Below are 144,179 nucleotides of genomic sequence, written 5' to 3'. Positions count from 1 at the left end.
TCTGTGTTGAAAATAATGCTTGTTTGCTTTCTCTGTTATTTTCTTACTTTACTTCAGACATGGATACATGTCCATGATCATGGCACAAATCATATTCTGGCTTCTTCTGCTCACACAAGACCTAATTTTACATGCTATAGATAAAAACTTCTTAGAAGAACCACTGTAACTCTATGACAATTCCAGAGGAACAGATCATACAAGAGTTATCCAGATAAGAGATTTAAATACTTTAATATAACAGAATTGTCCCCTGATTTTGAAAATGAAAAAGCTACTAGATACTCTCTGGAATAAATAAAAAACATTCTGAGAACTTTGTATTCAAAAGGAGAAGTCAGTGGAAGGAGAAAAAAGGAAGAACGAATCCCACATTCCTGATACTGATTTAAAAAAAAAAAAAAAAAACAACAAAAAAAAGGCAAGGAAATATTTATACATATTTCACTTAGGCCTGTGTATTCCTTTCCTTTCTCAACTACGGTTTGCTCGTCCCTGTGCTCCTCACTCTTCAGGTGTCACTACTTTCCCTGCTCCTCTCAGAGGAGATACTGCACTTTAATCCCTCCAGAATGAAGAAGTCAGAGACACCAACAATTAGTGGCTCATGACTCCACAGTGTGACCAAGTGACTACCCAGCAGAAGGAGATTTTGGGGAACTGTGGTACCAGCAATGACCTGAACAGCATCTCCACAGAGTTCTCACTAGATCAAAAATCTTCCCTTATCTACTCCCTCAAAAGTAGAACTAAAAGCTTCAGCAGAAATAAGACTTTGTGTGTTTGTATTTAAGGGAAGTAATCTGTAGGAAGGCTAAATTGGACAAATGAGCTTAGCAGATCATTTTGATTGTAGTGAGGTGAGTCCTTATTCTAGCTGAATTCATTCTTTCAGTTTCTGCTTTTAAGTGAAGCTCACAGCTGGTTAGAAACCTACATTAGACTTTAATTCTTTTACAACTGTATCTCACTTTGTCAAAATACGTTTTTAAGCTTACCCTGCCCTGATCTACCACCAATGCAGCTGACCAATAGTTTGGCAGTTGTGGAGCAAGGTTATCCGTCAACAGTCTTCCAAAAATTTTTTGTCTGTGGCTCAAAATATGTTATGGAACTTACCTACCTTTAACAAACAAGTTGGGAAGTTTTATGCTGACATTCAAACTGTCAGTTTCTATCCAGCTAAAGACCGCATTTTCAAAAAATTGAAATCTGTGTGGTGTTGTCTTCTGTTTCTTCTCACTTCAGTGGGATTACGTTTCATTTTCTGCTGGAAGTGCAAACTTTGGAGAAGAAGGCGAAACCCTTACCTCATTAATTAAATATCCTTAAGTCAGCTGGTGCATACTCAGGATGACCCTGAGTGATTTACTGACTACCAGTGAACACAATGCTACTAAAATAAAATAATTATAGGGGAGTTGAACAAAAGAAATTATAATGGAATGGCCCATGATATTTTCCAACTGAATACAACTTGTAAATTAGAGACAAAATCTGCTTTTGATATTTTATTTTAAAAATTACAGCACCTTGTCTATGCTGCTATTTTTTGAGGTTCAGTATAAAAAGGTAGAAGTGCTTTCTTCCAAAATGGCAGTTAGACACTAGGCTTGCCAGCCATTGTTGCTTCTATTGCTTTTGTCTCAGAATTTCCTAGAAGACATTTCAAACAGAAAAAAAAAGAAGGTAGTACTAAATACCTCATGTCTAAAAGTCAAATAAAGGGATTGGAATTTTGGAAAAAAATACTTCATAACTGTGAGAACAACATCATAAACTATTCCAGAGGCTTTGCTTCTTCTTCTGCTTCTCATCTTTGCCAACTGAGATCCTCCTGTTTTGGCTCTGTTTCATTGAAGTTCTGGTTTTGTCTGTTATTTTAGCACTCTGCTCTTGATGATTTATCTTAAAGATATTCTTATAGCTCAGTCTATAACACATTTTTCTGAAAATCCTATTTTTCTACATAGAGGTAAAAATGGGAGAAACGTAGAGTGCTGGGATTTAACCAATATCAGCTTATAACTGGTCCCATTCTAGGATACTTTAAAGGCCAATCATACAGGATAAATTAAAAATTGGTGTTCCTTATTACCTAACATGAAAGTTACCTGAACAGCAGGCATGGGATCAATGTTTATTAATGAGATGCTTAAATGCTGCTTACAAGCCAATGTTTTACTAGGGGAAATTTTAGCCTGGAGAATAGGAGGCTGAAGGGTGACCTTATTACTCTGTACAACTCCCTGAAAGGAGGTTGTGGAGAGGAGGGAGCTGGCCTCTTCTCCCAAGTGACAGGGGACAGGACAAGAGGGAATGGCCTGAAGATCCGCCAGGGGAGGTTCAGGTTGGATATCAGAAAAAAATTCTTCATAGAAAGAGTCATCGGGCACTGGAACAGGCTGCCCAGAGAGGGGGTTGAGTCACCTTCCCTGGAGGTGTTTAAGGAACGGGTTGATGAAGTGCTGAGGGACATGGTTTAAGGGAGTGATAGGAAGGGTTGGACTCGATGATCCAGTGGGTCCTTTCCAACCTGGTGATTCTATGATTCTATGAAATTGCAGGGATTAAGCAGTGCAAGAGAAATATTTGTAGTAGGTTTGTTCTGCTGGTGCAGCTGCTGGTGCTGGCACTTAGTCTTTTGCGGTTCAGCTGTTTTCTAGCTGCCCACCAACATGTTTAACAACAAAGAATTATTTCAAAGGGCTGCAATGCAGACAAGGATTGAAGATAAATCACCCAAGCTAAAGGAGGGGAATTTAGTGGGATACTGCATTTCAGTCTCAGAATGAAAATGTGTTGTGGAACTAAGATGAATCTGAAAAGGAGTTTTTAGAGTGTGAGAATTTAAAAAACAACAGAGACAGACTGAGTCTGGTATCTGGCCATAAAGGAATGCCAGGTAAATTTGATTATATTCAAGCCTATTTTATTTGTAATATTTGGCCCTGTTTCTTTTCTTCCTCAACAGACTTCTTTCACACAGAAGCACCAATCAGTTTTTAATATCCTTTAAGATATGATATTCTGTAAAAATGATAAATCTACTTTTCTGAATAGAAGAATAAGGTATTTGTGACAGTAAATAACAATTACAGCTTTGCATACATTAGAAACAATTAAAAATGAAAAGTAGTTGGAAGGTCAGCCACAGCTAGAACACAAACTGACATCTAGATAGATGAGATTTGGTAAACCCCAGCATGTCCCTACTACTCTACTTTTAGAAAATAATAGAAAATTACAAAGAGAAATAAATTTCCTGGAGTCTTTTACTCTTGCAGTGTAATTTCATAGTAGCTCTAAAGCCAGCATCTGCTACGCTTATTAAGAGTTGATGTCAGGTGGTAGAATAAAGGGATTTGTTTAAAATTATTTCTAAGCAGAAGTCTGCTGAAACTGTCAGCTGTTCATCTCCATTTTCTTCCTTCAGAGGAATTTACATCATGTTTTCCTCCTTAGGAAAGCTGTTTTCAACCCTGGTTTGAAGCATGACAAATCTTGGTTTATTGCATGAACACACATGCAGGCCAAGGGATTTCCTGGATGTGGAAGTGTGTAGCATCGCACAATTTATCTCCTTAGGACTGAAATGCTTTCTTCCTTTCAAAAGGTGGCCACATTCATACTGGGGGCAGTCCCAGGTCCATCTTAGTCACAGAGTCATCATGGGCATTGGCTAGGAGAACACTAGCTCCCAGGTCAGGACGTTAATTTGAGTGGCCCACAGCCAGGCAGGTCCACAGCTGTGCCAAGGCAGCAAAGAAGCACCATCATGGCATAGGACAGATCCAGGGCAAGGACTTATGGCCTCAGGCAGGGCCAACACAGAACGCCTGGGGCAGGGTGGGTGGAGGTCCCGGCATGGGATGGTGAGGGACATCAACTGACGCATGCCCTGTGGGCCCCAACAGGCTCCTCTGGCACTTCAGCATGTCTTTAGCAAGAAACTTGCTCCATGGGACACAGAGGTTAAAAGTCCACAGAAGTTTATAGCAATTTTATGAATGGTCAGCTACAGCCAATTCTATGGATTCTTAAATCAAAGCCGGGATCTGGTGTTGAATACTGCTTGTCCCTGAACAGTAAGAAGTGCAGATACAATATAAGGTTCTTAAAAGTTCCCTGCCACAACTTGAGGCTGCTTCTTCTCATCTGGTCACTTGTGACTTTGGAGAAGAGACCAACACTCACCTCACTACAATCCCCTTTCAGGTAGTTGTAGAGAACAACAAGGTCTCCGCTCAGCCTCCTCTTCTCCAGACTAAACAGCCTCAGTTCCCTCAGGCACACCTTATAAAACTTATGCTGCAGACCCTTCCCTAGCTGAATAGTTTGCATTTTTTCCTCTAAGTAAGTCCTCCATTTTTATTTTTAATTTCTAAGATTGTAGTAATCAACATTGAGCAGAAGGTTCCAGACATTATCAAGAAGACTCAAAAAAGAAAAGGGGGCAGGAACAAAGCCTTGTTTTTCAAAACTACATCTTTTTACCACATACCTCATTAACCCTACATGTTCTGAATACCAGCTGTCCAACACAGCTCAATAATTAGACAAACTAATGAACAAAAAGTTCAATAAAACTTTGGAGTCAGATGATATGCAAGTAATCCCATCAGTCCTACTAGACACCCTCTGGAAATCTGTAAATGACAAACTGCCATTTGTTGTCAGACCACAGCAGTGACAAAACATATCTCTCTGTGTTTTGTTTTGTACTTACAGCCTTTCCTAAGTACTTGATAGGACAGATGAACCACTGCTCTGACTGGGTACAACCACTCATATGGTCTTTTACAGTAAGTTATCTGTTGGTTTTATTCTGTGCATACAATGGCCACAGAATCATATTGAATGTTCTTACTGACGCAGCTATTTTGCTAAGCCTTAAGGCAAGCCTGTAGCTTGCATCTATGTCACATCATTAAAAATTAGTTGGACCTCTTTATTCCGCTGTAAATTCTACCTGTATTAAAGTAACGCTGAACCATGTATTTTGGAAGCCTTACTCTTCAATGTTTGTGAGATGCCACATGATTGTGCTTGTAAGTATTAGGAAATATGACTGGAAATAAATGATTTTATCTCTGAAAACTTATATGTCATTTCACATCTATTAGTTGAAGTCATGTTTCACAGCTTCACTTCCTCCTAGGTTGCTCACTTTCTCATGTTTCAGATTCCTAAAACGTAGCATTTTTTATTTTTATTGGTTGAAATCATCAGCATTTCTTTTTGAGGTTTGTGGTATTCCGCTTTTGAAAAAGCTCACAACTCCTCCTGACTTAAAAAAACCTGTACTTTTCCTCGATGTGGTCCTTGTTCCCCTTTCTGGAAGAATAATGAAGTCAGTGAGTGGGATCATACCTTTTGACAATGACTGGTCTCTCACAGCTTGCCTGCAGAAGAAGTTACTGTACTGTAAATAAAGGTCTGAATTAACTTCATAATAACCAATCCTTCCCTAGATGTGTGCTCTTAATGCACAACAAGGACAGATTATGCTGGCTTGGGTGTTATTTTGAACAGCATCCTCCCCTAGCTACACCATAGCTTACAGCTAACCACAATGTCTGTAGATTGTTTTTTACAAGACATTTTCAGAAGGAACAATAGAGAACTGTAGGATTGCTTCAACATCGTAGGTTCAATGCGTACAGCTTCCACCATGCATAAGACATAATGGAGAGAAGATGGGGTTAGTATCTCAGAAGAAGTGGAGTTATGCTCCTTTTTATGAAGTTCTCTAGTGTTTGTGGGTCAGGTTGAACTGTGGAGGGACCCAACATTAAAGTTAGGATATTACAAGCCTAATTTTTCAGGAAAAAATAAATCTAAGTATGAAACAGTTCATTCTACTTTCAAATTTATATAGGTCTCTGTTAAAGTAACAAAATCAAGTAGTCAGATAAGTAAACCATCCTAAGATGGGGCGACAGGAGTATAGAATAGAGAAAAATGGGCAGAAGATAACCCTATATGGAAGACTGATCTGGGGCATTTGTAAGACTTCCAGGATTTGAGAGATTGATTGGATTTCCTTTCCACCAGCCAATGTCAAGATTTAGCTTATGTTGGTTGTTTGTAACCTAACAGCTAATGCAGAAAATAGCATGAGAAGACACAAGGAGTGGGAATATCAGAAGAAAGGAAAAAGCACTCCCAAGGCAAAGGATGAAGTTTATCTTCTAAGGTTGAATTGTGTAAAACCATTCTCCTACTGCTAAGGGAAGTCTCAACAACCAATTTCACGGTTTTCTGTTATGATGAAGTCAAAACACCAGAACAGGAGTCATATAGGGAAAGAAAGCAGACAGGACTGTGGCTAAAACGTATGCATGAGTTCCTCTTGCTGACTATTCATGGGAAATGGTTAGCTGAAAAAATCAAGATTGATTGTCATCTGTATTGAGAGCAGATTGTACGCTTGAATTTGTGGGTGATTTTTTTTCCTTTTCCACTCTCCACAGCATTACATCATAGTGAGTCACACAGTGTGTTTTTGTCATGCTAACACCAAGACATGCTACAGCAAATCAGACCTGGTATGACAAATACAATGAGTCAAAACGGTGTTTGTCACTTTTTCAGCCATCAAATCTCTAGCACAATTTTTAAGCCATGGGATGGCCTGGTGTGTCAGAGGAATTCACTGCTGAGTAAAACACAGCCCAGGATTTTAGGCAAGTTGCCCAGGGAAGTTGTGGATACCCCATCCCTCAAGGTGTTCAAGGCCAGACTGGATGGGGCTATAAGCAGCCTGATCCAGTGGAAGGTGTTCCTGCCCGTGGCAGGAGGGTTGGAACTAGAGGATCTAGTTGGTCCCTTCCAACTCAAATTATTGTATGATTCTATGGTTTAATGAACAGAGCTAGATAACAGTTAACCCTGAGCTCAGCACCTTGGAATCCCTGTAAAGTCAAAGCAGGAGGATACGCAGGTCAGATAATGGAGATCTGCTAGTCTAGGATCTCTGGGTGTTTGGTTCTATCAGATGAATCCAGAAGTAGAAGCCACTGGACTTCTATAATGCTCTGCTGATGCAATGATCCACCTGAAGATTGTGATAAGGGACCTCCTCAGCTCTCTTTAGCCTACAACAGATATTTCTGAAGACTCTCCCCGGTTCTGGCTCTTCAGCAACCTATGGAAAGTACTATCGACAAGTTAAGCTAGCATGAGTCTAAGTAAGTCACAGTTGCAGCTTTATTAGTGTTGACTCATTTCTTTGTGGTAACTATTATTTTCTGTCAAAAAAATGTCCTGTCAGGAAATTTCTAATCAGCTCCCTAATCACCATCAACCTCTTCAGTATCAGTAACACCCCCCCCCCCCCCGGTTAAACTAATGTGACAAACGTGAACTTTCAGCAAGTGTGTGTTGTTATCATAGTGAATTGGTTTCATCCAGGAGCAAGATGGGCTAAGAGCAGGATCTGTTCACCTTTGAGGACAGGCTTACCTGACCTGTGGGACAAAAAGAGCCCCTGAATTCATGGTTTAGAAGTAGGCTTCTCACTCTCCTTCAACTTTTTCAACCTCTTTGGTTAGATAGTTGTCCACAAAAACAGGTTGTCAACCCATCATGTGCCCAGGTCAGTGGAAATGATCAAAGACAAGTGCCTTAAAGGAATGGTAGGCTCTAAATAAAAGTAACAAGGATACACCAGAGCAGAGCCCTCATGGACGTCAGCGAAAATGTGATATCTCTGGGAGAAGAACTATTTTTGTGGAGTCAAAGAAACATGCTTCCAGAGCCAATACGTTTCACAAGGATAGTCCCATTTGCCAAGCAGAGCTTTAGTTAAAGTCTCGCTGGAGGAAGAAGCTCTGAAGTGAGATAATCAGCTAAGAAAAGCTGTGGACACATACTTCATCTGAGCATACAAACAAGAATAATCACTGAGCCACAAAAATAACGACAAAATGGCAGCAGATATTTCTTGTACAAAATTCATTCTTTCACATATGGGCAGCATAGAGAAATCCATACAGGACAAGAGCTGGGAAAGTATCCCACCCAAGGTTGGACCAAGTCTGAAATCAAGTGGGTTCAGAGTGATACTGTTAGTGCCTAATAGAACAGACAGAAATGAGAGATCTCATTTTAAAACAGCAAGAAAAACAATATACTTTAAAAAATATAGTCTTAATCCCATCTATCTTCTGACAGTAAATTTTGACAGTCCTAGATGTGTTAGTTTACATAGGTTTTATTTGCTCACTTGCATATTCTCTCATGAGAAATTTTATGTATACACACGCAGACTTTATTCCAAGACTTAATAAATGCACAGAGACACTTCAAGGTGATGTCACCCTGTATTTATAATCCAGTTGAAGAGGTCCCTGCTCACTGCAGGGGATCTGAACTGGATAACCTTCATGGTCCCTTCCAACCCAAACCATTCTATGATTCTTTGACTCTATGATTCTACTATTCTATGATCTATCTTATCTTAAACTATTCTGACATAGAGCATGACAGCATCTGCCTTCTTTTTCTCCCTAAAATCCCACAACTAATACACAAAAAATGCCCCTTATCAAAACAGTTTTGGCACTAATGGATTTAAAAGCTTCACCTGTCTTTTGACTCTTATACCACATGTTTTTTTCAAAGCAAAAACTGTTTCCCAAAAACGGAAAACACATCTGACATTTATTTTCTTAAGAGTAATTGGTCTTCAGTAAGAGGAAACACATATTTCTGAGCAGCAGTTGAAACATTGAAGCATCTTCAGCTTATATGGGACAGCCAACTGTAACTTTAGATATGCTGAAAATGTATTTCAAAACTACTTTTCTAATTATGTTTTAAAACAGGTAATCTTAAAAAATATGTAAAGACATGTTTTGTCAACTACAGATTCATGAAATATTTACCCTTTTGATCTAGAAGAAGTACATTTCTGTAAAAAGCTATTTTATCATAAATTAACTAAATTTTGAGTCAAAAAGTAAAAGAACTCATTTTTTTTCTGTAAAGGACTTTTCATTTTAGCACAGGAAGCAAGTTTTCTGACAAACTAACATTGGTCTGTGCCTACATCAGTGTGGAGCATGGCCAGATTATGGAAGAGAAGTGTTAAAGTCGCTTTGCACAAACTTGATAGGGAGAGGGACCTGAACATAACATCCATTAGCATCAAAGCAGCAAAGATCTCCTGGAGTATATTTTGTTTAACTTAAACTGAAAGACATCTGCATTGTTCACTCCAAGACTGCTCTGCAGTAAGAACTAAAGTGAAGCAAATGGGGATCACTGGGAAACTGATTGATTCAATCTAGCACACCACCGTTTTTTACATCCTGCTTTCTAACCTCAAACAAAGTTGGTACCAGATTTGTACAGACAAGAGGATTACATTCCAAGAGAAATTATTCTTTTCTATTTTAAGAGTTGCCCCTTTGACCTTGTTCAGGTTCCCTGCCAAACTATTAAGCAGAAAACTCCCTCTACTCCATCCTCCTAAACAACATGCAATAATTCTTTCTTCCCAAAGAGCACATGCCATAACCACACCTTATCCAGATTTGCTAGATGATGTGTATGGGGAGTTAACATCCTCACCCTTGGCATTCAATCCCCAAACCTATTTCGCTGTCCTACTTTTACTGTATATCTTGTGGCCTTTTTTATTTCCTGGCAGACAGCTGAACTCGTAACGGAATTCTAGCAACATCTTTTTTTTCACAAAGGTTGTCAATCTTATGCATTCCAAAAATTGTATTCCTTTGCATCCAAAAAAGTGTATTTGATATGAGCAGGTTTGTATAGCAGGCCTTTAATTCATAGTGTTGTCTTCATCAGTTTTGCTGGAAATTACTGTAAGTAGCTTTAACTCAGACTTTGCCAGTGTCAGTTCTGACCTCCATCCATACAAATCTCTTCTTTTTTGGACAAATCTGTGAGGCAAATAAATAAACCATGCAAATTCAAGTTCTAATCCTACACTTAGAGCTGTTAATCCATTTCTTGGAGTCCAACAGTCCAAATCTGATGGGTAAAAGTGTGCTTACAACACTTACATGTGACTATCCTGCTCATTCACCTGATTTTACTGCTTTTGCAACAGCAACAATGGAGCAAAAGGCATTTCTGAACTAATTATCCTAGTCTACATTCTGATTTGTTTAAAAGAGCAAAATCTGGTGGGGGCATAAGTATCATTTTGTCCTTTCAGTTATGAAAGAGATAAAACTCAGCAGAGGAGTGGAGTAAAGAGATGGATGTGGTAACATCCAAAAATGCTTCTGCTAAATGTTTCTCGTTACATTGATAGGGCTCTGAACAGCCCGATCTAGTGGCAATTATCCCTGCCCATGGCAGAGGGGTTGGAACTGAATGAGCTTTAAGGTCACTTTCAACCAAAGCCAATCTATGATTCTATGATGAATGAGACAGTCCTGAGCAAAGGCTGAGGTCGGGTCTAGATCAGGGATTTAAAAGTAATTGTAGCCATAAATAAATAAAAAATGATAAGTACACTTATTTCATATCTTCACTAGACAGGGATATGTTAGTCTATACTACAGGCTGACATTCAAACTGGCAAAACTGCATTAATATCCAATAATCAGAATTAAAGTTGATATGTCAAGGAGTGTGTTGACTTCTCAATGGGTTGAGATTAGAGTTGTGTCTAGACAGGATGGATAGGGTAAGGCTAAGATAGCCAGTGCCCCTGGCGTTTTGCCAAATCTGGCAAAAAAAAGGCCAATGGCTTGAAAATGACAACTGTGGTTCAACTTAAAGGCAGCAAGTTTTGATAAGCCAGCACAACACTTAGGGCTGGCAAAAGTAACCAGGCAAATCTTAAGGCCATGGTTGGTTTTGGGGTCCCCAGCACGTATCAGTAAGCTAGGAACAGCTTTTGCTTCAGATGTTCTAGGGTATGTTTAGGATGGGTGCTGCCAGGGATCACACAGTACAGGTACTGGTACCCTCAAAACACACTTCAAACCATAAGCTTCAAAGCAGCTACCACAGGTTTTTTTTACTTATTTACCACTTCTCCAAAACTTTAGGCTTAAATAGAACAGATTCACATATTCCCTATTGCATGACTAATAGTAGCAGCATTAACAGCTAAGCAAGATGTAAGACAAGTCTCTGGAATTCACTGAATGGCTCTAAATATTTATAAAGATATTGAAGAAAGACATTATTTAAATTCCAGATCAGAATCCTTCCAGTTTGTCTGAACATATTTTGTATTTAGTCTGAAACCAAAGGTAAAAATGTGGTTTAGTAATAAAAGTTGGATATTCTGAGAGGGGCTGAGGATGTCAGGTCTTCAACATCAAGTCACAGCAGATTCCTGGAACACACCTGGTGTGCTACCTTGACCACTCACCTCACAGTCCAGGCAACAGTGCATTGTAAATTGTAAGTCCTAGACAGCGTGAACAGGATTTGCTAAGAAATTTGAACTATTTTACTATTAGAGCTGAACTGCAAACAGCTGCAAGTGGTTCTAATCCTTACTCAATTAACATTTGTTGACAACAATGGAAGTGCTGCTCAGTTTCAGCTGTGGAGGATCAAGGTCTTTGGTGCCTTGAAGTCAAACCCATCCACAATAGGTGTTTGGAGATTCTAGCTCACAGAAGAATTTTCCATTATCTAATACGGGCCTCGGCAGTGGTCTTTGTACAATTCATCTCCTTCCAGGATGAGATCTTCCAGAAACATGAAACCAACAGAATCAGACCATTAGAATAAACCTCAGCCTGTAGGAGAAAAATGCTGTAAGACTCTTCCCAACTGGTTGTCTCTTACCTGTTCTGTTGTTGTCAGTTGTAATACACTTATTTATTGTATTTTATTGGTATTATAGTTATCTTTAAACCATTAGAATGTTCATTCACTAGCTATTAAAAAACACGTCTCTTTCTGAGTAATTCCAGTTCAGAGACATCATTCACAGCAAGCGTAGGATTGTGAGTGGGGCTTCAAACAAAGAACTGTCTCATCATACAGGAAAGCAGTGCTTCCAACCAACACAAGTGAGACTCATTGATTTCAGTATTTTTCAGTCTCAGAGTTGCTCATTTGACTTGTGACTGGTATTGAATCATCCTGTGGTTTGAGGTTTGGGGGAATTTTGAACAAAGGAAATAAGCACTGTGACCAAAGATATTCAGCAAATTTGGTCCAAACTTATGAATATTTTTCATCAACCTGAATCAGCAGACTGTACTGCACACTGAAAGAGTCGTAGCGAGAAAGAAAACTTTACTAATACAGTTCTCTTGTCAAGCAACATCTCTTCTGAACTAAGAAGGCAAGTATCCCCATGCTGGTACATGATGGTATTATCTTTCCAGTGTACTAGTCTAAGAGTAACCAAGGTCTGAAAGTAGGTTACTGCCTCAAGTTAAATTAAATGCTCACTGATCAAAGCCTTTGGAGACCTTACACCAGGAAAGGCCATGACACAATACAATGCACACTTCCACAATGTAATAACACAGAACCTTTCACCTAGGAATGCACTTCAACAGGAAACACAGAGGATCTTTTTACTAGGTTTTGTATAGCAATATCACACCAGTAATGTGGAGCACATCAAATAATTGCCTATATTACTTCCTTTTTAATGGAAATTCTGTCAAAGCTTATACATAATTCGAATACTTGCAAGACTACTAATCTCTTGCCACTTTGAAGATATTTTTTTTCCACTAGAATAGGAGGTAAAATATTATCAGCAGCTGCTGAAGCAACCACAGCAAGTGTGTATAAAAATATTCTTAAAACCAAGTATAAAGCCTTCCGTGGGGGTGGTTCACCACTTCCTCTGGCTGCCATGCAGGAACTTATCTAGCAGAGAAGATAAAAACAAGAGCTGAGTGCAGAATAATTAGACACTAGAGATGACTCTGGATCTGGATTTCTTGCCATTGTGCACCGGAGAATGACATCACCAGTCATTTGTGTGGCATATGTAAGATGCTCCACATTTGTTATTGTTAATTGTGGATTATTTCTTTCTCTGCAGTACAATTTTGGTTTTATGATGTGTAATGACAATTTAGTTTCAATTTAATAACTTTCAGCAGAAAGATAACATTTTAGGAGGCCACCCTGAATAGAAGTAAATCCCATAAATCTTTATCTGCAAGAGACACATTTACAATGATTATTTAAGCAAAAAGCCCTTTGTAAGTATTTGAATCACACCTAAACAAAATATCAGAACTTAGAATACTTAGTATTAATGTCTTTAGTATCTTTTTTTGTTCTTTTCATGCTAGTGAATTTCCTCTTCAGGCAAGAAGTATAATTGAGGATCACAGATGGAAAAACATTCAAATGGCATTCTTTTTCAGGCAAAACCCAAAACATGACATCTATTTTGAAGGCAATCTATAGTTGTAGAATTTTCAGTCCAAACACTCAACTGAAATGAAAGCTGTCTGTACAGGTTCTCTTAAAAAGAGTATGTTCAAATCCTATCAAAGGTCATAAAAAAGGTGGATGGAATAAATACACTTTGGAGAAGAAATATTTATTCTGATCTTTAAGAAATCAATGTCCTGGTGTAAAGGTCTGAATCCCTTTGAAAGGATGAACCAAAGCCTGCATCTCAATGAACAGCTTATGCTCCATTGTTTAGCTACTCTGACTCCACTGAAGATAAGGTGGAACTAGAACGAGACAAAATGTACATGGAAAAAGAGTTGCTTGCAGTTGGAGAAAGTGAACCAAGAGGTGCTTCATATAGGTAGTTCTGCTGTTGTTAGGGGATAACAGAGTCTGAACTAATTATTAACCTGCTCCAATCCAGAGTGATCTGCATGCCCTACAAAGACTTGTGACAGTAGTAGACCGTCCATGTTAAATGTGTGTGACTGGAAAAGGTCTCAGGGTGAGTTAACAACTGCCCTTGACTGCATTTGACTTTGTCAAGCATCGGGTCAAACACAGAAATAGAACTGGCATTGCACCACTATACTTCAAAAATGGACCAGGCTACTGCATTGGTGAGACTGCACCGCGAATCCTGCACTCAGTTTTGGGCCTTTCACTACAAGAGAGACATTGGGGTCCTGGAGCGCATGCAGAGAAGGACAATGAAGGTGATGAAGGGGCTGGAGAACAAGTCTTACAAGGAACGACTGAGGGAACTGGGGTTGTTTAGCCTGGAGAAGAGAAGGCTGAGGGGAGACCTCATTTCTCTCTACAAATAAAAGGAGGTTGTGGAGAGGAGGGTGTTGGTGTCTTTGCCCAAGGGATAGGTGAAAGGACTATAGGGAATGGCCTCAAGTTGTGTCTGGGGAGGTTCAGATTGGACATTATGAAAAATTTCTTCACTGAAAGGGTTCTCAGGCAGTGGAACAGGCTGCCCAGTGAGGTGGTTGAGTCACTATCTCTGGAGATGTTTAAAAGATGGGTAGATGAGGTGCTTAGAGATATGATTTAGTAGTAGACAGGTACGGTTGGACTTGATGATCTCAAAGGTCTTTCCCATCCTAGTGATTCTATGATTCTATGACTAAATGCAATGATAGTTCTACAAGGAAGTCACAGGAAAGAAGTGGGAAGTTCTGTTGAAGCCAGTTTATCTGGAAGATGGACTGAAAGGTCACCTGTAATGGCAGAAAGCCCCAGGAAAGAAAGGGCAGCATATTACCATTATTTCTATAGGGAATATTTAAGCTAAATGGAATTTGGATGCAAACAGGTGTGAAGCTGAGAGACCTTTTTCTTCTGGGAGGTTTAGGGCAGAACATTATTTAGTGCTTCAAAGACATAACTTGAAAGGCTTGAAAATAATTTATCATTCAGTAATTTTAAGAGAGATTTCTTTTTTTCTGAAATAAGTTATAGAACCTGAAGCACAGATATAAAGCTTTGGTTGATAATGCATGTAAACCCTCAGCCCCATGCGATATTGGAGTAAAATAGCTGCTTACACGAACTTACAAATAATTTCTAATTTAAATACTATACTTTATCATTCTGTGATCTTTTGTTGCCTTCATCTATGTCCAAATGCAATTTGAATACCCATTCATTGGAGGGGAAAAAAGAAAAAACAATATTTCAGGCACGTTTCCTATGACCAGAGTCTGCAGATAAATGTTTAAGGGCACCCCAAGCTGCCACCACAATCATCCTAACAAATGCTATGTCCACATCAAAATGGTTAGCTATGAAACAAAACCAGACTAAATTCAACAAGTTTTGAAGATTAATGCAAGAGCAGTTGTGCTAAACCCTTACATAAGTCCAAGACCCTCGCCTCCTTATATAGAGGTCTGTGAGTTGTTATTGCCACCAGATATCTATACATTAGATGTCATTCTCTTTGAACAGTATTTGTACAGCAGTGCATTACAGTTGGTGGTGGAGTGCACTATACCATGCACATGCTTCTAAATCTGAACACTGTGAACATAGAAATTCCCAAAGCAACCTCCAACAATCTGCTCTGAAATACAAATGACTGAGCCATAACTACTGCAACATCCCATCAGATAGTATGTGATATTTAATACAATTGAACAGAGAACAACATCGACTTTTAACATGAGGACCACATAAGAGGCCACTCTGTAATCATTTCCACTTTTAAATAAGGTCACTGGAAAGGAGGAAGAGGGCTACAGGCTAGTTTAGCATTGTTCCACTCTATATGTTATGAAAGATCGCGGAATCACAGGACTGGTTGGGTTGGAAAGGACCTTAAAGGATCACCTAGTCCTGCTTTTCATCAGGAAGGGAACCTAGAAAAGATTTTCTAGCATATTGTCTTACCATGTCTTAAAAACCTCCAGACTGAAAGGGGCTATTCCATCTTTCTTCTTGCAATAGGTTCTCCAGCCCTGTGATACACCACAGCTGAGCACGTATGCACTAAGAAGCAGAGCAAACGCAAGTTTAGCACAAGTTACCAGAGTGGATGAAGGAAGGACAGTTCTACCAGCAACACAAATGTCATCACTGGATGCAAGCCGGGCATTAAGATGGCTGTCATCACTGATGTTCCATCAACCAAGATACCAACTTTTGAAAATTAAATGTAAGTAAACTGCCATCTTTCACTGCCTGAAAAATTACTGACACATGCCACATGTACCACTTAGAAGTTTTCACTTTTCCCCTCAAAATATGTTTCTGGAATTATTACTGCATGGTCTTAGGGATTTGGTTCACTGTGTGGATGTTCACAAGCTGAAAATCTTCACTGCAAATGTGTTGAGCAGTAAATTCTAACACTGTAGGCACACCTTACCTATCAACTGGTAGCGGTTTCAGAGCAGCACAAGGGAAAATGAAGGAATACTCCTCCAGCCTGTGTGCAGAAGATACAACATAGACATCCCATTTTTTAAAAACTAAGGAGATACTTTAATTTTTGCTCCTTTCCTTCACTTACTAAACTATTTGCATTCATGAATTTTCTCACTTTTGTTCTTCCTGTTCTCTCCCCCATCCAGTGCAGGTTGCACTGAGCAAGCGTCTGTGCAGTGCTTAGCTGTGGACCCACCACTCTAATTGAACACACAAGTGAGTTTAGAACTTGATATAAATTATTTTCATTAGAAGTAATGACAAATTTACTTTCTGATACAAGAACAGGCAGCAGGTCTTTAATACTGCATCAGATACTTGCATTTTTTCCTTCAATTCTGAGCAGGCGACATTGAAAAGCGTGGGTGGGATGAACTCTTCTAACTTAAAGTTTCAAATCACTACAAGTTATAACAGCAGGCTCCTCTAATGGGTGCCTCTGGGTACCTTCCAAGTAAGCAGCAGCAACATAAGAGCTACAGTGCAATAAAAGTCACTGACATTTTGCTTAGATAAAATGTGTTGGTTTTGATAATTCATTTCCTTTTCACTTTCACAACAAAACTCTATCTGTGGTTACTAAAACAGCTGCGTAAAGCAAAGGTCAATAGATTTGACATGGGAAAGAATGAATACTTTCTAAGATGGCTGCTTCTCTGAAAAGACTGATGACTGATCCCAATGATCAGTTAGTCCTACTGAATCCCTTGAAAAAAACATTTTGTTGAAGAGAAGACTCAGGGTTAGCATCCAATTGCATCTACCAATTCATTATTTCACTGACTTGTTTTTCTTAATATTTACATGACTAGTCTATAGGGAAGAAATATAAAAGGAAGAAAGCTAAAGAAAGACAGCGCTGTTACACTGAAAAGTGTTAAGGAGTGAGGAATAACGTCCATCCCTCAGCACCGTGGGCTTCCTGTTAAGAAGCATAACAATGTGTTAGCTGCAAGAATTCATTTTTAGCTCTTGTCTGTTTGATAGCCTCAGGACTGTTTCCAGTCCCTAGAGGACAAGTTTCACCTCAGAGAAACTACTACTGGAGCCAGATATTACCTGGGGTTAATAAACAAACAGTTCAAACCACAGCCTGAGAGAAAATGACAGCTCAAATATCAAGGAAAGCAAAGAGTGCCTAAAAAAAGAACACTTCATCTCAACAACTGCTAAGTAACACTTAATCTCAACTGTGAAGAAAAAGCCCAAAAGGTCAGCCACCATCTGATGAGCCTGTGGAATTTTTTTCCTGGCAGATTACAGCAGATGATTCCAGAGTTGCTTGTCTTTGAAAGAAAAAAACACCATATGATAAATCTATGACTTCTTTTGGCAGAGCTGCCCTCAAGCAGAGAATTTAAATGCCAAGATGTTACTTGTTGCCAGTCCTTGAAAACCAACGGCATTGTAAATCAGCGTCAGGGTCTTGCCTCTACTCTCTGTCTCTTCCTCTTATTTCTTCATTGAACAAAGTCAAAAAATTAAGGTTTGCTGCACAGCTGGCAGGAACTAAAGAATGTACAGCCACGTGGACATCTATTACATTCCAATTCAAGCTTTCATACAGTGTGTGGAAGAGAGATGACAAACAACAGAAATACAGCTGCAACTTCCAGGTAACTCCAGAAGCACTGTTGTAAAAAGCCCAATGGGTGATCTCTGCTACAGAAACAGCTGATAGACTGCCACAAAAACAAAGGCTGGAATCAAAACAAACCACCCCACAGTCCTTATCCAGATAAATCTCTTGCAAAATGCAGAGTTTAGTTGACAAGTAGATGGTAAATGATTGATAATCCAATTTTAAAAGAAGAATAGCCTCACAGAAGAGAAAGAAGTTTAGAGTTTTTTTCATTATCACTCTTCTAACAGAGTCTAGAAAATATTCCTGATACTTCTACGGAAAACAAAAATAACACAAGGCTTACAGAATTGGCAGATAATTATGAAACAGAAGGTTTATAAATAAGACATGTATTTGGCTACTGTCTGGTTAATCCAGGCTGAAGAAGCAAAAAGGTTAAAGGCATGAAGCATGAGTTAAAGGAAATGTGTATGTATGTTACAAATGTGCAAGGAACCAGTCAGACTCCCAGTAAGTATTAAATAAAAAGAAGTAAAAAGAGCATACCACAATTCTACATTGTAGAAAACACTTCATATGGGCGATGGAAGCTAACAATATCTCTAAAAGTTACCTAGGGCTGCAAGTCATTCTTAGAGCAAACAAAACCACTTAAATTTTAAAAGATGAAACAAATCTGAAGAAAAGAGACGGGGATGTTATCTCCTGCTTTTTGACTTCTGTTCACTTTAAAATATTAAGTACTTTTGATATGTTACAGAAACAAACTAGAGAAAGGCCACCTGCTTTATAGTTATTACTGATTTCTTTTCTAAATGCAAAGAGCTCACCGTACTGCATCCAGCCAGATCCTCAGCGACTAACACAGACAGGAGTTGATTCATCCTCACCCATAGGAATATTTCCACATTTGCTGGAATATGACATTCTTACACTGAAGCAAGTTCCCAATCTCCAAAATACAGTGCCTCAAAGACAAATGATCGTAAGAAAGGAAGCTTTCGGCAATCTTGTACAGAGTGCTAGTACTTGACACTAGCAATAAATCTCTCTAGGTGGTAAGCTCTCTTGCTAACAACTGAAGGCAAGATCCGAAGTCTGCTGAAGTCACACTGAACTGGGAAGCTCCCACTGGCTAGAAATGGGAAACATAACGCCCATCGTTAAAGAAGGAAACAAGGAATATCTGGGGAACTACAGGCCAGTCAGTCTCACCTCTGTGCCAGGCAAGATCATGAAATAGTTCCTCCTGGAAACTCTGCTGAGGCACATGGAAAATAAGGAGGTAATTGGTGACAAGCAACATGGATTCACTATGGGCAGTTCATGCTTGACATATTTGGTGGCATTCTACAGAGGGGCTACAGCACTGGTGGGTAAGGGAAGAGTAACTGACATCTACTACTTAGACTTGCCCACAGGAAAGCTGGAAAGGAGCTCTTTATCAGGCAGTGCAGGGATAGAATGAAGTGTAATGGTTTTAGGCTGCAAAAGGAGTGATTGGGATGAGGTCTTAGGAAGAAATATTTTCCTGTGAGTGTGGTGAGGCAGTGGCACAGGTTGCCCAGGTAAGTCATGGATGCTCCATCCCTGGAGGTGTTCAAGGCCAGGTTGGGTGGGTCTTAGAGCAGCCTGATCCAGTGGAACTGTATGGGCTTTGAGGTCCCTTCTAACCCAAATCATTCCATGATTCTATGATTCTATGATGTCAAATAACAGCTTTTCAGCAATTTCAACAAGATTTGCATCAGGTACAAGAAGGCTACAGCTGATGTATGGAGATGACCTACACCTCTTCAACACACATTGTTTACAAGTTGTGTCAAACACAGAAGATTTCAATTCAACTATCCAGCTTGGATTATTGCAGAAAATGTCTACCTTCAAAGAAAATCTGAAATCCAGATCCTTCGTGGGAAGATGAATGTAAAACTGATGCCACTTTCTAAGCAGACTAACCACTTTGTTGGCTAGGTTTCACTTACACTTATGTTGCTTAGTGCTCTGCAGCTATAAAATCTTAATTCATATTTTGTTTTAAAAAAAGCTGCTTTCTCGCTTTTCTTATCATCATAACATCATGCCAATAGGCAGTTTAGTGCCTCTGGAATAAGAGAAATAAAGTTCATATTAGATCAAATGACAGATTTTATTTTTAGCATCACTTCCATGTAGTCTTCAGGAAATGAAGTAAAACACATTTGTCAGTGCATCAGTGAAGGGGAAATGTGGCTCTATGAGCCGAAAACCTGATTTCTGCCAGCGCATTGAGGCTGAAGGAGTTACAAATAACCATGAACTCTCTTGTGAGATTTTGTAAAGTGGGTAAAAATGGCATGTCAATTCTAATGTCTCGTTGTTAGGCACAGACCAAAGACATTATCATTAAAATGTATTACAATCTGAGGAAAAACTAGGCATTTTTTAAAGTTACTTAGAAATATCTTACAGTGCATAAATAAAAACGTATTTTGTGTCACCCAACAGAAACCCTTTCTCAAGTTTCAGGTGCATTTCCCTCCATTTAACTGGATTTTTGTTCCTTTACCATAAATTCTGTCTCCTTGATAATATCCAGGAAGAGCGCGCAAGCGTGGCAATCACTGTGGCCATATTCAGGTTTCAGTCAGCTTCTTGCTTTTGATACAGAAGAAGCCCACCCCAGCCTTCAAATAAACACAGGTCAACACACAGGCGTGCTTCCCCTGACTTTCAGCAAAGGCCGAATACATCTTCCTATACTTGCCACAGACTGCTGGCTTGTCAGCACAGATCCGTATGGGTGGCAAATAAGGCTGCCTTCTGTCCCTGTCTTGACCCAACAGCCAGACTTTGCTGCTGTGGGCAGTGAAGCAGCAGCTGGTTTTGGAGCCACCATCACCAGCCTTCAGCAACGAGACTTGCTGGACATGATGCATAAATAATCCTAAAAGGATTTACCAGGATATTGGTATAAAATGAAAAATATGCAGTGATTCCAAGGTGTTTCAATAAGAAAATATAAACTAGGAAGATTATGGTAACTTGTTTGTTGTTTGTGGCAGTGATGTACTGTGTGGTGTGAAGAAAAACAAGAGACCTCAAAGAAAATCATGGGGCTAATTAAAGAACTACAATCCACTTGATTTACCCAAGTATGATTTTAACCATAATCTATGATACAAATCAAAATTCAGCAGGAGAGAGCTCGTCTCCCACTTATAAATTAACAAGAAGGATTTCTCAGTAAATGGGGTGGTATTAGATCAATGTAAGAAGATATTATCAAATTATTTGGGAAAGAAAATATCTGAAGACTGAAGGAATATCGGCATAATGTCTCTGCATTATGAGACTGAGGTAACTTTTCTAGACCATTAACAATTTCTTGTCTTCAAAACCAGGACCATCCTCTTTTTGATCCCAGCTGAATAAACTTTAGTGGAAAGGTGTTACATGCAGCAGTGCTATGTGACTTTTACCCCACTATTTAGCTCATGACTCTGTTATTACTCGTCTACTTGTGCTTGTTCAAAGAAATCCATTTCATTAATAATAGAAAAATCTGTGTTCTCAGTACACTTCATTTTCATGCAGCAAAGTTCTCATGGCTAATGTTACTGTAATCTCCTTAAAGCAGCTGTTGCTCTTCACTTATTTCAAGTCACTGAAGCCCAACTATACAGTGGATGCTAAAGGTTTTAAAAGTCTGTCATCAGTTTAAAATTTGTAAGAAAACATGCAGCATTGTTTGTTTCATGCAGGGCCATGAAGATGATCAGAGGACTGGAGGAACACCCATACGAGGACAGGCTGAGAGAGATGGGGTTGTTCAGGCTGGAGAAGAGAAGGCTCCAGGGAGAGCTTAGAGCAGCTTCCAGTACCTGAAGAGGCTACAGGAAAGCCAGAGAGGTACTTTTTACAAAGGCATGTAGCGATAGGACAAACGGGAATGGCTTTAAACTGGAAAGCGGAAGATTTAGATTAGATGTTAGGAAGAATTTCTTCACTGTGAGAGTGGTGAGGCACTGGAACACGTTGCCCAGCGAAATTGTGGCTGCCCCATTCCGTAAGTGTTCAAGGCCAGGTGAGATGGAGCCTTGAGCAGCCTGATCCCGTGCGAGGTGTCCCTGCCCATGTCAGGGGGGTTGGAACTGGATGGGCTTTAAGGTCCCTTCCAACCCATTCTATGATTCTACAATTATTTGCTTTGCAGTGGTCTGCGTAATATTCCCATACACTGGTTGTTGTCAGTGGACAGGCTTTGTTCATGCCATGCACCACGTCAGAACACCCACCTTTCATACATACTGTACCTCTATAATTTTTGTATGGATGTCTGCTCTCTGAAGCAAAGAACAAATTTTATCATCACATATACCTAGAAAATGTAAGACTGCAAATACTAATGGAGCTGCTGAGAGATAAGAGAAGACAGTTACAAAGTGGAAAAGGTTCAACAATGATAAACATGAGCCTGGCATATCCATGCCAAACAATGAAGGATGTTTGCAGAGCAAACAATTCTCTTCAAGGGTGAATCACCTTCAAATGATGGAGAAAGTGGCACTTCCAATTCTGCCTTGTGACAGAACCGAGGTTGATCTGCATTGTGTGAGACATTGCACAAGGAGAGCAAGAGGAGCAGACCCACACAAAGAAATTCAGCCCAAATTATCAAGAGATGAAAGAAGAAACAGAGTCTTGAGAAGTTCAAAGCATCCGAACAGATACAATGGCTGAATGAAGGCCACAAAGCAGATAAGCAAGAACGCAGTCAGGTCTCCATCCCATCTATGAAGTTAATGCCTTTTGGTCTAGCTCATGACTTCATTTGGCTCCAAGTCACAGTGCTGTACTGTACTCCTTTTACACTCATTTCTGCATAAAAGACAGCTTAGAGGAGAAGGGATCCATTGGAGAAATACTCCTTTAGGTGCAATGCATTGCAGCTGCTGTAAGAGCTGTGAAAACCAAGTAAAATACAGCGTGAAAGCTCTGATATTCCACACAAAACCCATCTTCTTGGTCCTTTTATTATGGGAACCTCTTGAAATAGAACAGCATGCCTAAAGACCCAACTGTCTCAAACTTATTCCCTTCCAGTCAATATTCTTGGTTATGAACATCCGTTTCTCTCAGATTTACCTCAATCCTTTATGCAGAAATTAAACACTGGGTATTATTCAGCCATACATCTAATGGTCTGAGACAAGGTTAATTTATTACCTTGACTGTTAGGCTTAGATAAGAAAGCAGCCTTTTTTCCATGAGTGCACTTACTTTTTCTCTTGTACTCATTTTGAGTAGTTTTTTTAAGACTTAAAAATGAAACAGACAAGGAATAAAAATAAGAACTGGGACCTATGTCCTTAGTGCATTTCTAAATAACAACCTGTGCTGCTAGCCTTTTTATGTATATCAGCCTGCAGTATCTGAATACACTACTGATGCAAAATACAATGCTTATAAAAAAGGAGACTAGTAAAAGAACCTGTTATCGTACTGTTTGCATGCAGCCTGGGGTCATAGCCACTTACTTTCGTACTTTAAACTATGGACTCAAACCACATGAACTACTGCTCAGGAGATGCTATGATTACCGATGTCATGCATTATAAAAGCTTGAAGGTCTGAGTTACTGCAATATTTTTGTTCCATATGTCAAATCTGAATTGAAGCTCCAAATGAGCTGAGAGTAACTAGTAAGGAGCTGAATGCATCTGTTGGAAACTCAGGTGGTTGCTCAGCTCACTGGGATGTGAAGAAAAGGAGAAAAATTTCCTTTTACAAAGAGAGAGATGCCATCACTGAAGAACCTGAGAAAAAAGGTGGGGTCATATTAAGTGACATGATGCTACTTATATCCCTGAATAACTAAATACAAAAAGAGCAGCGCTTCTATATTATTTAATACAAAGGAAAAGGGTAAACAATAGCTTCATTTCAGCACAAGTGACAGGAAGAACTTTATTTTCTTTGTTCTTACTTTTCTTTTCACAGTTTCAGAAATGCTAATTAAACTGAGATACAGTTTTCCAGGCTTTAAGCTCTAACTCATTAGATGCAATAAGAAATCTCAGATCAATGGATAATTAAAACAAACAAATAAATAAATACAACCAGGTGCATGTTACTGACCTGACAGTAACAAGAAGAGGAACAATTAAACAAACTTAAAGGAAAATGACTACACAAGATTTATTTTCCATTTTTGTGATATATTTGGTTTCATTAGTAAAGTAAATTGTGGGGAAGGCTAAATATATATTTCCTAATATATTTTATATTGATATAAAATCTCAGGCTTATTATTGCATAAATCACTAATTTTGTATTTTCTGAAATGTAAAAATAATGTTATTTTGGATCAAAAAGAAAGTACTCAATTAATTTCAGGGATTTACTGCAGAGATTTAATTTTACCCAATGTAATTAAATTCTATGGAAGCTATTTTTTTTTTCTCTGAATGGCATGCATACAGATTCAAATATGCTTTCATTGTGCAGCAGCTGTATCAGCTCTTTGTTTGTGATTTCACAGCCTCTTTTGGACTATTTCTACATTTCAGGGTTGTAAGTAAAAGCATAAATGAAGAAGTAAACAGAGCGTAATGTTCATAAATGAGTCTTACTCATAAAGAAAGGAGCTGGTCTGTTTAACTCTTCCAGATCCTGCCTGGAATCTGTTCTGTGTCACATATACCTTTGGAAACTGTTTCCATGGCTTCTCAGCAACAGGACCATGTCACTGTTAAGTGGTTTAATGATCCCTTCAGTGATCCAAGCAGCCTTCAGCTGCAACAAAATAGCAGTGAGATAAACAAGGGACTGAATAGCAGACCTCAAAGAGAAGCTGTTAGGAAATATCCAGTCCTTCCATTTCACAGTTCTGCAAATTCTGAAGCCTTCAAAAACACATGACTTTAAGCTTATCTTCTTGTGTTAAGAGATACAGTACTATGCGTGGAGAAAGTGAGAGGAGAAATGAATGGTCCTTCATTTATTGATGAGGCTTTCGCTTTAATGGAGATCTAATACCTTCTTTGTTTCATTAGGAAATGAAAATTTTGCTGTTTAATGCAGTGTACCACAGGATTCATTGCCTTCAGGAGTCTTTTAAAAGACTTCTACTCCAGATACCGAATTCTCCCCCCACTTTTTTTTCCTTCCTTCTTTGAATTCAGATATGAAGGAGAAGATGCAAGGTCAGGTAGAATACTGATGTCCAATTGCCAGAAAACACTTTCTTACATGTAAGGAAAAAAGTTGCAGGTTGACAGTACCTCCACTGCTAAGCAATAACTATGGACTTGAAAAAGAAAGCCATCTGGGAAATTAATTTCACATATAAAACTGTATCAGCCTACTTTCTAGACAGTGATACAAGTTTCTAGGCTTAGCTGCACAAATACCTGCCCCAAATGTGTAAGCTGAGCGCTTGCTCACAGGATATATATCTCAATGACAACTGAGTCTCTACTCATACTACTTACACCCGTAGGCTACCACATTTAAAATAACACTATAACTACCTGCCTTTTTATGCTTTCAAAAATATCCTCCTGTAATGTTATCTTGCACAGAAACTATGGCAATATCATTATATTTACACAAACTCTGAAATGACAAAGAGAAAGGAAGCAACTTTAACACTTCTTGACTGGCAGATGAACAAACCTCTAAATAAAAGACAAGATAAGGATCAGATGTTAAGCAGTTGAGGTAGGTAAGAAAGTTTGAAACACTTTCCTAGAAGAGGAAAATATATATCTAAATGGAAAGATGGGTGGGAAGTTATACAGAGAGAGTCAAAGACTGCATTACTTGTTTGTTTAATTCTAACAGGCCTTTGAAATGAAACAACATCTAAGACGCTGAAAACACTGTAAAAGAAGGGAGACAGAACACTGGAGGAAATGAAAAGAAATTTTGTACTAACGTCACTCCTGTGAGTTTCAGTTTCTTTTACCATTATTATTATTACTAAGAGTAACAGTATTTTAACAACTAAGTTTAACTAGTAGTGTTAGTTTTATCTATTTAACCAGAAATTGTTCTACTTGATTTCCTCAACAGGCCTCTTGGCTTATTTAAAATTACTTTTACTATAGGTAATAGCTTCCCCTTGTTAAACCATTGGACAGGAAGTGCCAATTCCGTCCAGTTCTGGAATCCTCAACATAAGAAGAATATGGAAGTATTAGAACGGGTCCAGATGAGGGCTACAAAGATGATCAGAGGGCTGGAGCACCTCCCACATAAGGACAGGCTGAGAGAGTTGGGCTTGTTCAGTCTGGAGAAGAGGAGTCTCGGAGATCTTATTGCAACCTTCCAGTACCTGAAGGGGGCTACAAGAAAGCTGGTAAAGGACTGTTCACAAAGGTGTGTAGTGATAGGATGAGGGAGAATGGGTATAAACTGGAGAGGGGTGGATTTAGACTAGACATTAGGAAGAATTTCTTCACCATGACAGTGGTGAGACACTGGCACAGGTTGCCCAGGGATACTGTGGCTGCCCATCCCTGGAGGTGTTCAAGGCCAGGTTGGATGGGACCTTCGGCAGCCTGATCTAGTGGGAGGTGTCACTGCCCATAGCAGAGGTGTGGGAGCTGGATGATCTTTAAGATCCCTTCCAACCCAAATGATTCTATGATTCTATGATTCTAATTCCATCACTGGCATAATTTCACTCAGTCAGATAACAATACTAGGGAAAAAAAACAGAGAACAAAAATCTGCAATAATTCATAAACCAACACATTTTGCTTCAGAATAGTATCCTTTTTTCCCCCATTGGAGACAGCAATGGTATGAATCTGAAACAGAAAAAAAAAAAGTCTGGTGTAGAAGACTCACATGGTAAGCAAACCACAAAAACAGCAACGTGATGGAAATCACTTTCTGAGACAGAACCTTAATGACTCAGATATTCTGAATTACTTTTCAAAAGGAAGTGGTTATTTCTGGGGGGGAAGGATATCAACTGTCACATGACTCTTCACTATATTTGCACTCAGGGCTCTACTGGGCTCTACTGAAGTCACTTATTATTGCCAAAAAAAAAAGATGCACAAGGTACTTTACAAATGTCCCAAAACTGCCATCACAGGGGTGGGAGAACAGACCCTACACGTGTGACATTTGAGCAGGATCCAGTTTTCCATATTTGCTTTCGTCAATGGGACTACGAGAGCATCGATGGATAGAAGACAGAGCTGCCCAAGAATGAGAATGGAAGTGAGGTGCACACTGCCAATAGACGTGGAGCATTGTATTTAACCAAAATCAAGACACCCTGGTAACCCATTTGATTGTTCAGAACTTGGTGCCTTTGTTCACCCTCAGCACTTGCATCAGCCAGGAGCTTGATGCATCTGAAGTTGTGTGGTTCTCATTCCTACTCAAGCCCTCCCAACCCGAAACTTAACCCTCATCTTAGTTCTCCAGCAACAAAAAGTTATATCTTTCCTTCTTTGTCTGGTATTAGTGAGAAAGTTCTGACTTTAAAGGGGAAGTGACAGGCTGTTATGATGAGAGATGATTCCTTCTTCTAAGTATACATATATTTAAATACACAGGATCATAGAATCATAGAATGCTTTGGGTTGGAAGGTACTTTTACAGGTCATTGAGTCCAATATCCTGCAGGAGGAAGGACGTCTTTAATGAGATCAGGTTTCTCTGAGCTCCATCCAACCTGACCTTGAATGTTTCACACAGGGATAAGGCCTCCTCTACTTCTCTGGCCAACCTGTGCCAGTGTTTGACCACCCTCAATGTAAAACATTTCTTCCTTATATCCAGTCTAAATCTATCCTCTCCTAGTGTAAAACCATTACCTTTGTCCTATCCCTACACTTCCTGATAAAGAACCCACCCCCAGCTTTCCTGTAGCCCCTTTAATTACTGGAAGGTTACTCTAAGGTCTCCCTGGAGACGCCTTCTCTCCAGGCTGGACAACCCCATCTCTCTCAGCCCTCTTTAGTGGAATTTCTAGCCTTGTGGCTTTCAAGCGTTAGAGTTCATAGCTTTGATACCAATGGAGGACTTGCTGAATTCTCTCTTGCACATAGATTTGGAGAAGGATAGTCATGCAGTAATGCCCCATCGTTTAGAGATGCACTGAACTGTGAAGGAAAACCATAGTAAGCTAAGAGTATTAAAGGATTTTTTAATGATACCAACATCTTACTTTAACCTCAAAGTTGAGATTGGTTTTTTATATGTGACTTTTTATAAGAACAGGTAGTAACTCATTAATTCAGTGCATGTCCACTCTCAAGACACATGAATGGAGTTAACATCTTTGCAAATGATCTGGATGGCAGTTCAGAGTGCACCCTCAGTTTGCTGGTGATATTAAACTGGGAGGAATGAGTGATATTGGCAGGAGTGGCTGATATGCCAGATGGTTGTGCTGCCATCTAGAAGCAACTTCAATAGGCTGGAGAAACAGTCTGACAGGAAAATCATATAGTTCAACAAGCACAAAGTCCTGCACCTGCAAAGAGTGACCCCAGACACCTGTATATTTTGGAAGCCACTCAGCTGTAAAGAAGCTCTGTAGTAAAGGATCTAGGTGTCCTGGTGGACTTGAACATCAGCCAGGAATGTGCCCTTGCAGCAAAGCAGGCCAACAGCATTCTGCATCAGGAGGAGTGCTGCCAGCAGGCTGAGGGAGGTGATTTTTCCCCTCTGCCTAGCATTGGTGAGGTCATACCTGGAGTCCCCTATTCACTTCTGGGCTCCTAAATACAAGAGAGACATGGATATATTGGAGGGAGTCCTATGAAAGGCCACTACAATGACCTTGGGGCTGGAGCATCTCTCCTGAGTAAAGCCTGAGAACTGGGATGGTTTAGCCTGGAGAAGAGGAGGTGGGGGAGCAGGAGACAGATACCAATGAATATAAATACCTATATAGAGGATGCGCAGAGGATGGAGCCAGGCTCTTCTCAGCAGTGCTCAGTGACCACAGGCCCAGAGGCCACAGGCACAAACTGAAGCACTTTTTCACTTTGAGGGTGACTGAGCTCTGGCACAGGTTGCCCAAGGAGTTTGTGGAGTCTCCACTCTCAGAAATATTCAAAAGTCATCTGTACATGACCCTGGGCAATTATGTCTGGCCCTGCTTGATCAGGAGGCTTGGACAAGATGAATTCCAGAGATCCCTTACTACATCAGGCATTTTGTGATTCCATGAATGCACATCATAAAGGACCCTAACACTCTGGATATGTTAATGAAGGATTACACATGAGATGTTTGAACAGTGATTAGATGAAAAAACCCACCAGAATGTAATGACCACTATTAATCTCTTCGCATCACATATGAAAAACAAAGAAAGTGGGTATTAAGGTTGTTAAAGTAAGCACTCAAGAGTTAGGAAATGGCAGAATTAAGAGTACCGCTCCAAACTGCTTGCTTTTTTCCCCCTGCATATATATTATGAGGCTGGTTATTAAATTACATCATAGTTTCTCCCCATGCTCCTTCTGGGGCTTCATATATGAAAATTATGTTGGAGTATTTTGCCCCAACTTGCAAAATCTGCTGGTAAAATTTGGAACAAGGGAATGTTGCCAATGAACAATTATAATAGCATAGCTCAGAATACAAGGAATTGCCCTTGTAAACAGAATAAACACATTAATCTCATTAAATGCTACAGCACTTGTTCATTTTTCACCTTTCCACTTCATCTCTCAAAATAGTCAGAGAAGTGGATTCTCTCTGTTTTTCTCAGAAAGCATTAGGTTTTCTCCTGTATTTGTTAAAAGATGGATGCAGTTCACTCTGAATGGTGAGATTTGCTCTTCTGTGAAGGAACTGATATTTCAACCTGATATTGTGAAATAAAATTCAAGGTTAAAACACATACTTGGGAAAATAAATGTTATCCACATCATGAAGAACTTAAACAGGGAAGGAAGGAAACTTTTTTCCCCTTCCTTTTTTTGGTTTTTCTTTAAAGAGCAACAAGATAGACCAAAACAGTTATTTTGAGAAAGATGTGTCTGAACAAACCTCTTCTTTGTCTATAGTACAAGATCCTATTGGACAAATGAAACAATAAATAATGGCAATAATCCAGTACTATAGTAAATGCAACGTATAAACAAATTAAAGTGTAAGAGCTACAGTGTTTTACCTTAAAACGTAAAACCTTCATGGTTACCTTTAAATATGTGTGAATAACACCGCATCTGAACATCAGTTGGAGAGAAAATCATGACCTGAACAAAGAGAACACTAATTCTCTCATCAGAAAGACACAGTGGCATTCATGGAGAGATAAGTATTGGTAAAAGTCCATGATATTTTAAGCATCTTAAAATATCTTAGGATCATCAGACATGAGACTCACACAAGATGGGTCCCAGTTAATTATTATCTTTTGGAATTTTTGTGTGACGGGAACATGTACTTCTAGTTAAAGTTTGTTCAGCTGTAAGGGAACGAGGCTTTGGGAAATAATAATGCAATTTATCAGCATGGGTTTTGAATGAGGAACTGGGAATTTTAATAAACTAAGAAGTTCCAAGTCAGTGATTTAGAAATACTGAGCTAAAATTTGGGAGGAGATTGGGAGCAGTTACCACCAGATGAACTTGGCAGGTAATTTTGGGGGTAACAACTAGCAGGCACCTCTGGAGAACCCCTTGGAGCACGTGCAGAAGGCGCAAGGAATGACTTGGCATTTGTTACACTTACAAGGAAACATATGATCACACGCTTGATGAATAGTGTATGGCTTTGTGTAACATTCAGACTTTCATGTCTGAATGAAAGCAACAAACTCCTTAAGGTGTGTTTGATTTCAGGACAGTCTCCAAGCACCCAGGATTTGCACAAACCTAAATAAAACAATGTCTCACTTGGTGATGTAGTTATTGATTTATTGCTTACTGAGTAACAGATCCAAGATTTCAGACAACATAATCATAACAAAAAATAAATTACTGAGGTTTTCAATGAAAAATAGCACTTTTGTTCAATGGCATAATAGCTGATGAATGAAGGCTATGTATAACAACACAGAGGCTTTGAATTTTAACTGAGAATTACAGAGCTGCTTTAAGAGCATTCCCAAATAAAGGAATGAACTAGTACAGTAGCTTCAGTGGTAGCTTTCTCTAATACTATAGATGCACAGTGTGGGATAAGGTTCTGTCAGACAAATGTCAGGTCAGCAGAAAAGCAAATAAAACTAATACCTTTCCACAGATCACTGCCATATTTTGGAAACAGTCAACCTACCTTCTAAACAAGAAAGACTCACATGCCTCACCCAATTTATTCCCAATTCTCTCTGTGTAGGGTTATGTATACTGGGACTGAGGTAGGATGGAGATGATTTGCATTTTTTGGATGGTACTGAGCTGCACCACACAAACAGAAGAAGTTTGCTCAGAGCTAACTCACGTTTCTCTATGTGGCATCTCTACTTTGCATGGGAGCTAGTTTCCTCAGCAGTTTCACTCCAGTAAAAATACAAATACTCTGCAAGAAAAGGAGCAGCTACATTGAAATCTATTCCTAGTCTAGTCAAGACCAAAAAGGAAACTTACACAGACTGTTCCTCTTCCTTTGCTGTGGTGCAATTTTCCCTGACTGAGCATGTCTGAAAATACATTTCAGGTCTCCATTATAACAAATATTATATACCTTCAGTAGCACTTATTCATTCAAAAAATTATCCCCACTTTTCATATGGATTAAATATAAAATATTGTTCCTTTTATAAAACCAGGATGAAGTTTCAACTGTCAAACTCAGAAAATTATTTGTGCATTAATCAGTCAACATATATAAAATGGGGGTGGGGTGGCATGTTTTGCTGGTAGTAGCACACAGACTTAAAACATTTTATCCAGTCTGCCCTTTCTCATCTTCAGTTATCTCCTTTTTATGTATTTTCTCATCCCACATACTCAAAATTTATTTATTGCTTATTCTTTCCAAATTTCTCTCAGCTAACATGAAGTCCCAAAATACTGAATATTTTGTATTTTGTAGACTACTCCTAGAAGTCCTGGCATCTTTATAAGAAATAACTGATAAATGGGTACTTCATTTTTTTTTCTTATGAACTGGATAGTAAGATTCAAAGGGATCTTAATGTTCCTCAGAATAGCGTCTCCAAAACTTCGGGGCACTTGGGTTTCTTTCTTTCTCTGATAAATCTAAACCCATTGTTATCCAAGTCTTCTCACAAAATGATTTTAGGGAATCTAACCTGCTCTTAGAAGCACACCTGGATAGACTTCAGTGTCGTGTGTCACAACATAGGATTTGAATGTTTTCATGTGCGTTATTTTGCTGGTTTTTTGTAGCTCAGATATACATCTATCCAACAAGCAACCACAGATGTACATGTGTTTGTACTCAAATTCAGGTTTATTTTGAAGCAAAGACTGTGATACAGTAGTTCAGACAGGCATTTGTGCACTTTTTCTTTCAAAGAGTATTTTGGGTTGTTTCAACCCCAGCTCTCACTCTCTCCTCTTCTGTTGTTTCAATGCAAATGTCAGCCAAACTGACACGGGTGAAGATGTATTCATGCCATATTACCAAGCAGTTTGTATTCTTTGAACAAGAGACACACTGGTCTTCATTTAAAAAAACAAAACCAACCATACATTCTGAATTATACATTCAGAGGACATGAGCAATTGTGTAACGCATTCTTTGTAACTGTGAGCCAAATTACGTGTGATTTTCACTACAGCAGACGGAAAAGCATGTAGAAGATCAGATCCCACATGAACACACAACTCTGAAACCAGCTTATGTAAGGGTGGGGCTATAATACCATTTTTATCTGTGTTGAATGGAAATCTGCAAAAGTTGGAAGTGTTTCCTAAAGTACGCAGAGGCTTTGACATTTTGCTTCACTCTAAGTCAGAGTGAAAACCTGGCTTTTTCAAAGTCTCTGAGATAGAAAATTCAAGGAGAACAAGCTTGGGACCGGCCAAAACCTTTTGTTCAGACAACATATTGTGTTTTCTGTGCGAATACAACATTTCTTTCACAAAAAAAGAGAATCTTCAGCAGTCAAGTCCAGGATGAGTCACTATCCATCCTTGGTTACAGAGCATAAAGACAGTAAAGTGTTCCCAGAAGCTTTTAAAATGGTTCAGTAGTGACCATTTTGCTTAAGTCTGATGTTCTACCAAATCGACTTTTTTAAATTGAATGGGTCTGTACTGGAACACTGTTAGCAGACTTTGTTCCTTATCTAAACAGGTGTTAAGGAATGACACATCCCACCTGTATCCCTCAGACAGTCAGCTTCCCCTTCTGTTTCTATGAGTGGAGTCAAACACAGTTCTAGAAAGCGATTTTTAAAAAGATTGCTTAGAATTGGTCAAAAAAATTACAACTTGAAAATGCTGAGACAGTCTAGAAACTTGTTTCAATGGAAGCACTTACAGTTTAATCACACATCAAGTATGTGATTGTGGTGAGCTGTTTCCTCATAGCTGATTTGGCATTACCCCACATGGGTTCCTTTTATACGTTACCATGAATTTTATCCCTTACCTTTGACACTGAATGGCACGTATACAAAATTTGTTGACATTTAAAACTGACAGAACTGGGTAAGGCTACATGGTATACTCTTTCCTGGTTTGTATAAGTGTAAATAAAGTATTAGTTGTATCAGTGAAACAATTACAGTGTTTGAAAAATAAGACCTTAAAAGTGCAAGCAGCTTTTAAAAAGTGATTGTGCTCCTACCATTTCGTATTAGTTCATGTTTAAAATTCATGTATTCCAGTTTCCTGCATATAAACAGCTGAGAAATACTATATATGATATCACAAGAAGAATCTTTTGATCATTAAGATTCTAAATTCTAAATCTGAGGAACCAAATTATCATAAGTAGTGCACTATAGTTCTTCGACAGTGATTGCTTCTCCTGTTGCAGTAGGGGTTATATAGAACTAACTGTGACCCAAGAAGATAACTGAAGGTTGTTTTCTGTACATGTTTTCTGTACTTCTGAGAAGCTGGAGAAACAGTGGAGGCTGGTGGTTTGTGCATTATTTGAATCAGTTTGTTTGCACAGTGAAAGAGGTTTATTGAATGCATTGTGTGTAAACCTGAAGCATTGCATTGTTTTCTAAGCAACCATGTGAATTCTGCCTACATATTCAGCATTTACCAGATAATCCAAGGTGAAGAAATTTTAATACTCTATCCAGTTTCATTACAGGATGAGGCAAATTGTTCTATTCATCTGGTTTTCAATCTGACAGTTGCAGAAAGATTACAGATACCTATCTAATGTCATTACCATCAATTACACTATTAACTGAATCAAAACTTTCATAGTATTTCTATTCAGTAAAAACTTCAATCTTTTTTTTCTTTAATTTTCTCTCTATTGCTTCTTCAACTGATGGTCTTACTATACTTGGAAGAGCATTTGACAATGTGAGTATTGATGTCAGTATCAATATCCTGGCTGCCCCAGTCCAAGCAAACAGATGCAAAGAGTCATTGCTTCCACATGCAGGGTTTTTCCACTGAAGAACGTGTAAATGACATGACTGGACATCTTACGATGACTGCTTCTACTAAATGTGTGGGGATATCTAGCACAATCTAGCCAGCAGTCTATTCATTCTGTAATTGCATCTCAAATTCTGAAAACATTAAAAAAGCACTCTTCCTGAAGACCTGCATACATTTTAGCCCATGTCAGATAAAAAAAGCCAGTGTGAGTCACTCATAGATTCAAAACTATCAGCATTCAGTCCCTGATCACTGCTGCTACCCTACAGGTACTAAGCTATTTAAAATGGACAGATCTACCTCTGTGACTTTTGTGGCAGAGTTGTGTGCAACCACTAGAGAGGCTGTGAAGCTTTTAAAAACCTTCTGCTTGTCAACAATAACAAATATACAGATCTCCACTCACACTCATGCAATTAAGAGAACCCACATTCTGTCGATAATCTATCCAAATCCTCATGTACACTGAAGTGTACTTACACAGAGTTCACATATACAAGAGTTCCTTAAGGAGTTTACACAGGAGCTCATCTACCCTAAGGTGCATCTCTTCAATGTGTTCTGAAGTCTGATTACTCTTAAAAGGGCTGTTAGCATTACTGCAGATTAGCCTAAAAAAACTGTAATGTGAAAGTTTCAGGCATTCTCATTGTAATGGAAAAAGACTGTCTTCTTAGAGAAAGTTATGCTTTGTAAGAGAATGGTATTGGCATCCCTCCACTATTCCAGGAGACTCTGCCTGTCCTCTAGCAGTGTGGCTGATGAAGCCTCTTATCAGATCAGAAGAGAATTAACTGTCACAAAAGGGGATGAAGAATGACAGAGGGGTATGCTCTTGGGAAACTGATGGGTAAACAAACATTGCGTGTAATCATGAGTCTGGAGGTAGTGAGCAGTATCTGTCCTGAATCACAAGCCTATGTTCAGTCCCGCACAACATCTGGAAAGCAAAGAAGAAAATTTTGCAGAGCTGAGAAGGTGGTTTATGTGGCAGTTCTTTCTCAGCCTGCCAGGGGCATGTCCGTGCACCTGCTTTTGAAAATGAGTGTGCTGTTTCATAGGTCTTCAGTCGCACTGTGCTGGGTATTTATGACATTTATCCTCTATGAAGTTTTTCTGTAGAGTTAGCATGCTTAACAGGGTGCTATGTCTGAAGCAGAGACTTTAGAGCAGCTTCCAGTACAGAAAGGAGCTACAGGAAAGCTGGGGAGCGGCTCTTTATCAGGGGTGCGGGGACAGGACTAAGGGGAACATTTTTAAGCTGAAAAAGGGGAGAGTTAGATGAGAAGTTAGGAAGAAATGTTTTCCTGTGAGGGTGGTGAGGCCTTGGCCCAGGTTGCCCAGAGAAGCTGTGGCTGCCCCATCCATGAAGGTGTTAAAGGCCAGCTTGGATGGGGCTTTGAGCAGCCTGATCCAACTGGGGGATGCCCCAGCTCATAGCAGGGGGATGGAATTAGATGGGCTTTAAGGTCCCTTCCAACCCAAACCATTCCATGATTCTATGATTCTAAGCAAGATTCCAGTAAGCAAAATGGTGGAAAGTGACCACACGGACCATAAGCACCAGTGACTGCATTCCCCTGCTGTGACCAGGTGATGTGGTTAGCATAACTAATATCATTTAATGAGGCAAGCAGCCATTGTCTCAGACTGAGCACGTCACACATTCACCACCACCCTCTCATTATCAGGCCCTGATGGTCCTGTGCACCAAGCAGACAACCAAACATATTTCTCCTTCCACATCCTCAAGGTCCCTGGGCACCAGGCTGCCTACTTCCCCCCTTGCTGACCTTGAAGGTCCCAAACACGCGGCCAGCCTCGTGGAGGTGATGGCCCCAGCACAGTGGAGGGAATCACAACACCACAGAGCATGGTCTATAAAATCAGTTTTATTATAAACCCTGTATTATCCTACCTATAAGTGGTGCCACATCGACTCTGCTTGTAGAAATTCCATGCCATTCTAATAATAAAATCTGTGCTATAAAAATCATATTCCATTAGCAAAATAAAGACTTAATTTTCACTATGATTTAGTGCTACCATCATTCTGTCAAGTATCCCCAAAAAAACCTCTCTGTCGTCCCAGCGTTGAGTGGCATCTGCTCAGTATGTTCATCAGCTGTTTGTGTCTGATTTTCTTGGCTATGAGGCTCTGTTTTGTCACTGTTAATGTCATTTATTAAGTGAAGGTGAAAAGACTCTCAAAAGCCCCCTCTCTCCCTCCCGCCAGTAGAAATGCCTCGAGTCTGCATGTGGTTTTCAATTAAATAATCCACAAATGGTTCAGAATCAGATGCATATTATGCTTTCTCCTCCTCAGGCAGTGTTTAGAGAAGAAAAGAATAGATGGTGATGATGCAGGAAGATGCAGGAGGCACAGACACACAGAAATGTACAGCAAAGACTCTTAAGAAATGGCTGCTTATAGGATTACTTGGTTGTTTTTAACTTTCTTGCTGGCACTCTACTTTTAGCACTGCCTAGAAATTTATCTGAGACCTTCCTTCTCCAAATGGACAGTTCTATTCTCAAATATGCCATATTTTCTCTACTGGAAAGGTAGTATATGCTTTGATTTCTTCCCAGGCTGTGATACAATCCATGACCTTAGCTTAGATAAGAGGCATGGCAGAGGTCTAACTCAAATAGTGCATTTTCCAGCTATGCTGATATCAAAACCACGGGACAGAGAAGGCAGAATATGGCCAGACCCTGGCATTCAGACAAAGAGGTCATGTGAGGCATTCACTTTGTCCAGGTACTCTGTTCCCTGGGAAACAGAGGTGGTACTGATAGGTGGATTGGCTGATTAGGACAGTAAAGTGGTTGGAAGGGTGAGAAAGCAGAGCAGGATGGCAAATGCGGAATTGCTAGAAAGTTTGGCACAGGTGCAACTAAACAAATTGATGTCAATGCAAATTACCTCTCATCTCCACAAGAATAAATTCTCCAGAGGAAATCTGAATTACAGAAATGTGAGTTATACTCAAGCTGTAGACTGGAAAAACATCACACACACTGCTGTAAATCTCTCACATAGACAAGCCCATAACTTTTCCAACTAGCATCTGCTTTAACTTGAGGCATGGAGTTACCAGACATTTAAAAGCAAGACAGCCAAGGGTAGGAGGTAACAATGTTCTCTCAGTCCACAATCCCCCTGCATACACACAGAAATTCAGAAGCACAGACATTAAGAAGCACCCTTTGTCAGTGAGGAGGCACACTTTGTTTCTCTGTGCAGACATAACATGAGCTAATCTGTTCCTGAAGAGAGATTTCTCCTTATGGAGAAAACCATTTTGAATGAAGGTGCCGTAGGCTTAAAATCCTATACAGACACACAACAGTGAAGATTCAGTCCCGCTGCCAGTTCTAATTCCATTAGAAATATAACTTTAACCTTGCCTGAAACTTGCCAATCTGACTTTATTCCTCCTGGAATTGCTGACCATTGTCTTGCATTAATTTAGCCAGAAGCCAGAACCCTTTGTTCCCTAGAGAGAGACTAGCTTCTGATTTACTGCAGCTCTGTTGAAAACAGGCTGGAGCTTGTCTCACAAGCCCTGGAGAAAACCTCCAGTCCCTTCCATACCAGAGTCAGTGAATGTCCACTGCAGATTTTATCCACGGCAGTTTGTCCTATAACGACAAATGCCTTTAGCTCACAGCACTCTGTTGCAAGATGCTTTTCTCAGAAAGCAAAGCCTCTCAGTCAGAAAAAAAAATGGATTATATTGAGATCATCTGCTTCCTCTTCTTTGTGAAGGACTATTAAACTGATTTCTTGCTTAGTGTTATTGACAGTGGAACATTCCACCACGTTGCCTCTGTGCTCTCCTGGTGCAGGGACTGGATGTGCTTATTCCTTGTGTATATCAAGATCCTGGTTTCACAAACTCCTTCTAATCATGTATGCTGCAATTCCTTACTAGTTAGAACAGAAGGATATGAGCATGCAGCCTTCTCTAATTTTACATTTACTCTGCTAGACCCTGGTCCTCTCATAAATTTTATCCACATACTGCTGTTTACATGGTAAAATATTCAGAACAGACCCAAAGCTCTGTGTATTCTTATTATATTCTCTGTGATTGATGTACTTCTCTAAGCAGTCACATCCTGTGACCTTCTGCATATATACAAATAGAAAAATCAATGTGTAATTGCTGATTATGAGGAAATGGATATTCCTTGCAAACTGCACTACATCAGTGAAGGTTGCAAAGATATTCACAGGAGCTGCAAAAGCAGCGAATGAACTATCTATGTAGTGGGACATCTTAGAAAATCTTTAATATAAACAGTGTGTATAAGTCATCATTTAAACATCAAGTGTACCTAACATCAGTTATAACTGTTAACTGCTGCTACAATAATTTTCTCAATATTTGAAGACCCCATCTTCCTAATGATCAGGATTATCATCATGGTGAAACACATATATCAAATTTCCACCCCTTTTAAGGTAAAACAGATTCAGGAATGAGGGTCTAGGATAACTCTCTGCGGCCAACTCTCTGCTGGACTTCTCTCCGTGGGGTCCATCAAGTCTCCATGGGGACAACTCTATGTGGGGAGCCTCAAGTGCCTGGCAGCGAGTGGTCCAGCAGACACTGCCAGTCGTCCCTGCATCCAACCCATGCCAGGCTCCACAAAGCCCTTGAACACTGCTGGAGGCTGTTGCCAGGTACTTCGGTCTCCCATGCAGAGTTGACCCAGTGGAGAGTCAGCCGTGTAGAGGTGTCTCATGGAGAGTTGTTCTACATAGAGTTGGCCATAGAGAGTTGTCCCTTTCTGCAGCAATGACTTCACTATTATTGTTAGACCCTCACATATCTGTTTGACTTACACTCAGGATAGCAGTTTGACAGCCAGTAATTTCTTGTTTAATACCTACTAGGATTTGATCCACAATTAGTTAAAAGTGGTGAGAGTAATCACTGCGTCATTGCAGTTAGGTTACTCAGGAATGAGTTATATCACACTTTAAATCTATGGACTACTTATGTTTCTGTTTCTAGTAGTTCCTTATTGTGGAACCAATTTCAAAGTCAACAACAGAAAAACAACTACCTTAAAATAAATTGCTTTGACACAAGTAAATACTACTACAAGCAATAAATAGAATAATAACAGAAAGACTAATAAGTGGGCTATTTGAAAAGCATAAATTTAGATTGGCACATTTGAAGATTAAGAAGTTTAGGCATCTGAGTAATTACAAAAACCAAAAAAATTCACCTATTTATATTTTGCAATTAGATTAATACACTGTGTCATAATTAAGCCCTTGTATCTTATAGCAAAAATAGCTAATGATTAGTTTTAGTACATTGGATTTAAATATTTTGTTTCTTCTTTCTAATTTAGAAACATTCCTTAACTGAAAAATTCATCCTAGGACAGAGGACACATAGGAATTAACCTGTAAGTAGAAGAACAGGGCACCTAAACTATCCCAGTGTAATACCTGAAGGAACTTGTTTCATGGGCGTATACACATAAAGAAACAGCAATCTTCATATACAGAATGGATACTTTAGAAGTGCAAATATGACCTCAGACACAGACACGAATTTTGCAAATATGTTTTACATGCCTTATATGCTAATACTGGTTTTTTGTTCAGTCAGTAACTGTACACACAGTTTGTTGGCACTGTGAGAGCAGCCATTTTAAAAAAACGACTGGCTTTATGCAGATCGGGTGTCCATGAAATCCGGCCCAGCTACATCTTCACTAAACTCCATGACAAGTGGTGTCCCTCAGAGGTCTGTACTGGGACTGGTGCTGTTTAATTTCTTCAGCAATTATATTGAGAGCGAGATCAAGTGCACTCTCAGCAAGTTTGCAGATGACACCAAGCTGAGTTGTGCAGTTGCCACACCGGAAGGATGGGATGTCACCCAGAGAGACCTGGACAGGCTGGAGAAGTGGGTCCGTGAGAACCTCATGAGGTTCAACAAGCAAGTGTAAGGTCCTGCACCTGGGTTGGGGCCATCCCTGTTTTCAGTACACGATGGCGGATGATGTGATGGAGAGCTGCCTTGCAGAGAAGGAATTGGGGGTGCTGGTCGATGAGAAGCTCGACATGAGCCGGCAATGTGTACTCACAGCCCAGAAGGCCAAACGTATCCTGGGCTGCATCAAAAGAAGTGTGGCCAGAAGGGCGAGGGAAGCGATTCTGCCCTTCTGTTCCTCTCTTGTGAGACCACATCTGAAGTGCCCAGTTCTGGAATCCTCAACATAAGAAGAATATGGAGCTGTTGGAACAGGTCCAGAGGAGGCTACAAAGATGATCAGAGGGCTGGAGCACTTTCCATACAAGGACATGCTGAGAGAGTTGGGGGTTGTTCAGCCTAGAAAAGAGAAGACTCTGAGGAGATCTTATAGTGACCTTCCAGTACCTGAAGGGGCTACAGGAAAGCTGGAGAGGGGCTATTCATAAAGGCTCGTTTGGATAGGACCAGGAGGAGTAGGTATAAGCTGGAGAGGGGCAGATTTAGACCAGGTATTAGGAAAAATTTCTTCACCATGAGAGCAGTGAGGCACTGGCACAGGTTGCCCAGGGAAGCTGTGGCTGCCCCATCCCTGGAGGTGTTCAAGGCCAGGTTGGATGGGGCCTTGGGCAGCCTGATTTAGTGGGATGTCCCTGCCCATGGCAGAAGGGTTGGAACTGGATGATCTTTAAGGTCCCTTCCAACCCTAACTACTCTATGATTCTATGAAACTCGCATCTGTGACATGACACAGTATTTAATTTCCTTTCAATTTTTCGGCTCCCAGTGACAACACTTATAAAGATCTTAATTTAAAAATACAGAGCTGATCGTTACTTTCTGGTAATTGGAAATGTACATGACATTCTAAAATTGAAAAAAAAAATTTTCATTTATATTATTTTATGAGCTCCACTATACAAATATTCTTTGAAAAGACCAATATTGGGCTGTTACCTGTATTACAGCTACATCTAGAAATGTAGTTGTGGCTCACTGGGGAAGTTCCATTGGACTGGAGTATGGCAGATGTTACACCCACTTACAAGAAGTGCTAAAGAGAGGATCAAGGGAATTACAGAGCTGTCAGTCTGACCTTGCTGCCAGGGAAGGTTGTGGAGCAGCTCATCTTGGGTGCCATTTCACAGCCCATACAGGACAACTGAGTGATCAGACCCAGTCAGCATGGGTTTATGAAAGGCAGGTCCTGCCAAACTAACCTGATCGCCTTCTATGACAAGGTGACCCTCTTAATATAGTGTATCTGGAGTACAGTAAAGCCTTTGACACTATCTCACAGTATCCTACTTGAGAAACTGGCTGCCCATAGCCCGGGCAGGCACACCCTCTGCTGGGTTAAAAACTGGCTCAATGGCTGGACTCAAAGAGTGGTGGTGAATGTAGTTAAATACAGCAGGAGGCCAGTCACAAGCGGTGTCCCCAGGGCTCGGTGCTGGGTCCAGTCCTGTTCAATATCTTTATCAATAACCTGGATGAAGGCACCAAGTGCACCCTCAGCAAGTTTGCATATGACGCTAAGCTGGGAGGAAGTGTCGATCTGTTGGAGGGTAGGGAGGCTCTGCAGAGGGACCTGGATGGTCTGGATTCATGGGCTGAAGACAACGTATTGAGGTTTAACAAGGTGAAGTGCAGAGTGCTGTACTCAGGGCAAGACAACCCTGTGCAGTACTACAGGCTTGGGGAAGAGTGGCTGGAAAGTTGCCCCATGGAGCAGGACCTGGAGGTGTTGGTTGAGAGAGGCTCAACACAAGTCAGCAATGGCCCAGGTGGCCAAGAAGGCAAATAGCATCTTGGCTTGTATCAGAAACAATGTGGTCGGCAGGAGCAGAAGAGATTCTCCCCCTGTACTTAGCGCTGTTGAGGCTGCACCTTCAATCCTGTGTTCAGTTTTGGGGCCCTCACTATGAGAAAAACCTTGAGGCTCTGGAGCGCATCGACAGAGGGGAAGAGAGCTAGTGAAGGGGCTGGAGAACAAGTCTTACAATGAGCAGCTGAAGGAACTCGGGTATAGCCTGGAGGAGACCTTATTGCTATCTACAACCTGTGAAAGGAGGTTGCAGAGGGGTGGATGTTGGTCTCTTTGCCCATGTGAGAGGCAACAGGACAACAGGGAATGACCTTAACCTGAGTCAGGGGAGGTTCAGATTGGACAGCAATAAAAATTTCTTCATTGAAAGTGTTACCAAGCACTGGAACAGGCTGCTCAGAGAGGTGGTGGAGTCACCATTTGTGGAGGTACATAAGAGATGGGCAGATGAAGTGCTTAGGGCTACGATTTTAGTAGTGGACAGGTACTGTAGGAACTGATGATCTCAAAGGTCTTTTCCAACCTAATGACTCTACTGTTCTAAATAGTCTATTTAAATTTTACACACTTGCATTGTTTTACTAAATACGTATATCAGTTTCTACAATCAATGCAGAATATAAGCCTGCTGAGTAATGTATAAATACAGTATTTGTTGACTTTTATAGGTTGTGCATATGATTTCTTTTACAGGAACAGCTCTTAGCTGATAAAAGTATTTTTTATTTAAACACAGAGATACAGGTAGAAGGCTTATATAAAGCCACTGTAACTAATTATCAGAAACTAGGAAATTATTTTACCACAACTACCAAAACCGATATATTCCTCAATAGTGCAATTAAACTGTTTGCTTAACAGTGTCAGGGTAAACAGCATAAAAAATTGCCTGAACTTGAAATGAAAGACGTTTCTCCAAACAACTGCTGGGATTATCCTGCATAGGTTACATCATGGGTCTCAGAGGAAGTCCTGTAGGTATTATGAGTATAATCACATTTTCCTGTTTGTTCTTTCTTATCAGACCTTTTCCCTTTCCCTAGCTCCTGTAAAAGCACCTATACAAACATCCAAGGGATACTTAAACAGCTGCAAAAATACAAAGATGTTGTTTGTCAATGTGTGAATTCTTGTCCATTGACAGTCAGAGAGATACACTGCATAAACCTAAGGTCATTCATCACTGAGAAAACTCATCGAACTTGGCTCAAATTAACTAAGCAAAAAAAAATTATTGCACGCATACTTCAAATATGAAATAGGAAGAAAATGTTGATTGTCCTTTGTAACTCATTTGTCTTTTCTTGTAGAAAAAACTTTAAAAACTAACAAATCAGCTTCCAAAAATGAGGCTACTTCTAGTGTTGCTTAAAAAATGACATCATTGCTTAATGTATCTGTAAATGGAATCACTCAATACTTATACACTCAGGAAAGAATCCATAGCTGTTTTACATGAAGGCATAAATTACAAATATGTACAAGTATGAATAGACCATTTTCTCTTACATTTAAAAAGAGCCAATAATATGGAACTGAAATTAAAGGACCTTTGACAAAGCATGCATGTAGTGCTTGCTCCTATGCTACTGAAGTTAAACGGGTATTTTACCATGGCCTTTCAGGGATGTAAACCTCAGCTCTCAGAAAAAAAAACGAAAAATGTTGGTGCTGCTTAATTAACTACATAGTAAAAAAGACAGCAAATCTGTCAAAGAGGATGCTGATAAGAACAAAGATATCTATGAAAAATCGCATGTGGAAAATTCCAAGCAGTTTTTTTAAGCAAATAAATGGTCTTAGCTGTGCCTTTTTTGTACTTTTTTTTTCTGTTTGTTATTATGATTTGACTCTTGCAACATTTCCTTTGGAAAAATACACCATTTGCATGACTGCTCTGTTTTCTGGGCGCTGTGTCCACTTATGCCCTTGCTGCTCTGTTCCAGGTAGAACTTACATTGTAGCTGCTCCCAAGCAGTGGTACTGGAAAGTGCACTGGCCCAGTGCACTAAAATAATACACAACCACTTCTGTGACTGAAACCTCTTTATTGTGTTTCCACCTCTAACACACTTTATAGACGGCATTTTCCTAACAATAGTCTTCCTTGGGATCACCAGAGACAGGACCTGTAGTTTGGGTTCCACTTACTGATCAATTTCACCCGGTCTCCAGACCAGATCCTGAATTTTCAGGTTGGTCTGTAAATTAAAACACAACGTAGACAATTTCAAGCTAGTACTGAACAGAGCTGTGTACCACAGTACAGGCCAGCACACCACCACTGGGATTTATAGAATCATGGAATGGTTTGGGTTGGAAGCGACCTCAAAGCCCACACAGTTCCAAACCCCTGCCATGGGCAGGGACACCTCCCACTGAATCAAGGTTGCTCAAGGCTCCATATAACCTAGCCTTGAAATCCTCCAGGGATGGGACAGCCACAACTTCTCTGGGCAATCTCAACACCTTCATCATCTCAACACCTTCATCATGAAGAATTTCTTCCTAATGTATAACCCAAATCTCCCCCCTTCCAATATAAAGCTGTTCTCCCTTATCTTATCACTCCATGGCTTGTGAAAAAAAGCCCTCCACAGCTTTCCTGTACTGGAAGCTGCCCTAATCTCTCCCTGGAGCCTCCCCTTTTCAAGGCTGAACAACCCCAACTCTCTCAGCCTGTTCTTACATGGGAGTTGCTCCAGCTCTCAGATCATCTTCATGGCCTCCTCTGGAATTTGAATGTGTTATGCCTGAAACAGACCCCCAGTTTCTAAAACCTGCAGCTTCGTCGATGTATTTTGTCAGATACAAGATGATAGTTATGAGAAGTAATCACTACAACTAGAAAGGCTAAATGAAAGAACCAGTAAAATGTTATTGTCTGTGCCTGTTGTTAAAACATCTACTGCAGGATATTTATGTGAAGTGCTAGGACACCAGCCTAAACTTAGCAGTTAAAATGTACCTAAAAGTCAAACCACAGTAGCCTTAAACAGACGAAAAATCCTGCAACACCATAAAAAGCTGCAGCAAGGGGCATCAGTGAACATGCTTTTTCTCAGACATAAAGAGATTAGCACAGTATATCAAGTATTTGATCACAGCAAAATACAGTAAGAAAGTCAATTTGAGTATTCTGATGCACTACTTCATTGATTTTGCTCCACACAATTTAATTTTTTTGCACTCTTCTATGCTATGTGTTCTTTTAACGGTATTAGCCTTTACATTTTCATAGTACTTGGTTATGAATTGTGGGAAAAAACACATTGTCTATGTAATGAAGCTGTTCTAAAACTGAAAAGAGAAAAACAATCACAGGCAGCTACACAAAATATTTTTAAGCCATTTTGGAAGGCAGACAAAAGAAACCAATGAACAGTACCACATACTAATGAAAATTATTACTTCAAGGTAGTTGCTCACATGTAGTTTTGTATCTGCTAAAGAGACCAAAATAAAGAGAATTTATGAATTTTAAAGTCATATACATACTGACTCTTAAGTCAGGATAACATTTCTATTAGTATGGTGAATATAGTCTTCATTTGGTCTTAATTCATCTGCAGATTAAACGCTTCTTCAAAAGGATATCAAACTACACAAGAACAAAATCAGCAGGGACAAAAGCTTCTAAGAAGAGTTTGGAGCTGAAGAGAGAGATCATTTCTCATGTGACAAAAATGTTCTTGAAAATCAATAATGGCCAGGAAGTCATTAAACAAAAATAATATTTGAAAACTGTTGGTCTTTTAAAATGAAAGATTTTTAAAATAACTTATCTTTAATGACCTATTCAGAGATTCAATACCACAAAATAGTCAATGCAAACAAAAGTTTCTTATTTGTGCCATGAATATTGGAGAATTGACAGCACAGATCCAAAATTAAATATACAGTCAGTGATGATGACTGTTTAATGATTACCTTCTCATAATCATTCTGGGAACACAGTCAGTTTTATTCTATAAAAATAAAAGACTACATGATGGAAGTCAAGAATTTAAGTAAGTAAATTTAAGTAAATAAAAATAGCAATACTCAGATTCTTGCCCAGACTCTCCCACTTTTCCAACTCCCCAGCAATACATAGTCTTCCATGCATTATAACGGCCATGCAGATAGGAAGAACTGGCACTCACTGTTTATTAAATAGCTGTGGTAGTACAGGGGAAGAACTGGTACAGCTTGGGGAATCACAATTCTTCATTATAGGAAGGCTGCTTTCTTATGGCTCCATATTGCAACAGAAAGATTGAAAATTCTCCTGCTGCAATTTACCAGAGATAGCATAACACCTTTGGAAAAGTGGAAATAAACTGCACTTACACAGAGGACAGAAGCAGGTTTTATGCTAAAACAAGGAGTGAAAGTGAAGGTTATGTGGTGTTCATATCCATGATCCAAGCAACACCTTCTCTATAAATAATTGAAGTATTAGGCCATTCACTTTATGTGGCTCCTCATCCTAATAGGCATTAATATTGAACAGCTTCTAAATGCTGCGCAAAACCTCAGTAATCCTGTGACACATCTGTGAAATAACTCTTCACTTTACTGATGGAGAAAGTGTGACCTTGTTCAAATGACTTGCCCAAAGCTATGCAAATCAGTGACAAACCTGGACTAAATACTCCTGAGTTCTTAATTATGTATTCAGCTTCCAGGAACACCTCACCACTGTCCCCATTCTTACAGTATGTACTATAATATTAGTCTGAGCTGTGCAAGAGTGGTATGGCACAAGTATCCTATATGAACCATAGTCTCTGTTTAGTTACATGGTTCAAAGGCCTCAATGCCACTGTAATTCAGCTGCCACTCCACTGGAAGATGCAACTTTGCATCTTACCGTCATAGAATCAAAGAATCAAAGAATCATAGAATGTTCTGAGTTGGAAGGGAAGCACAAGGATCATTGAATCCAACTCCTGTTCCTGCATAAGACAAGTCCAACATTCATACGATTGTCCAAATGCTTCTTGAATATTGTCAGGCTTGGCATTGTGACTGCATCCCTGGGAAGCTGTTTCAGGGCTCCACCACCCTCTGGGTGAAGAACCTAGAACTCCCCCGACACATCTTCCTACCATTCACTAGGGTGCTATCATGGGCTGTCAGAGAAAAAAAGAGATCAGCACCTGCTCATCCTCCTCCTACCCTTGTGAGGAAGCTGTAGACCACAAAGAGGTTTCCCATCAGTCTTCTCTACTGCAAGCTGAACAGATCAAGTTACTTCAGCAACTCCTCCATGTACTGGCTTTGCAGTACAAATTGGATCTGTGAAGGACACCTGTCACTATTAATAATGTAACAGCAGTTAGCACTGCAACTACTCCACACCAGTGAATTAAGCGTCCCTGTGAATGCACATGGGCTCTGAAGCCAGCTGGCAGACTGGCATGTGATTCCATATGGGAGCTCTCTTGGTCTCCTCAGAGACCTCCAGCTGGGAAGGGTGCCTGGCATCCCTCTGCTACCAAGCAGCACTGAGCTGATGGTACACTTGGAGGCACAGCAGAAAAGGTCGCTATGCCCCGAGCTCTGCAGACAATTGCATTCAAGTGCCTGGAACACTAAGTTCTATTTACAAGCACAGGCACAGACTCTGTTAGTCTTCCACAAGCACAACCCTGTGCAAAGAATTATATTTGCCATAAATCAACAAGTAAATGGGTAGTTATAACAGCAGCATTAACAAACCTGCAACAACGTCTTTTTATGTGTCAGACTTGGTTTTGGCCTTTCTTCCAGCTGGTCTTTAAAATAGGTCAGAAAAATCATCATCTACCTGTCCTCTGACATTTCAATACTAGACACAGGATCAGGGATACCCCATCCAACAACCAGCAAGGGAAAAACCATGTACATTCCCAGATTTGCGAAGTGAGTTTAGGGAACATGCAGACACATTTTTATGAGAATCTAGCCTGACATAATCCACACATGAAGGACTAACTGTCCTAGTACCATTTATACTAGGAATTTCAGAAAAAAAGGCATTTTTGCAAATGCACAAGAAGTATCAAGCAAAAACATCATTACAATCCTTCCTCCTTCCAAATATACTCATCTAAATGAAGCTCTGTGAAGGCTTGTATAACAGAAGCCAACTCACAAGCCTTAAGAAAGAGGAAATGCAAGGTTATGTTAGCTACCTGCAGTGCCAAACCACCTGGGACGGACAACTTTGCCTGCAAAACGAACAGAAATGGTATGTCAGAGGCAGTGACGCAACAGCCTGACTGATCGTACTTGGAAACCCTTTCTGTGGACTCCTCGCCAAACGTAAACCTGATCTCCTCAGACTAAATCTCCTGAAGGAGTGCCACTGCCATATCACCCTCTGCTGCAGGAAATCCTTAGCACAGCTGTTCTAGTCCCCACACACCCATATACATGCTGCTGCCCTGGAAGTCACTGAGAAAAGCCTTTCTCTTAAAGGGAACTTTATAAATATTTACTCTACATTTCTATATTTAGGTACATCACTTCTACAGCAGCAAAAAGGCTGTGTTAAAATAATTTTATTTAGAAATCTGCAAGGGAAAGCAAACAGCAGCAAATAGAAATCCACCAGGACACCAGGCTAAACATAATTTTAAATAACATTTAGAATACTGAAACACGGTAATGCAAAATCCAAGTTGTAAGGGAGTGCTGCTGAAACTGCAGTTTCTCAAACAGAAAAACAGCAGGGAATTAATGTGTTACAATACTGTAAATCCAAGACTAGAACCAGCTTCTCCTTTCACTGACACTGGGCACAAACCCAGCATAATTCCACTGATCTTAGTGGTGTAATAAGAAGTAAATTTTGCCTTTAGAAGGCAAGATATGAAACTGTTTCAGCAGATAAAAAAAAAAAAAGGGGGTTGGCTGGAGAGCTGTGAAAGTAGGAGTAGCAGTTTGTTTTAGTGGCCTCAGGAAAAATTCAGTTAATACTTTTGGGTAAAGCAAAGCTTTGAAAACCTGAATGTTTAGATGCCTTCTGAGAACTCTTGAGAGACATACAAGTGTCAACGTGCTGCTATTTGTCAGCTCTTTTAACACCAGTGGAAAAAAAAAAAAGAATAAAATCAGAAGATATCTACATGTTGTACTACCTGGTAATGTTTGTCACACAATGTCTTGTCAATTGCAGAGGGGAGGTGAGCCTGATGTGCTGAGCAAACCCACTGCAGTTAGCAGAATTATTAATGGCAAATACAGGCGTGAGGGTGTAAGAGGTTGCAGATTTGAGTAACAAAAGGGGGGAAAAAAAGTACAGTTTCAGGAAAGTGTAGGGTAAATAGATTTTTAGTAGCCATGAGGTCATAACTCTTGGAGGTTAAACAGTATTTAGTAAAGTTTGGGATGCATTTCTTTTATTCTTATCGCTAGAATACCATGTCTTTGCTATAAAACTCAACAGAAATGGTGCTTCTTGAGTGGATTTCTCTGAGGAATACACCCCAGTAAGCAGCTCGGCTGCTCTGTGTGCTGGCAGCCTAGTGCAGAAGTGCTGAGCTGACGGCTGATCCTCCCATGTCCTGCGTGTTTCTGCCCTGGAGCCCCAGGCCAGGGGTTGGCTGGGACACTGTCTCCAACCCCACCAGCACAACATGGTTTCCTGGTTTGTATCAAAAATGGTGTGGCCAGAAGGAGCAGAAAGGGATTGTGCCCCTATATTTGCCAATAGTGAGGCTGCAACTTGAATCCTGGGTTCGGTTTTTGGCCCCTTGGTACAAGAAAGACATTGAGTGTCTGGAGAGTGTCCAGAGAAGGCCATTAGAGCTAGGGAAGGGTCTGGAGCACAGGAGTTATGGGGGTGGCTGAGGGACCTGGGATTGTTTATTCTGGAGGAGGCTGAGGGGAGACCTCATCGCGCTCTGCAGCTCCTGGAAAGGAGGTTGCAGTGAGGTACATGCTGGTCTCTTCTGCCAAGCAACAAACAACAGAACAGGAGGAAACAGCCTTAAATTGTGCCAGGGGAGGTTTTGAATGGATATTAGGAAAAAAGTCTTTAGTGAAAGAGTGCTGAAACAGTGGAAAAGGAAATGGTGGAGTCTCCATGCCTGGAGGTGTTCACAAAGTGTGTAGAAGTGTCACTTCAGGGCACAGTTTAGCAGGCATGTTGGCACTGTGTTGATGGTTGGGCTGGATGAGCCTAGAGGTCTTTTCCAGCCTTAGTGATTCCACGATTCCATGACACCTCCCCATGGGAAGACCCTGGTGGCAGCAGCACTCAGTCACCCTGCTCCTTCTTGGTGCCATTCGCCCTGGTTTATTTCTTGTTTCCTCTCAGCAGGGTGAAGGATTGCATGGTCACATTCAGAGAGTAGTGGTCAATGGCTCAATGTTCAGATGGGAGATTCGTGACCAGCACTGTTTAAGATCTTCATCAGTGACATAAACAGCGAGACTGAGTGCACATTCAGCAAGTTTGCAGATGACACGAAGCTGAGTGGTACAGTTGCTACACCAGAAGGATGGGATGTCATCCAGAGGAACCTAGGAAAGCTGGAGAAGTGGGCCTGCGTGAACCTTATGAGGTTCAACAAGGCCAAGTGCAAGGTCTGACATCTCAGTGGGGGCAATCTGTGATTTCAAAACAGGCTAGGGGATAACGTGCTTGAAAGGAGCCCTGAAGAGAAGGTATTAGGGCGCTGGTTGATAAGAAGCTCGACATGAACCAGCAACGTGCGCTCACAGCCCAGAAGGCCAACTGAATCCTGGGCTGCATCAAAAGAGGCATGCCCAGTAGGTCGAGGAAGGTGATTCCGCCCTTCTACTCCACTCTCATGACACCCCACCTGGAGTCCTGTGTCCAATTCTGGAATCCCCAATAGAGGAAGAATATGGAACTGTTGGAATGGGTCCAGAGTAGGCCACGAGAATGATCTGAGGCCTAGAGAACCTCTGCTATGAGGACAGGCTGAGAGAGCTAGGGTTGTTCAGCCTGGAGAAGAGAAAAATCTGGGGAGACCTTATAGTGGCCTTCTAGTACCTGAAAGGGTCTACAAGAAAGGTGGGGAGAGACTTTTTACAAGGGCTTGTAGTGACAGGAAGAGGGGGAATGCCTTTAAATTGGAAGGGGGAAGATGTAGATCAGACATTAGGAAGAAATTCCTTATGATGAGGGTGGTGAGGCACTGGCACAGGTTGCCCAGGGAAGTTGTGGATGCTCCATCAATGGAGGTGTTCAAAGCCAGGTTGGACAGGACTTTGGTCTGCTGGGAGGTGTCCCTGCCCATGGCACGGGGGTTGGAACTGGATGGTCTTTAAGGTCCCTTCCAACCCAAATCATTCCATGAGTCTATGACTCTGTGATTCTGCCCATGGCAGAGGGGTGGAACTGGATGATCTTTAATGTCTCTTCCAACACAAACCATTGTATGATTCCATGGTTCTGTGGTTCTATAATTCTATGGTTCTAGCCAGTGGGATGTGTCCCTGTCCATTGCAGTGCCATTGGAACTGTATTTTCCTTCAGGACCCTTCCACACCAAACCATTCTGTGACTCTGTGATTCTATGACTCCAGAATTCTATGATTTTTGCCCACGGGAAGTGTCTGTGCCGATGGCAGGGGATTGGATCTGGATGGGCTTTAAGGTCCCTTCTGATCCAAACCTTTCTGTGATTCTTTGATTCAATGACTCTATGATTCAATGATTCTCCAATTCCACGATTCTCTGATTCCATGATTCTATGATTCTCACCAGTGAGAAGTGTCTGTGCCCATGGCAAGGGCTTTGGAACCAGATGGGCATTAAGTTCCCTTCCAACCCAAACCACACCTTGATTGTGTGATTCTATGACTCTATGATTCTACAATTCTACGACTCTCACCAGTGGGAGGTGTCCGTGCCCACAGCAGGGGGAGTAGAATTGGGATGCGCTTTAAGGTCCCTTCCAATGAAAATCACTCTGTGATTCTATGATTCTGTAATTCTATAATATATGGTTCTAGCTGTGGGATGTGTCCCTGCCCATTGCAGTGATGTTGGAACCGGATGTTTGTTCAGGTCCCTTCCAACAAATATCACTCTGTGATTCTGTGATTCACTGAGTCTGTGATTCTATGACTGTCCAACTCCACAATTCTTGTCAGTGACAGAATTGTCACTGACATGGCAGTGGAGTGAGAAGTGGATGGGCTTTAAGGTTCCTTCTGACCCAAACCATTCTGTGATTCTATGATTCTACGCATTTATCATTCCATGCTTCTATGATTCTCGCCAGCGTGAGGTGTCTCTGCCCATGGCAGTGGAGTTAGAACTGGATGTACTTTAAGGTCCTTCCTACCTGAACTATTGTGTGATTTAGTAATTCTATGATTCCATGATTCAATTCCATGATTCTACGATTGTCAGCAGTGAGAAGTGTCCCTGCAGATGGCAGGGCAGGTTGGAACCAGACGGGCATTAAGGTCCCTTCCAGCCCAAACCACTCTGTGATTCTAAGACTCTATGATTCCACAATTCCATGGCTCTAGCCCGCAGGAAGTATCTGTGACCATGGCAGGGGGTTGGAATTGGATGGACTTTAAGGTCCTTCCTACCTAAATTATAGTGTGATTCCAATAATTATTGCATGATTGCACGCTTCCATGGTTCTATGACTGTCAGCAGTGAGAAGTGTCCCTGCCCATGGCAATGTGGTGGAACATGATGGTCTTTAAAGTCCCTTCTGATCCAAACCCCTCTGTGATTCTGTGATTCTATGACTGTATGATTCTATGATTCTACAATTCCACGATTCTATGACTCTCGCCAGTGAGAAGTATCCCTGACCACGGCAGTGGGGTGGAACTGGACGAGCTTTAAGGTCCCTTCTAACGCAAACCACTCTGCGATTCTGTGATTCTATGACTCTGTGATTCCACAATTCTATGACTCTTGCAAGTAGCAGGTTTCTTTGCCCATGTGCTACCTACACTGTTGTGTGATTCTGTGATTCTGTGACTCTATGATTCTGTGATTCTATGACTCTCGCCAGCAGGAGGTGGAACTGGATGGGCTTTAAGGTCCCTTTAGACCCAAGCAACTCTGTGATTCTACGATTCCACGCTTCCATGACTCTTGCCAGGGAGAGGTTTCCGTGCACATGGCAGTAGAATTAGAACTGGATGGACTTTAAGGTCCATCCTACCTAAACTATTGCATGATTCTGTGATTCTATGATTCCAGGATTCTACGATTGTTATCAGTGAGAAGTGTCCATGGCCATGGCAGGGGGGTTGGAAATGGATGGGTTTTAAGGTCCCTTACAAACCAAACCACTCTCATTCTGTGACTCCGTGATTCTACGATTCCACGGTTATACAACTCTTGCCAGTGAGAGGTTTCCGTGCCCTTGGCAGTGGAATTAGAACTGGATGAACTTTCAGATACATCCCACCTAACTACTGTGTGATTCCACGATTCCGTGACTGTGATTCTATGATTCCACGATTCCATGACTCTCGCCAGCAGGAGGTGGAACTGGATGGGCTTTAAGGTCCCTTCAGACCCAAGCCACTCTGATTCTATGATTCTAGATTCCACGCTTCCATGACTCTTGCCAGTGCGAGGTTTGCGTGGCCATGGCAGGAGGGTGGAACTGGAGGGTCTTTAAGGTCCTTCTGCTCCAAACCCTCCAAACCGGCTCCAGCATTCGAATCCCCGCTCCCCCACACCCGGGCTCACACCGGCGCGCGCGGCTCCGCGCCGGGTGGGGGGACGGGCGGGGGGGGGGCGCTCCGCGCTGTGCGCAGGCGCGCGGCGGGGGCCGGGCGGGAGGCGGCGCTGTGGCGGCGGCGGCGGGAGCCCGCGGAGCTGCCCCTGCTCCTGCGCGCCCAAGCCCCCGCCCAGCCGGGTATTGTTCGCAGCCCCGTCTCCGCCGGGGGAAGTTTCACCCTCGTCCCGGCTCCGCTCCCCCGCCGGGGCGGGGCTGGGGGCCGGGGGCGGCCGAGGGAGCGGCGGGACATGATGGCGGCGGAGCCCGGGGGTGAGGAGGGCAGCAGCGCGGCTTTGTGCCCGGCGCCGCTGCAGGAGGAGCGGGGCGCGGCGCAGGCCGATCCCGCCGCCTTCCCCCCGCTGCCGCCGCCTCCCGCCGCCTTTGCTGGGGCGCTGGGCACCGTGGATGAAGGAGACTCGCTGGACGGGCCGGAGTACGAGGAGGAGGAGGTGGCCATCCCGCTCAACGCGCCCCCCACCAACCAGTGAGTAGGCGGGACACGCTCTCCCCCGGCTTCTCCTCCTTCTTCTTCCCCCTCCTTCACCTCTTTCCCGGTGGAAAGTGTGTGTCAGGCTCCCGTGGAAGTTTCGCCTTCCCCCGCCCCGGTTCCGGGGCACGGCGGAGGGGAGACCCCACCTTTCCCTGCTGCCCTGCCAGCCCAGACTCGACCCCTTTCCTTTAAAGGTGCTGCTTTGGCAACAGCCAGGATCGGCTCCTGAAAGAAAAACCAGCTCAATTAGTTTTTTGCAGGTTTTCATAGCTTCCTGTGCTTTGAATGTGCTGCTCCGGCAATAACTGCGATCAGCTCCTGGAAGAAAAAGCAGCTCAGTGAGGTTTTTGTAGTTTCCCCTCCCTTGAAGGTGCTGCTCTGGCAGCTCCTGGAAAAAGGAAAAGTAGCTTAGTTAAGCTTTTGCAAGTATTCATAGCCCGCCCTCCATCCTGACTCCCCTTTCTCCCTTTTCCTTAAAGCTGCTGCACCGGCAGCTCCTGGGAAAAAAAGGGATCTCATTTAGAGTTTTGCAAGTTTTCGTAGCTCACCCTCCCTTAAAGGTGCTCCACTGGCAGCTTTTGGAAGAAAAAGGACCTCAGATTTTTGCAAGTTTTTGTCTCACCCCCACCCCTGGCAGCCGAGCCATGGGCTCCCATTCTCTTAAAGGTGCTGCTCTGGCAGCTCCTGGAAGAAAAAGGAGATCAATGAAGTTTTGGCAAGTTTTTATAGCTCCCCTGGCAGCCCAGCCGTGGTCTGCCCTCCTTTGACGGTGTTGGTCTGATAATAACCGGGATCAGCTCCTGGTAGAAAATGGAGCTCAGTTAGGTGTTTGCAAGTTTTTCATTGCTCAGCTCTGGCAGCCCTGCACCGCCTCCCTTGAAGGTGCTGCTCTGGCAGTAACTGGGATCAGCTCCTGGGTGAGAAAAGAAGCTCAATTAGGTTTTTTGCAAGTTTTCATAGCCTTACTGTCAGGAAGAGTGAGCTCCTCCGGTTGTGGTGTAACTACCTGTTGGGAGGCTTTTCCAGTCTCCGGTAGTGCTGCAGTCATTCTCAGAAAAGCCATCAACGCAATTTTTCTTTAAAAAAACTTACCAGAAATGCTGTTCAAGGTGTATGATGATTGATGCACCGTATCATCGTTTGGTATGACATGGTTTTCTTCTTCAGTGCTTTGCTTGAATGTGTTTTTTTAATCTTTAGCTTTCCCATTTCATACACAAACAGAGCAAAGCTGACATGCACATGTTTTGTCTCTTTTTTAATTCAGGAAGTCTTGAAACATGGATTTAAAATGAATTAAAATTAATTCTATATTTTAAAGTGTTAGCGAAGTGTCTACTTATGTTTTAAAGTTCGGAGAGTGACTGCTTTTACAAATAATGTCTAACTGCATTGGTGCTTGACCAATTTAAAACAAAGTTGGGTTTTAATTAGGTTACTTTTCAAGACAGGAGGCAGTTGGAAAAAAGTAAACCTGCAGTTAGGTATTATTATATTTATCCATCCATTAGGTTAATTGGCATTCCTGCAGTGCTGGTAACAGAAAGTCTTGCAGTAGAGGCAGACCACTTCTGTGTTTATGTTGTGTGACTTAAAAGATCAGATTAAGTTATATAGAGTTCATGTAATTAGTAAGTCCTCTTAACACAACCTTTGGATTTAACTGTAGAACGTCTTCAGGTTTATATAATGCACTCACAAGGCCTGTATTAGAACAGAAAACAGCCCTCCTGCTCTCCCCCAAAATAAATTGCTTCAAAAGCTTGAATTATATTCATTGGTGTCTGTTCTTCCTGAAGTTACGTAGCTGATAATTCAAGGTTTTGCGGAATAGGGTGGCAGATACATTTGAAGGTGCAGGTCACAATGTTAATCCGAAAACCCACCTGAGTTTGGGTTTATTTTTACATTCTTTTTTAACTTCACTATCACAGAGTCAACTTCTGCACTGTGTCAGGTTCTTAAAGATTTCAGGAGCCATTGCAGTTACAAGGAGGGCATAAAATGGAGCATTGTAGAAGTTCTTTTAAATTAGTCCCTCTGATTTTGACAAGCTTCCTAGTAATCCTTTATTCCTGGAATTTCTGGGCTTTTTGTGGAAATCTGTAAACATTAAGGCCTTTTTTTGTGAAGACAACTTTGAGTAGTCTTAAACTTGTAGACTTCCCTAACAAGGTAGAAATGGGATTAGGCAGATTTGACAAAGGATAAGAAGGGGAAATAGAAGCACATAAAAGCAAAGTTACTTCTTCAGTGTTGTCCGCCAGGCTGGTGAGGTACTGAAATCTGCTCTTCTGGTTTTCTCTCTTGAAAGGTCAAGCTGCTGCTTCTGTTACACCTGGATAAGTTACTTGGAGGGCTGAGGAAAAATCCAAAAAGCAGGCTTTTTAAAAATATTTTTAGAAAGAGGGGTAATTATTTATGAATAATCACCTGTTTGATTCCAAATATGTGTTACCACACCTGCAATTCCGAGTGGACTTTGCAGTAAGAATGTTGTCTTGTAAGTCATGTGTAAGCATGATGGTTAACTTTGGTGGAGGAGGATAGTAGAGTTGTGACAAAAGGAGTATTGGCTGGAGTAAGATGGCAGAGGCTCTGGTTTTGTTTAGGCTGACGAGTTTACTTACCTTGTTCAGACAAAGGGGAAACTGAAGATTTTGCAGGACCAGGGCATAGCTCTGTAGTTAAGTGATCCTCTCTTGAAGATTCTTTAATACAGAGCATCTGAGAAATATGTTTTAAAAATTGATTCAGAAGTTCATACTTCCATATGTGTAACCCTTTTGTTTGTTATTTTATCCTTGATCCGTGACTTTTACAGACACTCAAAAAAATCAAGTTGGCTCTTTAAAGTAGTTGCAGGGCTTTTTCTCTTTCATTAGTGTTATTCCTATTTTACACAGCATCGTATTTTGCCATTCTCAGTTAAGTCATTTAAATTGGCTGTATGTTCATAGTCAATTGTATCCTTTCAGTCCTGCTGCTTTGTTTTGGAAGTGCCCTTTCTTTGCAGTCACACCATCTGCTTCTGTGGAGTTGGACTCTTTATTTATTATGAAAACCAGAGATCAATGTTATCTGTCATCTTGTATAAGAAGATATACAATATAAGTCTCTAATAGTAGAATCGTGTAACTTAAATGTGGATTAAATTTCTCCAATTGAATGTGATTACAAAACTGCTCTTCCATTTGTTTAAATCAGACTACCAGCTCCACCCTTTCCCACTTCCTCCTAATTCATTCAGTTTTTATGTAAGGCGTGCAGGATTGGCCCGATGGATAATGCCACGATTCTGTCAAATGGTTCTGTTTCTTTGTCTGAATTGCTTGCAAGTTGTTATGTGTACACCAGAATGTTCAGACTGCTCTTCACTCCTGGTCTCAGTTTGTGTGATATGAAATCACTGTTCAAATGTGTAAGAATGAAAAGGCATTGTTTCTTTCATAACAGTAACGACTCACAGAGCTTCTTTGCCTTCCCATGAACATGCATCAAGTTCCAGGATTTACTGAGTGGTTGGTTACTGAGTCCAAACAAAAATACATGGTAAAAGTTGCTGCTGGTGTTTCTAGGTTCATGCTCCAGTCTTAGTTTGGGCTTAAGTGTATAATAAATGCATTTTTCTGCATAAACTGAGACACAACTTTATCACTTCTTCATCACCTTACTTGTTTGGCAAAATAAAAAGAAAAGCAAACCAACCCCAAACAGACGAGAAACAACCAAAATCAGAGTGACTTCCCAGTTTGCAAGTGTTAGGCTGTAAAGTGTGCAGACCAAAGGATTTTTAAACATGAATAAGTTTTGAAATACTGTGCTTCACAGTAACTAACCTTAAGAGATGGGAAGTGAAGCAGATGCAAATTCTGCACTTCCCATCAGGACGCTGTAAATGTAGTCTGTTCAGGGTAGTCAGGATGTGTTCCTCTTTGCTAGCAACCACCTAATACACTTAATTTCCTCTTCTCTTTTCCACGTACCTAAGGAAAAGACGAATAAGTCTTCTCTGAGTATGTTTTCTAGCAGTTGGAGGAGATTGTTAGCATGTAGCAGGTTCTCTATTCACAAACTGAAAATCCCCAAGTAGGCTTGATTTTTATCTGCTTTGATTCCGAGTGATGCTGGCTTAAGGCTTGTCTATTCTGTCTGTGTGTGGTTTTTCATTTTTCTGGAGCACAGCACTAGGGTGTTGATATCGTAGCTTAGTGCTGGGTGGGAGGCACAGGATGTTGGGGAATAGCGTGGGCAACTCTGGGTTTGTTTTGTTCTTTTTGTTCTGTGCTTTCTATCTACCCCATTTGCAAAGCTGGCTGGCAGAGGCTGAAATAGTGTAAGGAAATTTGATTTAATGAATCATTGCCGTTTAGTTTGGTTGTAAACCAACAATATGTGGAATTGTTTAGTTATTTATGTGTTCAGTTAAAAATCGTAGTTGACAAAACTATTTGAGATCCCAAGTGTTGAATTAAGGTGGCATAGGCAGTTCCAGTGTATTCCAGCAAAACTTGACATTTTTTGAGCAGTGCTTATCTATTTGAGATGGAAATAGGTTGAAATCAAAAGCCATCAACCATACCAAGTGAAACAAGTTGTCAAAACACAGTCTGGTTAAAAACAGTCTAACCCAAACCAGATCTAGTCTTACAGTCACTGTTGGTCTCTGTTGAGGCAACGTAATAGTGAGAGAAAGAGCTGAAAGTACAGAAGGATAAATATCAAATAGGCATGAATTGTATGAAAGTAGAACATTTTTCTGCTTGAAGGCAGTGTGAAGTTCTAGTTTCTTCACAGGAGTGCTGAAGGCAGCAAGTCCAGAGTTCTGCAGGATTTCTTTATTTTGGTACTCATGAAAAGGAATTTTTTTGAAGGCCCTTTTCCATACTGATGAATTAATCTGTTGCACTGAAAACTGAAGGGGAATAATACTGGCATATAAAGTTAGGTACTGCATAGACCAGAAATAAACTGTGATGCAGCTTGGTTTTAGTGTCTGAGGTCTCTTTTCTGTTTAGCAGTTAATGTGGTCAGGGGGTGAACTTTCCTTTTTTAGCTAATGAATTTCTTTATTAAGGGAAACACCTTATTCTTCTAAAGTAGATGGGTAGTGTACTGATATGGCCACTTGCGAAATAGACCTGAATCTAAGTCTGGGTTTGATTCTGGCTGAATGTGTGGTGTTAAATGAATAGTTAAAAGCAGCAGAGCAAAATCGTACCTAACCACATATAGGAAGTGAAGCAGTGTGTAAACTGAGCATGTTAGGTAAATGAAAGCTTCAGATAAAGCAAACCAAAACTAGAATGGTATTTAATGCTGGAAAAAAAGTCTGAGGAGGATTTTTCAGTAGTTTAGTCAATATTCCTAGTTAGCATCAGTTGATGTAATTTTTTTTAAACAGTGAATAACTCCTCTTGACCTGCACTTTACCTGTTTTTTATTTTGTGTTGTATATTGACTCCCAGAACTTCACTGTGAGGACTTATGCCCTTTATCTACTCACCGGCTATATTGAGAAGTGTAATATTGTGCCATATTTCTTCACCTTTTCTTGTTTTATGACTGGGGAGTGGGAGGAACAGAGGTTCTACCAATGGGGACGTGGATCTCTTCATAGTAGGACCCCATCTGCTGTTTCAGCATTAAATTATTAGGACTCCCATAAAAGTTTTCCAGTTTCTCGCTTATCTTTCTTTGTCCTTTAACGAAATAAAGAAAAATCTTGTTGGGTTTTTTTTTTTTTTCTTTCTGGTAGGTGCAGTAGGGGGGGAGGAGAAGGCATCTTGTTTTAACATTGTCTTTGTGCTGTGTAGAAGTGTTGCAGTGAAATGATTACATGTTCTTCTTTGTCCTTTTGGTGCATGGTCAGTACCAATAAAAAGTTACGAGTGCCTGATGAGTTTTATATACTTGTCCTGTTTTATATACTTTTATATAGATTGCAGGCAGTCTCTTATATTTTTTATTTTTATGTGAAATGTCTGCTCTGTCACTCTGGAGCAAAACAAGACCTTCTGTTCTTACATGAGTCTGTCTTGAAGTTTTGTGTTGAAGGTGGTTGAGGAATAGTCAGCTTGGATTTATGAGGGGGAAGTCATGGTTAACCAGCCTAACAGTCTCCTGCAGTGAGGCCCTTGGCTCGGGGAGTGAAGGGGAGAGTTTACCTCAGCTTCAGTAATGCTTTTTGAGACAGTCTTCCATAGTCTCCCTGTAGGCACAGCGTTTAGGTTAGATCAATGGGCAGTGCGGTGGATTGAAACCGGCTGAATGGCCGAGCTCAGATCATGGTGATAAGCAGCACAAAGTCCAGGTGGAGGCAAGTCCCTGGTGGTGTTCCGTGGGGTGTACCTAGGGGCCAATGCTGTTTCACGTTTTGATTAATGCCCTGGATGCTGGGACAGAGTGCACCCTTCACAAGTTTGCAGACAATGAAAAGCTGAGAGGAGTGGCTGAAACACCCGGTGGGTGTGCTGCCATCCAGAGTGACCTACACAGGCTGGAGAATCGGGCTGTGAAGGATCTCCTGAAGTTCATCAAAGGAAACAAAAAGCTCTGACACTGGGGAGGAGTGACTCCAAGCACGTATGGGGGGCTGACCATTTGGAAAGCAGCTCTGCAGAGAAGGATGTGGGCGTCACAGTGGACAGAGCCATCGATGTACCCAGATGGCAAAGAAATCTGACAGCATCTTGGCTGCACTGGGAGACGTGTTAGCAGCAGCTCCCTGGAGAGGATTGTTCCCCCTGGCTCAGCACTGGTGAGACCCATCTTGGGTGCTGTGTGCAGTGCTGGCACTCCAGCGCAAGGCAGACATGGACTTTCTGAAGTGGGCCTGGTGCAGGGCCACCAAGATGATGAAGAGACGGGATCATCGGTCAGACAAGGAGAGGCTGAGAGAGCAGGAGGTGTTCAGCCTGGAGAAGAAGAGACTCGGGTGGGTCTTACCCATGCATATGAATACCTGGTGGGAGGGAATGAAGATGAGTTAGCCACGCTATCCTCAGTGGTGCCAGTGACAGGGAAGAGGCAGTGGAAACAAACTAAAAACCTTGACTTTCCATCAAAATACCAAAAAAATTGCCTTTTTTTCATGGTGGGGCGGGTCAGAGTGGCGGAGGTTGCCCAGACAGGTCTCTGTCATTGAAGGTGTTCATTACCTGACTGAAGATGACCGTGTGCTACCAGTTGCAGCTGATCCTGCCTGAGTAGGGAAAGTCGAACTAGATGATCCTCACTGTCATTTACAACTTCAGTCATTCTGTTTATAGTTGAGGATCAGTTGGTGAAAATTGTTACTTGAAGTGGGCAGGAATAAGGTTAGAGTTAGTAGCTAACAGGGAGGAATTTAAAGGAAAGTATGAGAAATCCTTAGGTTGGTAAGCAGAATATATCATTTCTGTGTACACTGATCTCATAATTTCTGCAGTAAAAGGTTGAAGATTTACGTTTTGGAAAAATGAAGGTAGGCATCGGTGCTGCTAAATATTTAATAAGTTTGCTTGGAATATCTTCCTTCTAGGGTATGTTTATATTACAATTATTAATGTTTACAAACCTAAATGCTAAATTAACTTGAAAGCTCCAATCATACTTCAGGAACGGAGTATCGAGGTTGCCAGGACACTCGGTGTACGCTGTCAGTGTTCCGGTAAGTCAGTAGTCTGATTCTTTTGATGATCAGACCCTGAAAAAGCCACTTTCATCATCGAATTTTAGTATTTTCAACTGCTTCTCAGGTCAGCTTCGTACCAAATAAGTCCTTTTTGATAAATTTTCCTTTTCTGTTAAACTGAAATAGTAATAGTTGCTCATCTCCAAGCGCTAATTGTTGTTTTTGTAAATGTACAGTTTCATTTGGGCTAGAATGTATAGAGTCATAGAGCAAAGAAACAGCCCAAGTTGGGAGAGATCTTGAAAAATCATCGGGACAGCCATTTCTTGAGAAAGGGAGTGTGGCTGAGACTGTCTAGCACCCTGTCCTGTTGCATCTTGTGTGCCTTCAGTAAGGGCTTCCTCCCTCTGCTGGGAGGTTGTTGAGCGAATTATTGTTCTCACTATAAAAACTTCCATCTACTGGCATACTGTGATGAGGTGCACCTGAGCCTTTTCATCAGGAAGAAGAGGCCTGACTCTTCAGTCTTTCCTCCTAGGGCTGATTCTCCAGCTCTTTGATCATCTGGTGGCCCTCCTTTGGTGTCTTTCTTGAATTGTGGGACCAGAAATGGACAGAGTACTCCATGTGTGGCCTGCCAGTGGGATAGAGTGGGATGATCATGTTTCTTTCTGTCAGCAGTTCCTCTGTGGATTTAGCCCAGGATCCAACCTGGCTCTGTTGCGGCAGTTGTGAGCTGCTCACAAGGTTCACCTTGCCGTCCACCAGGATCTCCATGTGCCTTTCAGTAGCCACACAGATCTCAGCCTGTTCTGGTCTCTTCTGTTGTTCTGTTCTAGGTGCAGGACCTGGCTCTTGTCTTTGTTATCCTTCACACTATTCTTGGTAGCCCACTGTCCCAGCCTGCCTGTGGCTCTCTGTGTTGGCTGTCCGTTCTGACGTATCCTGCTCACCACCCAGTTTGGTGTCATCAGCAAATCCGTTGAGCATGCTTTACATCCAGCTCCTTTGAGAGGATGCTGAACAACGCGGGGCCCAGTGGGCCCCCAGTGGGCCCAAGGGGACCCAGTTTATGACAGGCTGCCAGCCAGAACACAAACCTCTGATTGCCGTGCTCTGAGGGCCTGTGAGCCTGTTTCCTGCCTGTCATGCAGACCACCCACCCAGTCTGTGTCTTGCCAGTTTGTCCAGTTTATGTTACAGTTGAGATGTGTTAGCTGTGTGTAATTGTAGTTGAAGGAGTTGAGTGTAACTACACCGGAATATTTGAAATGTTACAGTTTTCTGTGAAGGATTACTATAATTTGCTCAGCAGGGGTGGGTGTATGGTATTTTTATTAATAGCTACTTACAGATATTTTGACTAGGGTTTCTTCTGTGAATTTCCCCTTGCAGACTACACTGCTTGCTTTGCCGGAGTTGTTACCAGAAACCATCCAGGTTTAGCCAGCCTTGGATAATCATCCCAGGAATCAGATGGTCATTCTGTGTAGATTTGTGTAAGAAGCTTTTCTAAAATTTTGGTCTCTTTTTTTAATTGTTATTTTAAGACCACCTCTTGCTTTCCGTAGAATTATGCGTATGTATATTAATATTCTACCCACATGTAGGACACGCAGGAAAAGGTAGTCTGTCTGTGGTTGCTTACTGGGTTTTGTATGCTTGTTCTTAGATAAATTTCATCATCTTTTTCTATGTATAAAAGTTAAGAGAAATATAAATCAATCCTTTCTTTATATTGCCATCTGTTACTAAAGTAACACTATAAACAGAATGAGATACAAGCCTGGGTAATTGCTTAATCCAGAAGATTAAGGAGTTGCTTGCATTATCTTCTTCAAACTACTTGTTTTCCCCAGATTCTTCCTTGCATAGATTTTTTTGTGCTTTGTATGCACCTGCAGAGGACTTTCTTTTTGTTCTTTTCACTCCTTGGCAGTAAAAGGGACAGTGGAAAAATGTCTTCGTTTCTCCAAAAGCAAAATGTTCAAGCCTCTGTAAGAATATTCTCATTCTATTGTTCAAATCTGGAAACACGTTTTTTTTACTCCTCTTAGTTTTACACATGGTTCTGTGTCACACTGTTGGATTTGTTGTGTGTGTGTCGTATTCCCAAGAGTATATTCTCCCACTGTTGTCCCTAGTGCATGTGGGAAATATCGGACGTCTTTTGATTCAGGCATTGTACCCGTCTTTGATTTCTGATATGTAACTGCCAGGGTTTCTCATTATAGGAACAGTTAATCTGTCCATGGGTGCCTGATTGCAAGGAGAGGTGAAAAGGAAGAACAAACCTGTGCTTCTCTGGAGAGAGTGAGGTGCAAGGAGGAAGTTGAAGAAGCCTGTGGGACGTTTAGCAGTGTTAACGGCAGATAAGATGAACAACACCTTAGGAGTTCTTTCATTTACTGCCAAAGAGTATCTGCTGGTTTGTGTAGCAGTATTAACATTGTTTCTCTAGTACTTACTCTCAGTTCCAACAGAAAAAGGCATATTTTGGACCTGAGGGTAGAAGTAGGAAGCGTGTGGGAATGGGAAGCTTCTTGCTAAAAATTTTAATGAGTTCTGGGATTTGCTTCCTAAGCTGATCCTGCAGTAAGAAGGTGTTTCAGTAGGGATTTTTGAGCTGGTTTAGTCGTGTTTCACCTGCTTATCGGTGACTTCCAAAAATGAGATAGGCAATCAGTTATTTTCAGTAAATATATATCGGCTAGGTCTGGATATTATGCTGTTGTCACATCTCTGTCTTTTTTAAAGCTAAAAGCATTGTTTGTTACAGCAACTGAAAGTTGTAGAACTTTTATTTCCTTAGTGAAGTTATTTAAATGCATTGCTTTTTGACTGTATGCTTATCTTGCTCTTTAGTCTTTGCGTAGTCTTTTTGTTAAGATGCACTGAGGTTTTGGTTGATAAGTTTTGTTCTAGCCCAGAGTGGATGTAAACTCTGCTGGAAGTGTTTTAACATCTTCTTTTGGAGGTGTGCTGGAGTCCCAGGATTGACAGGATGGCACAGCTGGTGTGTGTGGAGTGCCTATAGTCATTACTATTAGGTGACTTGTTCCTAGTATTGAAGTGCAGCACAGTTTAGTTTCCCACGTACTGTTTTGATGAGGTTGGGAACAGGCATATGAAAAAAGCAGGATTATTCTTCATTAGGCTTACATGGGTTTGCTTTCACTGCCTCTCAGAAGAATGCTTAGGGATGTAAAAGGGATAACTGCGCCCCTGCTCCTGCCCTTCCCCCCACTTTCCTACAAGAGTATGTAACAATTTAATGCACATTGGGTGACACTTACTTGGCTTAAAGTTCATTTCAGCTCTTCTTTCATTATCTTAAGGGTGCATCCAGGTAGTAGTTGATGTGTATTTGCAGACCTTTTTCTGGCAGGAAGTTGTGTGATGCGGAGAACTGCAAAGACTTGGTCAGAAATCAGTAACTGCTGAGTAGTAACTTGACAGAAGGGCATGAATTTAGTGAAATTTACCATAGTTTAATCTCTACTAACGATATGTGCAAAGGAAGTATTGCAGCATTACAAGTCTGGCAGTGGGCAGGTAAAAGGCAGAGTCTGGATGAAAATGGTAAAACTAAGAATGCATTTTTGGCTGAGAGAAAATGAAACAAACAGTGAATAGTAACATCAAGTTTTAAGATGCAAAGCTTGAGGGAGGGTGGTTAGTGTTAACAGGATAGGAAGAAACAAATAAGAATATAGGATATTGTCATGTGGGTTTTTTACTCCTCTGTTTCCGTGAAAGTGTACTTGAGATTTCTGTGTGCTGTTTGGAACTGAGGCTTTTCCCAACGCAAGGTGATTATCCTTGCTCTTATTTTCTTCTGATGGGTACAGAGCTTGCAAAGCCTGGAGGAGATGATAACAGGAATTTGTAATGTGTGAAAAGCACTAAGGCAGTGACTGGATATATAGGGAGGGAGCTCTGACCATGACTCCTAGAACTTCCCTACCCTTATGTTTTTCCTAGAAGCAGTAAGGCATGGCTAAGAAGAGCTTTGAGTGAAGTGGATATGGCATTTGGTGCCTTTTTTTCTGTGTACCATAACTTTTTTCCAGACAGAAATAGAGACGTCTGCATCTGTTATCAACTTCTACATTTGTACTAAGTAGCTGAAAACCACTTATACTCCCCTTCAGCACTTTCTCTTGCGTTCCCTCCTCCCTAACCTACTGTGTTCTGAAGTAAAAATCGCAGTGTACTGTAACAGCAGAATCCTTTAGTGGAACAACAGAGCTTTGTAATATCTGCCTTTCCAGCATGTAAAAAGAAAACATGTAAATAAAAGGATTTGGTCGAACAATGTGACCAATGCTTCCACACACAATAGCAGCTGCCTCCTTCCAAATGGCAAATTCACCATCTGCTGACTCTTTGCGAGAAGCCTGTGTCTTCCACAGACCTTGTGGTGTGTCCATGTTGGAGTGCCTGAAGTTCTGTTACTGTACAGGGCCTGGGATGCTAAAGGAATGATGAAGGGATGCAGTGTAGTTGCATTTCTGCTCATAGTAGAAAGTGCTGGCTGGGCTTGAAGGGGCTGATGTGTCTACATGTCTCATACTCAACATCCTCTATTGGGTAGAGGAAAATGAAGGAGCTCTTGTTTGCAGGGCAGCGGTAACATTTTCAGCTGCAAGGTGACTCACCTCATGGGATTCTTGATTTGGCTGGTAGGTGTCAGTCACACGGTGTGGCTGTAGCGTAAGGACCATTCTCCTGCACAGCTGCATGTTTCTTGTGTGGATGTGTAAGCTGTTTGTGGTGATGTTGTGTCTGCATTGTCTGTTTGCTGTAATTATGGTTGTGATGCGTAGGGTTGGATGTTTGGACACACTGCTTTTGATTTAAACTGGCAGATGGGAGTATTTTCTTGCACAGCTTCTGACTTTTTGTGAAATGTGGAAGCCTATTACTGGCACACTTTTAAAAGCATGATGAAGGTCACAATTTAGCCAATGCATTTACAAGTTTATTAGAGCAGTTGAATGGGTGGTCAAGGGAACAGCCACGTAAGATCGGTTGGTAAGACGTTTTATAGTGTCATATCATTCTATAGCATTCTGTTGCAAGGCTACTTGTGTTTTCTCTTCTAATGCATCTCATAATAGCCATTGTAGTGTCAGGGCACTAGCTCTGTTCCAGAATGTCTTTTAATTATGTTTGCTCAAAACACTGTGAAAGTAGTGGATTGCCAGCATTTGAAAACTTCTAAGGTTACTGTTAGAAGTACAGAAGTGTTCCTAGGTAGGACTAGGCAAGCAAGGAGAGATGACTGACTAGAAATGGTAGGAATCTTGTCTTTGACAGTGATGGGTCTAAGTGGTAAGTGAGTTATGGTTTTGCATGCATGCTTTTGGTGAGTCACAGCCACAGGGGCAACTTTATTATGAATAGCTAGGCAGGTTTTTTTATTTGATACCCTCCTATCCAAACATTAATTCATTTCATGAGACACTTAGTGAAGTGTGGTTAGGACTCCCTTTCACATCTGTTCAGAAGCTGTATTTGAGGTAAGTCAGGAGATCTGGTTAAGCATTGCTTCTAGCTGTGAGCACATTAAACTTGAAGCTGTTAAAAATGCTGAAGTTGTTGTTTGTGACCTGTAAGACTCAAAATAATGCAGAGCCTCTGAAGAGGGAAAGGTAGTTTCTTGTGATGTGTTTTCTCAGAAACACTGAACTCAAGCTTTGTTGAGGTTCCTGATGGAGGGCTAAAGCCAGAGAATGTGGGTTTATTTTATTTCAGAATTTATGATAGCCTGGTCCTGTTGTTCAGAGTGTTCTGCACTTGTTCTCTGGTGAAAGTACAAGTAGGGCAGGTTCTGTAGTTTAGTCATTTCTGTTGTACCTTCTTTGGATAGTATTAGGTATTGCATGGATATTTCCTCATAACGTAATACAGCGTAAGTGAACTTCACATTTTTCACTTGAATGAATTGGTGCTCAGTACAGTAATCAGTATTCACAGGAAAAATGATCTGTGAATGTATTTCAAAGTGAAAAAAGAAATCATGTGGGCTTTTAATGGAAGTATTAAGAACATGATCTTGCTGCTTCTTAGTTGAGCATGTAATATCCTTAAATCAGATCAAGTACTGCATTTTTGTAAAGTTGTCCTTACTGTTTACTCTCAGACTGCTTGAAGATAATGATACAGAGGTGCAGAGTGCATCTTCATATAGCGTTGGAAACAGATGATAGCTGGATGAAATATAAGATGTGCGCTTGTAAGAATGAAGTCTTTCATCACTATGCTGTGTATTGCTTGAGTAAAGTGTTCCTGTCTAGTGATGAGACTACTCGCTGGAAAAAGGCTGTTCTTTTACTGTGTATCCTGTTTGTTAAAGATCTGTGCTTTCTACAGAGGCTTCCTGAGGGCATCACTTGAGCTGTTTTCTGTTGTCATTGCTCGATATACTGCTCCACTGCCATTTGTGTCTTCGTATCAGTTGGTGTTTAAATTCAGTGTTAAAGCTCATTTCTGTAGCTAGTGCTATGCAGTAATTTAAGCATTACACTAATGCGTAGTGAGCTGTGTTTTTTCTGTCAGCTGTTACTATTTCAAATATGTACTCATTCATGCTGAATTGGATTGCACTTAGAAATTTTACAAGAATTTTTTGTTTCAGAAACCAAACTTTTCTGAAATGGAGAGCAAGTAATTTATAACCCCACTTCCCCTTTACCTTTAAAGCTGCTATGCTTCATACAAAACTGTAGAATGGGAGAGAATATCCATACATATAGCTTGTTCTGTGTTAGAGGAAGTTATCTGCAATATGTGGCTTATATATCATAGACTCATAGAATCACTATGTTGGAAAAGACCTCTTAGATCAAGTCCAACCATTCCTGTCAGTGTGTGTATATATATATATGGCTCTGTGTGTGTGTGTGTTTGTATATGTATATACATACATATATATATATATATATATATATATATATATATATATATAGTTGTCACTGGCCAGGATGGAATCCTCTTTTTTCAAAACTTTTTGCCTTAAAACTTGAGTACCTAAGTCTGTGTTATAATTGTAAGAAATCTTGTTCCCTTATAGAAAAGTTGAATGTTTTGTTTGCAAGTAATCCTGCCTTTTTGTTTTCCTTTTATATTATTTATTAATAATTTACATTCTTATTAGCACTTCCACCGTCTCCATTTCAAATAAGTTTGGTGTTGTAATGCAATGTGTCTCTTGACAAGAGTTCAAGTTATTTTTCTGAAGTGGGTGATGAATAGGATCAGATAAAAGCTTAGTGCACCTGCTGTTAGTTGAAAATAGGCTTCATGGAATGCTGGTTTCAAAGAATTTCTTGATCAGGAAGGTTTCTACAGTCTCTGTAGAGTTTCTTACTTCATGAAAGTCAGTCTATGGAGAGTAGCGATTCCCAGTCATTGTAACGTGTGATGGGAATAAAGAAACTCAGGTTTCACCTATGCCGTGCACAGTGACAGAGTATTTAATTCTAGGTACTTCAAAATAGGTGGTCTGGATCTCAGGCCGTTTCTTAAAGGGCTGTCCTGGCGGGGGTAGTATGGTCGGCTTTTTTGAAGACCATCTTTAAGCAACAAGTTTCTGTCCGTGGGGCCACATTGTGCTGGTATGGGATGAGAGGAGATCTCACTAATGTAACTCACCCTGCAGCAGCCCTGAGTGCTCTTTGTTGTACAGGCAAAACAGTGCTTTTTCTGGTTTAACTTGTTTTGATCAGGATGAGGAAGAGAAGCAAAGGAGAGCTGTACTAGAGAGCACAGAGCTTTGCCATGGTGTAACAGGGTTTAGCCTGATGCCGCTTCTGCTAGTATACATGGTGTTTATTGGTTCAGTCTGTCTGATTTTCATTCTGATAAAAGCTCCTTACACTTTGCTTCTGTTTCATAGAAAGTAATGGTTAGATTTTATCAACCAACAGCTATTCTTCTTTTTTTTTTTTTTTAAATTGTAGTTGTGCATTTTTTGGTAGTCTTGCATCCATTAGTTCAAAAAGTTATTTACATATCTCTTCTGATATGTGTTTTTGTGACTCTTTGAACCTGTATGTGAACTGTTAACTGAAAGGCAGATGGTCTGAGATGGTAGATGAGTTGTCTAAAACAGTGGCTGCATGGAAGCTGATGTTTTCTGGAGTGTGGAAATTAAAGACTGAGTTAAGCATGGTTAGTTGATGAATGGAGAGCTAATAAATTATTACACTGTGTAGCTCTGGAACGTGCTGTGGCTTTGTGAAGGTGATGAGAACAATACTTGGCTTTGTATTTGCATGGCACTCTGCATTACTGCCTTTCATTTTTTTCAACCTAATACTTGATCATTTGGAGTAGAAAGTGTTCTGACAAAAGCTGTGTAAACAAAATGAGGTAAGGCTGAATGTTTGAATGGGAACAGTCTAACCTTTAGACTGAAGTGTTCCTTTGTCATGTGTTGCAGTCTGTGGTTTGCCAGGCATCTGCACTTCCTTTTAGTTGATAGGGTACTCATTGTAATTAGGAAAGACTGTTTTGAAGCTAGTGACTGTTGTCACTCCAATTCAATGCGGGCTTCATGACAACATCATCTCTGTCTGCTGAGAAACAGCTTGTTAAATTCACTTCTCAGTTTATGCTTTTTGAAAATCCAGCTTGAACTGAAGCCTTTCTAAGCTTCCAAGACAGCAATCTTCCAAGTCAGAGCAGTCACCTTAGGTTCTGTTTACTTTAAATAAGCAGATTAGAGAGGAGAGAAAAGCTGATGATCTGCATAGAGCCTCAGTCCCTTGGGATTGTTCAATGAATGAAACAGATTATCTGAAAAATGGTGATGTCTTAAAAATATTGTTTACTGGAAATAAGTAAGCTGTGAGAGTGAACATGTAGAAGTGTGATAACTTTGAAACAAAGGTTTGACATTACATCAGTTTTGACTGGAAGCTTGTGTTAGCTTTGTGGGTCAATTCTGTGACAACAAACAAAAACCTCGAGTTCTAAGGACACTTTTTATTTTTTTTCCCCAGGTGGTATCATGGAAAACTTGACAGAACGATTGCAGAAGAACGTCTTCGGCAAGCAGGAAAGCCTGGAAGTTACCTTATTAGAGAGAGTGATCGGAGACCAGGTTCATTTGTCCTTTCATTCCTTAGTAAAACAAATGTCAATCATTTTAGGTAAGAATTAAATGTTTTATTTTAAAATGCTGTAATCTGTTAATTTTTTGTTTTAGAACACACAAAAAAGACAAACTGGAAACAGTCACCGTATTGTAGCTGAATATTTTTGACTCTTCTTGCATGGTACAACTTCCTGCTTGTGTCTTAATTCTTTTAAAATATGCTGCTTAAAGCCTGCTTTATAAGCTAAAGAACAGAAATGTGAGGAAACCAGCAACATCTGGATGAAGAAGTTGTGTGTCTGAAGAAGTTGTGTGTCTGAAGAAGTTGTGTGTCTGAAGAAGTTGTGTGTCTGAAGAAGTTGTGTGTCTGAAGAAGTTGTGTGTCTGAAGAAGTTGTGTGTCTGAAGAAGTTGTGTGTCTGAAGAAGTTGTGTGTCTGAAGAAGTTGTGTGTCTGAAGAAGTTGTGTGTCTGAAGAAGTTGTGTGTCTGAAGAAGTTGTGTGTCTGAAGAAGTTGTGTGTCTGAAGAAGTTGTGTGTCTGAAGAAGTTGTGTGTCTGAAGAAGTTGTGTGTCTGAAGAAGTTGTGTGTCTGAAGAAGTTGTGTGTCTGAAGAAGTTGTGTGTCTGAAGAAGTTGTGTGTCTGAAGAAGTTGTGTGTCTGAAGAAGTTGTGTGTCTGAAGAAGTTGTGTGTCTGAAGAAGTTGTGTGTCTGAAGAAGTTGTGTGTCTGAAGAAGTTGTGTGTCTGAAGAAGTTGTGTGTCTGAAGAAGTTGTGTGTCTGAAGAAGTTGTGTGTCTGAAGAAGTTGTGTGTCTGAAGAAGTTGTGTGTCTGAAGAAGTTGTGTGTCTGAAGAAGTTGTGTGTCTGAAGAAGTTGTGTGTCTGAAGAAGTTGTGTGTCTGAAGAAGTTGTGTGTCTGAAGAAGTTGTGTGTCTGAAGAAGTTGTGTGTCTGAAGAAGTTGTGTGTCTGAAGAAGTTGTGTGTCTGAAGAAGTTGTGTGTCTGAAGAAGTTGTGTGTCTGAAGAAGTTGTGTGTCTGAAGAAGTTGTGTGTCTGAAGAAGTTGTGTGTCTGAAGAAGTTGTGTGTCTGAAGAAGTTGTGTGTCTGAAGAAGTTGTGTGTCTGAAGAAGTTGTGTGTCTGAAGAAGTTGTGTGTCTGAAGAAGTTGTGTGTCTGAAGAAGTTGTGTGTCTGAAGAAGTTGTGTGTCTGAAGAAGTTGTGTGTCTGAAGAAGTTGTGTGTCTGAAGAAGTTGTGTGTCTGAAGAAGTTGTGTGTCTGAAGAAGTTGTGTGTCTGAAGAAGTTGTGTGTCTGAAGAAGTTGTGTGTCTGAAGAAGTTGTGTGTCTGAAGAAGTTGTGTGTCTGAAGAAGTTGTGTGTCTGAAGAAGTTGTGTGTCTGAAGAAGTTGTGTGTCTGAAGAAGTTGTGTGTCTGAAGAAGTTGTGTGTCTGAAGAAGTTGTGTGTCTGAAGAAGTTGTGTGTCTGAAGAAGTTGTGTGTCTGAAGAAGTTGTGTGTCTGAAGAAGTTGTGTGTCTGAAGAAGTTGTGAATAGCCTTAAAGCAACATGCTGTTTTCAGAAGTCAGTCAGAGAGTTTGTTCCGGGTCTGTAGCCATTGTAGTTTGCAGGACATACTTACAGTGCTAGCACATTTGGTTGTTCCCTTAATTTTGGGGGGAGAAAAAAACGCCCAAAACCTCAAAAAGCCAAGAAGAATCAAAGAGGTCATGTATTTAATAATCCAAGGGGTTGCTGGAAACAGCTTTCAGTATGTGTTAGAGTTAGTTGTTCTAAAACGTTTTGTCAGCAATAGAATAAATCTGTCAGTCATCTTCATAGCAACAGACAAATTCAAAGTCAACGTTGCAGCTTCTGAAAGTGGGAATTATTCAGAATTGCAGCATAAGAGCAGCTATGTGCATGGTTTATAAATATAGGAAGCTTTTGTTTGCATCTGCTGTGTGATGGAGTGTGGTCCAGAAGTCCTGGTCCACCACTGAAGGCATAGTTCTAAGTGGAAGACAACGTAGCACACAAATAGTGCCTCATGTTGTGCTCTTCCCATATGAGTTTTCAGTTACAGCTTCTCAGTTGTACTGATGCTCCTTTGGGAGCTGGTTAATGCATAGCAGTAGGTGAAAAGTAAACTGTGCTATTACTGGCTTTCTAGTGCTTTTTTAGTGTCCTGGGTTATCTTTAGTAACTTCTCCTTCTGAAGCCAGTATTGGGGAACTGACCATTAGCTCACACCTAACTTAAAAGTGATTCTGGCATCTCTGGTAGCAAATAGTCTAGTGATTTCCAGTTCCCTAAGGAAGAGGTCCTTGAGAAATATTTCATTCTTAGATCCATAAAACACACAGAGGTATATATTCAAAGGGAATTAATTTAATAATAGTTAATTGATTTAATAATAGTTAATACAGTTCTTCAGAGATTAGACACGTTTTCAGTTTGTTCATTATTAGCTAGGCAGCTCTTACACCCAAGAACAGTGTCACCCTCAAGAATGGCAGACTCGGAGTAATCTCAAGTAAATACAGGGATGCATGTCCTGTGTCCCACAAAGCAGAACTGCTGTTTCCACCAAAGCTTGATCTTTGTCAGTTGCAGCCTACAGTAAATGACTGAAACTTCCGTTACTTGGCTATGTCCCTCACATTTTGTTTCCTGAAAGCATTATTTTTCACATTAAACTCTCCTTAAAAGTGAACAGTTTTTAAGAATTCTTTGTTGTGTTAAACTACTGAAATGGGTTCTTAAGTTGTTTTTTTTTCCCCGTCAGTTAGCAAATTTTTAAATTGGCTCTAAGAAGAAACTTTGATTGTTTCGAAGTAGTTTCTTAATTCTAATATGGATACTAAACTAACTGTAAGAAAGTGACTAAAATTTTGAAGGTGATTGTCTGCATTGTATAATCGAGTATAGTTGAAACATTTTAATATTTTGTTAAATTTATATAATCCTATCGTAAAAGGTGTATGTCCTGCATTATACAGTATATATACAGTAATATTGCTGTTGTGTCTCTTGGTGCATTATTTCAGCTTTCCAGGACACTCATGATTACTTTATGCTGTTTAGTGTCATTTAGTTTCAGCAGATGTGCTGTCTTTTTTGTGAATCGGCACTTCCTTCAGAGTCTTAAAACACTGGTGTGTTGTTTGATATATTTGTAACCTTTGAAAATTCCATTAGATAAGATTTACTTACTAATTGTTTTTAAAGAGCTTGTGGTGCTGCATTTTGCTGAAAGTGAGAACTACGTTAACAATTTAACTAACATTATCTTATTATCCACTTTTCTTAAAAAGAAAATTGGCAGCTAAAAATTTTTTCATGTCAAGCTCCTTTTCTTTTTTAACAGGATTATTGCCATGTGTGGAGACTATTACATTGGTGGACGTCGTTTTGCCTCACTCTCAGACCTAATTGGTTATTACAGTCATGTGTCCTGTTTGCTGAAAGGGGAAAAGCTCTTATATCCAGTAGCACCTCCGGAGGCAAGTAGTAAAATTTTTAAGTGTCATTTACTTAAATACTAGTATCTTTAATCATAGTTTCCTCTGGAAAAAGCGTTGTAGAAAGTTTCCTGTATTTCTACGTAGGCTGAGCTTGTGTTGAGGTATAAGAAATATAAAAATGCATTCTTTCTGACACAAAGTACTGATTAAGAAAGAAAGTTGCTGTTTAATGAAAATGTGATGAGAAAAACAGATATCATGTCTTGCTTTTATCTCCAAATATACTAATAGCACTGTAAGTAAGTAGAGATTAACAAGAAAATATATGTTTCTTGGCTAGTAAAGAGCACTGTTGTAATGAAACCTTTGTTGTTTTGTGATATTTTGTATATATGACAGTGGTTTCAGAGTAGCTCTCCTGGAAATAACAATAGTTTCTGAAAATCTGGCTCCTTTCACATGCCCATCCTTAAAACAATATAAGTAATTAAAACAAACCAAAAGACTGCGTAGCGCCCCCACCAGACAAAACACAAAACCTGAATAAAGGTGTTTCTGAATGTAGAACTTATGGAAATTTCTAGGTGGAATGAAGTTTAAAAGTATACTCCTATGTGAATTTAATGTTGAAGATGACAAACATACGTTATTTGTCATGCTGCAAGACAAAGTGAGAACTGTTGTAGCTAGCTATGAATTATGTTTTCCTAGCTCTCAGTGGTTTGGAGATCTGAAAATTTAAAACTGGCAAGGAGGATATAAGTGACTGACACCAGTCCTGTGCCTCAGAGTAGTGTAACACTGGGGTCAAGAATTCTACATTAGAAAGAGGGAAAAGTGTTACCTTTGCTCTCTTCTCTTAAATTGCAGCCTGTGGAGGATAGAAGGAGAGTTAGAGCAATTCTACCTTACACCAAAGTGCCAGAAACTGATGAAATAAGGTATGTTTTAATAATAGTAACAGTTGTGAAATTCTCAAGAGTATTTATGAATACTGCTGATTTAAGTATGTGTTCATATGCAAATACTGTCCAGTTGCATCTTAGACTTAACTCAGTTAGGCTAAAGAATGATGCATCTCTGTTTTTCAATTGGAAATAGCAATGAGACAATTCTAGATGTATTTCTTTTTATTAGTGGTAAGAGAAATTACACTAAGTTTAGAAAACAAAGTTGGTAATGTTATAATTTTGGAGTATGTTTTATAAAGCCCTGCATTTTTATCTGAGAGGATGAGTTCAAGTAAGAAGTAATTCTGTGCAGAAATGCGTTGTGTAAGTATGTGAAGTAAAAGAACTAGGCTTTTTTCCTGAACTGCCTGCAAGATTTAACTAGTAGCAGGTGAATAGTTCAAGCTAAGTTCAAACCTAGTCTGAGCACCAGAAAGGGAACATGAGCTTTGGCTAGTCATAAAGAAAAAATTAAGAACTTTAAAGTATTCATTTTCATATGTGTGCTTAGAAACTTGGTAACTGTTCTGTCTAAGTTATCTTTACTTCTCTATCTATAAAATGGAGCAAAAATGATTCTACCTTCCTTTCTCATCCTACCCTCCTTTTGGAGACAGTCTGTACTGAACAAATGATACTTCTAAATATGTAATCTCGCATAATTTTAAGATCTTAAAAAAATTATTGAACTGAAGGCTTATCTCTCATGTTCTTAGAATCGTATCATGGAATCATAGAATGGTTTAGGTTGGAAGAGACCTTTCCTGTTCACTGTTACTTCCTTTCTAGCATTCATGCCTCGTTAATTTCTTAAGGTTTGTCTGTATTTCTGGCTTTTCTTGAATTTTCATGGTACGCCACGTGGAAATGAAACAAAACCAACAGTCTGTATCCACTAGAAAAGAATTTGCTTAGTACCTGGAATTGATGGTGCTTCCTTGAGATATCAGAATTACTCTTTTCCAGATGGAAAAGTAGGAGGGTTTGAAAGAGATTTGTAATGATTTCTAATCTGATATCTAATGAGACAGTTTGAGTTGTTCAAGTTTCTTACACATGAATTGTATTGATAACTGGGTTGTTTTTAGGAGCATTCGCCTAAGATGCAATGAAAGGTGTGGGAGCTTTGTATCCTCATTGGGGTGGAAATTTATCCCAAGGCTCACAGTCCGGTCATATCTGACCTCTTTAAAGAATGCTATGAGGATATCTGTCTTTGAGATTATGTCTTTATTAAGCAGATGAGAAGGTGGCAAGACAGAGAAGGAACACTAATTGTATATTCCAAGTAAGGCTTCCTACTATGTGAAAGGATAAAAAGATAATTACATATTTTATTGCACCTACCAATTTAAAAGGAAAAAGCATTTTATTACTTTCCTATCATTATAAAAATTGCAAAAATATATAACTTCTTTCTTTCTTTTAGGATACAGCAAAAATGCAAAGTCCTGTGCTTGAATTTTGAGGTCCATATGGCTAAAACAGTTCTGTTCTGGCATAGCTGAGACTAAAGCTCTCAGGTTGCTCTAGTTCAAATTAATGTGCTCTTGGAGACTTTATTCATTTCAGAGAATCTTGACTTAAAATTTTAATCTCATAGTTAATAAACAGAAAATTTGAAGTATTACAAGGTTAATTTCAGCCTCTGTTCCGTGCAGTAACTTAACGTATAGTTCTTTGTAACAGAGCTGATGGTGGGTGTTCTTGCCATTTGTCACGCATTCTTAGGATTTATGTTCATTAGCAGTTGAATTTATTCTGTTTTCAATAATGGTTTGTTGGGTTATGTTTTTTAATTCTTATTGTTTGCTTTGGGCTTGAGTTAATGGTTTTTCTGTTAGCTTGCCTCAAATGAGAGAAATACTGTAGAAATTTGCTATGTGATTTTAGACTGAAATAGTGGTCATTGAGCATCAATACTTCATTGCTATTTCCTGTACTCTGATGCATTGTCAGACTTGATTGAGAAGTCTTGCTGTACTACAGTGAAAGGCTTTCATTTGACCTGAGTTTGAGATGACACTGGGGGATTAACTTAGAGTAACCTTCCAGAAATTTAACTCCCTTGGACATGTTAATGCTTTTTATTTTTGCATTTCTTGTAGCTAATGGCAAGGTTTCTCTGGTAACTCTTCTGTACTCTCCTTGTAAAACTTGTCTTCCTATGTGAGGACATGAAGAATGGATATTCCACAGTTATATATTTGGTTTTCGATGAAAGCAGTAGTATTTTTTTATAGGCTATTAGATTTATCTTACTAAGGTTATTTTACTTGTTTTGTATTTGATCCTTCTTGACAAAAGAACAATATTACTGCCTTCTAATATTGTAATGACTGTGTTTTTACTATTTTTGTGGTGTTATTTTTGTTTTATACATCCTTAGCACGCTTTAAAGTTGACAGAACTGAAGCATGTATTTGCTGTAAGTGTAAATCAGAAGTATAAGTACTCATAAACAGTAAGCGCTTAAACTGTGAGGAAAAATACAGAAGGTGTGCTCAGGATGTCAGTTCGTGCATTTTTCATAAATAGGTTTCCTGAATGTTTTGCTGAATTTATACTCAGAAATGCATTTATATTATATCTCTGATTCAAATCTTGCTGTAACTCTCTTCAGTTTTCTTAAAGGAGACATGTTTATTGTCCATAATGAATTGGAAGATGGCTGGATGTGGGTTACAAACCTGCGGACAGATGAACAAGGTCTTATTGTAGAAGACCTGGTAGAAGAAGTGGTAAGTGATTTTATATTCAGATTTCTTAAATAAATGTCTTCAGTTTATATTCAAATTGCTTAGATTCAATAATATTGAAATAAACCAAAGAAGTGACATTTAATTGCCTGTTTTCAAAATATGTATTTTTTTAAACCTAGTTAGTGGATTTACCACTTGAAAAATAATCTAACAAACCTTTAAGCATAATTCAATATCAAGACAGTGCTTATCCCCGAATTTTCACCTGGTGAATGAAGATGACAACTCTTTTCACAGAACTGCAGTGAGGCCTTTAGTTAAAAAAGTGTCTCAGACCCTTGATGTTTTTTCTACAGGTTTTAATCTATGAAGTTTATTTTTCTAAACTGAGCTGTAGTGTTACTGTGCGCTTAATATGTTAATTTTTTTTCATTAGGGAAGAGAAGAAGATCCACATGAAGGCAAAATGTAAGGATTTTTGTTTTGTTACTAAAAGCAATCGTAACTGTTTGTAGACTTCAGCCATGAGATTTTTCCAGTTTGGAGAAGGTGAACTAAAGAGATTTATTTCTTCAACATGACTTTTTTTTTCTATAGTAGCTGCTGAAGATGCATGGATAGTTAAAATTAAAGAGTCCTGCAGTAGGTATGCCTATTGCTAATAGGTTTTGCAGTGTTAGAATCTTAGATGAGTCCCTGTATGATCACTTTCAGCCAAAATATGCACAATGGAGTATTTTTGCCTTAGAGGTAACCTTTTTTTCAGATCTGCACAACTCTTAAGTTCTGGAGAGACAGCAAATTAGACAGCATTGCCATTAGGAAAATAGTAGTGTGATAGTTATAGCTTGTCTCTGTCAGCTTCACTTAAGCTCTGGAGAAGAGAAGGGTCTTGGGAGACCTTATATCAGCCGTCCAGTACTTGAAGGACGGTACCAGAAAGCTGGGGAGGAACTGTTTACAAGGGCCTGGAGTGATAGTACAAGGGGGAATGGCTTTAAATTGGAAAAGGGAAGATTTAAATCGGGCATTAGGAAGAAACGCTTCACAATGAGGGTGGTGAGGCACTGGAACGGGTTGCCCAGGGAATTTGTGGCTGCCCTATCCCTGAAGGTGTTCAAGGCCAGGTTGCATGGGGCTTTGAGCAACCTGGTCCAGCGGAAGGGGTCCCTACCAGTGGCATCGGGGTTGAAGCTGGATGGTCTTTAAGGCTCCTTGCAACCCAAACCACCCGTGATTCTATATTTGTTCCCTTTGCTTAAATACTTGCAGTTTTTTTAAAAGCTTGGCTAATATTTAGAATCAACAACGTATTCTTATGTCAGACTGTTGGTAGATTATTTTCAGCAGTGAAGATGAGTGGCAAAAGAAAGTTCCAAGAAGTTTATCATGGACTGATTATTTTATGTCCTCCATTTGCTTGCCATACTTGCACCTCCTGCTTTCCTTCTATTGCCCAGTTTGCAGTCTCCAAGAGGCTGATGGCTGAAGGAGACGTTTCTTGTTACCTTAATAGGAGAAAGAAAATCACTGGTGTATTTGTTTACTTTTCGCTAGTGTTCTGCTAGTCCATCTGCTAGGGATGCCTTCAAACAGTTTTATTTGCAAAGCAGTTCATTGCAGATGCTTGGAGCTTTGGTACTGTCTGTCCACAGTTATTTGTGCTACTTGGGGAGACAGTGATTCAAACATTCCAGCAGGCAGAAGTTTTCCTCTAAAGGTATTACAGGACGGAACTAGAGTTCTTTTCTCATGAAAAAGACCTTATTTTTAGCTTTCATTTAAAGAAGGGAATAAGTTATTGAGTTGTAGCATGTCAAGCCGTCCTGTATAATTTTAAGTATAGGAGTGACACTGAACAGAAGCTGCTAAGGTTTTTTAGGACATGGCTCTGACACAGGACTCTAGGGAAGACACAAGGTGTGAGATCAAAGCAGTTTGTGTTCAATAATCTAGCAAAGCTAGGTTTTATTTCCATAGCTTCTTGCAAAGTTCAGTTTCAGATTTTCTATACAGTGTTTAACCTCCGTGTTTGAGCTTTGGATTTTGTGATTCAAGTCAATTGCTCTATGAGATAGACTTTAAATAACACCAAGTAAATTATCTATAATTTAGGTGATTCATTTTAATCTCTAACACACTTACATTTGAATGTTGACTCCCAAGAGTTAGATGTTTATTGGGATGAATTTTATTTATATAGCTGTTAGGGTTTTCTATGCTGTTGATAGAAGAGAATCAGTAAGTTGCATGACTATCTCATCTATATGTATAAGGTCTCTTTAAGTAAAGATCAATTCATAGGTGCCAGAGCCTAGGATATCACTGCAGTCAAAAAAGAGCGATGGTAGTCTTGCTTTCTAATTTCTCTTCATCTTTGTTAAGATGGTTCCATGGGAAGATCTCCAAACAAGAGGCTTACAATTTGCTGATGACAGGTACTTGTATTCCTAACTGAAATACAGTGGTAGTGAAATGGCACAAGGTGACCCTTTTCATATTAAACTGTGGTAAAACATCCTTTAATATGTGAACATAGACGAGTGTCTTAGTCTGACCAGTCCCCGCGGTTTTCACCTTGGTTGAATACTGCAGTGGAAAAAGACTATTGTGGCCATGAGTATTGACTGTTCTCAAGTACAGTTAGTTTAATAATTTGTGATTGAAACATTTTTTTAAATTAATTCATGTGTAGTATGTTATTTTGCTTATTGATGTTTGCATCAAATGCTATAGAGAATATGCTTTCATATACTTTAATTAAAATATACAGAATTTTTAGTTCTCTCGTAATACTAATATTTCTTCAAATACAAAGATCAAGATTTCTTACCCGTGTTGTTACATGGCATGCTTCAAATATAGGAACAGAAATTGTTAATTTTTGAAAACGTGTTGTCAAACATTTTTTTGTGTGCTTTCGTAAAGAGATGACAAAGATGTGGCTAAGTTCCCAGGTACAGCTAAATCACTTTGCATTAATTTTGGCAGTTTAGCACTCAGTTTGTTTAGTTTAAGATCCCTGCTGGGGCTTACATCAAAGACGTTACATTTCTTCAAGTGTGCAGTTCTTGGTATTTTATGTGGGAATAGACTTGCATGTAACATTAAGATTAGTAACACTGCTGTGTTATCTTTCCAGTTGGTCAGGTGTGTGGTTTTCTTGTGAGGCCTTCAGATAATACTCCTGGGGATTATTCACTGTATTTTCGGACCAGTGAAAATATTCAGCGTTTCAAGATATGTCCAACCTCAAACAATCAGTTTATGATGGGAGGCAGATACTATAATAGGTAAGGTTTAACAGTTAACAGAGTTGTATGTGTTTTTATGTGTGTAAAGAATTGGTATAACTTGCTCCAGGTAATTATTAACTGCTGCAATTATGACTTAATATTGGTCATAGTTTTCTTAATGGTATACTAACCATTTTGCCTAACTTGCTTACTAGTTGCTTGTAACTGAGTAGGTTCTTAAAGCTTGCAGAAGCCTAAGCATCATTTGTTTTTTCTGAGTTATTGTCCTTCTTTCTGGAAACCAGCCATAAGTTGTAGATTGTATGGATTATGTGTGGATCTGTAAATAGGAGAATGCTGTTTTTTTATGGAAGCTGCTATTTCCATTCTTGTCTCTTTGAAAATGGAAAACAAAAATGTCGATCTCAGACATTCAGTACTGTTTTCAAATAATAGAAATGTGTATTTACAGGAATGAGGAAAAAGTACCTTCCCTACTGGAAAAAGATGTTAAGTTTTGTTGTAATGTATGTATTATGCCTGGTTCAGATGTATAGATCATTTAGAGTGAGCAGACTTGGGATGCATTTGATTGCTCTTGATACAAAACCGCAGTAATTTGTAGAAAAAGAAGTAACGAGATTGGCTTCCCCTTTTGTGGGAGAAGCCATCAATACAGCTCTATCCAAGAAAATTGTGGAACCATAGGATGGTTTTGGTTGGAATAGATCTTTCAAGACCAAGTCTAGCCATCAGTCCAGCACTAAGTCTACCACTAGACCATGTCCCCAAGTAATGACATCCACTCGTCTTTTAAACACCTCCAGGGATGGTGACTGCCTTTCAGTAAAGCAATTCCTCCTAATATCCAACCTAAATCTCCCCTGGTGCTTCTTGAGGCCATTTTGCCTTGTCCTGCCACTGGCTACCAGGGAGAAGAGACCAACCCCCACCTCACTACAACCTCCTTTCAGGCAGCTGTACAGAGCAGTAAGGAAGGCTTTGCCTCAGTTGTCATCTCTGCAGACTAAACAACCCCACCTCCCTCAGCTGCTCCTCATAAGGCTTGTTCTCCAGCCCCTTCAGCAGCTTTGTTGCTTTTCTCTGGTCATGCTCCAGCATCTTGATACCTTTCGTGTAGTGGGGGGCCCAAAGCTGAACACAGGATTTGAGGTGTGGCATCAACAGAGCTGAGTACAGGGCAAGGAAAATCTTAGTTTTAGCATTATCACAGACGCAACACTTCTCAGCAGTGAAAACTTGCCTCCCTCCTTCTAGCAGAGTTTGTTGACTGCTTCATGGAATTGGCACTTTTCTAGAATTGCTCACTTAACAGCCAGCGCATTGTTCATCCCAATAGAGAATGTCTCTTGTTTCCAGCTTGTTTTTTCAGTGAGTAGACATCCAGCAGCTGATGTGTCTGCATAAACGTTGAGGTCTCCTCACTAGCAAATTAAGTGGATTTTTTCTTAGGACTTCAAATGGACAGTAGCGTGAGGCATATGAATCTGTGCGTATCCCATACTCAGGCTGCTTGAATGCTTTCTGCGTTAATCAGTCTGACCTCCAGGCATCCTCAGTGAAACCTGAGCTAGCTGCAAGTGTGAGCCTTGCACTGATGTAAATGCTCTTCCCTAGTTACATAGCTGATGAGGATGACGGCAGGCCAGGAGCCCCCAGCCTAGGTGATGTCAAACAAATCAGCAAATTAGTGGAACTCTTACTAGTCTCAAATGGGTTTGCAGCATTATTTAATGTACCTTCAGAAATTTACTTAATTAAGTTAGTTACTATTTTAGGTTATTACTATTGTTACACTACTAGTAGATTTTAGAATCATCCTTGAGGGAGGAGATTTTCCCCCCTCTGCTCCACTCTCGTGAAACCCCACCTGGAGTCCTGTGTCCAATTCTGGAATCCCCAACAGAAGAAGGATATGGAACTATTGGAAGAGATCCAGAGTAGGCCACGGAGATGATTAGAGAGCTGGAGCACCTCTGCCATGAGAGCAGGCTTAGAGAGTTGAGGTTGTTTAGCCTGGAGACGAGAAGGCTCTGGGGAGACCTTATAGCAGCCTTCTAGTGCCTCAAGGGGCCACAGGAAAGCTGGGGAGGGACTGTTTAAAAAGAGGGAATGGCTTTAAATTGGAAGGGGGAAGGTGTAGATGAGACATTAGGAAGAAATTCTTCATGATGAGAGTGGTGAGGCCCTGGCACAGATTGCCCAGGGAAGTCCTGACTGCCCCATCCCTGGAGGTGTTCAAAGCCGGGCAGAATGGGCTTTGAGCAGCCTGGTCTGATCGGAGGTGTCCCTGCCCATGGCAGGGGTTTTGAAACTGGGTGGGCTTTAAAGTTCCTTCCAACCCAAACTACTGTATGATTCTGTGATTTTACCTGGATTCACCTGAGGTGTGTGTATGAATTACATTCGTCTGAAGAAGACTCGTCCCATGGTGTTGAATGGAAACAAGGTTGTGAAGTTCAGCAGCACTAATACTTGACAAGATGGTATTAGACTTTTTTTCAGTATTTTGGTACCTAGTTTGCTGAGGTCTTCCTCAGTGTGAAAGAGACCCTCCATAGCTTTAAAAGACTATTTCTGTTCATGTTTTGGAGAATTGCTGCTGTGCTCCTAGGCTCACATTCAGTCCAACTTAGTATCAGATGCAAGTTAATGAACTTGCAGGAAGTTCAAACATGTAATGAAGTTCACAGTGCAAGATCATCTTTAAGATCCCTTCCAACCCAAACAATTCTATGGTTCTATGATAATAGGACCACAAAGTGAAGATGCCAACTGCCTGAACTTTGTGATGCAAGATCTACTGCAGTGAGCAATAAATAAGGAGCAGGAAAGAGGCAATAACCTTGTGGGCTTTTTAATTCTTGTATTAGTTCATTTCATGGGGATACTAAGAAAGGAATCTTTAATAAGGTGAAGGCTGAAGTGGTTTTGTTTTGTGGAATAGTTGGAAGTGACTGAAAAACAATAAACAGGGCATTGAAACCAGAACAGAGATACACAAAGCATGAATTTATGCAAGATAATGAAACTAATTTATAAGCATTTCTTAGTGCAGAGTGTTCTGTCTTGTGGCTTATCTAAAAATGTAGTGTTTGTCTTCAGGGTGAAAATTTCAGATTTAAAAAGTGTTGCTTCTTTCTTAAATGCATCTGTTTGACAGTTTCCGTTGTCTGTTTGCTTTTTTTTCTTTATATTAAGCTATTTAAATAAACGCTTACAAGGTGTCTCCTTTGAAACTTGATGCTAGAATTAGACTAGATCTTTACAAAGTTGTCCTTGCTAGTAGAGTATTTTTAATGTTCTGTTACAGTTTTTGTGATAGCACACACAATTTGAAAGTTTTGTAGACTATTAGAAGGCAGTTTTGTTTCAGCTGGTAGATTGGCCTCTATTGTGATGTGGTGAACAGTATGGGTTTAATATTGATTCTTTGTCTTTATAGTTTAATGGTATATAGAATTGTGCTGCTTTTAGTTCTGCTTTTGAAATTCTTTGTTTGAAATGCCAGCTGTTGAAATAACTATAAGCATTAAAATGCAAAAGTTATGCTGTTCATAATAGTGAGATGCTTTTAAAATCATACAGGAAGCAAAGACATGGGGAATCTAGCAAGTCCTATGCTTAGCATTTTAAAATTACTGAAATACTACTGCGATGTAGTATTGGGATACGTCTTTATCTCTGTGTCTCAAACCAAGTTTAACGATTGTTTTTTCTAAATGCATACTTATTTATACATTCCTTGATGCATTTTGTGCAAGTAGGATTTTTGCTGCTGAATGACATTGAAGAAAGCTATGATTCATTTTCCTGTCTCCTAGATAAGTTTTGTGGTCAGACTGATTTTGTGTCTGACGTTTTACATTTAGATAAACTGATCGCTCACGGATTTCCACTCTGTTGTGTACTTGTCTGGAGATACCTGCTATCTTTGTGTTTGCAGTGTTTAGCTTGTTCAGGCATTCAAACTCTTGTAGTGGTAAGGCAGTACGTAAGCGACCATCCAAATTGAGCTCACATGTGGGAGTGGAGGGCTGCAGAGCCAAACCCTTGGTTGCTCCACCAAGGCATAAAGTCCTAGTCTGTATTGTACTCTAATGGCAAAAGGAGTTTTCAAATACAAGCGAGTCTACTCTTCACATTTTGCAAAATTGGAAGGAAATAGGCGCCTGCACCTAATACTGAGGATCTCCTGCTGGCATTTTTAACCGAAAGAGGAGAGAAGGCATTGGTGATTAAGGTATTCTTGATTTGATGAGTGAGAAAATCTTTATAATGCTGTTTTACTTATTACAAGAAGTTGGCAGTAGCTACATGCAAAATACAATGACAGAGTCATTATTTTCTGTAGTGTGGCAGATTTTTATGCAGAAAATGGCATATGTGATTGTTTATCAGCAAAAACTGAAATAAATTACTTGGTTTCAGAAAGAGAAATTCATGTAGTTTTGTGTAATTAAACCAAAATATTTGTGGAAAGATTAACTATTTTATTGGGCATGCGCTAGTTCATAGCTTTAGAATGGGAAAGGAGAGCAAACCTGTTTTGCTTTTGCTTTACTTAAGTGTTTCTGAGATTATTTTTACATTATCAGATATTGTTCCTGTGTTGGACACAACTGTATCCAATTGTAACTGGTCAAAGATTTTCAGTGCTGGATGCCCTGTGAATTATTTTGGCACACGCAAAGTGCGCATGAAATCAGAAGATGCACTCAGTTATGTTTTCTTTTCTATTCAATTATTCAGTTCTTCTTTTATGTTGATATTTTGCATAGGGATGATTGTTTCTGTTGGTTTTCATGTAACTGTTCTACACTACAGTGTAAATTCCAGCAGCAGCAAAAATAAGTCAGTACAACTCAAAAGACTCTTAATTTCATCTTGTACCTGCTGCTACTTCTCTCCTGAGCCTCCCAAGCACAATTACATTCTGAACCTGCTGATTAGAACGCAGACTTCCATGTAGAGAGGTGCTACCAATGGAGTGTTTAACAGGATAGCTCAGTGATTGTTGAGTATAATCTGTATGAGCTCTGCTACAAACCTTTTTGTTTTCTATTCCTATCCTCCTAGAAAGATACAGCTCTGCACTTGTGGTATCTTCCATTCCCCTTCCCTGCTTACTCTAGGAGTTTGAAAATTATATTGCGAATGAAATAGCAATTTTCAGCCTGGTTTAAGAGTTGGTTACACATGTGTGCTACTGCAGGTGGAAAAATCGGTGTCCTTGTTTGGCATTTTAAGCAACTTAATTAAAATATTTTGCGGAGTTTAGAATTAATACATTCTGAATAGGGTTTTGTGAACTTTCTTGACTTGAGTGTATTAGTAAATTCTTATTGCTATAAATGAGATTATGGTGTTTAACAATTGATTTTATTAAAATTTGTGAGGCAGTTTTCTGTGGTTATATGGAAAAGCCAATTCTCAGAGGAAAAAGCCAACTTATTTTAACATTTGAATTTCTTTTTCTTATTGGAACAGTATTGCTGACATCATTGAGCACTATAGGAAGGAACAGATTGTTGAAGGGTATTACCTTAAAGATCCTGTTCCAATGCAGGTAAGATTTCATCTCTGAGCATTTGTTGCAAATCATCATAGAAATCAGTTCATCAACGGCATTATAGTAGAGATACCAATGGTAGTTAGACAGCATCACCTCCAATTTTGATGTTTTCAGTTTGTGTATTTCTTTTGCTTTATCCTCAAAGGCATTCACTTACCAAAGGTTGTCTTGTAGTCAGCAGAAAACACGGTAAGTGCTGTCTGTCCTCTAAGGTTCTGTGCTCTGTGGCTCTGGCCCTGGCCCGTGGTTCAGCAGTTTTGTGCCTTAGTCCCATGTCACGGGGAACCAGGCTGCCCTCCCGTCTTCTGTGTCTGAGGTTTTTCTTCTGCCAGAGGAAACCTGTATGCACAGAAAACTTCATGAATGATTGCAGGGCTCGTTCTAGTGAATCATTGCCCTGTAGCAGAAGTTCATCCTAAGAGACCACCAGTAACAAGCACACCACATCATGTACCTTTTCATAAGCTTGAAGCTAGCATATATATAGCTTATATAAATGACACACTTCTGTTTTGTTCCCTCTTTGTTCCCAAGCTTTCCTCTTTCAGTGGTTAGAAATTTGCCTTTAATTTCCTCCCTAAACAGAGTTATAGTCAATTCATACCTGTTTGAGATCTGTTGTATGAATATGAGAACACTTCTTGTAGCCTCTCTTAGTCAGCTCACTAATCTAAGCATACCAAAGCTGATCCAGTCCATCGGTAGTGTTCTGGTAGTAGCCTTGCTGCCAAAAATTTTGGTGCAAGCTTGCCTTTCTGGAATATGGTGTGTTAACAACGCTGTTGTAGTCACAAACCCAAAACACAGCACCATGGGGGTGCTGCCCTGCTAGATCCATTAACATTGTCCTAGCCTCATTATATCATAGCTCAGTCCTCCTGTGAGTGACTCAGCTGTTCAAGTTTCTCCTCGTGGTATCAGCAGGTGTGACCCCTATGCTATAACAGTAGACTTAAACCTTTTTATTCTGATCTTTCCTGTACCAGTAATTGCCTTGTCAATAGTGCTTCCCAGTTGTTCGCTGCTGTTAACTTATACTTGGTGATGTGGATGGGACAAAAAGCAGATATGAATCCAGAGTCTGCTCCTTGAAGGAATTCGCTACTAACTTCCTTCATGCTTCAGCACTCTGCTTGAATCACGGCAGTCATTGTTTCCATTTTAGCTTTTTTGCATATGCACTTACGGTTCCTGTATTAATGATCTCTGCATTGGCTCATTCTCTGTATGAGAATACTTAAGATTCTTTTAGCCACTTCAGACGTATTTGTGACTCTCTCTGTTCAAAAATTCTGTGGTAAGTGGTGCAATTTATGTTCAGCTTTGTGTTCTCTCCTTTCCACATACTACCATGCTTTTCGATTTTGCAGTCTTGCTTACTTTTAGCATTGGTCTGATAGTTCCTATATCTAATATGAAATTTACTAGTCACTAGTCCTGTTGTTTTGTGGACTTTTGCTTGCATAGTTATGCTATGGACATTGTCTTGAGCTCATAAACATCTGGATGTTGCTTCCATTGTAGGTCCTGTAATGCCTACTAGCATTACCAAAGTATTTTTAATTTTACTTTTGTCATGTTCAAAGTCATAATTTTTGTAGATACATGGGCAGGAGAATAGTAGAATATTTATTATGAGCCAAATCACATTTTGCTTTTCATCAGAATGCTCTTCTCACTGCTTGACAGCCTTGCTTTTCATGTTTTCTTACGGCTAAAGAACTCTTGCTGATCAGCTTCCTCATTAAGGTCAAATTTAGCTTGGCTTTTGGCCGTTCTCATTTGTTACTTGTGTTTCCAGGTACTACAGTTTTCCATATGAATTCATCCTTTTTCTGTTCCCTGTTTCTGCTTTCTTGTTTTGTCTTAAGCTCTACTCAGTTAGGACATGTGAGTTCTAATGAGCTTGATGAGGGGCTGTGCCACTTTGAGTGAGTTGGTTTTGATTGTGTTCCGCACCATTCTTGTTGCTCTCTTGGCTACTCAGTAAAAAAGCTTTGGGAGAAGACAATTAGAAGCAGATAAATCTTCAAAGACTTGCTTAAATGTAACGGAAATCACAGTGAAAGATGCTTCTTTTTATTTAATATGAGAAAAAAGACATAATGTTACTTTGTAGAAGTTGGTTTGTATTGAAAACCTTTTTCTTCTGTCATAATACCGGAAATATGGAAATAGTTCTATTACAGTTCTAGCAAGGGTATTTTATGAAAGATTATATTACTTCATTAAAATGTGTGAGAGAACAATAGTAGTGGGTTGGTAGGATTCACTAAGATGATCCTAGTTGCGGCTTCACAGTATGCAATTTTTTTAATGATGACTTCTGAGCTTAAAATGTGTTTTTCTCACATGTTTACCAGCATCAAGAACAAGTGCTTAACGATACAGTGGATGGAAAAGAAATCTACAACACGATTCGTCGGAAAACAAAGGATGCTTTTTATAAAAATATCGTCAAAAAAGGTTATCTTCTGAAAAAAAGTGAGTTATGTTTACTTCTATAAATTATTTTTTTTTAAAAAAGTTGCAGATGTGGATCATATAATCACAGAATATCTCAAGTTGGAAGGTGTCCATAGGGGTCATGGTATTAACTCCCTGCTCCTCACAGAAGTACCTGAACAAGACCATACGTCTAAGAGCACTGTCCATTTGTTCCTTGAACTGTGGGCAGGCTTGGTGCTGTGACCAAAACTGGGCATTTATACTGACGCTATAACTTAAGTGTGTTTGCCTCTTTTTGTTTCTTCATTTACAAAATTTACATTTCCTTTTAAACAGTATCATAACTTTTTGCTTAACCATAGGTAAAGGAAAGAGATGGAAAAACTTGTACTTCATATTGGAGGGAAATGATGCCCAGCTTATTTATTTTGAAAGTGAAAAAAGAGCCACAAAACCTAAAGGACTCATAGACCTTAGCGTGTGTTCCGTCTATGGAGTACATGACAGCTTGTTTGGCAGGTAGGACACTGGCTTTTAATTCACATATGTAAAGCATGAGAGCTGACTGCAAACAGAGGACAACACATGGCTGGTGAACAAGTAGCCCATACTAGCACTGTGGCTCTCAGCTGTAGGTGGTGGGGATTGCAGGACTGCGTGTAGACAGATGTAGCTGCAGCTTTTTTAGCTGTGGCAACTTGGTTGCTGGCAAGTCTGTATGAACAACTGCTGGTTAGAAATTTCAGAGTTTAATATTAAAGTTTCACTGTAAAGTAAGATGTAATGATGATGCAAGCTTTTTTGCACTGTTACTCTCTAATATGGAATGTTAGGTGTTCCACCTTTCATTTTGCAGAAATTAGAGAATTATGAGTCACAGAATCATAGAATAGTTTGAGTTGGAAGGGACATAAAAGCCCATCCAGTTCGTACCTCCTATGCCATGGGCAGGGACACCTCTGACCGGGCCAGGCTGCTAAAAGTGCACCCAGCCTGGCCTTGAACACTTCCAGGGAAGGGGCAGCCACGACTTTGCTGGGCAACCTGCGCCAATGCCTCACCACCCTCATCATGAAGAATTTCTTCTTGACGTCTAATCTACATCTTCCCCCTTCCAATCTAAACCTGTTCTCCCTCATCCTATCACTCCATGCCTTATAGAAAGTCCCTCCCCAGCTTTCCTGTAGATGCTTTCAGGTACTGGAAGGCTGCTATAAGGTTTCCCTGGAGTCTTCTCTTCTCCAGGCTGTATGACCCTAGCTCTCTCAGCCTGTCCTCGTAGCAGAGGTGCTTCAGTCCTTGGATCATTCTCATGGCCTACTCTGGACCCATTCCAACAGTTCCATATCCTCCTTCTGTTGGGGATTCCAGAACTAGACACAGGACTCCTCACCACAAGAAGGATGTTGAGGCTCTGGAGCGTGTCCAGAGAAGAGCAACAAAGCTGGTGAGGGGGCTGGAGAACAAGTCTTATGAGGAGCGGCTGAGAGAGCTGGGGTTGTTTAGCCTTGAGAAGAGGAGGCTGAGGGGAGACCTTATTACTCTCTACAACTACCTGAAAGGAGGTTGTGGAGAGGAGGGAGCTGGCCTCTTCTCCCAAGTGACAGGGGACAGGACTAGAGGGAATGGCCTGAAGCTCCGTCAGGGGAGGTTCAGGTTGGATATCAGAAAAAAATTCTTCACAGTAAGAGTCATTGGGTACTGGAACAGGCTGCCCAGGGAGGTGGTCGAGTCGCCTTCCCTGGAGGTGTTTAAGGAACGGGTGGATGAAGTACTTAGGGACATGGTTTAGGGAGTGTTAGGAACGGTTGGACTCGATGATCCAATGGGTTCTTTCCAACCTTGTGATTCTGTGATTCTGTGATTCTGTGACTCCAGATGGAGTGTCATGGGAGTGTAGTAGTGGGGCAGAATCACCTCCCCTGCCCTGCTGGCCATGCTTTTTTTATGCAGCCCATGGTACAGTTGGCCTTCTGGACTGCGAGCGCATGTGAACTGATGGTTATAATCCTTTGAACTGACAATTGACAAGATAAAGAAATTTGGCGGTTCCAGAAGATCTACATTCTTTTGACAGATAACCAAGCTAACCTGGTTAGACTGACTGTATAAAGTGCTTGTCTATTCAACAAGTACTTTTGTTAGAGTAGACCAAATTAGTAAGTTAGAATTCCTCAGAAATTGTTTTTGCACAATGACTATGTTCAGAGATATTTTTCACATCAAATCTTCATGGCTGTAATATTTTGATATTCAAAATATGCCAGCTTCAAGAGAGTTCATTTTCATCAAAGAAGTTGACAGTCAAAAATCCTTTGTATCATTGGTAATTAACAAGAAAGAGTTTAAATATTTTTTCATTGGTAGTTACAACCTGTCTCCCCGCCATCCTGTAGGATAGTGTCATACAGAGGAAATAGGTGCTACAAGTGTTAGGAATTCTGGTTATCCTATGTATCTTAGTATTTATTAAAAAATTGTAAATGACAGAATCACAGAATAGTTTTAGTTGGAAAAGATCATTAAGATCATTGAGTCCAACCATCAATCCAGCCCTTCTAAGTCTGCCACTAGACCATGTCCTCAAGTACATCATCTACTTGTCTTTTAAACACCTGTGGGCATGGTGACTAAACCATCTCCCTGCACAGCCCGTTTCAATTCTTGACAGCCCTTTCAGTAGAGGAATTCCTCCTAATATCCAACCTAAATCTTCCCTGGAGAGAAGGGAAAACAAAAATGTCAATCTCAGACATTCAGTACTGTTTTCAAATAATAGAAATGTGTATTTACAGGAATGAGGAAAAAGAACCTTTACTACTGGAAAAAGATGTTAAGTTTTGTTGTAATGTATGTATTATGCCTGGTTCAGATGTATAGATCATTTAGAGTGAGCAGACTTGGGATGCATTTGATTGCTCTTGATACAAAACCGCAGTAATTTGTAGAAAAAGAAATAACAAGAGATTGGCTTCCCCTTTTGTGGGAGAAGCCATCAATACAGCTCTATCCAAGAAAATTGTGGAACCATAGGATGGTTTTGGTTGGAATAGATCTTTCAAGACCAAGTCCAGCCATCAGTCCAGCACTAAGTCTACCACTAGACCATGTCCCCAGGTAAAGACATCCACTTGTCTTTTAAACACCTCCAGGGATGGTGACTCCCTTTCAGTAAAGCAATTCCTCCTAATATCCAACCTAAATCTCCCCTGGTGCTTCTTGAGGCCATTTTGCCTTGTCCTGCCACTGGCTACCAGGGAGAAGAGACCAACCCCCACCTCACTACAACCTCCTTTCAGGCAGTTGTAGAGAGCAGTAAGGAAGGCTTTGCCTCAGTCGTCACCTCTCCAGACTAAACAACCCCACCTCCCTCAGCTGCTCCTCATAAGGCTTGTTCTCCAGCCCCTTCAGCAGCTTTGTTGCTTTTCTCTGGGCATGCTTCAGCATTTTGATACCCTTCTTGTAGTGAGGGGCCCAAAACTGAACTTCTAGTTATTTTTGTGAAAAAAATTCCGAGACAACTAGACAACTGCTTGAAATCAGTGATATTTCATTTCATTCATTTCAAGATGCAGAGACTGGTGCTTTGTTTGGTTGGGTTTTTTTTTTCCCCAATCTTTTTAGTAATTCTGAAAAAAAAAACCCAGTTAAACTTATTGGAAGAGGAGCATAGATAAAGAATGGTAATAAAAACATTACTGAGATGTTCCTTATGTAAGTTCGCAGTTAGGCAGGAAGCTTTGGTGTATATTGTGAACAAGGAACATTTTGGTTTACAGCGACTGTCTCTTAAAACAGCTTCTAAGAAACACTGCTGTGGATTAAAGCATAGCTGTTTGTGAATGGTACTAACTGTAGGTGGAAGGAGATGTGCCAGCTTAGGAAGACATTTGTGAGGAGCTGAAGCTGAGTCAACGTTCCTCCTACATTTTAAGAAGCTGTGAAATTTGCCTTTGTCCTTTTGTCAGAAGCATGGTGAAGTCTAGCTTTGCATGGCTCTTCGGTAGCAGTGATTTACTTAGCCTCAGCCTCTGTGGAATGGCCGCAGGATGCTGCTTCAGCATTTCTCCAAATGGATGGGGAACTGGAGGCTGAAACTCCTTTGCAAATGAAGTAGGATCCTTCATGTAACAATGGTTTGGGGAGAGCTAAGTTTCACTGAGCACAGTGTGGAAGGTCATGAGTGAGGTGTCCACTTTAAATAGCTTGTAATTTAACAAACCATATTTTGGGTTGACTTTGTGGTGAATGAGTAGGGGAACACAAAATGGCAAAGAAGCTCTAATTGCACTTAAGGTTGTAAAGGTTTGTGTCACGTACATTCAGTGATCAGTCTGTGACCTCTTGTACTTTTGATTGAATGTGTCCCACAACTCTTGTGACCAGACAGGGGATTCCTTATATTAATAATGTTTCTTGAAGTCCTGAAAGAATAAATCCTTAATGTATGATTACCGATTTGTGAACTAATGCTGAATCTCTGCTGCTTTTATATTTTTGAGGAATAGTCCTCGTTGACAAGTCTTTTCCTATTTTTTTGCCTTTACCATAAGTCAGCATACATGTTTACTCAGTACAGACCATTCTAAAAGCTTCTCAATATGCTGAGACAAACTAGCTGTGCTGAGGTGTGGTTTTCTTAAAATGACATCATACACGCAAACCAAAACGCAGTTCTGAAGAACCTGAGAAATGTTGTAGTGGGAGTTCTTCCTCTTTCTGTGAGTGATGATACTACACATATACAAATAAAAACTGATGCAACGTCCATTTCTTCTTACAGACAAGCCTCAGAAATGTATTAGGTCAGTATGAGCTTTGTTTTGGCAGAGATCAGCAGGGGGAAGGTGTCTGTTAATACTGCAAAGATTAATAAAACTTTCTTTTTTTTTTTTGTTTATTTTTAAGGCCAAACTGTTTTCAGATAGTAGTTCAGCACTTTAGTGAAGAGCATTACATCTTTTACTTTGCAGGCGAAACTCCAGAACAAGCACAGGTAAGAGCTTTTGTTGGTACATGCAATATAAGTGGTAAATTCCTGTCTTGTGTTTAATGGTACTGTCCTTCTTAAATAGGAAGCAAGTGTATCACAGTTAGTACTTATGTTGTATTAGCAGTGTTATAGTGGAGCAATAGTGAATCCATAAGGGTTACGCTTGATGCTGAGGATCCAGCACCTACATTATTTGCACTCAGGGTTTTTCAGTTTGGACAAATTCAGTCAGTTACTATGGACTTAATTTCCATTATTTTCCTTTGTGTGTTTCTGGAGAACATGTGGGTTTTTTTTCGCGTAGCTGAATTCAGAAGAATAATTTACTTTCCAAGACTTTTCCACATTATAAACCAGAGCATGATAAGTGGGAGTTTGCCTTCAAAGCTGTATTCCTGACCCAAAATAGAGGCTAATACGTGTGTATGGGCCCTATGACCAAAGTATATCCAACAGATACCTCTTTCAGTTATGTTTGTCCTGTCCATAACATGGTGGTGGTTCGTAGGTTTGGGTCCCGACTGTGCAAAAAATTAAGTTTTTTCTAGTTTCAGTTGGTTTCCTTTATTTAAGAGCTCTGTATTGGTTATGCTGCCTGATTAAGAATTGTAGGACAGGAGCCTAATTCTCTAAAATGCATTCACAGCAGTATCTAAGATGAGAAAATGTCCTTATTTAGGTCCACAGCTCTGAAAGTCCAGAGCTCTGAAATATGTTGCATCAGAAGTTAAACCTTGCATTTGGTTTTATTTGACTGGAATTAAAGCTGTTCAGAGCACTTGTAATAGACTGCTATTCACTACAGCATGAAGGCTGTGTCAGTTTACTGTTCTTGTGCTATAAATAAAAGAAAACACTAATTTTCTTGTTAAATTCATGCACATATATTAAAATTGCTGAGATGAGATCAGAATGATTTGACAATTGGAGGGATTAAGTCACAACTCTTAATGTACTGGTTTTGAGAAGTAGCATGCAGTATAGTAATTGAGAATATCTACATTAATTTCCACAGTCCTTACTGTACATTAATTTTTGTCACATTTGCAGCGTCTTTTGTGTTCTAAAAACTAAAAGAACTAAGAATGTGTAGGAGGCAGAGTATCCTGTTGTGCTCCCTGAACGTTTGGTGTGGTCTGCTTTTGGTTTTAATCTGCTTAACAGGTTATTTACTGCATTTATACAGAATACAGGGGTTTTTTACATACGTATGGCTTTGGACCAGGAAAGTTTATAGATATTTGTCTTTTGAGAAAGCTAGCTTCCTTTAATCTGTAACATTTCACAGAAGAGTAGTTTAATTTGTATATTAAGTCTCTCTTATGATGAGGTAAATAAATATCAAAGCAGAGCCATCCTATGGACTCTGCATCTTTATGGTTTGTACAAAGCAAAGACAAATGTAAAGTGTAGCCGTACATCCTAGTGTCACTATTCTTCTGCAGCACATGGGTCATTCTTGCTGCTGTAAGTTTTGATGTTGAGTGGGAAAGGTTTTCCTGCTGTCAGTGAACACAGAGGCATCCTATGCATCCAGGAAGTACTTCTGTTGGAGTATTAAGGAGGCATTTGTTTCTTCATTTGGTCCTCCTCCTGAGAATAATGAAACAGGCTGCTGAAACTTTGTGATATACAGCTGAAAGCTTTGCCTTCATAGATGGTTCTGAAAGCTGAAACCTGGCTCAGAGTGGTCTGGCTGAGAATAGCTGCAGTACCTGTTCCTGTATTTATAATATGTGGAAGACTGTGAAAGCTAACTTCGAAACAGTGTTGTGGGTTTTTTAATCTCAGTTTTAAATTGTTAATTGTTCTTTGAGAACAGGTGGCAAATCTTTGAGATGCAGACTTGAGGCTCATGGTCAAAACCTAAATTTTGTCCTCTGTGGGAGCTGTACAAAGTCTAGTGGTAAGGGAATCACCAAAAAAACAGGACAGTGAGACTACAGCGCACCTTCCACGTTCCAGATGCCCCTCACAAAGCCTCCCCTGTTAGCAACCTCACACTGCAGTGACTTTTTCAGAGGTGGCCTGGTGAGCTGAGGTGTCTCACAGCAGCTTATTTGCTTAAAGCACACAGTTTCTACAGTCGGTTTGGTGTTAGACAGCTTGTTCGTTTTATTGGAATGGAATCCGTACATTCACTCTGCTTTATGCGTTTCTGAGTGAAGTGGCGAATGATGGATACAGGCTTCTGTCTCTGTTAATGCTGATTTAGTTTTCATTTGAAGCATATGCAGTATTATCACTGTTGCACAGAAGTACTGGAGCACATAATCAGAACAGTTTGGCTTGTTAATGGTAACTTTCCTAGAAGCAATCAAGTTTTGGTTCATTTTATATGCCACTTGTGGTTCCATGTAATATTAGTAGGCTGGAAAATTGGTAAAGGTCACACTGTGTAATGCTTGATATTTCTAATAGAGAAAACTGTTCAGATTTGCAAATGCTTTATTAGGTTTTGCACTGGAAAGATAAGGATTTTGATTTAATATTAAAACTTGCATAATTTGGAAGTACAGAAAACTCTGGTTTTACCAAGCTTAAGGGAAATGTTCTTTGTAGATTTGTATGTTCCACTGAGAGAAGCTGTTTCTGACTTTGTTTTATGACAGTGTTCTGTGTCCTTCTCCCTTAGGACTGGATGAAAGCTCTGCAGATGTTTTGCAGCTTAAGAAAAACCAGTCCAGGAACATCAAATAAACGCCTGCGTCAGGTGAAGCTAATATCGTAGGGTTGGTGGTGCACGGGGGGGCATGTGTTGTCTCTGCACGTTGCAAAACAATATTGATAAATCTCAGAATTTTCCTTTCCCCAGCAGTAAATCCTGCATGTGCTTACTTTCCTGTTTGGAGATACGCAGTATCGTTGTGAAACCAACCAGAATGGCTTGCATTTTGTTATAATACTTATCTGTATAAAACCCAAAATTACTTTAGGAAACCTGCACATACTTTGCTAGGTATTAATTTCTGGCCACATTTGAGTCAAAGTGTAAAGAAGTCAGAGTTTGTATCGTCTTAACTTTTAATATTTACCACATGTGAGGAAACTTTAAAAATCTGTTGAACTTATGTGATGTGTAAACAGAAGTCTTGTTTAACCAATCTTATTAATTTTCAGTGACAGATATATGCTGACCATGCTTGTGGTTTAATTTCTCTTGGCCTTTTGAAAATGCCGTGTATGCCAGAATTTCCTCAGAGGTAGAGGACAGATATGTTCATAAATGGCTTAAATCCGTAATGAATGGGAAATAACAGGGAAATACTTGATTTCCTTCAATTTTTTAATGTTAGGAACATTGAATGTAGTTGTTCTAACAGACAGAGGAGAAAGGAATAAAGTAGGTTGTTTTTTTGGCATACACAACTATTCTGTAGTTGATATTAAAGATGTCTGTCTACTTCTGAACTAATGTACTAAAATAAGTAAGTTCACAGATAAAGTGCAAGGTGAAATGGGAAACTTTAAGCTGCAAAAAGAAAGCAGAAGGAGTGACGATCTGAAATAATTCTTTACTTCAGAAGGTGAAGAAAATGCTCACCTTCATAAAGGAATAGAATGTAGTGTGCTGCACAAGGGTGTTTTACATAATCTGTTAGGGAAGCACCAAAAAAGCCATTGCATTTGGAATTATTCATGGCTGTTATTCAAGGTGCCAGTCTTTGATTTCAGTAAAATTCTCTGTGCCTAGGAAAGTTAGTATTTGCAAATCATGATGTCTCAAAAAAAATTTTAAGAGAGGAAAACAAGATACCTTAGGAACCTGGGCTGGAGATATGTTTTCAGTAATTATTTGAGACTTATTTTGTAACTAGTGACTCCTAAAATGCTGATCTGTTACTTCTGTTCCTTGCTCTTTTATTAGGAAATTTTGGTTTATACTGAGTATTGATATATTAACATTAGACCTCTTAGGTTTCTGTCCTCTAGAGGATAAAAAATAATTCATTCATATATTAGCACTAAAAAGTAAATTTTGTGACTTTTTTCTTTTTTTTAGGTCAGCAGTCTTATTTTGCATGTAGAGGAAGCTCATACTCTTCCAGTAAAGCATTTTACGAATCCATATTGTAACATCTACCTGAACAGTGTGCAGGTAGCAAAAACACACATCAGGGAAGGGCAGAACCCTGTGTGGTCAGAAGAATTTGTCTTTGAGTAAGTCTTAATCTTGTTGAATTGCTGAATTTCACTTGTAGGTTACATTGCATTTAAGACTCTTAATGCTCCATGCCTTTTTGTATATGCTTTTTAAAGATGCTGTCTGTGTATTTATACAGCAGCAATCTTTCTGCCAGCTTTTGCATGGGCAGAATTTTCTGTAGGCACCTAAATATCTTGGTTAATGTAAGTGTCTTTGGCTAATAGTGAGAACTCGGGACTGAAATGAGTTTAGAATAAGCTTAAATGCCAGCCAAGTATAGTATTAATTGAGGCTCTCTGTCTTTTCTCCTAGTGATCTTTCATCTGATATTAATAGATTTGAGATAAGTCTTAGTAACAAAACAAAGAAAAGTAAAGATCCAGATATATGTAAGTATTTTTCTGTAAAAGATGCATATATACTGCAGCAATGAATACTGTGTATGGTTTTCATTACTTCTGTCAAACATTGTCACAACAGAAGAGTGGTGGTGTGCTCACTGTACTGCTGTGTTTGCATGCTTTGGATGTCTGATACTGGCTTTCCATTATTGTCTTTTTAAATGGGAATCTGCATGTTTTCTAGTAATAAAACACTGAGTAACCCAGTGCTGTGTATCTAATGGGTTTCCTCGCTCTGCCCTAGAATAGCCATTGTGTTGTAGAATGCCTGTGCTTGCTAAAAAGCAAGAGGAAAGAGAACTGTCAATATTACTTTGCTCCACAAAATGCTGAGTACCACGGTGTTTTAAGTCTTGATTGCACAGAGTTCCTTTTCAGGTTTTTTTTGTTGCTTCCAGTGAGAAAAGAGAAGGGAGGAGAGATGCGATATATACAAAAATATACATGTTTTTAAAATATCTAGGCAGTCTCTGAACAAAATTTGCTTTGTTTTCTGTCTGCCCTCTACCACTTTTGAGATTAAACCTGAGGTTACCTCGGTATCATTTTAGATGGGAAAGGGTCCTTATTTTCTTTCTGCCTTTCACCAAACTTCCCAAGAGTTTATTTTCTTTACGTTACCCAGACAGCTGCTTCTCCCACTGTGGGTTTTTTTCTGTTCCAGCAAATTAACAGCAAGCTGGTAAGACCTATCAGCTTTCTATAAAATTAAAAGGGTCGTTTTGAAGAATGTGAATTCAGAGTTCTTTGATAGAAAAAATAAATTTTTGTAATTTTTTTTCCCCCAGTTTAGTTCTTTTCCCACACAATGTGTTCTTAGGATTTTTGCTCTCGTAGAAAGTATGTTGCTTCCCACCATACTTGTTCTTCAACAGCTTTAGCCCCCCTGCATCCTCTTTGCTGCCTGCAGGGCAGGATGGCCTTCCCTGCCCCCTTCCAAATTGTTCCAAGATTTTTTGTTTTCCATTGTGTTCAGAGCTGGCTGCTCCAAGCCTGTTAGAGTATTTACACTCCATTGCAGTTGTTTTCAGTTTGCCTGTATTGTGTTAATGACTTGTTACGTATCCTTCTCTGTGAATATCTCTATTTTCTTTTTATTTTTTAGATTTGTAGGGAAACTTTGACCAACGTAGAAGAATTGTTGCTCATTTTGAATGCTCTTGCAGAACCTAATTCAATTTCAAAGTTCTTTCACCTTCCTCTGACTAGAAAACTTTCTGCATAGTAGGAGGAAAAAATATATGTATTCTGCCTGACAGACAAAAAGGGTTCTGATTGCAATTGTAACCATGTTCTTGCACTCTTCTTTTACTCATTTGAGCTTGAAAACTCATTATGTGTCTACACCACAGTTCTCGTTAATAAAAGAACCTTTAAAGGATAATTCTTGAATGGGTTACTTCAGCAACTCCTTTAGAAGTCCTTGTAGTTTCCTCCTCTCTATCCAGATGAAGGAGGTTGTGTTGGCTTTGGATGCATGCAAGTGATGGAAGATTTCCATGTCTAGATCAGGAACAGGGTAGGCTGTTTCTTGATTGCAGTAAGGTACACTGTAAGAGTACAGTGTAACTCTTACAGTGTTATCCAACAGTCCTTTCCTTTTGGGATAAGGATTAGGCTCACTCGTGATTAGAGAGTTGAATTAATAAACTCTCAGGGCAATTCCACACTGTGTTGAATTGGTGTGGAAGTTGTGATTTGGTTTGGTACTGTTGATAGTTCGCCAATTCCAAATTAGTCCATGTTGAAAAAGGAACTCTTATAAGGGAGGGTGTCACCTCATGCAGGCGAGTCTGTAGAGCTCAGTTACTAGGCAGTGTCTACTTTCAGGCATGGTTATTTGCAGTAGTGCTGAAGTTAGGTTTTGAAACTAATAGCTGAGATTACAGGAGGGTGGGCTGTGCTAATGTGGCAGATACCTGTGGCTGTGAAAGGCAAGGTTTAACATGCTCATATAGTGAGCAATTTCCTCTTTTTCAAGACTTCAAGTGGCTTTTTTTATTACTGACTTACTGCATCAGTAATTGCGATTGTTTTAGGGTTTTTTTATGGTCGCATTTTGTTCTGCCAGGGTTGGACAAAGGCTTTTTAGTAAATCCAGGTTCATTTTCAGTCTGAGGACTGGAATGAACCTAGGTTTGAACTGCTTTTCACTTTGATTCCCAGCTTATAATTACTAACAATGAAAATAAAATCTTGTTACTAAATACAGTGCCTGAAATACATTAGCAAGTAAAGCATTAAGAAACCGCAGCCCTATATTTTTTTTTACTAGTATTCATCGTGTAAAATATTGTGAATTCTTTTTTGATCACGGTTTTTGCCAAGAAAATTCTTCCTCATGTCTGAGAGAAGAGATCAGCTATTGTTTATTTTGATGATTTTCTGTGTATTTACTTCTCTTTTAAAATCTGCTGTATAGCAAAGTGTAAATATCCTGAATTTTTCAGCTAGTAGCATTCTCTTAATAAAGTGCCTAGTTCAATGTAAGCTGCTACACAGGAAAAAGTCTTTTTCCTTTAAAGTTGTTGAATATAAATTACGATAGCAGCTGCTCTGCAGTCCTTGTATGGATGTTTCTGTTCAGACCTTTTTCTTTTCTAAACCAAAGCAAGATTATGGTATTCATATTATAGCTGCAAACTGCTGCTATGACAACAGGAAACAATTAAATCATCAGTTTATTCTAGATCCTGCATTTCTTTCATTGTTCTTCTCCCTGAGATATACATGCTTACATGTGCAACGAAGATAAGAAAAATACGTTGCTTAGTTGGTGGTACAGGAGCTTTGATTCCGAGGTGAAATATTCTGGGAGAGTAAATTGATTATTTGGTCTAAAGGCATAGTCTCAGCCACACTAGTGATGATGAATTGTTTTTCACACTTGACTGATTTGAATCCACTGGTTTATGCCAGTTTATCAGCCCTGAAGTATATGAAATCAGTAACAGGAATGTCCTGAAGTGAACATTCATGTCTTTCTGTTCTGGTATCAGATGATATCCTGCTGTTGCAGCATGGATGCAGTGGAAAGTCTGCTGGGACTGTTGCCAGTTTCTGTGAGGCAGAAAACCTCTTGGATTTGCATTTATTTTTTGTTTAAATCTGACGAACTGAAAAGCAGATCTTCTAGGGAGGTAGGCATCTTCTAAGGAGGAGGCATTTGCTTGGAAGATCCAGACTGCCAGGTTGCATATGAAACTTGAACTGCGGACTCCTCTTGGAGCTGGTGGGTGTTTGGCAGGCACAGTGTTCCCTCTGCAAGTGCCTGGGCCCTTTCTGTGCTAAATAACTTTGCTCAGGAGTGCGTGTGACTGCTTCGGAGGGGCCTATGCTCCCACAGCTGCTGGCGGGCCTGGCTTCAGCTGCAGTTCAAGTCATTGCTTGGTATTTCAAGGTACCAGCGCCACTGAAAGGTTGAATTAATGATGTGGCTGTTCTTGAGTTGGCTTTCCTCATAATCTAGTCAGCAAGCCGCTAGGGGGATGCTTTTTTATGTAATTTGCATAAGCTGTTACATCCTTAACCTGTGAGTTAATATACAAGGAATGCATGTGGCAGCATTTGGGAAAGGTATAGAAACACTATAATAATAAGTAGTAAGAAGTAACACAGTGGTTGGGAGCAGAAGTGAAGGTGGTTTGGAAGTAGGGCAGTGAATTTCGAACACTTAACCTGTTTGCAGTTTCTGACTGCTACTTGGATTTCCAGGGCAGCACTTCTTTACTTACTGTTTGGATGTTGAAAGAAAACTGTCGATCCCCATGTGGCAATATGCTTTACAGAATCAGTTTTATTTCTTCTTCAGTTCTCAAAAGTCTGTTAAACCATTGGAGAGAGAATCTTTCAATATATTGATGGCAAAAATCTTGATTACTCTTATTAATACTCTTCTGCTGAAATGATGTATGCTGAAAATAAAACATTTCTTATTCAACAGTAGCACTGTTTTGCTGGAGATAACTTATCTGAGCAATGCTTTTTTTCTTAAGTGTTTATGCGTTGCCAATTAAGCCGATTACAGAAAGGACATGCAACGGATGAGTGGTTTCAACTGAGTTCCCATGTACCACTAAAGGGTATTGAGCCAGGATCTCTGCGTGTTAGAGCGCGATATTCTATGGAGAAGATCATGCCAGAAGAGGAATACAATGAGTTTAAAGAGGTACGAAGTTGTTTAACTTCCCTTGGTTTGTTTGTCAGAATACATTTTGATGGTTGTTTGTGGCAGATCTCAATATCAGTGGTTTAGAACAGTAAATATTTATAGTGACAGCTATCACTATGGATGTGATATAATTTTTTCCAAAACTTTTGTATGTTAGGAGGAGCTTCTGAGTATTTTAAGGTTCTGTTTTTCTTTCAGCTTATACTCCAGAAAGAACTTCACGTAGTCTATGCATTATCGCATGTCTGTGGACAGGATAGAACACTGCTAGCTGGCATTTTATTGAAGATTTTTCTTCACGAAAAGCTTGAGTCCTTGTTGTTACGAACACTAAATGACAGGGAGATAAGCATGGAAGGTACTGATCTAAATTACACTGACGTTCACGGGAACTCAGGGCAGGTGGGGAGGGAAGGGCTCCAGCACCTGCCTTTTTTCCTCCTTCCTTAGTTACACCATATATATCAATGCATTAATAGCACTTTTTGCCTCTGCTTTTTCTTGTCTCCTTATCCTAACTTTGCTCTTTGCTGTCTGTTTATCAGATGAAGCGACTACCTTGTTCCGTGCCACCACTTTAGCAAGCACGCTTATGGAGCAGTATATGAAAGCCACAGCAACCAGTTTTGTTCACCATGCACTGAAAGACTCCATATTAAAGATAATGGAGAGCAAGCAGTCCTGTGAGGTGATACCTTGAACCATGTTTTTAAACATTTTGTTTTGTTGACACGGTTACCTACTGGTTGTTGTTTTGTGTTTGCATTAAATATTCAGAGACATTTATTAATCTATCAGAACTAAACGTTTCAATGGGAAATACAGGAACTGAATCATTAAGAGTTTTTTCCCCTAGGTTTCTGCTTTCAAAGTAGAACTTTTTAAGTTTTTAGATTAAAATTTCTTTAAATTATCTCATTCCTTAGTAGCTGTAGGCTGTTCTGTAGCAGTTACTGAATGTCCTAACCTAAGTAACTTTTTGTAAACTCAAGATATTGTAGAAGTCTGTTTGAATTTCAGCTTTAATTTGAAACTTCTTGATAGTAAATGCTTATTATTGATCCTGAAACCATTTTTTAATGACCCTCCTAGCTTCTGTGTTTCACTTCAACTTAATTGTGAAAAGGATGGGAGCCCTAAGAAAGTTGGATTGAGAGAAACAAAAAGGTGAAATGGATGGGCAGTAGTGAAAATCTGAATTGTTAAAAGTTCAGTCTATGAGAACTTAAAACCATTGCTTCTTCACATTTCCTGATCTGACGTTGAAACAGACTTGAGTTATGTAAGAGACTTGCACAGCAGCAGAATATTTAATTCACATTGAATTAGTATCCAGTGTATAATGTTATAAAACTATGGATGTAGCTCTGTGTAGGAGAAGAAACGTGATCTTTTTCTTTTGTTTGTTTTAGCTAAATCCCTCAAAGTTAGAAAAGAATGAAGATGTAAACACTAATTTGGCACATCTACTCAGTATACTTTCAGAATTGGTGGAGAAAATATTCATGGCTGCAGAGATACTGCCTCCGTAAGTTCCCACTTCTCTGTTCAGATTTGTATGTGAATTGCATCACACCTGAAAATCATGTTCTTGCTTGTTCATCTTCTGCCCTTTGGTCATGGAAGGTCTTCAGGATTGCTGTGTTCACGAGAGAAATGCAGATAAGGGAAAAATATAACATTTTGGAATTTATAGTGCTTTTTGCAAAAGTCTCCAGCTAGCACATGAGGTTTTTTGGAAGGAGAAGCTACCAGACCCAAGAGGTCAGGGAAAGAAGAATATAAAAATAATCAAATTGGTATTTCCACAAAAAGGTAGAAGATCATAGTCATTAGCAGACAATTACATATGTTTAAGTTGATTACAAACTCTTTCAAGCCATCCTCCTCTGAGAAAGAGAGAGAATTATTAACAGCATATTATAAATAGAAGCAAGTAGTAGTATGGTGATACGGTGCTTTGCATGCTTCCGTCTGCTAAGGAAATGCAGAGGTTTGTATTTTTGTTTGCTTTTTTTAATGGCTAAAATAACTTGTGTTCATAGTTTAGATTTGATCCAATAAAAAGTGGATAGCACTAACAGTTTTCTTTTGCTACTGTTGTAAGTAAACAAAGTCCTCAGTTTTGAGGGTAGCACAGAAATGTTTCTTTCATGTTAGTGCTGGTGAAGTTAGCATTAGAAGTTGCACCCCTTTTCGGTGTATGATGCAGCTCGATGTTTTCTGAAATACACCACAATTTTCCCATTTTTTTGTGGGAAAGGACTCTTGCCATCATTGCTTGACTTCTGAACACTTAACCTTCATGTATGGAGGGAGTAGTTGTTGTTTAGTAAAGAGAAAATTTTTAAAACAGGAAAAATGATACCATCAAAATTGTCTTTTTAAAAGAAATACTATGTAAGGAACAGGGAACAGTTAAAACATTTAATGCACATCTGAGTAATCACTGAGATGTTTGGAGAATTGTGTATTAATGAAGATTCTTTCCTTGCGACTTACAAATTTGTTTTTTAATACAAATTTATAAATTTTTAACTTGACTTTTGATAGTTTTATTACCTTATAAATGAACTCTTAGATGAAGTTCATTTAAAGTTTGTCTAAATTATAAATATAGAATTGGTAATATTTTTGCATTAAGTAGGAGGCTGATCTGGGTCCTTTCTGCCCAGATTTTTTGGTCTTGCAAGTTCAGTGGAAGAAGTAACTGGCGGTTATTTTTGCAGGACATTGAGGTATATTTACGGGTGCCTACAGAAATCTGTGCAAAACAAGTGGCCAGCTAATACCACCATGCGAACCAGAGTTGTTAGGTAAGTTACTGGTCACTTCATTCTGAAAATAACCTTTTCAAGTCTGGTTAAGGGTGTACTTCAGTGTGCTGGTCTGTGTTCCTCTTTGTGACAAAACTGTATAGTCATAGACTTATAGAATGGTTTGACTTGGAAGGGATCTTAAAGACCATCCAGTTCCAACCCCGCTGCCATGGACAGAACACCTCTCACCAGACCAGGCTGCTCAAGGCCCCATCCAACCTGGCCTTGAAGCAGGGGGCAGCCACCACTTCTCTGGGCAACCTGTGCCACTGCCTCACTCACCACCCTCATCATGAGGAATTTCTTCCTAATGTCTAATCTAAATCTTCCCTTCCAATATGAAGCCTTCCCCCGCTTCCTATCACTACAAGCCCCTGTAAAAAGTCCCTCTCCAGCTTTCTTGTAGCCCCCTTCAGGCACTGGAAGGCCTAAAGGACTTACATATGTTACAGCAGTACTGAAGCATGGTATTCCAATAAAGGATTATGAGCTTGTTATGTTCTTAGAGCCATGCCAGAATAAGATGATGCAGTGTAGAGGCCAGTGTAGCTTTACTGAATAATTTTAACTTTGAATTTACATGCAAGACTCGGTAAAACACAAACTAATCTAAAATAGCAATTTCCTTTTTCATGCTGGGAAAGAAAACTGTCTGTCAAAGCAGTAGCTAACCTTCGTGATGCCTGTAGAGAGCAGTGACATCTGAAGATCACGTTCCATCTGGGAGGGCTGTGCCTTACCCAGGGAACTCAAGTAAGGTGTGTTAATTGCTGGAAAAGTCTTACATGGTTTAAAATGCCCTTTAAAATGCAGACCCAACACAGTAAAGGGTCTTAACACCTCCTAAAGACATCTGGACTGTTAGGTTTTCCTGAAGTACTGTCTAAATTGGAATATCTTATTTTCTGCATTGGAGAAGGCTCCCAGGTGCTGGTGTTGGACTGCTGGTTCTTATCACTCAGAATTGACACCACACTGGTTTCTGAAAACACACAATTCTGTACAGTTTTGTTTCATTTCTCTGCTCAAACCCAGACATGTTGAAACATTCCAGAGCTCCTATAAAAATGTCACAGGAGGTTACTGAGCCTGGCTCCTCTGAACTTATGCCAGCCATGGAACTGCCAACATACATGCATAAACCAATGCAGTACAAGTTCTTCTCTGACGCTGTCCATTGCCATTGTAGGTCCAACAAATGTCCTTGAAGATGTGGTCCTGACGCTGTTTTTCTGAACACTGCTGGGGGTTTTAAGAGTACCAGAGTCACATCTTTCCTTTTTTGTGGTGTCTGGCAGCAATATAATTTGCTGAGGTTGATCTTCCATGGAGAAAGTCTCTTGGAGGATTTGTCTTTGGCTTATGTTCAGCGTGTTGACACCAGAAACCTTAAGTCATGCCAGGTGTCATATACAGACATTGCCCTCAATGAGGGGATGCTCATACTGTGAGAGCTGTCTTGTTTTGAGGGGCCAGCCTGCTGGAAGGCTGTAGAGCTCAGCAGTGAATACTGCATCTCTGTATGTTCTTCCCCAGCACCAGAGAGAACCATGTGGCTTCACTTAGTGGACACACCTCGCATTCAGAGTTTTCCAGAGGTCTCCACTGGAAGCTATAAATATTGGATCCCTTACTCTTGTCGTGTTAGCCTCTGAAAGTGGATACCAGTGATTTCTCCCTAGTGTAGTTCCACAGGCTTCAGTGATGGTGATTACCCTTTTCCTGCACTGTCTTGGATGTATGGAAGGTGTGTTAACCTCACTGCTACATGTGTCATTTCCAACTAATATGGACATTACCATCACTAGGTACTTATCAAGAGAGATGGCAGTGTGAGGTTCCTTTCCTTCTTTAGGAAGTGGTCAGGCTTTGATTTTGCTGTAGTGAAAACCAGTCTGGGCACTCTGTAGAAAATTAAAGATGGTTTAGATTGTTTGAGTTGGTCCATATCTCACTTCGTTGTACAGCCATTAGCCAGAATTGTGGTTAACCCAGTGGTTTCTGGTTTTTACTTCTGCTATTAACAGAAAGCTAGACTTCCCTCATGCTATTAAAGGCTGTTACAGGTTTCTGTTGAATAAGTTCCTAGTTCTGTGATCAAAACTGTGTGCGATCAAACCCCAGCTTTCTAGGTGGCAACCTAGAAACTTTTACTTTGGGGAGAAAAGTAGCAGATCTCTCATTATTTTTCTACTGTAGTGTATTGTCATCAGGATATGGATAGGCTTAAGCTGACCTAAGGCTGTGTTGCTTCCAAAAGAGAGGTTTTTCCTTTGCCCACTGCTCCTGTGCTTCTCCTTCCATTGGCATGGGTGAATTAAGTAGCTGTGGGATCGATGCCTTGTTGTAGCAGACAGTGGAAACCTTTGAGAGACCAGAAACCAGGGTCTGCTCCTATTTGAAGCTGTCCTGGTCTGACACTGGCTTCAATGTGACTACATTTAAGTTCTTCCCATGTGGTATCAAGTGCTGTCACCTTAACTGGGACATCAGTGTGCCTATTCTGTCAGCTTTTATCATAGCTGAAGTTATAGCATGATCTTAAATTGTTTACATATTCACAAAGTGCAGGCTGGTGGTTAGTGTCTGTCTCAAAAAGATTCCACACTAACTTGAGTCCTTAAAGGCTACACAATTTTACAGTAATTCTCTTACCAAAATTTTTTCTCATTTCAGTGGCTTTGTTTTCCTCCGACTCATTTGTCCTGCAATCCTGAACCCAAGGATGTTTAATATCATCTCAGGTGACTACAAGCTTCAGATTGGATCCATACTTTATACAGTAGTAGGCATGAAATTACTGTAGTGTCTAATGTAGCAAAATACTACATTTTTTGAACGCTTTGTCCAAAGTCCTGTTATTATGTAACTTGACTGTCTTTTCCATCAGGCAGGCAGCGCATGCTTTTTACCCTCAAAAGTTAAACTGTGGTTATTCCCAATGTCATTTTAAAGCCCATAAAACCATGCATTGTGGTATTTAATAACAGTTTTGTTGTAACGTCTGTGGAGTATATTCTAGTACTGTGAAAAATGTGTATGATCTTCAGATGTCAGTTTGGATACAAAGCAGTGCCAAAAGTAAAGGTTGAAATTCAATGATATATCTTAAATTAACAAGATTTGTAGCATCTGAAGTGCTTGGAATAAATTTCTGCACCTAGAAAATTAGGCTTTAATAACCTGTTTCCGCGTCCTGCTTAGTTAGCTTCCAGCCTTTAGGGAGGTCTTTACTTTGACTTGCTAAGAACAGTCAGTCTGAAATACAGAATTGTAAGGATGAGACAGAGAGGAGTCAATGTCTTTATTCTACAACAAATAATCCTTTTAAGAGAACAGTTCCATTTTTGTGAAAATGGTTCTTACTTCACCTGTCTCTCACTAACATTGCTTTATTTTGCATACTTGTCCTGTATGCAACTGTTAGAGAAAATCAGATGTTCATCTTAATATATTTCCGTGGGCATTGCTAAAACAATGTAAGTTTTATTTCACCAAGTGTCATCTTCCACGCGCAGGTCTGTTATGGTACTAGAAATATTTTATTCCATTAAAAAATGTGGATTGGAGAAGAGCTGTACTTTCACTCGACTGCTGTTAGTTTCAAACTGAATGACCAATAACTCTCTGCTTTGTGTTTCTGCCAGATTCTCCTTCCCCCACTGCTGCAAGAACACTGACGCTGGTCGCCAAGTCTGTGCAGAATTTAGCAAATCTGGTTGAATTTGGAGCCAAGGTGAATATAATTTCACGCACATGGAACAGCCTAGAACCATTTCCAGCACACATCAATGTTCCTGTCGAAGGCATGCAAAAATCAGTTGCTGTTTGCTTGTGCAAAGCCTGACATGCGGCCTGTTTGACCTCATCAGCAGGGAGGCCTTGCTGGTGCTGTTTCTTTTGCCCTCTTCCCTTAGAGTAAAGGGGGGGGGTTGATCTGAACAGGAGCAGTAGCATGAAGTCTGGCCAAACTGGGAAGAGGAGCCATAATTGAAAGGAAATGATCTAGAAACTCTTACTAATGGCTTGGTATATCCCATGATGATTTTGAATCTGGCAGTATGAACAGCAGGAATCGGCTGTTAAAGTAATAGATGAATGACTGACCATACTGATAGGGGTTAGAGTGTGATGGAACCATATTTTGATGCTGTGAGCACACAGATAAACCCAGCAGGCATTTGTTCCAAAGACTAAAGTTGCACAAAAGTGTTCATGATGGTAGTAAAATGGGCATGTTTTATTTTTTAATATCAGACCAAAAAACTTCAGAAATGTGAGAGCAGGAATCTGTGATGGGGAAAGAATGAGAAGGATAAATATTCTTCCTCAAAAGATGATGGCAGCTTCTTTGTGTTTCCATTTATTATTTGATATCAAAAGGGAGGCATCTTTCAGTAATACTGGTGCACTTCTTTAGACAACCTGGAAATGCATTCCACACAGGTGTTCTATCTATTTATAGTAATTAAGTTTCCGATTTGAGACTAATCAGGCCTCAGTTCCCAGATTGGTATTAATAATCCAATTCCAAAACAAATGAACTGCCAACCCCCAACTCTTCCTTCCTCTTCTGCTGCTTTCACCCTGTGTTTTCCTACTGCTTAGAGTAGTGTTTTCTGTGGTAGAGTACTCTAAAACAGCCCTTCTGTCTGTATTTATTTTCATACTGTTAGGCATAATTAATGCTGTAAATCATATACATAGTGCACTAAGCCCCTGTTTCAGTAACATTTCTATTATAAAACTAAGAGAACGCCAGCCACAACTGGTCTGCTTCAGTTCCCAGGCTTAAACACAGCTGAAATACAAACTTGTTGTTTTAAGCCTAATGAGAGTGACTTTGGGCTGGCATTATAAAGTTATTTTTCTGACATGCGTACCTTGCAACATAAGCATTAATGAAAGAACAGGGAAGAGTGCACTTATTCTTGACCATACCTTTGAAAGCAGGGCATTTGTTCACAGAAGCTAAGTATTGAAAAGATGCATCTTACATGCATATTGACATGAATTTGCATTGTAAGGACATTTCTGAATGTTTGGAATGTAAGAAAATACTGAATTCTGCAGTCTTTTCATGGGCTACACACCAGATGTCAGAAACTCATGTGAAAGAAGAAAATCGCTCTAGATGATGCATTTATTTTGCAGTGTCATTTGTCTGACTGCACTGTGCTCATTCCAACAGCATAATAAAAACAATTACCTTGGCATTGATTTGTTCTAATGAATACTTAAAAAAATTCCCAGGAGCCATACATGGAAGGGGTAAACCCATTCATCAAGAGCAACAAGCATCGTATGATCATGTTCTTGGATGAACTTGGGGTGAGTGCTTAAAAAAACCTTCTTCTGGAACTTACATAGTGACACTGTAAGTGAAAATTCTTTACACTTTTACTGACCAGCTCAAAATTCTATCAGCTCCCGCACAATTCTTAATGCTTATAACTGAATAAATTATTTTTCTTATGCACATTTAGAAGCCACAGATGGCTGACGCATCATACTACATTAAATCCATAAAATATCATCTTAGACTTTATTCATTTAGTGCCTGTGTAGATGTAAGCAGCTCAAACAGATTTTATAGCTACAAGGATTAGAAGTTTTGGCCAAGAATACAAATCTTAAAGTATGTTTTAAAACAAAAAATCTTAAGTATGATTGTTATGTGGTTCTGAACATAAAGCCATTTTATGCTTTAAGAAATACTAGGTTGAACTTCATTTATGTGTTACCAAATGTGCCACTACCTTGTAGACATTGTAGTTTGAAAGCAGACTGCCATCACTGTGTTCTTCTAACTTGTCACTGTTCTGTGTATGACATCTATAACAACAGTTAGGACCTCACCTTAGATACGGCTGTTGTTAAACCAAGAAATAATTTTCAAAAACAAAAAGAAAAAACGCACAAAGCTTCCTGAGTTGATGCCTTGAAAGTGACCTAGAAGACATCTCAGGAGATATTTATGAGAGATAAAAATGAGAGTGGCATTCAAGTATACTGCCATATGTCACCTTTTTCTGGTTAAATTGCAACTTCTGCATATTAGGATACATCAGGTTTATTTAAATGAGAGATTTTGCACAAGGTCTCTGAAACTGTTGGTTTGGAAATAATTCTGCTTGTTTAAGTACAGTATTGTTTTATGACTGGTTTAATGGGTTAATCAATAGTTACAGATTTTGCTGAATTGCTGTTGCTGCTGTTCTCTTATTTAGCTTGGAAAAAAAAGGCACTAATGGACGGGTTCCCCCTCATTTAGAGGAGGGTTACAAGCCTGTATGCAGCAGCTCTCTGGTCAGCTCAATGATAGCATGGCAATACCAGACCCTTTACTGAGAACCCTTTTAGCAGGAGCCAGAATGGCAGCATACCCATAAAGCATATGCTTGCGGAGAGGAGAAATACATGATTCGTAGTGAAAAGGTGGACTGAGAGAAAAAGCCCTAGAGAAAAAGAAGGCTGAGGGGAGACCTTGTCACTGTCTACAACTACCTGAAAGGAAGTTGTAGCAAGGTGGATGTTGGTCTCTTCTCCCAGGTAATAGGCAACAGGATGAAAGGAAATGGCCTCAGGTTGTGCGGGGGGAATTTCAGATTGGACATCAGGAATTTTTTTTTCATCAAAAGGGTACTCACGTACTGGAATGGCTGCCCAGGGAGGTGATGGGAGTCTCCATTCCTACAGGTGTTTTAACAGATGGGCAGACAAGGTGCTTAGGGATGGTTTAGTAGTGGACAGGTATGGTAGGACTTGATGATCTTAAATGTCTTTAAGGTCTTTTCCAACCAAATGATTCTATGACTGTAGACTTGGCTGGGAAGACCAATGCTGCAGTACCTGCTGTCAGCATAAAACAGTTGTGTTGTCAGGGATGTGATTTACCTTCCCATGTGCCTGGGCACTCAGCATCCTAAATCCACTCTCATCTTTATTATTGAAGAACGTTCCTGAGCTTCCAGACACTACAGAGCACTCTCGAACTGACCTGTCCCGCGATCTGGCAGCCTTGCACGAGATATGTGTGGCACACTCAGATGAGCTCCGGACACTCAGCAACGAGCGAGGCGTAATGCAGGTAAGTGACAGAAGCTAATGAACAAATCACAGGCACAGGCAGCACATCCCGAGTTGCTCTTCCAGCACAGGGTGCTGCTGTAGTAATTCTGGCTTCTACATTTTAAAGTAGGTGCACTTCACCTGGAGGCTCTTAGCTGTAACTTAGTCCGTAGTAATGTACCTTTGTGCAACAAAACCAAAGAGGTATTTCTAAATATTAAAAACTTCCAGAGGAAGTTTTATCTTCTAGAGGAAGCTTGAACCCACAGAAGTGATGCCTCCTCACAAGCAATTTGGGTCACAGTTTTAGCATCTTGGGTTTTCCTCAGTGGAGAACTAAATTTACTCTTTAGCTTTCTGTTGGTATCTCCCACTTCTGCCTCCTGATGTTTTGAGTGCCTTTGTACACAGGTACACCAGACTCTGCTGGCAAACCCTCGCAGTGTGTCCTGCTCTCTTAGCCTCTCCATTAAACCTCAATGCAGCAAAAAGATCCACTGGTGGAGGGGCAGAGTTTGTGCTGCTGGTTTAGACTTCCCTTTTGAAGTTGTGTCAGGGAATCAGCTGCTTCCACTTTTTTGTTTATTGCCTGTAGCAGGTCTGACAGGCTAATGCTGAAAATGCTTCTCCATCAAGGCCATTTCATTTCCAGTCCCTAATGTGCGGTTTTTACTGACTGTCTCCCTGCAGCACGTTCTTAAGAAGCTTTTGGCCATTACTGAACTGCTTCAACAAAAACAAAACCAGTATTCAGTGTCCAATAACATCAGGTAGCAGCCCTCTACCTGAATTCTGCATGGATCCAGCATGCCCAACACGGCGACTCACACCAGTATCACTTTCTTCTTGCTCTTGCCAAAAATAGCACACCTTGTCACATTCCCAGTGATATGTGAACTATGCAAAAAGAAAACAAAGATCTTGTTGGTGAATGATTGTGCCAGCAGCTTTTTTTTAAGCTATCTGTGCAGGACATTTGCACTTTTTTTTCCACTTGGAAACAGTTTTCACAACCTCTGAGCCTTGGTGTACAGTTCACCTTCCGCGAAGAAAATGCTGTGACTGTGTCTTGAACTTCAAAAATTACTTTTCAGCACCTCTGATTGCCAAAGTTTTGTTGTCTCATTAGAAAAGAATTATCAACTGACATGAGAAGAAACGTGTTGTTCTGACAGCCACGTATAACTGGATAACATTTCTTACTGTAATTTCTGACTGGTTACAATAATTATGACTTTTTTGACTGTTTCAACCACTTTAACTTGTATTTACAGTTTCCAGAATTTGATGTTATGGTAGGAACAATCTTTATACTTTTTATACCATGCTGTTTCTCTTGCTGGAATCATGTTGGAAGAGAATATGCAGAATGGGTCTTGTCAGCTTTATTTTTTGATGTGCCATTGATTCAGTCTGAGTAGTTCTTCCATCAGGAACTGTATATCCAGATAAATCACAATGCTTTTGTAAGATGTTTACAACAGTAAATAATTTGAATCCAGTAAATTTATTGATCCTTGTATCGGACATGCATGCGTTCATTAAACCATTTTATAAAATAGGTATTGGTTGGTCTTTTGTGTACTGTAAGCCTGGCATAAATATTATTTTTATAAGTGAAAAATGTTTTTAAAATAAATCAAGCTGCAGATCAACTCTCTATGGAAACTGGCAAACTTTGGCTGCTGTGGAAGTTTTTTATGGTGTCTGCACACATGGTGTACTTCAGAAATGTTCGTGGCATGCATCCTCGGAATAGCATTCCCTTGTCCATACACCTTAATGTGTACTTATCTGTCACAGGGTGAGAAGATAGATGTTGAAACAGAAGAAAATAGAAGTAAAACATACAGTTGACTCAGAGGGTATTTCAACATCACCATCTGTAACTTTTCTGGAAAATGATCTTATAAGGAACAAAAGGATGCTGAGATTCACTGACAAGACTGGAGATAATCACATAAATAATTCTGTAATAGGAGCATGGCTGTTAACACCATTAGAACAGCTACACTCTTACACCCTGTCTGTTGGAACTGATTTTTCCTTTCACTGTCAGGCTAGATTGTGTAGTACTTATCCTTGGGTCTCTGTGGCATTAGTGCCCGTCTCTGAGGTTTGCAGCGGGCTTTTCCTGTGCTGCCCTGGTCTTTCCAGCTGAAGCAGTTTTCCTGAAGGCAAGTGCCTAGTACTGCAGCCGACAGCTCCCAGGTGTGATGGGAACCGCTCTCAGACAGAGGCCTTGTGAGGAGAGACCTTTTTGCAAGGCCTTGATCCTACTGGATTCTTGCTGCTTGACCTGCTGCTGTCAAACCCGGTATTAAACTGCACCTTGGAGGAAAAGATATTTAACAATCTCTTTTTCTGCCTTACTTGGTTTGGTTCTCTTTCTCTGTATACTGTGACGTCACAGAAATCACAGTCTGTAACATTTTTGTGTGTGTGCTGAATGCTCTGCTGACAACTTCCAACCTGTTCAGAACGCAAGTACATGACTTAAATTGTGTTGTCACGTTTCCTTCACTTGGTTATGGTGTGTAAATGGTATCAGGTTTTCTGAAGTGAAGTGGCAATCACTGCTATTCTTCCCCAACTAGTTAGCTTATGACCTTAGTGCAGAAAGATTTGTCAAAACCAGAGTGGATAAAGCTAGTTATTCTGTAGACTTAGTTGGCTGAGTGTAGGTGGTATAACTGTTGAAAATAGAGACACTTGGAGAACAGATTTGACTATTTACCAATCACGTACCACACAGAGCGATGAGAATGAAACTAGGAGACTCCCCACAGCTGCACTGAGGTGTGTGTATTGCAGAACTGCTGATATTCTGAAAGGGTCTGTGAAAAGGATCATCCATCTTGTTTTGGATGTACCCACTTAGGAAAGATTTTTAGAACACTTCTCTCAGTTGCTGCCAGGTAAGTAAGTCACAGAAATGTCTCTGGAATCACAGCTGTGGCATAAGTCACATAAGTATGATTGTTGCTTTCCCTACTGTAATGTACATGGCTGCAGTCTCCTGGTGCATTTGAGAAGAGCTTCCCCGATCTACCAAGTGTTTATTTAGCTGCCTGTGACAAGCCTGGGAAAAGGGGAGCACAAGCACATCCTGCTCTCAAGCATGTATGGGTCTGTTGCTACAGCTGTGCCCTGCTTGCATTTATCTTTCTCACTAAGTGCCCAGTTTGATGGTAAGTGGAGGACTACAGGATGACACTAGCTGAAGCCGCACATCAGACTGTTCCTGAATCAGAATGCCTCCCTGAGTGACTGATTTCTTAAAGCAAACACTTCTTACTTGTGTTTGTCTTTGAATGGAGGAGGGTTTAATGGACACGCAACCAGCTGTTTTAGCAAAGTCATGTGCTTTATTGCAAAAGAAAACCTGACAATACCTCATGACACAAAGCAAGGAACCGGTCACAGGTTCACACAGGACCCTGAATAGTGGCTCTTTCATGGTAGGATTCAGTCCTCCTTCACGGTTACACTCAGTCCAAAAGATCCTCATCAGTCCACTCCTCCTAATGAAAGCAAAATACGCAGAGCCTTGAGCAAGGCATATATTGGGTTTTTTACAGTAAGGTGTGCCAGGCAATACCCGGCCATGGGCAGAGATGCTCCTGCACACACTCTCACAGTAACATACACGAAGACAACTGAGGAACACAATAACTCCTCACATCTCTCAACTGTCTGCTGTTAGAGGCAAGATATAAATACCAAAATTAAAGTCATTTTAAACACCGTGCTTGTCCACGTTACTTGGCAGATGGGCATTCCTGACAGGACATCTGCACAGGAAAAAGGACCAAGGACCGTGTGTTCCTTGCACACACCATTTTGACAGCCAGGTACAGCTCTTGGTCCTGGTTTGCTCACAAGGCCAGCTCAAACTGGAACAAGAATTCACACAAGGCCTACAGAGAAGTTACTCAGTGAAGTGCAGGTCTATTAAGTTCCAAGCAACATTGCCGAGTGTGCTCTGTGTATTGTGCAGGGAAGAAAACAAAAATAAGTTGATCAAGTAAATACAGCAGACGGAAGATTTCATATTCAGCTAATCCCAGGACAGAGGACTGGAAACCTCCTGCGACTAAGCCATATTTATTGCTTCTGCAAGCATGCCAGAGTGTTCATCCATGACATAAAAAAAACCCCACATATAGAAAATCTACACAAAAAAACCCCCAAACCTATGCTGTTTGCGACCAGGATTTAATACTAACAAGTATTCCATTAATAGAAGCAGCCTAAAATATATCTTAACTAGTGGTGCCTACATGCTTTACGCTTCAGGCTAGTTATCCATGCCTAGTTAAACCTTCCCCTACTGCTCCTTGCTCAGGCAGGATCAGCTGCAGCTGGTAGCACAGCGTCATCTTCAGTCAGGTAATGAACACCTTCAATGACAGACTCCACAACATGTCTGGGCAACCTCTGCCACTGTCTGACCCGCCCCACTATGAAAAAAAGACTTTTTTTTTTTTTTTTGTATTCTGATGGAATGTCAAGGTTTTTAGCTTGTTTCCATTGCCTACTGCCCTGTCACTGGGCACCACTGAGGATAGTGTGGCTCCCTCATCTGCCTAGTCTTAGCTTCAGAGCAGCCCAGTCATGTTAGCAGCGCATTTTGACCACCTCTTTGAGGTTTAGCTCACACTTCTTCAGGTGATCTTAAGTGCTATCATGAAGCACATGCAAGAGAACCGGGTGATCAGGCCCAGTCAACACGGGTTCAGGAAAGGCAGGTCCTGCCAAACTAACCTGATCACCTTCTATGACAAAGTGACTTGCCTACTGGATGAGGGAAAAGGCTGTGGATGTAGTCTTCTTGGGCTTCAGTAAAGCCTTTGACACAGCTTCTCACAGCATTCTGCTTCAGAAACTGTCAGCCTCTGGCCTGGACAGGCGCACACTCTCCTGGGTTGAAAACTGGTTGGATGGCCGGGCCCAGAGAGTGGTGGTCAATGGAGTTAACTCCAGCTGGAGGCCAGTCACAAGTGGAGTTCCTCAGGGCTCAGTACTGGGTCCAGCTCTGTTCAATGTCTTTATCAATGACCTGGATGAAGGCACTGAGTGTACCCTCAGCAAGTTTGCAGATGACACTAAGCTGGGTGGACGTGTGGATCTGCTGGAGGGTAGGGAGGCTTCGCAAAGGGATCTGAACAGGCTGAACTGCTGGGCTGAGATCTATGGCATGAGGCTTAACAAGGCCAAATGCCGGGTCCTGCACTTGGGGCACAACAACCCTCTGCAGTGCTACAGAGTAGAAGTCTGGCTAGAAAGCTGCCTGGAGGAGAAGGACCTGAGGGTGCTGGTTGACAGCAACTGAACATGAGCCAGAAATGTGCCCAGGTGGCCAAGAAGGCCAATGGCATCTTGGCTTGTGTCAGAAACAGTGTGACCAGCAGGTCCAGGGAAGTGATTCTGCCACTGTACTCGCCACTGGTGAGACCGCACCTCAAATACTGTGTTCAGTTCTGGGCCCCTCACTACAAGAAGGATGTTGGGGCTCTGGAGCGTGCCCAGAGGAGAGCATCGAAGCTGGTGAGGGGGCTGGAGAACAAGTCTTACAAGAAGCAGCTGAGGGAACTGGGGTTGTTTAGCCTGGAGAAGAGGAGGCTGAGGGGAGACCTTATTGCTCTCTACAACTACCTGAAAGGAGGCTGTAGAGAGGAGGGTGCTGGCCTCTTCTCCCAAGTGACAGGGGACAGGACAAGGGGAAATGGCCTCAAAAGCTCGGACAGGGGAGGTTCAGGCTGGACATAAGGAAAAAAATTTTCACAGAAAGGGTCATCAGGCACCAGCAGAGGCTGCCCAGAGAGGTGGTGGAGTCACCATCCCTGGAGGTGTTTAGAAGATGGGTAGACAAAGTGCTCAGGGACATGGTTGGACTCCATGATATAAGAGGTCTTCTCCAACCTAGTGATTCTTTGTGATGGACAACCTTTTACTCGTATCTGGTGCTTCTTATGGCTTTACTGCCTTAACAGCTGAGTCATCTATGCATAACAAGCACCCTGTATTTCTTCCACCACTTCAAAGTGATGAGCTCTCTGTACTAGTTGTATTAGCATCTGCTATGAAATCAGGAAATAAAATCCTAGGAGTAGATGAGAACAGATTGTGCACTTCTGTATTACAGCCTGATTACTTACAGATGCAAATATTGTCAGTATCAGCTAGCCACAGGATTAGTAAGGTCTCAAGGTCTGAGCTGTATGCACACACTAAAAGTTTTCCAATATTGAAGCACACTTCTCCCTTTCTGTTCTGGCCTGCTCAGATCTGCTCCTGCATGTGATGATTACTCAGAAATTAAACTATGCCAAGTACAAACCCTCAGCAATTCACAGAGATCAGTATTTTAAAAGCCTACGTTTCAAGAGCTGTCAGAACTGTGCAAAAGCTTATCATGGTATGCTGCAGACCACATGCATCTATCCAGTTAGTTCATTCCTTTCAAGAAAGGAATTGTGAATATAAATTAATAAGCAACCCAAAATCAGGACTGCCTCAAACCACAGAAACCTAAAAATGAGATCCCCATTGAAGTGAACTGGGGCAGGGAGAGGTGAGTCTTCAGAGCTCAGATGGAGCTGTTCTTCCAGTCATTTGTGCAAAGCAGAAGTTACAGAAGTGCTAGTTTTAAAGTTACCAGTTTCAATATGGTTTTTAAATCTAGGATCTTGAGTAAACCTAGTCAAAGCTTTTACAGCAATGAACAGGTACCAAAAATATGCCTGAGGTTCCACATTTTGTTAGAACATAGTTTCAATGCTGATTTTATTGTAATCTTGTTCAAATAATTTTTTAGATTCTAGTTTGATATTACAGCATCAACCTACAATGATAATTTATAACAGCAAGTTTCCTTGAATTCTGAAAAGCTACATCCAGCATTTTATGTTAAGACTTAGAAAGATGACTCTCTTCAGTTGTTAGCAACTCTATGTCACACCTAAGGTATCTTAGATTCCAAGTATTCAGACTCAAGGGAAGTACAGTTAATCATAGAATAGTGAGGGTTGGAAGGGACCTTAAAGATCATCCAGTTCCAACCCTCCTGCCATGGGCAGAGACATCCCACTACATCAGGCTATCCAAGGCCCCATCCAACCTGGCCTTGAACACCTCCAGGGATGGGGCAGCCACAACTTCCTTTGGCAACCTGTGCCAGTGTCTCACCACTCTCATGGTGAACAATTTCTTCCTGCTGTCCAGTCTAAATCTGCCCCTCTCCAGTTTATACCCGTTCCTCCTCGTCCTATCCCCACAAGCCTTTACAAATAGCCCCTCTCCAGCTTTCCTGTAGCCCCTTCAGGTAGTGGAAAGTAACTATAAGATCTCCTCTGAACCTCCTCTTTTCCTGGCTGAACAAGCCCAACAATCTCAGCGTGAGCTTGTAGGGAAGGTGCTCCAGCCCCCTGATCATCTTTGCAGCCCTCCTCTGGACCCATTCCAACAGCTCCATATCCTTCTTATGTGGAAAAGGGAGTTTTCACCAAACCTTTCCTCATCTAGGGTGTATTCTTTTCCAGTCAATGATACATGTGAAAGCTCTGAAAGTTGTTCACATATGATATGAAGGACTACCTTAGTTCTGTTTTCAGGCTGAGGAGGGTGACTCAGCAAAAACCTCCACCTTATTTATACTTGGTCTTATAAATGGAGGTACTAGCCACCCATATGGAATTTATGCAAGCCTTACTAGCAAAGTGACTGATGTAGAAATTCAGCCTGACAGCTGACTTCTGCTTTGTGCAAGAAGCCAAAAGCAGTAAATGAAAACAGTTTCAGAAACACTGTACAGGAGAAAAAACATGACATAAAACTTCCATTTAAAAAAAAAAAAAGCCTGTTTAAGCATATTTCAGCATATGCTCTTATTTCATTCACATTCTGAAGAGTAAGTTTCCACCTGTAGAGCTAGGACTTCTCCTGAAGCATTCAATTCCTGGCCTTCCAAAACCTCCTTTCGTCACAACATTCCAAATCTCACTTTCCCAGCTATTTCCCCAGCTGGTATCACGGAGTTTCATATGCTGGAATGACAAGTACTAAGCTTTATGTTGTTCTGTGGTTGTTCCACTGTGTGCCAGACTTTCAAATCACAGGAAGTAGCAGGAAGGATGGCCTGAGTGTTATTCTCTCTCCCCTAAGAAGACTAGGGTATTTAGGAACACTTCTAACTCTGGGTGATCGTTAAAAACAAAGCTGAAGACTGTCTGAGCAACATGCAAGAGTATTAACAGACGCAGAACTTGGTATCTGAGGTACTTCTGTCTCGGCAATTAAGAACAGTGACAAACAAGTGATAGTACAATATGTTTACTGACCTCATCCACTTTAGATTTCTTTGCGACATATTCATCATCTTCATACCCCTTCCTCTTCTTCCTAACACCCCATCCAGAAAAAAAGTGAAATGTTTAGGTATTTTAAAAAGAGTCAGTCTCCTTATTTGGATACAAGATGAGGTTATGGACAAATCTGTCACATAGGAAACCATTGAAATCTCAACTAACAGCTTGCTGAAAGCTCACAGTGGGTACTAAAGAGAAAAGGGCAGGAAAGAAAATATCAAGAAGTCCTCTGCCATCCACTTAAGCCTTAAGAAAATATTAACAATTTACCCAATTCTTATTTTAATCCTGTGATTTTTCAAATACTGGATTCTCATTACATATGACATTAAGTGGCCAGACCTTACAAGCCACCTGAGATTCTTGTTGTGTGCTGCAAACCAATCAGCACCATAGCTTGCAATGCAAATCAACGCAGAAGAATTTATTTTCCTATAACTGAAAGTGCTGCTTTGAGCCTGGGTCCTCAGCTTCCAGTACAGTCACACAGTGAGCATGTAAACAGACATCCTTGTGTATACATTTAAATGTTTTCATTTTCAATCATTCACACAGATCAAAGGAAGTTAATGTTCATCTATCATTAAAAAGGCAGAAGTTTAACACAATAAGAAAGTATCTACTCACGGGTTTGTATTAAGGGAAAGCTCCGCGCTGTGACACTTCTCTAATTTCTGTTTTAGTGCAACGACCTCTTCAGGCCTTGGCAGTTCATATTTCTTTATGAGATTTTTCATGCCTACAGTGGCAACAACACAGCAGCAAGCAAATTAAATAATTTCTGCTCTATCTTGTGAATTACACAAGCTACTGTTATTGCTTCTCCCTCTTACTTAAGCTTCAGCCAACACTTTACCCACCCTTCCCTCAAAGCAGCAGGATCACAGCATGCATTTTCAAGCAGCTTCTTCTAGGAAAAAATTCTACATCAAGTAAATCAGAACTCCCCTCAAACTTCTTTCTAAAAAGCCTTCCCATCCCACACAGCCCTCAAACTTCATAGGAAAAAGACCTATGAAGAACTACAAAAACCAAAGAACTACACTGAAACAAGCTGTTAGCATCACTTATTCTAGATCTCCTCAAAGCATGTTATGATAATGTGGAGTACACATTACTGCTTACAAGCTTCAAAGTACACGGGTATTTTTTACATTCAGTACTGTATCTCAGTCTTCAAAAAGAAAAAAGTTGTTTTCAGTCTTCTTAAGAAAGCAAATTAAATTCACAGCTACTTTTTCCTCTACCAGCAGTCCTCTCGGAAACCAGGCATTTACAGATGCTTCAAAATTTCCTTCCAGCCATCACAAGTTTATAGAAGAGCTGCCTTTGGGTTAAAGCTACCTTCCAGAATAATGCAAGTGAAGCATAAGTAATCCCAGCATTCCCTTTGCATCTGAGCAATGGAAACCTGAAGACTGGATTTGCTAATAGGAAAAGCATCTGAAGCTTTATAAATTCATTTTCAATTTAAGTTGTATACTCTGGTTACTGGCATAATGTATTTGCTGCTACAGTCAGCTTAGTGAAAGGACTGGGTTTTTAATATTATCACTCTCCTATTTTAAATGTGTGCACTAGGTTAAAGCATTAAACAACTGGTCACGTAGTTATCCAGTATCCAGGCCTTTTTGTTTAATTAAAAACAGGTAATGACCAGTGTACTACATTCCCATTTATCTCAGCTAAATCATGCTAGCGTTGTTGGTATTTTACATATACATATATATTTTTATATATGTGTGTGCGTATTCTCACACTAGCAAATCCAAGCATCTTTTGAAACATCTTTATACCTCCGAAACAAAAGTGAAATATAAATCCTGACGTTAACACTAGTAACTTAGCTCAGAACAGGCGCCCTCTGGTGGCAGGAGTGGTTACATGCGGGCTTCTGCCTTAAGCTCTTATTTTTAAGACAGTGACTTAAAGTCATTTCACCCTAACTTACAAAAAACATTATCTGGTTCCTAAAATACATTTCTCACTGCAGAGTCAGTTGCTAGCACTTAACTGACTATAGCACTGATGTTCTGAGAAGAATCAGGCCCTTTGCCTTTTAATTTCATCTGTTCATATCACAGGAAAGTCTCAGTGTTGCCTCACACGCTAGATAGCTCATTCTAGTGCCAGCGTTCTACTTACCTTATGCTAGCCCTGAGGTAAAGAAAACCACATAAAGCACAACTTTCTGCATAAAGCTTTTGTGGTTTGGAAAAAGCCAATGTTTTTTCCAAAGTTTACTTACATTTCATATCATCTAGTAGCTTGGGTAAGGTTGTTCTGTCTTCTTTCAACATAAGACTTTCTGATAAATAACTACAAAGAGACAGGGAAGAGTAAGTTCTTCAAATAAGGTGCCATAATTAGTGGCAGCTACAAGCACTTAATAAAATGTGTATTTATATCTGCTGAAACTTTATCATTAGACTTAGTAAAAATATTATGGTTACCCAAGTGTGATAAAAGTGATAAAAGAGCAAATCTCTCACTTTTAACATTCTTGTTATGAAAGAATGCAACCAAAATATTCCCCAGCCATCTAAAGAACCTAGGTTCCCACACTGCAGAATTAAACATTTGTTAGTGAGCCTCACTGAGCTAAGCCAATTTATGGCAAGATTCAATGAAGTATCATACAAACATGACACCACTGCACAGTATGACTGTTGGAAAAACAAATACTACAGAAGAGAAGTCAGAGCAAGTATTCAGCAAAGCCTGCAAGATGGGATTGTTTCTTGTGGCAGCTGAAAGCAAATCCTAAATGTTGTCTTGTGGAATCTCTCAGTCCCTCCCTCTTCCTTCAGAGATTAAAGCTTCCTTTAAGAGCTTTAACACATACACACACCACCTGGGTAAACATCAACACACATAAGCAACAGTCCTCACGAAGATCCACAGCAATTGAGTAGTTTTATCCCTTCCTGGAAAGTGCACTTAAGGATAAATTGCAGAAATCCAAAGACTCCAAAGCACAGTGGCCTGCTCAGGCTATGTTAACTTCAAACACAACAGACATTCATGGCAGTTATCAGCTGTGACTCCCAGACTGAGGCACCAGCCACCAGAAGATGGCAATTACCAGCTGCGCTGGTGACATCACTGCTCTTGCAGAGATCAAATTTAACCGTATTGCACTGAACCTTGTGTTGACACCACCACTGAAGACTAATTTGGAACCACCTTCTGCCAGAGCACAGTGGCACCTGTTTTTTTACCGAAGCTCTGACTTTTTCAAGACTGATGTAAACACTGACAACATAGGAGTGACAGGTTTTCCAACCTTCCATTTTCCATCCCACCTCTGCAGCTTCCCACCTACTCACTGCTCCACAAGACCCAAGCTGCAGCATTAACTTCTCTCATGTCTAGGACCAAAGATCTTGCATAGAGCAATAAATAACAAGGTTACAGCAACAGTACAAACAGGTGGCAAAGACTTAAGTTTTCATGAATACACAAAGATAAAACTTTACACACCTTGATTCACACGCTATCTACAAAATATCTACAAAAAGCATGCCTTTCTGAAATTTGCCACAATACAGACAGACTGAGATTCATGTAAAGACTCTTTAAAAAGAACAGTTTGCCTTTAACATCAAGCCCATTTACTTGTCGGTACTATACGCTAAATGCAAAGTGGTCATGTGGAGTGCCATGCAATTAAAAGATAGAATCATAGAACTACTTGGCTGGAAAAGACATTTGAGATAGATTCCAACCATACCTGTCCACAAATAAACCATATCCCATAGCACTTCATCTACCCATCTTTTAAAGACCTCCAGGGATGGTGACTCGACCACTGCTCTGGGCAGCCATTCCAGTGCCTGAAAACCCATTCCTGAAGTAGTTTTTCCCAATATCCAATCTAAACCACCCCTGACACTATTTGAGGCCACTTCTTCTCATCCTATAGTCTGCCACTTGGGAGAAGAGACCAACATGCACCTTGCTACAAACTCCTCTCAGGCAGTTGTAAACAGTGATGAGGTCTCCTCTCACTCTCCTTTTCCCCAGGCTAAACAAGCACAGTTCCCTCAGCCACCTCTGATAACACTTCTCCAGCCCCTTCACCAGCTTCGTTCCCCTTCTCTGGGCACACTCCAGTCCCCCAATGTCATTGTAGTGAGGGGCCCAAAACTGAACACAGTACTTGAGGTGCAGCCTCACCAGTGCCGCGTACAGGGGCACAATCACTTCCCTGGTCAACACTCCAGGTAGACACTTCCAGCAACTACCTCATCCGATTTTCTGCAGAAGGAGGAGCACATTTTGTCCATATAAAAAACAAAGCAAACCATGCACTTCAGCAATGATAGATTGTTTGATAATGCCTTTGTAAATAACAGTAGCTGTACCACAGAAAAGCAAGGGAATGATTTAAAACAGCACCTTATCTTTACACTACTTCAACAGAAATTGAGAGGTTGTACAAGTCAAATACAGCACCTGGTCTCCATGTGCCTCACAGCTGCCATTTCAGTGCAATTGCATTTGACTCTGAAACCTTGTTATCTTAAAATTCCTACTTTTTCTTCAAGTGATTCTTCAGGTGTTTCAAACTCTCAGTTTCTACTATATTTCTATTTTCTTCACTGCAATCTTCAAGATGAGTCTGAAAATCATGTTCTGTTCCAATTAGGAAAAAGTTGTCCGTTTGAATTTATTTTTTCTTATTCCAAAGGATAAGAAAAACTAGACATGAACTACTTGGATTTATCATCTACTTCTTGAAAATGGGAAAAAAAAACCCCACCACAACAGTACTGATTCAGTTTTGAAACCTAAAGGGCACACCTGAGCATTAACAATCAGTAAATACACACTTCTACTTGTTATGAATATCTACAGCAAAACCATTTTCTGTAAGAAGCAAGTAAACTGTCTAAATCATACCTATAACAAAAAAGAAAAGACTACCTTTCCATATTAATTCCTGCTCTTGAACCGCTAGATAATATGGCAGTGAGAGCAATCTGTGAAGGAGTAAAGAGCAGATATGCATCTGTCAGAGCCACTCGGTTGAGGAAGTCATCGGCTGTTTTTCTCAAACCTTCAGGATTCTCCAGCACTGGATAACGAGTCTGAAAAGTAAGTATTTAGAAAAGTAAGTAGCTTTTCCTCATCTTCTGGTTCATGAGCTCAGAACACACAATTCAAGAGTATTTTGTAAAGCTAAAAAGTATCTCGCCATCTTCTTATTCCAAAGATAACCTAACGTGGTTAAACGCCGCAACTATACCGGCTTCCTTTCATATATCTGCCTATCACTTTAGAAACTAGATCTTTTAAGATCAACGGCACGAAAGGAAATACAGTTTTTAACACAGCCCACAACAGATTAGTGCTATGTTAGCATATGGAGTATGTAGCACATAAAACAAACCTTCAGATCTATTAGAAATCCCTCAAACGGCCTGTATGGATTGTGGACGATGAGGTGGAAGTTCAGTTGCTGAATAAGCAGCAGTTCATACTCCAGTATTTGTTCAAGAGCTTTTTCCTGTCCAAGAGGGCTTTCTCGAAGGTTACCAACAAACTGTGCACTGGACACATTGAATTCATCCACTTTACAGGCCAAAAACGCACATGTGAGCCTGGAGGAGGGGAGAACAAGCCAACAACTGGCATATGCAACAACTGTTGTCTTATCAAGTGTTCAGACAATTTTTATCTTCAAAACCATGTTCTGAACACAGCAATTTTTTCCACATGGAAACTGAAAGTGATCAACGCTTTGTCTTCACCCACATTTAAGCACTCATATTTCCTTTCCCATGTTTTCAAGCCTTTACAGATATTAAGATAACACTTCTAATGTTCTGCTTGATAGAATAACTCAAGGTATATTCGTAACTCACATTATTATTCGAGGATGATACTCCATCACCGAGTTATTGAGGTAAAAGCGCTTGAAATACATGCAAGCTGTTCCCTACGTTAAAAAAAGGCAGGGAAAATTAAGTACAGAAACAAAAACAGATTAAGAAAAAATAATTTACAAAATAGCATTACAAAAAACAGCAGGAACATTCAAATATATACTGCATGACATAAAATAGCACTAAGATGCACACAACTCCATGTGATTAAATATTTCAAAGTCTCACACATTTACACCTGCAAAAGCCTTGCAAAATGGCAGTTTGATTATCTTTTCTGCTATTTTCAGACAAGATGAAAAAGAGGTCAAAAATATCTTCCAGAGAAAAATCTGATATTTAAATGAAATTTAAAAACCAAAAAACTGAAAGAATTATCTTGGAAGTTTTGAGTAATCCCTGCCAAGACATCTGACTTCTTTAATCAGTAAAATTCCCAGTACACTTAAAATCCGTACTTCTGTGTGTTTGCAGTAAATGCTAAGTTTCCAAGCAGATCTGAACACTATCAGCATGAGAGTAGATGTCTTAAAAACCCTCTTCTTGGTGAATTTGACCCAGCATACACACTCAATAGAGGGCACTGCTAAAATAGAAAAGTATGGCTCCACACAGCATGCAATGTCAGCCCACTGCTACATTTCACATGCTCTTCAGACAAGATACTCTTCATCTTTGTCAACCACCACACCTGCCAGAAAAAAGGAGGATTGACCAATGGCAATTACAAATCTAAATGGCTAAATGACCAACCACAATTTCATTCCCTGTGTCAGCTGTAAATCTTCACTGTCTCCCTTGGAAATCCATTCTTCTGCATTCAAGAGAAATCAGTTCAAAGAGAGACCTTTTTTCCTTTGTAGGTCAGTTTACTGCCTGTACAGGTGCTTGAACCAACTTGCTTTGAGGTCAAACAAGAAACAGTGCTTGAGGGACAATGGGACCAAGACAGCCCAGCTGTAGGGCTGTCTCCTTTAAATACAGCAAGATAATTTCATTGTATAATCAATCCACACGTCTTTAGGTTTGTTTCTAGTCTTTGCTTAAGGGAGAGGAAAGAAACAAAAAGTCATCTATGCAAGTGTAAGAACCACAGGAAACAGATGACATTGAAGAAGAAAGAAGAGAGGAAGAGAGTTTGGCTTGTTTAGCCTGGAGAAAAGAAGGCTCAGGAGAGACCTCATAGCAGCCTTCCAGTAATGAAAGGGGCTGCAGGAAGCTGGGGAGAGGTTCTTTATCAGGGATTGCAGGGATAGGGCAAGGGGCACTGGTTTTAAGCTGAAAGAGGGGAGATCTAGCCATTGGGAAGATACTTTTTCCCCGTGAGGGTGGCGAGGCACTGGCACAGGTTGCAAAGGGAAGTTGTGGATGCCCTCTACCTGGAGGTGTTCGATGGGGGTTTTGAGCACCCTGATCCAGTGCAAGGCACCCCTGTCCATGGCTGGGGGGTTGGAACTGGTTGGGCTTTAGCGTTCCTTCCAACCCAAACCATTCTATGATTCCATAAGAACTTTCTGGTTTTGGAATGGCTGCACTGCCCAGTACACAGAAAGAGGTAAAGAAAGGTCTGAAACACAGACTGCAGCAGTGGGAAAGACAAACCTCAAGTTTACCAAGCTCTGAAGAGAGAGGTAAGTGAAGGAGGGCAGAAGGGGCACAGAGCAGTCTGAAACATGGACTGCAGCACTGAAAGGCAAAGACCTCAAGTCACCTGAGATATGAAGACAAGCAAGGCAAGACAGAAGCGGCCTGCTTGGAAAAAAAAGAGTTAGTAAGGGAAGGCAGAAGGGGCATGGACTGGTCTGAAACGTGGATCACGGCACTGGAAGACACAAACCTGAAGATACCCATGCTCTGAAGAGCCAGGCAAGCAAGGGGAAGTAGAAGGGGCACAGGTGGATGCCACAGCGGGCAGCCCTGCTGCTTACCACCACCGATCTTGGCATGGTTGGCTTGAAGACAGCACAGAAGTCCACCAGGCGCTTCTCGTAGTACTTGCATATTGCCAGCTCCTCATGGGGCTCCAGAAGGGCAAGGTCGGTCTGCTGGACCTTGAAAGAGAGACAGATTGCAGCATTCCAGTACCTGAAGGGAGCCTATAGGAAAGCTGAGGAGGGACTGTTTACAAGAGTATGGAGTGATAGGACGAAGAAGGAATGTCTTTAAATTGGAAGGGGGAAGATTTAGATTAGACATTAGGAAGAAAATCTTCATGATAAGGGTGGTGAGGCACTAGAGAAGGCTGACTAAAGATGCCCCCTCCCTGGAGCTGTTCAAGGCCAGGCTGAATGGGGCTTTGAGCAGCCTGATCCAGTGGGAGGTGTCCCTGCCCGTCGCAGGGGGGTTGGAACCGGATGGGCTTTAAGGTCCCTTCCAACCCAAACCACTCTGTGATTTTAAGACCGCTCCCCCACGTTGCCCCCCTCCTTTCCCCTCGGAGGCGGAGAAGCCGCCATTGCCGACCCTCCCGGGGCTCTCAGCACCCACACCTTCCCGCGAAACTTGCGGTTGGCCTCGGCCCGGCACCAACTCAGCTCCTCCTCGCTGCGGAACGTCCAGAACCGCTTCTGCGTGCTGCTGTGGAACATGGCGCCAGCAGCACCACGACACCAGCCCCGCGCACTTTACGGCGGCACCAGCCGTCCTGTGTCGCGGAGCATGGCGGGAGTTGTAGTTCAGAGCAGGGAGGGTAAGGCTGCCTCCACGTTCGAGCGCGGGGCATGGCGGGAGTTGTAGTCCAGTATTTTCCCAGCCACCGTTACACCTTGTGTTCAGCATAATCTGTGCTGAACAGATGTCTCTTCTCCTGTAATCCTCTCTGCTTGCAGCCTGTCACTATCTCAAGTGCCGGTTCAGGCAGAGAGCTGGCTCCAAAGCTCCAAATTAGCACGAGATTTGACTTGTGAAGTTCATTAAAATTAGTCCTTGGGAAGGAGTAGAATATGCATAAGGTTTCTTGCAAAATGCATACAGATGCCTGTAAGTGGGATATTCGTGCCCAGCTCTTGTCTCGCTGCACATGACTGATGGAGATCGCCCAGGATGGATAACGGAAGCTGCTCGCTTGCTGAAACTCTGAAACAAGTCTTAGAGAGTTCATTCGCCAGCATTTTAGGTATCAGGAACAGTGGGAACACAGCACGGAGCTGGTACCCTGCTCTTGGATGCAAACCATCACACAGAAACATCACTAATCTAACACTGCAGCTTTTCATGGTGTAAAAAGCTCACTAATAGGAGGACAGGAGCTGGGATACAGCCCAGGGGAGCCCCTGGTGGAACACATTTCAGAGAATCATAAAATAATTGAATCATAGAATGGTTTGGATTGGAAAGGACCTTAAAGGCCATCAAGTTCCAGCCCGCCTGACATGGGCAGGGACACTGGATCAGGTAGCTCAAAGCCCCATCCAACCTGAACACCTCCAAGGAAAGGGCAGCCATGACTTCTCTGGACAACCTGGGCCATCCTCAGAGGAAAAAATGTCTTTTTAATACCTCATCTCAATCTCCCCTCTTTCAGCTGAAACTGCTTCCCCTCATCCTATCCCTGCACTGCCTGATCAAGAGCCCCTCCTCGGTTTTCCTGGGGCCTCTTTCAGTACTGGAACTGCTCTAAGGTCTCCCCAAAGCCTTCTTTTCTCCTGCCTGAACTATTCAAATTCTCTCAGCCTGTCCTCATAGCAGCGGTTCTCCAGCCCTTGGATCATCTTCGTGGCCCTGCACTGGACTCACTCCAACACTCCCATGTCCTTCCTGTGCTGAGGCTCTGGAAATGAGGAATTATTTTTTCCATATAAAAATGCAGAAGCCAGAGGACTTGTCACCCAGCATAAAAGCCCTGTAGGTTTGGAGAGCCGAAGCCGTAGCACTGTAGTGCCAGCAAAGGCAAAACATCCGCACCCCTTACATGGGATCTTGCCATCAGTCTGGCCACATGGCCGAGGTGGCCAATGGCATCCTGGCTTGGATCAGAAATATTATGGCCAGCAGAAGTAGGGAAGAATTCGTCCCCCTGTACTCTGTGCTATTGAGGCCACACTTCAAATTCTCTTTCCGGTGCTGAGTCCCTCAGTACAAGGAAGACATTGAGTTGCTGGAGTGCATCCAGAGAAGGGGAATGGAGCTGGGGCAGGCTTTGGAGCACAGGCGTTATGGGGAGTGGCTGAAGGAACTGGGGCTGTCTAGCTTGGACAAAAGGAGGTTATGGGGAGACTTCATCACTCTCTGCAGCTCCCTGAAAGGAGGTTGTAGCGAGGTGAGCACTGCCCGTGGCAGAGGGGTTGGAGCTAGATAATCTTTAAGGTCCCTTCCAATCAAAACTGTTCTATGATTCTATGATTCTATGATTCTATGGCTTAGAGGTGAACTTGGCAGTGTTAGGTTAAGGGTTGCACTCAATGATCGTAATGGTCTTTTTCAACCTAAACAATTCTGTGATTTTCTGGGGAGCAATAGGCCTCATGTCTGTGGATGGTGTGGAGGTTCCAGCTGACAGCAGTCCTGCTTGTGTCATGCTTCAGTAATGCATGACTATGAAATCATAGAATCATAGAATCATAAAATGGTTTTGGCTGGAAGGGACCTTAGGGATCATCTGGTTCCAACCCCCTACCATGGGCAGGGACACCTCCCACTAGATAGGGCTGCCCAAGTCATGTCCCTAAGCATCGCATCTACTTGTCTTTTAAATACCTCCCACTAGGTCAGGCTGCCCAAGGCCCCATCCAACCTGGCCTTGAACACCCCCAGGGATGATGCAACTCCAACTTTCCTGGGCAACCTGTGCCAGTGCCTCACTACTCTCATAGTGAAGAAATTCTGCCTTATGTCTAGTCTAGATCTGCCCCTCTCCAGTTTATACCCAATGCCCCTAGTCCTATCACTACAATCCTTTGTGAACAGTCCGTCCCCAGTTTTCTTGTAGACCCTTCAGGTGCTGGAATGTTGCTTTAAGGTCTCCTCAGAGCTTTCTCTGTTCCAGGCTGAACAAGCCCAACTCTCTTAGCCTGTCCTAGTATGAAACCATGTAATTTGTCAACATCAAATAATAATAATAATGTTAGGGGGAAAAAACAAGCAGGGAATCCTTTATGTTATGCCAAATAACATCAGTCTTGGTGTTTTTTCAATGAAATGCGTGGAATAGAATGTGGGAAATAGCCCTATAGCTGTTCTTCTACTTTGTAGTCCTATCTCATGTCAGGCTTGATTTGGTTATTGTTAAACATATCCTGCAAGTTAATGTATGGTTTCCATTACTATCTTCACTATTTGTATGGTTCTGTCTAGAATATTTCATATTTTCACTGTTGCAACTTTCATGTTTGATAATTATTCTTACATATAGGCAGGCATGCCATTGGCATTGACATTTTGATACAGACAATTGAGTTTCTATTCAGTCTCTTTCTAGACAGCACATGCCTAGTTATCAGACTTTATTTATTCCAGTCTTAACTTGCAAACCTTTTGCTGTTCTAATTTCTTTTTTTTTTAAACTATTGTTTAAAGAGGAAGTTAAAGAATTAATACAGTCCTTGTCACATATTTTACTCCTCCTACAATGTGCGTTGACCCCACCTAACAAGCAAACACCCACACAGCTGCTCACTACCCTCTGTTGTGGGATGAGAAGAAAAATAGAAGGAAGGTGAGAAGACATGTGGGAAAATGGTAGATTAATAGCAAAAGCAAAATCTGCACGTGAGCAAAGCAAAGATTTAATTTAGTCACTATTCCAATCAGTAGCCTGCTCTCTTGGAAGAGTGTATTTGGAGTCATGTGGAGGATGTAGTATCTGAGAAACTGGTGATACTGGGTTTTGGACAAAAACCAGGAGAAGCCCTGATGCTAGCATGAGTTGCTGCTTTAGAGGAGTCTGCTGGAGTGCCCTGTGCTGGCTCAGGTACTATGACACAGATAACATTCCAGCCTGTCAGGAGAAGATCTGTGACTGTTTGTTACATGAAACAAAAGGCACCATGGAATGTGGAGGGAGGAGGAACCTCTCCACGGAAGGGATCTGCACAGTGTGGCTGAAGGGACATTAGGATTTAATCACTATTTACATACTTGGTTTTATTGTATTTTATTAAAGTAACTGTTTTATTAAGCTATTCACTGTTGTGCTTTTCCTATGAAGATACAGAAAGAACCCTGCACTGTCCCTCTCTGACCTCCCTCCCCCATGAGCAGAACACAGTCAAGGGGGAAGATAGGACTGAGGGGAAGGAGAGAAAGCATGGATGCTGCGCAAGCACTGGCCAGCATGAACGAAAATTCTGGTGTGTTACCAACATGGGTTTGGTCAGAAATCTGAAACACAGCATCATAGGGACTGCTGTGAAGCAAGTCAACTCAGTACATACAGGCAGGTTGATCTAGAGCTGAGTTTAAAAGGTAAACATCTATATTCTTCAAAGAATATCAAGAACCCTGGCAAAAAGCATTTGAGAGACTTGTGCAGAATAGTGACACTCTTTCAGTTTTATCCATGTAAACCTGCAGATTCATACGGCTCCTTTTGGTTTCTTCAGTATTCTCTTGCTCCCTCCAAAATAATATTTGCGTGTAAGATCCAATTAAGTTCTAGATGCAGCTTTTCATAGCTCTTGTGCTCTAGCAAGCAATTCCAAACACTACTGCACTTGTGGCTGAAATATGTGAGAGAAGTATGTTAAGCACATGTGGATGTTCCTGGGGCTGGTAGCTAAAATAGTTTCTTATGGTCTGAGATGTCAAAGGTCTTTTTCCCAAACTATGTAGGAGATAATTTTATTGTCTGTGTAGTCTGACAGCAATTGAAAATATCTAATTTGAAGCTAGAACAATGAACACTTTTTTTGTTGTGTATCTAATCATAACAGCTCCATAGCAAATGAGAAAATCGTAGGAATTGCATGTTTGAATAATCAATCAATCTACTGAGTGGGCACATATCATTTTGCATAACCACTGTTAGTGTAAAACATAAGAATAGGAACAATGATTTCTGAAAAGAAAAGAGCAGTAGAAAGGATAAAGCAGATTTTTAAAATAAATCTTCACTGATTTTATACCTTTCACATTTCAGAATCTGTGCTTCAAAGGGGTATGGGTTTAAGTTTTAAGGATAGCCAACAGCTTTGGACTTCATTGATTTTTAGCCCCACATTGGTTTTAGCTGATATCCTGCATTATTAGTGACTCTGAAATTTAGGCTGAAAGTAGAGGAAAGCAGATTTAGATGAAATATAACTTTTACAAGTCTGTTACAAATCCATGTGCAGAACCAAAAATCCACTGTTTCTAGTGCTGTGCTTTGACTATAGCACTTTTCACAATCTTTTTTACCTACAACACAAATTTAATATCTCTTAATTGAAGAAGTTAATAAGAAGTACAAATGATACAGTTGGATTTTTGTGCAAATATCAAAATATACAAAGAATGGTATAAAATACACTAATAAAGTGCAGAGTCAGTGTGAAATGATTTGTTACTTAAATTAGGAAGATAACTGCCAAGACTTAAAGATTTCTTTGAAATGGAAGTCTAAGGCTTTAAATACAGCAACTTCATTATTAAATGCAGAACTGTGTTGGGCAAAGTATTATTAGGCAGCCATGAAATTAGAAATACTGTCTGAATTTTCCTAAATAGCTGTATGAGTTATTAATCAGTTGCTCTATTCAGTCAAATGTAAATATTTGCAGTCTGTCTTTTATACTGTTTTTAAACATCACATGTGCAGGGATATTTGTTCAGAATTATGCAAGCAGTGAGATAAGAGAGCAAACCTTGTGAGATGATAAAATTCATCCATTTGCCTAGGCATTTGAAAATGTGCTTAGCAATTTTTCAGAAAAAATACTTGAAAAGTAAAAAGTATCCATAAATTAAATGTTACGAACAGAGCATAATTTACTTGCATGTATTGACGCATGCCACAGAAATGTTCCTCCTGAGGCAGTGTCTGGGCAGAGCTGGGGTGCTCTTTAAGGCCAATGTTTCTCCCATACCCATTTATTGAAAGGTTGGAGTCTTCTTGAGAACAATTGTGCTGAGAAGTGTGTGACGGGAGCTGAAGGGTCTGAATGCTTCCCTGGGGAGCACATGGTGTTTTGATGATAGCATGGGCTCATCAGAGTGAACATAACTTGCTGAGCAAATACGTATATTTGATACATGAAGCATACAGGGTAAACCTCTTTGGGTGCTCTCCTCTTTGGTGGACAGTCTTCCCCCAGGCCTCCAGAATTCGTTTGTATGGCAAGGAGAAACACTGTATTCTGTGGAAGTAAGGTTAGGAAGGCACCAAATGCTAATCGTCAGGTAAATTTTTTTTCTGTCCTCTTCCAGTTTGCCATTGCGTGCATCCTTGGACTCATCTTTGTATTTGTTTCCTGGGAACTTTCCCCTTTCAAAGCAGTGGTCACATTTTCACACGTGAGCTCTTCTTGTGACTCCCTACTCTGCCCATTCCATAGGGAGGTTCACACTTACCATACAGTTCTGCTGGGAATTTTTGTCTGTGATAACCTTTTTGCCTGAAACAAGATGAGGTGTAATGGGCCTCCGCCATGGGACTCAGAATCATAGAATGTCCTGAGTTGGAAGGGACCCACAAGAATCGTTGAGTCCAGCTCCTGTCCTTGCATAGGACAGCCCCCACATTCACACACCATATGTCTGAGGGTGTTGTTCAAATGCTTCTGGAATGGTGTCAGGCCCCATGCCATGCTGCGTCCATACACTTGGCGCCATGACTGCTTCCCTGGGGAGCTGTTCCAGTGCTCCACCGCCCTCTGCATGAAGAACCTTTTCCTAATGTCCAACCTAATGGCACATCTTCCTGCCATTCCTTTGGGTCCTATCATTTGTTGCCAGAGAGAAGAGATCAGTGCCTGCTCATCCTCATGTGGGGAAGCTGTAGACCACAATGAAGTCTCCCCTCAGTCTTGTCTTCTCCATGCTGAAGAGACCAAGTGACTTTAACTGCTCCTCCTATGGCTTCCCCTCAAAACCCTTCACCAGCTTCTTGGCCTTAAATGTAAAAACAGCCTCTTGGCCTTAAATGTAAAAACAGCTGACAGCTTTCCAAGATGTTGAAAATGTTCTGCCTGTGCTACATACCAGGGATAAGGAAGTAGCCCACTATTTAAATTCAGAATAAAACTTCTCTCACCTTGAGTATGAGCCAGCTGGTTTATTACGGTGTCTTTATTGTCTCACATAATGCGTATGGATCTTTTAAACGGCTACTGTGCGTTTTTCCAGTCTTCGATGCAATTGGATTCACGTGCAGCTATGCTCTTGTTGATACTGTTGTTACCATAGGTATGACCTGAACAGGAGGCAACACTGTTGTATTTCCCTTTGGATGACAAATACTTTTTGTACAAACGGGATGTTATCAGGGGACCCAGCTTTGTTCTACTTAACCCCAAGTGTCCTTCAGACTTGTGCCCTTTCTAACCTGAGAAAACCCAAGTGCTGCAATGTTTTGATGATGCTATGGCTGCTGTAAATATTCTTTTTGCTGTGTTGGGTGATAGAGTGAAACAGGATCTCTTGGAACAGTTAAAAGTCACTGAGCAGGACTAGTCAAATAGACCTATAACTAGGAAATAGGAATTAGGACCTGTTCTGCTTGCCCACTGTCTTACAAGAGGCACGTTATTTATCTTTAGTTTTCACATATTGCTGTTAATATTGATGCTAATTAACCTTGTTTGGTTTTTATTAACAACTGTAAATGACAAGTCCTGTACAATGGCCTCTGATTGTTAAGGAGTTACGAGGGTACACTAAAGGACATATTTATTATACAGTGCTTTCACAATAATAAACCAAAGATGACAAAAATGTGGAAAAACCTATGTCATGTATTATAAAACTATGGAGGAACTCAGAGGAGCTGCACTTTTTCAAATAATACAGAAAAAATTATTCAGGATTATATGTGTGAGTGGTGAAAAAAGAGGAAGCCTGTGATTTAATGGTAAAATTATTTGCCCAAGTTTTTAAAAATATTCTCTCTAAACTTCAGTTCAGGTCAAAGAATTGGAGTTTTGTGAAGCTTCTAACAAGGAAAATTGTCTTCAGATACAAACTTTCTCAGTATGTTGATGCTGAGTTTGTTTTCCTCATCTCAGTCTCCTTACAGATACCTCAGTTTTTTTGAATGTAAGGACTAGTTCCAGTTTCATTCAAATCAAAAGCCCAAACCCTAGTAATTTTAGAGATACATAATTCATTTTACCCACAATTCATCGAAGTATAAAGATAATTAATTTCCTGATTATTATTGTTATGCCTAAGTGCAGATACTAACTAGCCTAAAAACACAGTGGTGATATATTTGAAGAAAGAGTTGACCTTGTCGATCTCGGAGAACATTAAAAGCCTTAAAGAGAAAAACATACCAGTTTATTACCACATAATTTTATTATTTGGTATATTTAATAGTACTCAAAATTTGTCAGTAGCCCTAAATTTAGAGTCTGAAATACTACGTTTTACTCTTCAATTTGCTGAATATATGAATATAAATCTTAGAGACCTCTACTTGACTTTGCAGTGTTTGGCTATCAATTTTCCTAACACTGAAACTAGCTAAAACCAGATTCTTTCCTTTCTTGCTTTAATTTTTATTTGTTCTCACTGATATCAGTGAGATTATTTTGCCAAAGGAATGCTATTCTATGTTAGGAAAATATACTTGGTCATTCAAACTAGTACAAAAATGTATGCACATGTAGCTGTAATTCACTTACATTGAATATGCAATACAGGCACGTAAAAATGAGGACTCTCAGCAGAAACACAGACTTTAAATAAGAAAAAAAAGACCGGAAACAACAGTTCGGAATTCCTGACCTTTGCATTTTTTAACTATTAAGGAAAATGTTTTGCCTTTGATAATGTACAACTTCAAAAGCACATTAAGTGTGGTCTCAAATCACAAATCATGGAGGTAAAACTTAAATATGCAGAGATGGGGATGTTTGTTTATTCTTAAATGAAAGCTATCACATTAATTCAGCAGTGAGGGCTGAGTCTCTTGTGGGCAATCAGAACTGTATGCTCCTTTTGATGCCATGCAGGGTATCTGCTGAAGTCAGTGGAGAATTTACCTTAAGACGAACAGTGAAAGTTAGCCTTTACAGAGGAGAATGCTTATTTTGGCTGTTATTCACTGGCATGTCCTGAATCAATCATGGAGAAAGTTCCATTGCTTCCATCCTTTGTTTCTTGCTTTTCCTTCTCTGTTTGTCTCTTCTCTTTTATGACCTTTTCTTGATGTTCTTGACCTTTCTTTTTAATCTCGTTTTTCCCCACCCTGTTAGCTTCCAGTTTGTCAATTCATATGAATATAATTAATTTACTGATGATGAAAAGTCATCACTGTTTTTCTGGGCTGCTAGTACCTTGAAGTTAAGAAGAAACTGAGGATGTGGACCTCTGACTCATTCACTTCAAATGCCTTGATATTCAGAAAACACCACTATAATGTGATTGCAGAGATTTCTTTGGAACCAAGTGTGCTAGAAAATGTGCTTTAAGAGTGAGATAACTTAGACTCTTACTTAAATAAGTAAGTATCTTGAAGGCCACATAAACAGGACAACTAGGCCACTTCCAGACTACAGGTTGTATGTTGAACGCCTCTGGTTTAAGTTTTTCACCATTTCAAACATTTTACTTAGGGTTTATCATCATGAAAAGCTAAGGTAGTATGTGCAATTTTATGCTTAGTTAGCACCGGGAGCTACCACTTTTGTAAATATATCTGAGCTACAACAGGAGATGCAGATCTGGACCTAAATTGTATCAGAATGTAGTATTCAGAGATGAGGCTTTTGTTCATTTTTGCATAGAGGAAAAAGGTTGTTGCAAAAGTAAGGTTTGATGCAGATTCCCATAAACTTCACGGTGCTTTGCTCCTGGAGTTCTTCTGAGACCTTGTGATGGATGCAGTCAACCAGATTAGTACTGGTTTGGTACAGGCTCCAAAAGCTGGAGCCAGGCCAAGAACTCCTCTAGTTTTAGCTTGTTCTCTGAAAACCCCAGAGGAGCAGAGTCACACGGTGTGCATCAATGCGTATGAGCTTGGAACACCAGTCCTGCAATTAATACAGATAGTGGGTGACTTTTCCTAGGCTCACTTATCAAGGAACAAAGAAAGCTGTGTCTTGGAGCCTCACGCATACCTTTCCCATTGCACGTAGTTTGTCTACAAGACAACAGCTTTACCCCATAAGTACAACAACCTAAATGAGCCTTCTTGAGCTGTCCCTGCTAGACAGCATTGCTGCAAGGCGGTGATCTCCCCTTCACCTGGGACACCTCTCAAGAACGCTCCTTGAGACAGGGAGGCCTTTTACCAATGGCAGATCTTTGGATAAGCCCAATTTGAGCTCTCTCTGAACTACAGCTTGACTGCATACCAGGTGACTCTCCCCTTCAGCAGTAGTGCCTCTCAAGGTTTGAGATTCCTTACCTGAGACCAAGAGGTCCTTTCTTACCCAAGGCAGAGTGATCCATTACTCACAACTGATCTTTGGTAGATGACTGATAGCATGCTGATTAATAGTAATGAAACACTACTAATTCACATAGTTTTTCAACATTAATTAACGATGTACAGATAATTCCATTAGATACTAATCATTGTCCAAGTCTGGGACTAAGATTGACCTAGCCACATTTAGGAGGCACAAGGAGTTTAGAAAGCAAGGGGATCCACTCTGAACCTCATAAATCAACTGAAGGATCTTCTTTACCCTTTATGGTCTCGGTATGAGTCTTTCTAGGTTGATTCTAACTTAGTTTTCCTTTGTATGTTTCTTCCATGCAATGGTTAATAAGGTGAATCTTGGTATCAAACTTATTGAACCTTGGTAAACCCTAGTTAAACTTTGTTAAATTCCACTGAATTCATGAATATCAAATTATCATTTTTCCTCAGTAAAATGTATTACTGCTTCTGTCATTTGAGGGAGCTGCATTCTGCTCATTTTCGCCACAGACCTTCAAATTGCTCTGTGATTGGAAAGGACAGAATTAGATTGCATTTGATAAAGATCTGACAGTTGTGTTGACCCTGTGGGTATAGCCTGCAGAGCTCAATGAGCTCTCCTTCCTGTCATTAGGCATAAAAATACTGAAAATTGGTTACTTTATGTGATTGCTTCATGTGCTGTTTGCCATGGCATTCTAAGAAGCCTTTACATGTGAGCACCTCATGTATGAAAGTGCTGTGTGCCAATCTCATCCTTTTCCATGCACTTCTGCCATGCTTTGATGTTGGCTCTTTGTGACCAGAGGTAGTGGGAAGCCAGATGGACGTGCTGGTTACGAGGATTTCAGAGGATGTGGTTACCCTGCAAAACAATGGCCATGGGAAAGCAGAGAAAACTACTTCTGCACTCCTCATGTGAGTTTTTGCCCTCTGGAGTTGTATGCTGTACTTCTGGTTCTGAGTCTTTAGTACTTGCTGGATATACTGCAAGTCACAGGAGCTGGAAGCATCTGAAAATTGGAAAATGGCTCTTAGACCATGATATGTTAGTAAACCTGCTTAGAAAATTTCTGTTTTTCCTAGGAAGGATTCCCTACTCTCACAATGTGGTTGAGACAAAGTGGACTGAGTTACAGGGCTGAAAATTCGTTGTTTCTTCCCCAGACCATGACACTGACATAGAATCAGAGAATGGTTTGGATAAGAAAGGACCTTGAAGACCATATCATTTACTCCCCCCTCTCCCCTCGCTATGGGCAGTAGCAATTATTATGGAGGAAAGCAATTATTTCTATCTTTAAATAAATGAAATAAATTTATGTAGAGATGAGAAACTTTTCAGTGCCAACAGTGGACCCAGGAAAATCAGAACTCCTTTCTTAAAATTAACACAGTTTGTAGTTTATTATTTGTGGAGTTTACTCTTTTTACACTGTCTTTACCACCTATGTCATACATGCATCTTGTGGGAATTGCATAATTTCTATGCAGAACTGTGTTCATGAGTGAAAGTAAACTTCCAAATTAAAATATTTTCCTGTATTTGTGGTTTTCTATCTCATCTTACCCAGAATCGTTTACTGAGAGACAGAGCCTGACCTGTCCAGTGTAATTACTCAAAAGACTGGATAGTAAAGATTCCCATTTTCTCTGCTGCTTTAGAAATGGCTTGTGTTACTTGCTTATTTGGCTTCCTCCCTCCTCCTCTTCCATTTACTTTATTAAAGAGCAGGTATTTCTATGAGGGAGGGAGGAGGTGATGTGACTGTCTTTCTACACCACCTTTTTACTGGAAATAAGGCACTTATCAGTCTTTTTTCCCCCCATCTGGTGTTAGAGAAATGGGAATAGAAGATAAAAGATTTGTAAGAATCAGGACAAGAAATTAAGAGATTTGCTCACCCCTAGCAGCTCATGTTCTATGAAATACTAGACATTAAATCATTCCTTCTGTTCTCCATCTTTGCTATAAGCATGTTTCAAGTGGAATATTCAAGCTGCTTGGCTTGCTCACAGTACTGGAAGAGAGAATACTGTTGTGAGCAATGGATGATCCCGCGTGATGGTGAACCGTGTTATCTGTATTGCCAAGCCAGCATCTCTCATACATCTCATGGTCTATAGTACTCTGAAAGTTGTTCTTTGCTGAACTTATTGGAAGTAGCTCTTCACAGAGTTCGGTGTTGTGTAAGGGGGTTTAGATGCTTTTCTTTTCTTCCATTTAACTTCTTTATTGCATTAAATCTGGCAACATTTTCTTCTTTCTCATCTGTAGGCTATGCTAAAATGAAGGAACTGTACCCGTGTTAAACTGAAGAGCCTGAAATAACTGTGACATAAATGAACCTGATGAAGGCTGGCAAATGCTTTTATATCTTCATTGCAAAGGTACAAAGAAAATGAATGAGGAATTTGAGAAATAGATGCAGCAAAATTGTGAAGAAAATCAGATTTTATGAAACCTCATATATAAAGTACTCTTCTGACCGGTTAGCTGAAATATGCTATTAACTTAGGGCCATCAGGGAGCAATTTTTTGAGGATAACTATTAGCTGTTCTTATAAGGTTTCCTGACCTGAAAACCACTGACCTGAGGACAAAAGAGGTTTCAATAAATGGCGTAGATCTTCCTTCTTGTTGCTCAAAAGAAGCTTCCATGCTGGAGCAGGGCTTGAATTGCAGAGATGGGGCTCCTGCCATATGGAAATGCTTTTGCAGATCTTGACATTTCACTGTGGTACCTCAAGTTCACTGTTACCTCTTGTACTGCCAACCTCTTCTCTGAGACAAAAGAGGAGTGTAGATTTGGAGGGCAAGAAGGGCAGAGGGGTTCAGCAGCATGCCTTGAGAATACTTGGTTTGCAGTGAGTATTTTAGAATAGATTCTCCTCAAACTAGACTTTTCATAGGAGATAAATCTTTATTTGCCCCAACAGACTACTGAGGAGAAATATTATAAAAATATAAAAGTCCCCAAATATAATATATCATATTATAAAATATACCATTTATATATACTATAATATTTATATATTATAAAAATATAATTAATCCCAAAAGGATTTAGAGTTTTCTTTTGGCCCTGGAGAAATAGATAAATTAGCTGTGATTCTACATATCTGAGCAGTCTTGAATTGCTAGAAGGACATTCTAGTGACAGTGGACATTATCTTTTAAGTATTTAACTTCTCCTTCATGTTAGATAATTAACAGTTTCAGAATTATTTCTACAAAATCATCTGACATATTGTATATGTTCAGAAAAGACGGTGTCAAAGTAGTCATCCTATTTTTCCTTGAGCACAGGCACTAACATGTAGGATAGGAATGCTTTGTGATGTGTGGAAAGCGTGACTATTGCTTGGAATTGACTACAATCATTCCTGTTTTATTGTCAAATGAGGAATAATGGCATTATGTTAATTATCACAATTATGATTTGTGATAAAAAAAGGGATTAATCTGTCAGTGGGATTGAGTAGACTTCCATAACAGTCTGATTTGCATCTTACATGCTCCAGTACCCCCACCTCAATAATACATTATGTGTGCAACTGTTACATTTACATAGAAGTGCAGCCTGGATGTTCTGCAAGTATGTTGGAAAATAAGGTTTAAAGTGATTTTAAGAAAATTTTGTGAAAGTGTGAAATGCTATTGTGCAGGATAAGCTGCACAAATATAAGAGAAATAACATCTGGCTAGATAGTTATTGCTTGGTGGGTAGCTATCCCTTGGAAAAGCCGAATATGAAACAATGTCAGGCTGATTGGAATTGATGTGTCATTATAGTTTTGCTTTTAATTAAATTGCATTTTGTATTACTGTTTTTACTTTGCCTAGCATAGATAAGGCTGGACCCATCCACCATCTAGGATACTTCCAAGAAAAAATTATGGTCTGCTTAAAGACACAAGAAAATCTGAAAATTCTAATGGCCTTTTAAAGATGAGAATTGTCTGAAATAAATAGAGAAAAAGTCTGAGGATGAAAAATTGTCATAAGCAGAAAGATTTCACGTCTTTGAAGGACTGGGCATTGGGCTGAAGCAGAATAAAGGAGAACACAGTTTAGATGTCTGCAATATCAGGTTTACTGTAGAAGAGATGTTCCTTTGCAAGGTATCTGTCAAAATGCCGTGGATAAGAAATGGTTTTGACTCCACCAGTGGGGTGTATGAGGAAATCTTAAAATTTTTTTTCTGTCCTATGGTTCTGTTTTCATACTGGTTGCCATGTAACTGAGATCATATACAAGCATTTCAC

General features: G+C 40.3%; 2 protein-coding genes across 2 annotated transcripts; one reads left to right on the top strand and one right to left on the bottom strand.

Moving 5' to 3' along the window:
• The first annotated feature begins 54,008 nt into the window (after positions 1 to 54,008).
• RASA1 (RAS p21 protein activator 1) lies at positions 54,009 to 114,834 on the top strand. The gene is made up of 25 exons (XM_009562966.2): positions 54,009 to 54,432; positions 71,065 to 71,214; positions 74,515 to 74,650; positions 75,482 to 75,552; positions 78,185 to 78,302; positions 78,700 to 78,731; positions 80,649 to 80,701; positions 81,406 to 81,556; positions 87,011 to 87,089; positions 89,459 to 89,579; positions 89,906 to 90,062; positions 94,452 to 94,539; positions 97,172 to 97,249; positions 98,540 to 98,697; positions 98,996 to 99,072; positions 103,080 to 103,252; positions 103,454 to 103,613; positions 103,801 to 103,943; positions 104,668 to 104,783; positions 105,985 to 106,071; positions 108,751 to 108,818; positions 109,722 to 109,810; positions 111,328 to 111,405; positions 113,030 to 113,164; positions 113,836 to 114,834. The coding sequence occupies exons 1-25, from the start codon at positions 54,197 to 54,199 to the stop codon at positions 113,917 to 113,919; spliced, it is 2,838 nt and encodes a 945-aa protein (XP_009561261.2). The 5' UTR covers positions 54,009 to 54,196; the 3' UTR covers positions 113,920 to 114,834.
• A 1,665-nt stretch (positions 114,835 to 116,499) lies between these two features.
• CCNH (cyclin H) lies at positions 116,500 to 130,018 on the bottom strand. Its single transcript, XM_009562931.2, has 9 exons — positions 129,895 to 130,018; positions 129,334 to 129,456; positions 127,385 to 127,458; positions 126,910 to 127,120; positions 126,444 to 126,607; positions 123,763 to 123,833; positions 122,142 to 122,253; positions 121,488 to 121,548; positions 116,500 to 116,669 (listed from the first exon to the last, which is right to left on the bottom strand). Exons 1-9 carry the CDS (start codon positions 129,991 to 129,993, stop codon positions 116,637 to 116,639), a joined length of 948 nt encoding a protein of 315 aa, XP_009561226.1. The 5' UTR covers positions 129,994 to 130,018; the 3' UTR covers positions 116,500 to 116,636.
• Positions 130,019 to 144,179: the final 14,161 nt, after the last annotated feature.

Source organism: Cuculus canorus, chromosome Z (genome assembly GCF_017976375.1).
Source record: "Cuculus canorus isolate bCucCan1 chromosome Z, bCucCan1.pri, whole genome shotgun sequence".
Classification (NCBI taxonomy): domain Eukaryota; kingdom Metazoa; phylum Chordata; class Aves; order Cuculiformes; family Cuculidae; genus Cuculus; species Cuculus canorus.
The sequence above is the reverse complement of the archived record's forward strand: the minus strand, read 5'-3'. Positions and strand labels throughout refer to the sequence as shown.

Coding starts and splice junctions, on each gene's coding strand:
- CCNH (XM_009562931.2), bottom strand. CDS start 129,993: ATGTTCCACAGCAGCACGCAGAAGCGGTTCTGGACGTTCCGCAGCGAG. Junction 127,459..129,333: donor CCATGCCAAGATCGGTGGTG/GTAAGCAGCAGG, acceptor TTTTTAACGTAG/GGAACAGCTTGCATGTATTT. Junction 123,834..126,443: donor GCAGGAATTAATATGGAAAG/GTAGTCTTTTCT, acceptor GTCTCTTTGTAG/TTATTTATCAGAAAGTCTTA.
- RASA1 (XM_009562966.2), top strand. CDS start 54,197: ATGATGGCGGCGGAGCCCGGGGGTGAGGAGGGCAGCAGCGCGGCTTTG. Junction 80,702..81,405: donor TTACAATTTGCTGATGACAG/GTACTTGTATTC, acceptor TTATCTTTCCAG/TTGGTCAGGTGTGTGGTTTT. Junction 97,250..98,539: donor CAAATAAACGCCTGCGTCAG/GTGAAGCTAATA, acceptor TCTTTTTTTTAG/GTCAGCAGTCTTATTTTGCA.